This window comes from Gobius niger (genome assembly GCF_951799975.1).
Source record: "Gobius niger genome assembly, chromosome: 2".
NCBI lineage: Eukaryota > Metazoa > Chordata > Actinopteri > Gobiiformes > Gobiidae > Gobius > Gobius niger.
The window spans coordinates 31,610,574-31,754,752 of record NC_136853.1 but is presented as its reverse complement, the minus strand read 5'-3'; the positions used below and the strand labels follow the sequence as shown (position 1 = coordinate 31,754,752).

The 144,179-nt window shown below is 41.0% G+C and overlaps 4 protein-coding genes across 5 annotated transcripts; 1 reads left to right on the top strand and 3 right to left on the bottom strand.

Moving 5' to 3' along the window:
- Positions 1-25,443: 25,443 nt before the first annotated feature.
- Positions 25,444-63,925, bottom strand: gnai1 (guanine nucleotide binding protein (G protein), alpha inhibiting activity polypeptide 1). 2 transcript variants are annotated; one of them, XM_079582380.1, is made up of 9 exons: positions 63,489-63,925; positions 33,205-33,247; positions 32,783-32,924; positions 31,605-31,762; positions 29,576-29,704; positions 28,431-28,560; positions 27,704-27,857; positions 26,592-26,812; positions 25,444-26,483 (listed from the first exon to the last, which is right to left on the bottom strand). In XM_079582380.1, the coding sequence occupies exons 1-8, from the start codon at positions 63,604-63,606 to the stop codon at positions 26,622-26,624; spliced, it is 1,065 nt and encodes a 354-aa protein (XP_079438506.1). In that variant the 5' UTR covers positions 63,607-63,925; the 3' UTR covers positions 25,444-26,483; positions 26,592-26,621. The 2 variants fall into 2 exon arrangements, with proteins under 2 accessions (XP_079438506.1, XP_079438507.1); XM_079582381.1 differs by having other exon boundaries at positions 26,596-26,812.
- A 2,145-nt stretch (positions 63,926-66,070) lies between these two features.
- Positions 66,071-71,203, top strand: cd36 (CD36 molecule (CD36 blood group)). The gene is made up of 12 exons (XM_079582828.1): positions 66,071-66,376; positions 66,688-66,848; positions 67,022-67,166; positions 67,457-67,609; positions 67,684-67,772; positions 67,848-67,897; positions 67,973-68,042; positions 68,179-68,366; positions 70,052-70,170; positions 70,257-70,330; positions 70,410-70,464; positions 70,666-71,203. The coding sequence occupies exons 1-12, from the start codon at positions 66,254-66,256 to the stop codon at positions 70,840-70,842; spliced, it is 1,404 nt and encodes a 467-aa protein (XP_079438954.1). The 5' UTR covers positions 66,071-66,253; the 3' UTR covers positions 70,843-71,203.
- A 3,461-nt stretch (positions 71,204-74,664) lies between these two features.
- On the bottom strand, positions 74,665-113,206 carry sema3c (sema domain, immunoglobulin domain (Ig), short basic domain, secreted, (semaphorin) 3C). Its single transcript, XM_079582264.1, has 18 exons — positions 113,065-113,206; positions 110,622-110,789; positions 97,012-97,172; positions 96,461-96,523; positions 94,590-94,709; positions 93,376-93,466; positions 90,298-90,417; positions 90,081-90,223; positions 88,938-89,052; positions 87,395-87,464; positions 84,640-84,784; positions 83,665-83,887; positions 81,773-81,861; positions 80,241-80,282; positions 79,896-80,053; positions 78,044-78,111; positions 77,242-77,372; positions 74,665-75,294 (listed from the first exon to the last, which is right to left on the bottom strand). The coding sequence occupies exons 2-18, from the start codon at positions 110,755-110,757 to the stop codon at positions 74,875-74,877; spliced, it is 2,295 nt and encodes a 764-aa protein (XP_079438390.1). The 5' UTR covers positions 110,758-110,789; positions 113,065-113,206; the 3' UTR covers positions 74,665-74,874.
- Positions 113,207-138,471: 25,265 nt separating this feature from the next.
- On the bottom strand, positions 138,472-139,543 carry fam180a (family with sequence similarity 180 member A; the record flags this gene model as incomplete). Its single annotated transcript, XM_079552183.1, has 3 exons — positions 138,472-138,801; positions 139,153-139,250; positions 139,498-139,543. The coding sequence occupies 3 exons, from the start codon at positions 139,541-139,543 to the stop codon at positions 138,472-138,474; spliced, it is 474 nt and encodes a 157-aa protein (XP_079408309.1).
- Between the last annotated feature and the right edge of the window lie 4,636 nt (positions 139,544-144,179).

The window sequence follows — 144,179 nt, the reverse complement described above, 5'->3', positions numbered from 1 at the left end:
ATGTTGCTGTGATGTGTCTTGTCAGCTGATTTTGGTACAAGCTTTGTTTTCCAACCAGGAAAAGCAGAACCAAAGTGCCATCTGCAGTCAGACTTCTGCAGTACAGGTGTGTGGTCACATAAAAGCCCCTTCATCCTGGTTCACCTTCTGCGTAACACATTTCTAACTTTCAATTGCCTCCTCGATACTGCTGTTCTATAAAATCGAAATGAGCATACCGGTGGCATACGGTACATCCAGTTAAATCCATGCACCATACACACACACACACAAAAAATACAGAACAAGAAATAAATAGACGAAATAGTAATACAAATATATAGGCAAGGTGTGTAAAGTGTCTTGCCTGATGACACTCTCTGAGCCACTGTCACCTGCAAAATGAAACCCAAATTACCCCAATTGGACTGTAATGCGACACAGGATAATAAAGTTTAAATGAAGGTTAAAGTTATTAAACAAGCCAAGATGAAACGTCCACTCTTACAGCGCAAACAGAGGTAACTAGATAAGGTATGTGGATATGTTGGTGAAAAGAAAGGCATATTGGGGCCCGAGGAGGCTGTGGGTGCAGACGGGATTTGAAAGTTGGAGTGTTTAAGGCAGATTTTCCCACCTCCCGGAGGCTTTGATATATTTTAGAATAAAGCCTCCAAGCTGAAGTATTTAACATAAGCAGACAGATAGGAGACCAGACAGTTATGAGCTGTGGAGATACAGCATTTAAATATAAGCTAAAGGACATTTTTTTCCTTCTTCCTACTGATATTATAATCCACATCATGTAAATAAATACAAATATTATGGTAATTTGAAAACTGTTAAAATAAAATAAAATAAATCAAAGCCACATCAACATTCAAGGTCTGGAGATGGATAGTTCCATCATTGAAAATCTCCAGTAAACCTTTCAGCAGGTTGAGTAAAATCATTGTTTACGGCATTTGTTGTTCATTGGAAGGAAAACAATAAGTGAACACACTGTTGAGATGAAACTTTAGATTTTAACATTTTTCAGTTTTTTGACATTTTGACCTGACGCAAAGATGATGCTATCAAATGAGATTTGATCTGCAAGTCTGGAAAAACAAACACTTTGTATTTACATTTATTCTTATCTGCAGAATGATGCAACATAAACACATTCTTTGCCGGATACATTTGACTGAGCTGAACATGGATATTTTCATTCACTGGGCCAAACTTTGTCAGCAGTGTTTAGACAGAATGAGTTATAGCCTCCACTGCCCTGATCCTTGAATGAACTGAATCACCATTCTGTCCTGAGCGAAGCCGCAAGAAGGACATTTTGCAAAGTCTTGATACAATAGACAGGGGTTTAAAGGACAACTATGACAACACTGCTGCTTCTGGATCAATATAGAGACGAAGAGATGCCACAATAGCGGATTGCAATATGTCAGCGAAGGATGTTATGCCACTGACTCACTAACAGGGATAGGCCTGGTAAGTATCTTTAAATGGGAGACCAGGGAATACCAGGTACCGTAGCCTGGGTGAGTGCTGTGTGAGTGATTGGGAGGAGGTGGGAGGGTTTGTTTGCGGCTGCACTTCTGTCAGTCTACCCCAAAGGCCTGTGGCTATAAAAAAAAAAAAAAAAAAAAAAAAATGTGATGGACTCTCATCTACAAATCTACAATTCCAAATACAGCAGTATTTACAGAACAAGGACCACCCATTCTGAGGACAGAAGAGAAAGTGGTTTCATTTCATAAAAGGAATAAGCTCTGGAGGCAATATCCAAAGGAAAGACCCTAAATGTCTCCTACCCTTTGTGATGCCAAGGGCCATTCTATTAGCATGCATTCATGGACCAGATGTAAAAGTGCATGCAGAAAGTTGCAGTCAGAATCACATAAAGAATCACATAAAGATCTCAGTCATGCATTAACAGTAATACTCACACACAAATGTATAGTATTTGTTTGGATCACCTAAAATGGCTAAATGTCTAACAGCCCATTCCCATGACTCTTTTGGGTGCCTCTGCTCTGACTGATCCAGCTCGGAGCCAATAAGTGTATTTTCAGAAGCTTACCTTTGGGTGTGTCTTATCAGAGCTTTGTGCCCAGCATTTTGAAGACAGAGCAGAATTGTTCTGTTGATTAAGCAAATGATTATTGAACAGTGGGCTCATTATCAACTATACCTCAGCATCAGTGCAGAAAGGAGGCCAAAAAATACAGATGTCAGATGTTAAGGTTAACCACTGAAATGTAATACACCAAACACAAAATCCACTTTAGTTTTTTGGTTTCTTTTTGAAAGACACTAGGTAGAAACAAACAAAGCTGTTCAAATACCTACCTAGGTAACCAAAAAACTAAAGTTTTTTCACTCAAGAATACATAATGAATGTAATAAAAGAACAAGAACAAAATCCACTTTATATTTTATATTTATTTTCAGATCTGAAAGGACTGCAGATCTGAAGGTGCTGGACACAGGGCACTGTCCTCTCGCCGTTTCTCTTCACCATCACACATACAACATGGACAGCTGTCATCTGCAGAAGCTCTCTGATGACTCCGACTTTGTGGGCCATGTGTCTGAGGGAAACAAACTGGAGTACCAGTCGGTTGTCATGGACTTTGTGGACTGGTGTGAGCGCAAGAATCCTATACGGCTATGGGGATATGGAAACACAAAGGGAAAACACGTTACAGCACCACCACACAAACACAATGTGAATGAAAAACTCTCTGTCTTCAATATGATTTTATTAATTCCTTTTCCTTTCTGCTGGTTGTTACATGGGATACACTCTGGACAATGTCCGTATGAAGGGACTCACATAAATCATGAAATCTCCAAATTCAGATTATTGCCGAACCCTTCAGAAAAACAGAATACAGCAGTCAGAAACAGACAGAGAGATGTTTCCATGTGAGTCTTCTTGGCTGTGTTATCAGAAAGTGATTGAAGTCAGACATGTTGTGCATGACGTGGTAAATATAGTTTGTCAAGACGAGCTGAGTGAGGCACTTATTTGCTATTAGTGTCTCATTTCGAACTGACCCAGTTGCAGGAGAAAGGCTGTCAGCGATAGAATAGAGCAGGAATGACTGTGTGTGAGAAGATATGAGCAAGATTGAAAGGATCGAGTTGGAACGGATTTTCTGTTCTCATCCCTGGGAGCAATAAACCACAGTATAACCAAGCACGTACAGTAGAATTGCCCGGGCTGCTCCTCGACTGTTATATCTTTTCTTCTGGAGTGGCAGTTTGTAAGTTTGATTTCATCGACTTATATTTAAGTTGCTTTGTGTGATGATATACAACAGATACTGCTTTTTGAAGCTCTATATTTTGTCCCACAAGCTTAAAGCAGTACTAAGTCACTTGTTTACCTTAATAAATCCTTTTTGCAGGCCCTCGGGGGGTAATACAAGTGATTGGATGATTGGGGGGTGTTAGGGACCAAGCAGTGAGACAATGAGACAAAGGCTTCAGATCTAAAAAAAAAAAGGCACTTTATTGGCCACAACAAACATGGGCCGATAAAATAGGTCAACTTAATGTAACAAACTCACCTCCTCAAATGAGACAAAAGGCAACTTATATACAGCTTGGACCATACCAAAACATAATGAGCAGAAACACAGGGGAGAAACAAAAGTAAGGGACAAACAAAGCCCCCTTAACCCCAGTCCCCCTCTGCAGTGGTCTGGTCCACATAAGGCCGCCTCCAGCTCTCTCCAGGCCCGCCCCTCGCCACTGCTCAGTTCTTAAAGGGACAGAGAAAAACATTAGCTCCAGTCTCATTTTAACTGGTTACCTCTGTGTGGCTGGGCCATCACAGGGGGCTTTCATCTCCGCCTGGTGTCTCTGGCCAGAAAACCACACCGGAGGCCCCAATACACACTAATGGAATCACAAAGAAGAAGCTAACAGGCTAACAGGCAAAGCTATCTGCGAGCTAGCACCACTTAAACAGTATTTACAGCCAAGTTTGAATGAAAAAAAATGATCTCCATTGCGTAATTGAATGTACAATATCCCACCCTTCCTTTGCCTTTTCTGTCAGCGTAGTATTTACTCTCACGGACAATGAATGAGTGAAAAACCGTAACATGCTACGACACCTGCAGTGGCGCTTATGGCCTCTAGGGGCATGAGTTACTTAGTTCTGCTTTTATTTTACAGGACTTACACAGTGGTCTAGCATCTGCTACTGACCCTCACTATAGTGAAGTCTCTCAAAACTTGTGTGATAGGGTAACATTGTTATTCAGACATTCTGAAAAACAGTTGCAAAAATACAATCAGGAAATTGGTTCAGACTAACAGTGCCCTGGGGGACATCACCACTCAACAGGACCGTTTAAAGTTGGATCAAAAAATGGAGTAAAACAGATACTCTTGTTGCCTTTGCCTTTTAGAAAACAAACCAGAGTTCTTATGAAAAATATAAAACCGGGGTTAGGACTGATACAGTATGAGCTCTCAAAGCCTGTTTTTTAAATTGGCTATGGCATCCCCCGCTCATGACCGTGTTAAAAAGCTATTAAATAGCAGCAGGAACGCCTGTTTGCATTTCGCACTCTGACTGGAGGTGCAGCAATGAGCGTGTGCAAATGGAAGATCAAAGACGTGATTATGACACAAGGATCAATGTACTCTCCCCCCATGTGTCCTCATCGCAAATGGCAGTGGATGGATGTTTGCCATGTTTCAAAGCGGTTCTACCTCTTAACAAGGAGGCTGTAGGTTCAATCCTCCAAACCAACAATATTTCCCAAAACTCCAAAGATCGGTTAATTAGTACATCTAAATTACACAATTACACAAAACAACTCAACAATTACCTTGTCAATACCTAGTGTGCTGAAAACCCCAAAACTGATATACTGTATGGGCGAATACTCCCGTTAAAATAAGAAAGGAGGGCAGTAATCCTGTCACTCACTGATCCAGGAGTGGTTAGAGAAGCCGTTGGTGCAGATGGGCAGAGACAGTCATCCCCAAGGTGATACATCTATGGTGTATGATGGTGGTATAAAAGTAGCATTTTTTGGTATCCCAAAAGGCGCTATGTAAAGGTAAGGCGTTATTACACCATGGGTAATTATTGAAAATGAAGATGCAATTACCACTGGAGCTCTCAAGCCTCACTAGTTCTTTGCAAGGACCAAAGCCAACGTGGTTTGCAGCCATTTGAAGAGCAGGGTCATAACATTAACGGGGATGCACAAGACCATCCAGATCTGTGAAATTGACCCAGGCAGGCACAACTGTTTTCTCTTCCCTGATGTTTTATAAGACTCTCAGACAGTAATAGTGGAGTGCGGGAAGTAAATTGCTGCTCCCAGTGAAGAGCACAGGGAGAATTTGTGTTCCAGGGATAATGGCATCATGAATCTGGGCTGAAAGACAAAACAGGTCATCCATAAAATGATAATAATAAATAATAACCACATTAAATTGTATTGCACTTGTTATACATGTATTATACTGTATATGTATTGCACTTTCCAAGCCTGTGTTACCAAGTTTCTTACCGTACTTGGTAACTATTGTAGCCACAGCTGCCCATGTTGCTGGACCGCATTAGTTAACAGGGCCATAATAATGCAACCCACAAGCAGATGGCAAAAAAGAAAGCAAAGTTTAGTCACCATGCACCTATCATCTGCATTTTCTGGAGCTCTGCGGTCCAGGAGACAAGCTGGGCAGTTCAGGGTAGTGCTCTTGTGGACCCGTCTGTGTGTCAGAAAAGCTCACGGCGCACACACCTCAGTGCCACTGCCATAGCCACTACAGACCCCTACAGGCCTCGCAAACACCACCCAGCCTCTCCTGAGTGCATCTCCACTCCATTCTGAAGGAGAGAGATGCAAAAACTAGGGCTATGCATAACAGATGAGACGTAAAACACAGCGAAATGTTTTTTGAATGGTTAGATAAGAGCATTTTTGACTCACGTGTATTTGTTTTCACTCTACAGACGACATGCCCTATTGTGAAGTGGTGTGATTTTTATTTCTTTATTTTCCATCTCACTCGGCAGCAAAACACCAGCCTTTAGATTTCTTGTTTCGTCACATTTCAAAGTGTGTTGGTTGTTAAGTTGGCTTTGTACTCTTGTCAGCTGAAGTGTTGGGCTGAGTTCCATTTTTACAGAGGGGAATTGAGGTGAGCGTGCACCCAAGGTGAACCCGTGTGAGATATGGCAAACACAAAAGAAATGAGAAAAGTTAGTGCCATACGACCAATAATACACCCCCTCACACACGCTATGAAAACTGCCTGTGTGTGTCTACAAATGATTATGCATCTTGTTGAAGACAGGGGACGATGACAGATTTGTCTCTCCTTGCTTCCAGTCCCTGTGTAGGCCGATAACACTGGAGCAGGCTAATTAATTACCTATTGATGTATTTATGCTGCGGAGTGTGCCTTCATATCAGTCAGACACTGGTGGATGTGGGTAGGAGGCTGCTGATATACCCCACAGACTCTCAAAGCTGCGGCAGCGGCGGGAGAGTAAAGTTATCTTACTGCAGCCTTGGCCATCTGTTTAAGTGACTGCAAATGCAAACCAATTATAATAAATCATTTTAACAGACCATTTAGAGAGTTGTCTCTGATCAAGTGTTGGAATATGAATGAAATCATTTATGAGTTGGACTGGGTGAACAATTGAATGCCATTTTTTAACATAACATACTGTATATCCAACGCCACTAGAAGTTGTGCCAGAACGAGGGTAGTGCTCATCCAGCAGGCAGACGAAGACGGAGCCTCTGGATCAGCTTGTTCAGTCTCTTCCAATCCCGCTCTGTGCTGTGCTTATGGTAAAACCAACCATGCCCTCCTACTCGTTGTGTTTCGTACAAGGGTCTGGACACAGACCCTTGCTCACAATTGAGCTCCGTTATCAGGTGGGAGGGGTGAACTCCTTTGAAACGATTGGATCTGATTTTTGCTAGCGTTTGGTCGTGACGTATGTAATGCGCCCGAGTGAATGAAGCAGCTATCAAAACTCTTGGGGGCATTCCTTGTATATTCCAAGGCTTCAATTTTAATTTCTGGATATTTGGGAGCCGTCCATGTGGATTGAAGATCTTCCATTACTTTCATATCCGCGCCATTGCCAAACTACAACCAGCAAATGCGGTGCAAATGCTTGACGTCACCTGCAACGCCCGCCTCCCCCGCTCGCTGAATGGTTGGTTGAAATTCAACCGATGTAACGCGGCCACTGAGATCAGACCCAGACGTACATGTAGGGAAATTATAATTGACCAGAGTTTACGGATGGCTAAGGCCAGGCTAGTGCTGCCCGGGGCCTTGCGCATCGCAGAAGCTCCACTGAGCCATAAAAAGTCTTGAGCAGAGGCCTGCTCACTCCAAAGGACCTCAGTCTCCTCAGAAAGTGGAGAAAACTATGGCCCAGTCCAGTTTATGGTTAAGGAGAACTCCCAGTTACCTGAAACGGGACATGGAGCCCACCGACTTAGTGTCCTCCCCTTAGAAGTTCCCCTGGTGCACTTCTCCTCAAGTCAGTCAGCATCTCCATCGTCTTACTGGTGCACAACATTTTTAAAAAAAAAATTATTCTACTATTCTCATCATCACTTACTTATATATATATATATATATATATACACTGCGTTCCAAATTATTATGCAAATGACATTTTTCTAAGATTTTCTAAATTGTCAACTCAAATGAGAGTCAGCATAATTTTCAAGTCTTTACCTGGTAGAGGATCATTTAAATGTGGTGGAAAAAAATTCCTAGTGATAACAGTATTTTTTTCAAAAATAAATATAGTAAAAACCTCAAAATCTACTGTTCCAAATTATTATGCAACTCATCGTTTCAATACATTTTAAAGCTTGTAATTAACTCAAAATTGTCATTTGTTGTATTTGTAGCATTAGGAGGTCATATTTACTGAAATCAAAAGCTATTTCAATCAAAACAATCTCAACATGTCAAGTTATCTTTTACCATAGGAGCCCTTGTGTGAAGCAGCTTCAAAATTCTTAAATCCATTAAACTTGTGAGTTTTTTGACAGTTTCTGCTTGGATTTCTTTGCAGGATGTCAGAATAACCTCCCTGCTGTTTGGATGAAAACTGCCTCCCACCCTCATAGAAGTTTTTTTTGTTGAGGCTCCAAAGGTTCTCAATAGGGTTGAAGTCAGGGGAGGAGGGGGTCCACATCATGAGTTTCTCTCCTTTTATGCCCATAGCAGCCAGTGATGCAGAGGTATTCTTTGCAGTAGGACATGGTGCGTTGTCTTGCATGAAGATGATTTTGTTCGGGAAAACACGGTTCTTCTTTTTGTAGCATAGAAGACAGTTGTCAGTCAGAAACTCCACATATTTTTCAAAGGTCATTTTCACACCTTCAGGGAGCCTAAAAGGGCCTAATGGGGCCGACCAGCTCTCTCACTATGATTCTGGCCCAAAACATGACTCTGCCACCTCCTTACTGACGTCACAGCCTTGTTGGGACATTGTGGTCATTCACCAACCATTCACTACTCCATTGAGTTGACCATCCAGGGTTACACGGCCTCATCAGTGAACAAGACTGTTTGAAAATGAGTCCTCATGTATTTCTGAGCCACTGCAGCCGTTTCTGTTCATCAGCTTCAATTAACCGTTTAGGGGAGGCCCGGATAGAAGGTTTATGCACAACTGTGGCCTCTGGAGGGTCCTACACCTTGATGTTCCAGAGACTCCAGAGGCACCAGCAGCTTCAAATACCTGTTTGCTGCTTTGTAGCTGCTGTTCTCATAATCTGATGTATTTGTCTCGCAGAAACCGTCCATATTGTGCCATTATCTGCACAAACCCGAGTGTGTCTGAATCATCCACAAATCTCCTATCAGTACGATGATTACACTTAATCTTTCATGAAATATCGAAGGTTTTCATACCTAGACCAAGGCCTTCAACTATTTCACGCCTTTCATCAGCAGAGAGATCCTTTTTCTTTACCATATTGCTTGAAAATGATGATCTGCATAATAAAGTGGAACACCCTTTTTCAGTAGTTTTTCCCTTAACTGGGCTTAACCTGAAAACGAATCATCCCAGGTCTCTGAGATTAATGTCAGTGATTCATAGAGCCCCGGGACACGACACCATCCATGAGTTTCATTATTATTGTTTTTTTTTGTACCTTTTTGACACAAAAATCCAATTTGCATAATAATTTGGAACGCAGTGTATATACTTTTTGCCCAAATTTCACTGCTTCTGCCTGAGACTGTATTTTGCATTCAGTAAGAAAATGAACATTTAAAAGCACAGTTTAAATATGAGAAAGATGACATACTTTTTTTCCTTATAGTACAGAGCAATCTAACTTTCATCAAGACCCTTTTAGCCACTCCAGACCCCGACAGGCCTCGCAAACACCACCACACTCCAGCCTCTCCTGAGTGCATCTCCACTCCATTCTGAAGGAGAGAGATGCAAAATCTAGGGCTATGCATAACAGATGAGACGTAAAACACTGTAAAATGTTTTTTGAATGGTTGGATAAGTGCATTTTTGACTCAGAGCACATGTATTTGTTTTCACTCTACAGATGACATGACGACCCTATTATGAAGTGGTTACATACTTTTTTACCTTATAATACAGAACAATCTAACTTTCATCAAGACGCTTTTACCGACGTAACAGTGTGACTGATGTGACTGATGTAAGGGGAAGAAAATACATAATTTAACATTTTTAAACTCTGTATAGTCCATTTAAGTAAGTTTATGGGCCGGTAAGAGCCAGGTTCCAAAGGGTCTTACCTAACTTGTATAAGTTACATATTGGCTTTATAAAGTGATGGAGGCAGAGAGCCTTTTGCCAGGGCCTCATTGAAAGCTGTTAGTCTTTGAAGACAGAATCCTGTGCGTTTCTGCTGCTGTGGCACAAGGTGACTGCTCACAGTGAGTCATGGTGCAGTAATCCAGCGAGATTACAAAAAGACAGCCAAGGAATCCGTGTGCGAGCCGAGGCCATCTATGGATTCACTGCAGATGCAGATGGATGAATATGTATTTCACACTGTTGAGAATCAACACTATATAGTGTAAATTCTTCAGTCAAAGAGAGTCATCAGTACAGGGCATTATAGCCTTAGGGCGCTGCTGTTAAACCTGCTCTGCATGTGCCCAGATTGTGATGTCATCATCTGCAAGAAATATTACACTGCAACAAACATGGTCCAATGGAAAAACAAATTGTAATCTGTAAACATGGATAATGTAATGTATGTGCTTGGAGGAGTATAACAAGAAATGTCATGCTAAAACTATAGATTTTGGGGGGATTTTTGTGGTCTGGTGAGTCAATGTCTTTAGACGTGAAGTTTTAGAGTTATTTGAAAACCGTTGCTTCTAACATCAACATTTCTCAATGTGTGGTTTTAAAGCTGGATGAGTGGATGAGCCATGTGTCATGTAACAGGGTTAAAGTGGTCTCTCTGTGAGTTGGTGTCTGTATGTACAGCATGTAGTTCACATGCTCTACTGAAGCATAAAGAGCAGTTGACAGGAAATAGGCAATAAATCACTGCGCACTGAGCACAGTTGAAAATATATTGTGGAAAAAACGCTATCCAACACCTTTGTATTTGTCCTACAATTTTAATATTTATCTCATCATGACAAATAGCTTTTTTTTTAAACACAGATAAATAATTGAGAGAAATACATTTTTACTTTAGGGGGAAAACATATATCGTTCTTGAGGGTCAGGTGATATAGTGATGTAGTATTTGAGCAAATAAGTGGTAGGAAAAAAATCATGTGACTATGAAAACATGACAAATGCCCGTTTATCTGTTTAAATGAAATACTGATTGGCCATTATGTTTATGTTTGAATGAATTTTGCAGATTGTGGGTTTGGACCTGTCCCCAGCCCGCGCGAGGGAGGCTTCAAGTAAAAAAGGTTTGGAACCACTGGTATAGATGATACATGAAGTAAGTGAGTTCGGTTTGAACTTATCTTTGCTGCCCTCTACTGGACCAAAACGGATCTGCATCACTCTAACATAAGCTAACATATAGTGTAAACATTTTTAAATATTAAAGAAGTGAAAACAGCTTTGGCAAGGGTTATTCAATTGGTTTTACAATAGCCTACGGTCTTGCGCATTTATCCTTGAGTCTCTTTTGTCTGTCTGAAATTGGCCTGCTTTTACACGTGGGCCTATCCACAGTCAATGCACATTAAATTTATCATTGACACAGTGGAGGGCCTAGAGCAGGAGGTAAGTGACTGTCATATTGATTTTGAAGCTTTCCTTTACTGTGCCTCAGAGCTCCAGCTTTACTTGGTGCGAGCTATTGATTTGTTGATTTGCGCTCTCGGAGTAGTGATCGACCTATCAGCAGGTTTCAGACACAAGCTAGTTGCTAATTATTAAAGTATATTGCAGCATTAAATGGAGAAATATGCGCTAAAATGGCGGCACGGTGGTACTGTGTTTAGAGCTCGTGCTTCACAGCAGCTAGAAGGTCCCGGGTTCGATTCCCTTCTGGATGAGGTCTTTCTGTGTGGAGTTTGCATGTTCTCCCAGGCTACTCCGGTTTCCACTGGTTTCCACTACCACTAAAAACATGTACAATAGGTCAGGAAGAATGAGAGTGTGTTTGAGAGTGCGGATGGGGGATGGATGACAGATGGAATTTAGCTCCAGGCTACTATCTGGTGTGGCGTGTTTACATGCATGAGACCCATGTGTTCATTAACATGCACTGTCCCGACCAAATAAACCAATAAAATAAATAAACGTAAACTAGGATCCACAAATCTCCTGTTAAAACCACACAAAACTGTAAAAAATGTAATGGAAACAGATTATATGAATTGTAGAAACTAGTAAAAAAACATATACGTGATCTATAATTACCTAGAGACGACCGTATGAATTCCAAACATTTTTGCACAAATACCGGTTCAAATAGCTTTAACACAGTCTTGCCCCTTCCTAAACACTTCAAATCCACTCTGAAGCCTAAACTCTGAAAATAAGGGACAAGATTCAGTAACAATGGAGTAATGCAGTTGTTTATCTTATTTACCACTATTCACTGATATGGGAAAAAAACAGGCATTTTCTTCCTCTTGCCGTACGAGGTAAAATGACCTAATGGTGAAAAAAAAAAAGTGTCAGGGTGTTAGTTTGAAGCTCCTGGGTTTGAAGTTTGAAATTTTTTGAATCTGTTTTGAAACGTTTTGAAAAATAGTGATTAGAATATAAGTCTATGGAGTCAAAAGGCCAACACATTTGAGTGACTCGGTGACAGAACGATGGCAATGAAAGGGTTACAATGTTTGAAAATAATAATATTAGTAGTATATGTATGACAAGAGGAGAGGTCAGCCTTTAAAAACTATTGCTCCTTAATTTTTTATATGGCTTACAAGCACATTTTTGTGTCGAAGCAGAATTGTTTTTATTGCCATGGTTTGAGAACAGGTTCACAAACTATACATTTTTCTCGCCGCTGACGAGCAACATAAAATATATAACATAGAATCTAGATAAAAAAAAATAAGCTATAAAACTTTAAACTATAAGGCTATGGGGGCATGCATGAGAATACTAAAATTGCCACAGCCGTTCATTCGTCTGTTAATGCAGCACACCACAAAATATACATTTTATTTCATTGACATGAGCTTCACATTTCAAATAGTTTTGCCCGTCCCGGAAAAGTAAATGATAAAGTCGAAATCAGACAATGTTTACTTTTTTTTTTTACATAAATATTGTTTCATTACTTTTTACTAATTTTAGATTCTTACTTTTACTTAGAGGGGAACCAAAAGTAGGGAGGACGTGAAAGGAATCTTATTGTTGTTTCAAATAGTCAAACTTTAATCTGACGAGATAGACAGATGAACTGACCTTTGAACCTTCCCGTATTGCAGTTTATGGAGGGGAATCTGTCAGTGTGTCGGCTTTGCTCAGTGACCACACGCAAAGTGCAAAGTGTGATTATAGTCAGGATAGCCTTCATCATGCTCCTCATCCCGCCCTCCTCCAGTTCTGCCACAGAGTCCCCCCCCCCCCACCACTGACACACACTTCCTGACTAGTTTACCAGCCGGTTCTCGTCCCTGGCCGTCATGCAGTTTCCCCCAGCGCACAACAGATTATTATCATGTTATACTTTCCAGAACTTTTATCACATGAATCAATCTGCTTCTCCCAGCAGGTACCGGCACCACAATTTGTGCACCCTGGTTATCTCAACGTCCTCAAGTGTCAATAAAATAAAATAAAAAACACTTCCAGAGCATTCTGTCCACCAACTCTTCAGCTCAAGTGAACATGTATAGAATAAAGTAACTTAAGCACAGAAGCTGCAACTCCCCATTACTTCCCATCTCTGGCCAGTGGGAGAGCCCGTGAGGCGACTCTAAATGAGCTCCTTTCTATTTGAAAACAAGCGGTACTATCTCACAGATGGGGCGCCAAGTTAGATTGATATGCAGCAGCACACATGATCCCCTACGAGGGCAAACAATGGGCTGTTGTTTAGAGGCACGATTGCAGCGGCAGGGGGCACAGGAGGAAGTACAAGCACAAATCGATAGTGGCACCGCGGCTTATCTGGCAACCGCATTGACGAAAAGAGTGACAGTTTGTGTATTGAGTCTGCAGCCCGACTGTCTTTATATACTTCCTCTACTGATGATGGCAGAGGCAGATAACAGGCTGCATTCACCACATTTTTAGTTTGAAGGCAGGGGCCAAAACAGCAATGGGAGAGACACAAAACAAAAAAACAAAAATCAAACAGAAACAAAACAAGAACAAGAACAAGAACAAACAAAATCTACAAATGTTGAAGCCATGATAATAATGCATTTATCTTGTATAGCGCTTTCCCAGATGCTCGAAGTTGCTTTACGATTCCGTGCATTATTCACTCAATAGTGGTGAACAGAAATATGTAGCAGAATGATAACAATAAGCTCAGATAGCTACTGGCGTTTCTGTGATTTCTATGTTGTGAACATTAGATGGGGATGGGTTGCTTTGATATCACCTAAATGTGGCCGATTTGTCGATAATAGAAAACATCTGGATGTTTGGGATGTGACGTCAAAGCCTATTTAGAAATCATTAATGAATGTACAGACCTTTTGAGATTTAAAGGGACCACAAAGAGTTTAAAAAATGTAAAATGATGTGTATTTTCCTCCCCCTACATGTTCCAGCCATGTCCTAAGGTGTAGGATGAGCCCAGACCTGTTCACCACAACTGCCTCTAAAATCCTGCACTGGCACTCAAAAAGTTGTTACTTCGGGTCCGAACTGCCGTCATGCACGAGCTTAATATAGAAGGTGCAGTTACACGTATGACCTGAGGTGGCAGTAGTGAGTATAAAATGGCCAACTTGCATCTAGTCTCTTTAAGTTAGATACAAATTGGTATACAAAAGTGGCTTCAAAGCTAAATGCTTAATCACATTCAGTCAAGTTTATGCTTGTTGTGGGGTCACATACACATCCAATGGTCATCATCATCTTATGCAATGTTGGTGATAAAGACACCATAGAAGTTATATAAATGCCATGAAATGGACATGTCATACCTCTCCATACTTTAGTATTGGACCTGGCTTCTCCATTCATTAGTAATGGGATTTAATGCTCAATTTGATCAGGTCCGGGAGCTGTTGGCCATAACAAAATGTTTGCATTTGTAGGAACAGGCTCAGATAGATACAGACGGCATCTCGTCATAGAAGGGGGCGTGGCTTCGCCGAGGGGGGAATCTTTTGGGAAACACATTTTTTCACTCTTTTTAGCCATTTTGGAATATGAACTTATTTATCACACATAAATAAAGTCAAGTGTAAATCGGGTCCATATGGAGATTTTCTCACAGCAGATTGTTCAGCAGAAGTGAAAAACGGCAGTTGTAGCTAGTGCTAGCTAACCGTTAGCGTTAGCCCGATGCAACATGAATCACTCTGTTAGCATTCTCCGTTATTTATGTATTTATGGGCTGTTGAACCACTTTGCTTCTCTCCATGTCTTTGTATCTTTATTTAGTAGAAAACTATATTCATAATTCAGCATTTGTTGCGAGATGCCGTCTGTATCTATAGTAGCTGTTGCCATAGCAATGACACATGTTTGAATGTTGTTGGATACATCAGATCAAACTTTAATATATAGCCCCTAACATTGGTCCTCCTATTCTCGCATCCAAACACACACAGGCATTTTGAAGTTGTAACTTTGCTCTCATGATATCTAGTTTGAGTTTAATTCTGCTATACTTCCTGCCTCCAGCTGACGTCACGGATGAGATCGGAAAAGGGTCCATAAAACTCTACGTCTATGGGAGAGACATCGTTTTGAAAGACAATCTCAATATCTGATCATAATTATTTCATTGAAATGAGGTCCAACAACCTGTCACTGATTCTTTTGGCTGTTTTAAAACATTTTCATCACCTTTGAGACCTGTGTGAGAAAATAATTGGACCTTAGATTATTTGTGCTGACAGAAAAGATGTTTATGCCAGTTTTTGTTTCCCAAAGATAGGCCAAGCAATTACCTCGTTTTGGACCTGGTTCATGCTATAAACCAAAACAAAAAAGAAGAAAAACATGTTGTGGGCTGCACATAAAAAAACACACACTGAACATTGATGGACAAACCAAAGCATGTCCTTGGTTGAGCTTGTGCTGTTTCCATGGTAACGCAGGGGCTTCAGCCCGTCACACAGGGACAGATGATGCCAGCGCACGACTACAGTGGCACATGATTTGTATTTTCACAACATTCATCATATTTACTTGAAGTGTTTTTGTGAATTGAGATGAAAAGAACGCGGGAATAAAAAGGCAGTCTGAAATATCCTGTTAATTATGGACAGAAAACGTAGGCAGTGTGTGAAAACAACTATACTATAATATATGTAGCTCCACTTTCACTGTTTTAAGAACCACATGAGGTTTGTTATTTGCAGGGTTTTGTGTCATATGCTGATTATAGGAGAAACAGATAAAGTCCTCATATTACTGTACATGTTTCTACTACATTTGAGTGTGTGCTTATTTTTATATGTGCTATTAATTAACACATTCTTAAGGAAATAAAAACACACAAAAGGCTTGTAATTGTAGTTACAGCAATTGTAGCATGTGATCTTTGCTCCCTATTGGAAACACATATTCATTTGATTATTTATTTTTACACTTGGCTCCCTCCCACATGAGAATATTTTGTCAGGTTAATCACAGTCTGTAGTGCCCACGGTTCCAGAGCTGCCACTGGCGTGACATGTTAATGTTGGGGCAGAAAGATTTAATTTGATCTCTTGCATATTTAATTCACATGGCAGGATTTGTGAACAAAAGTTAACTTAAAACAGCTGCAAAGGGTAAAGGGTACCCTCTTCTTAACGGAATAAAGAAATAAGGAAACAAGTATATGTTAATTTATGGATAATCTAATTTATTCATTTGCATTTGTGATATGTGTCTCCTGACAGTTTTATGATGGAAGGTGGTCTCTCCTATGACGAGCCTTGCTTTGTTTCTTTCTTAGATCTCACTTTACAGCCCAGTGATATGTTATTGTGATAGGATGGAAGTTATACCTTTGTATCATAGAAGATAATACAGTTTGCAGCCCTTTTTTGGTCAAACAATATATGTACAGTTCTTGTACTGCTTGATAGGGTTACAATAAACACATAATAAAGTCAATTTCCCATTTATGACTACAATTAACATGTATTACACTGTACCTTCCAGCCTAAGATCTTAAAGGAACAGGCCACCGTTTTTCCATACAGAGATATGTTCTTACCCGGGCTTAGACGAGTTGATACATACCTCTCTGGTCTTTGTGCTTGCCTGTGCAACAGCTTGGTTGCTTCTCACTTCACCCCGTTTGGGGCCATAGGAATACATTGGGAGAGGCCAAATGCTAGCAACATCTTTGGTCTTATTGCGTAACTGAGGACACACAGTTTTTCCATACTGTAATATGTTCTTACCCGAGCTTAGACGAGTTGATACTTATCTGTCTGGTCTTTGTGCTTGCCCGTGGAAGAGCGTGGTCGCTTCTCACTTCACCCCGTTTGGGGCCATAGGAATACATTGGGAGAGGCCAAAAGCTAACCACATCTTTGGTCGTTTTGCTTGACTGAAGGCACGCACAAAGACAGGTACACATCAACTCGTCTAAGCTCAGGTAAGAACATATCTCAGTATGGAAAAACAGTGGCTTATTCCTTTAAAGTGTTGTAAAGAGCATTAATATAGAATACTTTTCATGACACAAAATTGCGCATATGCTTTCTACTCTTCCCTTGTACTCACTCGCTCATTCATTTGTCCTCTTATAACTAACCCAAAGCCTTTCTAAGTGAAAAGTAGCCTAGGTCTATTTATAACCACTGTGAAGAGTGAACAAAGCATTGGTAACCACACACACTTCAAACACCCTACCATTACTTCGTCGACCACATAGTGCTTACGTGTGACACAATAAATGCATGGTGAGCTTAGTCACTGTATAGCTGTGTGTGGGGGGTTGATTCACCCAGAGCATCGGAAAGAATCGTGACCACATCAGGACCATGATCAAGATGCGGTGACGTCAGTGTTTACTGTGGGGAAAAGCGGAAGTGACAGGAACAGCTGTGACGCTGACTTAACACGCGCGAACTATGGAGCAGTGGGAACCTAAAGTGATGTAGTGTACGAAAAAGACCGCCAGAGGGCGCCGTTGGAACACACAAATGAGCCTTGAGATGCCGCAAAATAGAATGGGTTTGTGGGTGAATAGGTGAAGCCATTTGGGATTATCATGGCCCGTCCATGATAATCCCAATACGCAGAAGTGGAAGAGAAGGGGTATTGTTTTTGGACCATAATGTGTTTCCTCTAAAGGCATAGGTGAAGGATTAGTGGTAACTTAATAAATAGAAAGATTGAAATAAACAAACTCAGGTTCAGTTTTTAAAAAAGTAGGGAAGACCGGGGCTATTTGTCACACAGGGGATTTGTAACATTGCTTTTTATAGCCACACTAGAGGGCGCTGTACACTGGTGCTGATATATAATAGCCTACTGGTATTCCTCTTCTCTTCCAATAATAATTGGATAGCTATAATAGCTTTGGTTTGAGCCGTTTTAGAGCTAGCATGCTAAAGCCGTTAGCCAGCTTACAGTGTTGGAAAAGTGGACACTAGGGGTTATTTGACACATGTGGTATAAATGGTATGACATTTTTTTCTTGTGTGTTTTAATGATCACTTTATTTTAACATTAGCATTTATAGAGGCCGACTGTTTGGGTAATTTAGTAAATTTGTACATTTTACACCTCATAGAGCATTTTGCAAAAAATAAATCAACAGTTAGTTCAAATGAGTGTTATGAACACATGTGGAGTTTCGTTCGGTTTGTCCTTTTATATCAAAAAGCAAAAAAGTTGCAAAGGTTTATCAAAAACTCCATTAAAACAATAGTGACAACCAACCCAACGCCATGTGACAACTTGCCCCGTATAGGCTACGCAGCACATGGTCACAGTCGATTTTGTTGTGTTTGATGGTTAATAACTATTTATCGCAATATGATAGGAACATGACAGTGAGGTCGACTTCAAGTCGAGGGTTCAAGCTTTCATTTAATGCAGGTCTGACTCTTGTGGGATTTTCTGTTGATGAGCAGTGAACTCTAGAAAACAAAGTGTGACAAATAGCCTTGGTCAACAGATAAATGTGAGTTTGAATTGAATCTGTGCGCAAGAAAAAGGAGCAGTGGCAAAATAGCAAAACTGGCCTCATCGAGAATGAGAAGTGGTCTGCTTTTATTGCGGTTTTTAGTGTTTATTTGGATGGGACAGAGCATGTTGATGAACACATAAGACTCATGCATGTAAACACTCCACACAGGATTGTAGCCATGAGCACATTTTCATCCGTTTGTACCACACTCAAATTGTCAAACACACTGTCATTCATCCTGGCCTATTTTGTACATGATTTTAGTGGTAGGAGAACCTGGAGAAAACCTACACAGACATGAGGAGAACGTGCAAACTCCACACAGAGCAGACTCCTGATAACCTAGAGGTCATCAGAGAGAAATGACGGGGATAATAAGAAGAAACCTTTCAGATCATCAAGGAACTAAAGAAGGCCATGCAGGACAAGGGGGTCAAGCTGTGGTGGTTATAGTGGATCAGTACAAGCAGAAGGAAACTTGAGCAATGGAAGGCAAAGTCACTGACCTTTAGATTTTACGCCTTATTGTCCCCAAAAGAAAGCGCAGACAGAAAAACAACAGCCATACAGTAGACAGTACACTCGGCTGGGCTGGTTAAGAAATGTGATTTCGTTGAAATTAACCATCTCATATCATCAAGATATATTGGGATTGAACAGGTTAAACTGCCCCCTAGGTGGAAACATGGATCTCCTCCTTTCTAGGAGGGAACACTATTGGATCCACAATTTAAAGACTTAAACTCCTCATGGACTAAATATTGACTTTGATCTCAAATGCTTCTTGTAATACTGTAGGCTATATGTATTACAGACTTCTGTATATATTTGTGTATATTTTAACCATTTTTGTTTTTGTAAAAAATGGCTTCTCTGCACTGGGTGTGGCTTCTTAATTGATGGGCACCACCCAATCTTTGGAGAAGACCTAAGCCACTTGGGCTGAAAAAAAATTATCCGATAAAGGCTAATGCTGAAACGTAAAAAGTAAGTAAGTAAGTAAGTAAGTAAGTAATTAAGTAAGTAAGTAAGTAAGTAAGTAAGTAAGTAAGTAAGTAAGTAAGTAAGTAAGTAAGTAAGTAAGTAACTAAGTAAGTAAGTAAGTAAGTAAGTAAGTAAGTAAGTAAGTAAGTAAGTAAGTAAGTAAGTAAGTAAGTAAGTAAGATTTTCCTCAACATCTGCACCTCTGAGACTACTTCTGGTTTGTGTTGCTTTTCTTTTCTCAAGAAATGTGATGGCCTGAGGGCAGAGGAGTGAGTTGTTCAGGCAAAGGGTGTGTGGAGTCCTATTCTATGCAGAGCACACTGTGTCTAATAGCCCCAGTTGTTGAAATCCTGAAAACCTGAGGAGAAGGAGGCATCAGAAGGAGTCCGGAGGTCATTGGGAGAGGAGATGGGCTCTGTGAAGAAGGGGCAATTTATTTTATTTTACTTTGGGTGATTACTGTAAAAGGTAAACTCGTTGTCATTAGTAATTTGATGCTGATTGCTCAAGTGGGCCAATATTATGATATACAGACATAAAATAATTAAGTGTTTTAACATAGAATTCCACTGATACTGTGTCTGTGGGTGAATGTACAGTGCCAGCCTGATCTCAGTCCCATTCTTCTGTCATAGCATAAATACTGTTTCTCCTCCACCACTGACTGCAATTTCCGTACACTAAGAATTGTGTGAGAGAGGGAGAAGGTGTGTGTGGATGAATGAGCAATCACAGTGAAATAAATGATTAAAATGGCAGTACCGGCTAAAACATGTGGGAACATTACATGTATGATTTAAGCAGACACTGGGCTGAGAGAGAGAGGCTGAAATAGGCTTTCTATTGATTATGTACTTTGCTACAGTGGTTTCCCCTTTGTAATTAGGCATTAGATTGCACTGGAAGTTCCCGTAAGTGACCATCAAAGATTAGATTAAATATAGATGAGTGCCGAGCTGTTGATGCATAAAACAACCGTCTGTCCTGAAGAAAATCATTTGCATATTAGTGAGCATACTGTAAATGGTATGGAGGCAGAGCAGAGGGTAGAGGTGGAGTGAGGATGTCACAAGGACTATTTCTATTTATTACCTACATTTTACACTAAGATGGAGAAATTAATAACAAATCGCTTAAGTGTAAAATGTTGTAGTTATCCACTTATTTATTTAACACTAGCAGAATGCGGAATCGGTCTGTGTTCTTGTTATCCCCACGTCATGTACATGTTTATGGTGTAAGAGGCAGGTTTGCATGGCTGCAGTGATAACTGTCAGATGACGATGCTCATGGGACGGGCAGTCGCCCAGCTGGGCCTCAGTAATGTGGGCACTGGAATGTTTAGCGGTGGATACAGGGTAGAATCATAGTCCTCAGCCCCCGAGCCGCTACAGTATGAAGGGAACAGAAACATGATTCTGTCTTAAATTACACTACTCGCTGATCCGCCAGAACGAAAGAACACTATTATTCTTTGTTTAAGAGACAGTTACTGTGCAGCTGATGGTCTAGTTAAGGCTGCTGCACATACGGCAGAGCATTGTACAGTCCTTGCAGTTGTGGGTTTTAGTCTCGGCTCCAACAATTTACTGAATGTCTTATCCCATTCTTCAGAGATAAGATAAGATAAACTTTATTAGCCCCAGAGAGGAATTTGTGTATGGCTACAGTGCCGCTGATCTGCGCCACAGTACATACAACCAAAAATGGCAGAACATTCACACTGAACAAAAAGTGCCACATCTGTGTTACTATACCTGACTTTTTGTATTGGAGCAAAATTTGCTTTCTCGTCCTGTATTGTAAACTCAGACATGTGGGATAAAACAAAACACTGTGCCTGTAATTATAAAGCATTTTGAATTTTTTTATGAAATCGCAGGCTAGTTTTCTAGCATTTCAGTAAAAGTGACAAGCGGGTGAACATTTTTGATAGTGAGACATATGCAGTGTTGAAGAACGCATGTAGGCGCTCGAATCATTTCGAACTGCACAGCAGCCTGGGGACCATGGCCGAAATTTTCGCATGCATTTGGGAACCAATCACAGAACGAGGAGGGACGGCAAGACGATGACGAGCCCAAACGACTATGGACGATCGTAAACCACACCTCTCCTACGAGAAAATGAATTGGTGGTCCCCAGACTAAATATCACTTGTGATTTTAGCCTGGCGTTAGTTAATTATAAGTTACAAAATATAAGTTGAGAGAGGAATATTTTATTTGGGCACGGCTTGTCTTGATGGGTGGAAGGTGACTTCAAAAAGGTTTATGAGAACATTGTCACACAGGAAATGTGTTTTCACCTGTCAATACAACTTATAGGCCATACTGTGTCCACTCCCGTCTCCTCCCACTACAATATTGCTGGTTACCTGGAAACATCAGCACCTATTTTTAACAACTTCATCCCCTAACTATGAGGAAATGTGTGCATGCTTTGCCGTTCTCCTTGATCAGTCTGTTCGTTGTTGCAATCAATGACATCCAGTGTTGGGGAGAATACTTTAAAAAAGTATTCCGTTACAAAATAATGAATACTTGCTTACTTACTATATTGTAAGTATATACACTTGATGTAGGATTAAAAACATGTGTGCTTAATTTGCAGGCCTATAATATTCAATGAGGTGGGGGCATGACAAAATATATTGCTTTTGAGGAGATTTTTGGTCTTGGACAGAGAGATTATGGACCTAGTCAATGATATTAATGATCATTTTTGTAATGCATACATTTTCTTGTGCCCCCCACTGGGTCATGTGACATCATCACATTGTAAAACCTGAAAACAACAAGAAAAAAGGAATAGGCCATAGGAACAGCTGCACATTTGTGACAGCAGATACACAACCTGTTCTCCCGGTGAGCACTAAAAGGAACCGACCATCGTTTTTCCACTGAGATGTTCTTACCTGAGCTTAGAAGTAACAAATCTCTTCCACGTTTCCCCAATTTAAATACAGTTACAGTTACGAGTAGTTACACGATCCATCTTTTTATGTTGGAAGGACAATGTTTTTATTCACCAGTGGGGAAATCACTGCATTACTTTGCATCCCACTCGACAGAGGAGTTTGAGAATGCGCAAACGTAGCTTACTGCTACTGCTAACAACCAGCTGTCATTCAAAGTGATTGAAAACACAGCCAAAAGACAAGAGGGCAGAACTAATTTGCTTTCTACCTTGTGGGTTCTCTCCTAGGGCTGGGTATTGATTTTGGATTTCCCAAATCGATTGGATTCGATTGGATTCCCTTCACAAGGGCCTGATTTAATTCACAATTCACGATTCAGTTTGATTTATTTCGATTTAATTAAGGATATCACACCAATTTTACTTGGATATTGGAGCTGATGTAACAAGTGAGATCAATAAAGACTACCTTTTCTTATCTTATATGAAGGACATTCTCAGAAGAGCTAATGCTGCAAAGAATATAAACCAACTCTAAGTTGGTAAATTTGTGAATATAAATATAAATATTTACATGTGTGTAATGACGCGTTGGCACAGCCAATCAAGCTGGGCTTTGACAGTAAGTACAACATGGCTGCCACCATAGACATCAGTCTGAAGTCTGGCAAGATTTATGAATGACGTGCGGTATGAAGCTGAAATTTAAACAATAAGTACCACCACAATGTACTCACGTATTAGCAAAGTAGCTGTATTCTAAATACCCCCTGATTAAAGAGTAACTGTACCTGAATACAGTTACTCAACATTTGTATTCTAAATACATAACGGCGGTGCATGTATTTCGTTACTCCTCAACACTGATGACATCACGGGAAAATAAGCGTGCGTTTGGCGTGTAGCACCGTGGCCTATGTATAGCATACCGAGATAAAAGGAGGAATGTGTGCTCTGAAGGAACACAGCCTGTGGATATCTAGTGACTGGAAGCAGACACAGACATCCAGGTGAGAGGCAGCGAGCAGAATCCAGAATAAAACACACAGGCTTAGCACATTAAAGCCATACTGCTTAGCATTTTACCCAACAACAAGAATAAAATACAAGCAGGTATTATTTATGACCACAACTAATATGCCTCTTTAGTGTGGGCAGGCTTTCCTCTCCACAGACATGTCTTGAAACATTAGCTGGGAGCGGGACATCACCAGTTTGTCCCATGTTTTATGACAGTTTAGTTCCCCTTGGGCCATGGCAACACAGGTTTGACAGAGGCCAACATACAGTAATGGGAAAACTCTGCAGGGCTTGAAATGGACAATGGACATTGGAATGTTAATGTTGAGCGACCGAGAGTATGAACTAAATAAAACAAAAATGCAAACAGCACAAACCTTTTTAACTGATTATATATTTATTAACAAATGTAATTTAAATTAATAAATGTAACTAAATGAGTTTATTCCATGTTGTAGCGCTCCCACTTTCACACATCACTATACTGCTCCACATGATTTGAAACATTTGTTTGTGTTGCATAATAAATCTTCAATACTAATATGAGATGCATAAAATGTTTTTTTTTCTTCTGGTGCAACAATGTGGATGCTAGTGGAAAAACCCCGAATGATGCGATGTACAGTATTATGGCCTCTAATGCCTCGAGAAAGCTCTGTGGTGCAGAAGAATGTGCCAAACCACACTCAGAAAGTCTACTGTGAGTTACAATGCGTCCTGTCCAACACAGAGCTGATAAGACCGGCCTTATCGGGGTTGCCAACTGCTGGCTCTGGAGAAAGTGGCAGAGCAAAGACTGTGAAAGCTGCAAAACGAGAGAGAAATAATGCTTGTTTTGTTCTGTTAACACCCGTCCTACTAATGTTCTCATTAAATACACCTTTCCAGTTTTTTATTCACAGAATCTCTCATTTGACTTTTATGCATCATGTCTCACTGCTTAGTTTCTGTAACTCGCTCTCTCATTTTTTTTTTTGATAACAATATAACTTACTGTCTTTTCTATATGCCAGGGAATGCTCCTCTGGCCATCAGTGATATCGGTTTGATCTGTTTGAACTTCACTTGTTAAGTCGATGTATCTTAAGAACAAGATGGTTCTAGTTTACAGAAACTATTTCTTTGATTCATTAATAATCTGAAAATTATTTCTTACATATTGTGCCATATAAGTTGCTTGTTGTCCTTTTGAATGTATTTTAATGCACTGTCATAAACTGTATTATTGTATGAACCACAGCATGGCAGGTCCAAGACAAATTTCCCTATGGGACAATAAAGTTGATCTTATCTGATAAGTTAACTGGACTGCACACATTAAGGTCCAACCAACCTACAAATTTGACTGCAGAAAAGTAAGAAAGGGAAGTCTGCGTGCAGCGCCACAGTACATTTGCAAAGCAAATAATGGCAGGGCAACATACGATACGACAAACACGTCCAATGTAAAGTCTGGACCCTGGACAGTCATGCAAGAGCTTTACATAATGGCATATGATGTAAAATAAACAACATTGGTTTTGTATCTGTGACGCAGGTAAGAAATTAAATTGAAATAGAAAAGGGGTTCAAGGAATTCTCTCCCAAAAATGTGTTTCTTGAAGCTGGCTAGCTCCCAACACATAGATTTGAGATACCATACAAACAATCCAAAGTTCAAAGGCATATGCACATTAGGCAAGCATGGGATGGCTGAATGACTTTAAAGCTAAAATAAAGCACCAGCATTCTAAAATGTAATAAAGACAACATTTAGGTAGTTTATAAATGGTTTTATTAGCAAAATAAGGGAGATGAGTCTACAAATATTCTCCATCTGTGGAGAACATACACATACATAGACAGTTGTGGCAGTTTACATGAAAAGGACATTGTTTTTCAATCATCTTGGCAAATTCGACTGATCTACAGACCAGGCCCTCTCTCCATGTTTTGTTATTATCACTGACAATGGAGAGATTTGTCAAGTTTTGCTTAAACAATGTCTGAACTACATTTACAACCATATTTTCAGTGGTGCATTAATTCTCTTTAAAATAAGCGAAAATATGCAATAAAATGTGCCTATTCCGATCCTTTAAAACACTTGTGTTCAAACCGGGGTAGTGCCTGTAACACTCGATTTTTCTAAGTAACAGAGAAGAACTGACACCACACCGTTAAAAAAAAAAAGCAAACCCCCGCGAAAGTAAGGGCTTTTTGTAACAACACATATCTCAGTATACAATTGGCTAGTCAGGCCTTTCATTGTCATGGCGGATTAAGACAGAAAGTAGTAGCTACATGTTGGTCACCCACGTACCTTTAGATCAGAGGGAAAAAAAGCTCCTCCCTCCCACAGCTCACTCGTGCGCACAGAAAATAGTAGGGACACCAACGTATGAAAACAGGACAGTTCAGCAGGCAAAAGAACAAGCACTGGGATGCAGTAAAGGCATGCCAAGGCACAAGTACCAAAAAACTGAATTAAAAACTTGTACTTTTCTCCCTTCAAAATAAAGGAAGAAAAGATGCATTTCCACCACAAAAGTACCTTTTCCAGAAACGGAAGGAAAAGTTCAACATTTTAAAATATTGACAGGACAAAAAAAAAATTAAAAAAAAGGTTGAAATCTGCATTGACGCTTTTACAATGAGAGACGTTTTACACAAATGGTTGAAGCGTTAGCTCAAGTGTCCCAAGACGAAAAACATAAATAAAGTTGTTGACAGTGAACTATAATACAGCACTGGTCCATGACTGATCCTGTGAGCTCCCCTCATCTTCTTCACCAAAAGGTGTGGAACAGGGCGGCTCCACTGAGGACAGAGAGACAGGGAAAGATGAGGCCCTTTCCTTCAAGACACATTTAAGGGAATCATTCATGGAGCACAACTTGTTATGTTTTATCAGATGGAGTAATTTACCTACGTGTTTGTTTTGTGCAGTTGCTGTCCTTAAAACAGGCCACAGTCTTTAAGGTTGTTCTTAATAATGACGTCAGTGACAGCATCAAAAACAAACTGCACATTCTTGGTGTCTGTGGCGCACGTGAAATGGGTGTAAATCTCCTTGGTGTCCTTTCTCTTGTTCAGATCCTCAAACTGGCACTGGATGTAGGCAGCCGCTTCCTCATATGTGTTGGAGCCTGGATAAGGAAATGAAGGAGAGGAAAAGATGTTAGATTTAATGCAAGTTTTTAACTTGGCTATAGTTTTTATCCTTAATTAATGGCAGATTCATGGACTTTTTATATGGCCAAAATCTATAATACAATATAAAAAAAGAAATATCACGATAACAATATATGACGATATAATTGACAATGGACAAATTACTTGAAAAACCCAGCCTTACGCCTCTGCTCAAACAGTTTACATTCATTTACTTTTTAAGCCCCTGTCCCTGTGTTCTACAGTCAGTGTTTATGCTGCTCTGATGGAGCTGAGCGTATGGCTTAGCCCTACTCTGATATATATATAAAAAAGTGAGCAAATTCCTTTGCCAATAGTACATATCATAGAATTCTCAAAACAAACCTTTCACACCAAGTGCCGCCCATAAAATATTTAATATTTAACTTTTCTGCGTGCAGTTTGCCTTGTTTCTGTGTAATGTGGTTTCCTCCAGGTGCTCTGGTTTTCCCTTCCACTAAAAACATTTACAATAGGGTCCCCTCTGGGACCTGAAGAGAAAGGGACTTTCAGAGGTTCTTTAATGGTTGAAAAAAATTTAATCAGGAAAATGTATCGGTTATACAAAAGGTCTAAAATAGACCAAAATAGAGTAAAATGATGTCTTAACTGGGTTAAACTGTGCATTAACTAGACAAACACCTAACTTAAATTATTAAAACATAATTAAATTATCTCTAATAGAAATGAATAAAGCCTAAAATTACAGATGACCCGGAGCACCACCCGAAGAAGCCCAACTACCACCAGTGGGACACACACCACAGTTTGAGAACCACTGCTCTGAACAGTTTAAACAAAAACAATGTACTGTGCGCCTATATTAAACTGCTACCAACACTTACCAGCGTATTCAGGGTAGCAGATGGTGAGTGGACTTTTCTTGATCTTCTCCTCGAAAAGGTCCTTTTTGTTGAGGAAGAGAATAATGGACGTGTCGGTGAACCACTTGTTGTTGCAGATGCTGTCGAACAGCTTCATACTTTCATGCATTCGGTTCTGTGACAGACATAAGAGAGGGATTATTATTACACCTAACTTGGATGTATATCTATATTATGAGTGAAATCCTCCTTGAAATATCTGGAGTTGTGGATGATCCCGAGTGGGATGTGGAAGTCAGCGGTAAATGAGCAAAAACACATCGGCAGTAGGTGAGTTTTGTGATTCATAACACTAATAACGCCCCTACTGCCCTTTGCTGATTGGTTTATTCTGCTTCCTGTTTGCTTGCGTAATGTCCGCTGTAGAAATCAAAGCTGATGCCGACTCTTACCAGACTCTATCTTGGGTACAGCGGTGTGTCTGGATTTTTCCAGGCAGTTAAAAATGTTATATCCAGTAAAAAAGTATACAACTGCTATGCAATGCACGTATAATTAAATAATGAGTCAAAAAAATAAAAAGAGAGATTGTGTACTGCTGCGTCAGGGGCCAGGCTGGCTCACTGTTGATCTGTTAACATTCAGGACAGAGACAAGCCTTGCCCACAATGTGTCCAAACAAAGACAGCCTTGCTGCAGTGGTGTGCTGGCCAGTCACTTGGGCCTGAGTCAGCGCTCAGTTACTCACCATTTCCTCGTCCTCCGCCAGAACCAGGTCGTAGTCACTCAGGGCAACACAAAAGATGATGGCAGTCACACCCTCAAAGCAGTGGATCCACTTCTTCCTCTCAGACCTTTGACCGCCAACATCAAACATCCTGCAGACAGCAAAGGAGAGGTGATGTTCACAAGAGAGTTCGTGATCAGATGTTTCTAGCAAATTTCTATTAGAAACCTATACATTAGCTGAAATAATAAAAAGTGCAAGAAAGAGTCATGGAACAACAATGCTCGCTGTTGGGCCACGACTGGGAAATAAATCTAACACACAGCAGTGTCCAAATGATTTTATGTGAGAGAGTTTTAACATTTTAAACTCTCTCATAAGTTAATTATTATGTAATGTGCCTGGTATCCCATGAATTCTTTATGACACAATGCTTAGTGCTACTCCACATGATGAGTGGCCAGACTAAAACCAACATCTGCATCAGCTGCACTATGAACTGATAAAAAGAACAGTGTAGCACTACGTTAATGCATTTGGAATATTACATCAGCAATACTCACATATTTCACCTCTGAAAATTTGGGGTAAAGGCAATGATAATAAGCAACAGAAATATGCAATACCGAAGTAACACAAATGGAAATCACACCAGGAGGAAACAAAACACCCCTCCAAAGCAGAACTGTAGCTTTTCTTTTTTCTTTTTTACTTAAACTTTGAAAGGGCAAATTGATACAAAAAAAATCAATACCAACCCAAATATGAGAAACAATATGGTGTTCCAAACAACATATTCTGTAGTTTTTTTTGGAGGAAATGCAAGCAAACTGAGCTTTAACACCACTCCAGTGAAAGAACTTTATGAAGCATGAGTGTACTCTTAATTTAAATCTTTGAAGCCCAGACTTTTTCATCTGTCGTTATAGTAGAGAAAACACAAGTACTCGATATGCTGTAGGAAGTAGGTACAGAGTGTGTAGTTAAGGTATATGGTGACATATTTAGGCCTGTACTCCTTCCTTCCTGTTTGTTCACTGTATCATTAATGGTGCCAATAAAACCTGAGCACCAGCAGCTGGATCTATACAAGAGCTCTGTTACATTTAGATTCTCAGATCATGGTGCATTTGCTCAGAACCAGGTGTTACTTTGGAAGTTCTCACTTGAAGTGCAGGTCCTTGAATGTGAAATGTGTCTCAACAATGCCTGTGGTTTTGACTCTGGTCCTCAGAACGTCCTGCTGTGTTGGAATGTAGGTGGCTTGGGATATCCTGTCCAAGTCGTTCAGGTAGCTGAAATAAGACAACAACAATAACAGAAATGTTTAGACATGTTGATAGTTGGCTAATTGCATTTTGTATTAGAACAACAAGCCACCATGAAATTAGAACTTCTAAAAATTCTCCCCAATGTTGTAGTGCAACGCATTCACATGGTTTAAGTTACAGCTGTACCAGGATCATTTCTTTTCAGTTATATATTATTTAATATAATATTACACCACGCAGCTGCGTTCTTCAATATTTGAAAGTGAGCCACTAGAGCCCAGACCATAAAAATATTTCCAAATTGTACTTAACTTTGGACACAACTGCACGGTGTTTAGTGCTGGTGTCTTAACGCTGAGACAGTAAGAAGTGTTATCATTAGTGTGTAGTTCAGGAGGAGTTCGAGGAGTTGTCTTTTTAGTGAGTTCAGAAAGTCAACAGATGGGGAAGTCCCTACATACAAGAGGAGCCATCTGCCACCCACTTCTTCATTTCACACAATACAAGCCACGGAGACCACCCATGGACAGATATAAAGCCTGAAATGGACCTGTCTGTCAACCCTAAAAAACACCAAGGTGCTGTTCTGTTGCAGCCTTTGTTGCTCTGCTTGAAGTAAAGATTTCTTAGTAATATAAAGATAGGAAAGGAAACTACATATGTAACTACGGTTCTATGAACAGTGATCTCTGTCACTCCTAATCCTTCCTGCAAGATTCTGTAGGAACAGAACCCTGGATGCATGGGACTATATAGCCTTCGGATTGGTCATCCAAGGGTCACAGGGTCATTCAGTGCTCTGGAGGTCATCAGGATTCATAGAACCGTTTCCCGTCTCGATATTACTATCAACAAACAAAATTGTCACAAAAAGTTGCGCACATCGCGCTAGAGCTGATAAACAGAGAAGAGTTTTGAACAACAACATGAGGTACGGCAATACAGAGGAAAGCTACACGGTATATGTTTAGGTCTATTGCTCCAGTAAGAAGTTTAACAAACTGGAATACACTTTTGTTTTTAAGTTATCATCGGACTCCTGCGGAAGTGTTTTCCTCATTGAACAGACATGAGATACAGAAGATAAATTAGCTTAGTGGCTTCACACTGTGCCTGCTTAGTTGAACACAACACGTGTGGACCCGTGTGTTACTGGTTTGAGGCCGGGGTGACAAGTAGGGCTGGATACCGTTGAGTTTTTAAAAAATATACTCCATCAAATGACATGCCTATCAGGCCACATTTCCATCGCCCCCCTGATGATTTCTCACGACACCCTAAGGTGCCGCTGCACCCTGTTGGGGCACTTTACTAAGCAACCTTTACTTACATTGACAACTCTTACTAAAAAGCACTGTTCAGATATGATTTATAATTTATATAATAACAAAAAATGTGTGAAGTCAGTATTGATGGTTTTCGCATCAAACTGTTCGTGACGACAGCAACTATGACGTCCAGCCCCCGGTCCTTCCTCCTAGTGTTTGAACTGAAAAATAGAGACGGCATGCTGGCTCAAAGGCATCAGTCTTGGTGAGCTTTCCAGTGTGTAACATCAGTATAATTGTATTAGAAATGCCTTTAAATTTAAATTGCCTTTAATATGCATTACGAGCAGTGATGCCCATATACTATTTCATTGAATACGTCTCTTACTGTGTAACCGTGCACTTGTCTCAGAGCAGGAGTACGTCAAAAAGGTGAAAAAGCTACAAGAACAGCAAGAGGTTCCTGGAATTGAAGCAACGAAAACACTGTCCTCCAGAATGTTAACCGTACTGCACCGACCCGGGTGGTAAGAACCAACAGAAAAGCATCTTTATTTGTCCTTCTGGACACCAGTATGAGTCTCCACGGTGAGCATGACTCAGGAGCAGGGAGAGAAGGCAAACGTTGGTTTTGTGTATAAGTGCGTGTAACTCACTATGCTGCAGAGTCGTTGAGCTGATATTCGCGAGAGCGACTAAAGCAGGCCTGGACCCCTCCGTCCTTCCACAGCCGTTTAATAACACCTGCTAGCTCTGCAGTCATGAAGCCCTCCTCTGCAGAGCCCGCCAGCACAAACAGCTGCCTCGCGTCATCCTGGAGGGAAGAGCAACTTGAGTCAATAATATCATTAAAGCAACCATGAAGGTGATTACACACACCTTAAAATTGAACAGCATCACACCTAAATTAAATTAAGGAACCCACACACAGAAACAAAAAAGATGCTTGTATCGTACAAGAAGTCATCTGTTTATTAAAACTGTGTGTGGGTTCCTTGATTGTAGGAGTCTGTCTAGTACTGTGAAGGATAATTTACATGGCTTATAAGAAGGCTGAGGCTAATATCTCACAAGAAAACCAGTGGTTGGAGCTGTGACCCCCATTATAACAGTTAATTGAGAACGTGACCCCACCCGGGTGACTCTGTGGGAAAAACGGGGAAATTAGCTGACAAATGGCTAAAATAAACTTAATCAAATTTAGAACAGATGATGACACTCTAGTAAAATAGCACATATGCTACAATAAAATAATAATAATACAAATATATATTTTTTTATCTACATGATCGGGCGAACCCCAGGTTGAGAACCACTGCAGAACATTATCTATATTTAAGTTGAGAGCGCTTATATTACAGCATCAACATCAAGGGTGCGTACACTAAATGTGTGGGGTGAAAATGTTAACGCAAAAACTACGGCAGAGCTCTTACAGTACGTCTCTTCTTCACATGCTCGGTGTTTGCATTTCGGCCCACTGTGCTCTCGCAATTGTTCTATAGGTTTTCACTGCTGATTGAACCGTATCCATGGTTACATATGCATCCCGACAAACCTGAATTAAAACTGACCCTGAAGCATCATCGGAGCCGCCGGGATGAAATGTAAAGGCGCTAAGCTAACCACCCATACAGCCGCTGGGTCCCTGAAAGGTCAAATACAAACTAATATCAACTTTTTTTTTAACATAAAAAGTTGCATAGTGCGCCTTTAACCTTCTTTTCTATTGATCGGATCAGTAGTTTGTGTGCTAAGACTCAACACAGACACTCCCAACCAAAAGAGAATGAGCTGTCAAGTTTTCAAGTGTTTTTTTTTTTATATCACTTACAGCCCTTCCAGCATCCCCGAAGTCGATCTTAAGGCGACCCATAGCTCTGATGATGGCAATGATAGATTGGATAGTATTGCTGTAGACCACAGCCTTGTACTGCTTACACTCCTCTTCTGAGTAGCCCGCTTCATGGATTATTCTACAAAGATAAATAACAGGCTTTAGAACATTAAAAGGACATTACACATTATTGTGTTATTGCATCTGTTACATCTTGCGCTCAGCTTCCTACTGTCCTACTTTGAAAAGACTAAGTGACAGCTTGTACAAGTTTCTCATCACAATAAATTACACATGCTGCTATACTCTGCTGGCATCATCATTTGTGCTGCAGAACATGATACTGTAAATTAATATCTACCATATATAAAAGATGTTTGTGTTTTGTTGTTGTGATGACGTAACCATTATATACTTACTTCATTTGTTTAACTATTGTGCTTTTTCCAGATTCACCAGCACCTGGGGAGAAAAAGTAAAGTATATGATTGATTTAACACTGAATAAACCATGTTGTTCACTTATCAATCAATCTAAATCAATTCAATCAGCCCAAATAATAAATAATTGATAATGCAGGTTTTATATTTAATTAAGCCACCTCATTGGCCAGGGTCACATCAGCTGATCATACGGATTACCACAGGCAATATTGTCAAAGGCCAAAAACACAGTGTCAGATGGTGATGGACTTGCCAAAAACAGCGAATTAGACTGTTGACCGTGCACTTGACCGATGAGGCAACACCATGATGAATCGAGCAGAGGGGGGAGGAGAGAGAGCATGAAGAGAATCAAGACAGTTGTCAACCCGACTTTGCCAATTTCACACGTCACAGCGCTATGGCAACAGCTCTCTTCATATCCAGGGCCTCTCAAGTCCAGTCACCTTAGGAGACGAGCCTTTGAGCATTTGTGAGCGACATGTTGGCTTTAAACAGGGTGTGCAATGCATTAAACATTGACAGCAGTAGCTAGGTTTTCATACCGACATCTGGGCCGCTACCAGTGAGATAATGGTCATAGCACATGATTCAAAAAGTGCTTTCAGATAGCACACTGACTAACTGACTTCAAGGAAAAGTAGGATTGATCAAAGGCTCCTCTGACTTATTTGGAAAAATACAATAATAGGGAATGTTGTTAAATGAACAGCAGGTTCAACATGAGGACTACTGTGTAAAAATAAGAAAGTAAGAGTCTGTTGACATGGGTTACATACGGATAGTTCTGCAACAGTCCCGACAACTTTTGGTCACCTGCTGAAGTCCAAAGGTAAAAATTCCACTCATTTTTTGCATTGACGTTTCATAAGATTAAAATATTAAGAGTTTAAAAGCATGACACAGGCTTATCAGCCAGTCCATGGACATAAAACACACTATTTTGGCAATACGGAACTTTTTATGTGAAAAAATAAACAACTTGGCATTTGTGCATAATTGACCTTTAAGTGACCCAATGGCTGTATTTGTGGTGAGCATGGCACGTTTATTTCGATTACGGTGGCCTTTACAATGGCCCAGGATCAGTTGTTTTGTAGGCTTTCTATGAGAGGGTCCGTCAGCAGTAAAAGCCTACCACACAATTGGTCCTGGAGTGTCATAGAGGCCAATGTAATGGAAAGTAAAGGCACCAAGCTAACCGCCCATACAGCCATTGGGTCACTGAAAGGTCAATCACGCACAAATATCAACTGAAAAAATAGCATAGCATAGCATTTTGCCGTATTTAGTGTTTTCTTGCCTGTTAAATATCCCTGCGATGGTCATGGTTGGTTATTAGCACATAAATGTGTAGCTGGCGTCTTGATTTGAAACTCTTCATATTTAAATTTTTTGAAAACTCAATGTGAAAAAAAGAATGTTATTTTCTACTTCCGGACACCAACATGTGACCAGAAATGGACAGAATTGTTGAGCTCTATTGGATAAGATTCACTTGAGGACACATTGTTTTAGTTACTTGTCACCACTCTGTGGAGTGCTACTGTGAGGTGGGGCTTTGTGGTCTTAGGGCAAACACAGTAGTGTGAAACCATTAGCAGGCTGCAGTGCATACAGACAGCACAAAGCTATACAGACAACTTCAGATAGCAATACAGAGGAGAGGAACATGGGACAGATTACCCTATGTAGAGACAAAGTAGGAACAGAGCTGGGAAACTTGCTTTTGGTTGATTCCTAAAGAAAAGAAAAGAAAAGAAAAGAAAATCCTTGAAATACAAAATTGTGCCATAATAAAGCTTTACAGTAAGTGTTTCTAAAGTACTTTGACTCTGATATGACTGGGGTGTGGCTCTATTCAAAGCCTTGAGGTCAGAGCAGCCCAAACACCATCTTCCTCTTGCTTGACTCACATGTGCAACCACTGGCCTGACCTACGTGCCTTAATGTCTTTATGCAGAGTCATGTTACAGACACGCACACCTTTGATACGCCCACCCCATAAAGCCTGCAGACCCCAAAACCTCTGCACCAGCTGTTTTCTGTTTCGAGTGGTTCAGCCTATTTTAGGAAACTCCAGGCTAACCCTCCCAATGCAAAGCAATGGTTTTCAGCTTTATCCACATAGAACAGAGCAGCCTCAATCTGCTAACCTCAAACACGTCCCACTTGGGGAACTTCCCCAGGTTCATTTGACGGCAGAGACACTGCTAACAGGGATGGTTGCATTTCCATTCCTTTTCCTTTTCCACAAGAGATTAGCTGTATGTTGCAGCTCTTTCTCTTAGGACGGTATTCATGTATCTGTGTCCAGCATGGAACAAGCCTATTCATTGTTCAATCAGATATGGAAAAGGTAAGATAAAGTGAGGTCACTTCTAATTGTCCTCAAAGAAATACAGTCACGGACGAGAGTGTTGGCACCTCTGAAATGTTTCTATTAAATCTCATTCAAATGTTGACGGATAGTCGGCGGTGAAACCGATGTACTGTGACCCTGTAGGACACCTTGAATTTCTTTAGCTAGCAGGGTGCATGCTAATGATAACAAAACTAATCAAGGTTGGGTCAGAAACTATGATAGAAATACCTAAAGAACCTAATACAATAAAATAACCACTGCTGAAGCCAAGTGCTTGTATTTTAGTTTGAGAAATAACTGATCTCACATATTTGTAATGATCAGATCACTTCATGTGACTTGTTTATATTAATGTAATATACACAAGGATAATTAGTGTAAGTCCAGTGATCCTTGTTTAATGTTCATCCATTTATCAAGAGATATAATTGATTTGTAACATCATGACAATAAAATATGACTATTGATCTTAAAATGGAGAAAAGAGTCAATTAAATGTTTCACTCAGAGAAAGCCACTTTTAGGAAAGTCTCTTGGTATCGGTTAATATCAAATATCGGCAGATGCTCAAATCCCAGTATCGGTATTGTAATCCAAACTCCAAACTGTCATCCGCTGCAACTTTCATCATTTTTTCCCTTCCATCCACGTCCACAGGGAAGTTAGCTTTAGCGCAATGGGTTGCAAACTCCTTAATTATGTTGCGCACTGTGGAGAAAGAAACATTAAGATCTCTGGAGATAGACTTGGAACCTTAATGCTGGTGATGTTTTTCCTTAACTTGGGTTCTCGAGTCCTCAGTTCTCTTCTCCTCTGTCTGTTCTCCATGCTTAGGCAGGCACAGACTCACAGTGCAAAGATAAGTTAACGTCTCTCCTTTTTATCTGATTACAGATGTGATTTCTTTTTTTTTAACATTGCCCATGCCTGTTACTTGGCACAGGTGAGTTTAAGCGACCATGCATCCTCAATTTTGAAAGGATGCAAAAGTTTTTCCCATTTTTAAAGATTTGTGTGAAATTATGTCAATTCAATGTTTCCTTTTTTTTTTATCAGGTATAGGTGCAGTAAAATCTTTCTTCTTTTATCAAGGTGAAATCCAGGTCTTAAAAATGTTACTTTTATGAGAAAGCCATATTGTTTTTTGCCCTACAGCTTATGTGATGATGGCGTGGCCTTACACATCTTTAGTATAATGTGCAGCTCACATGGATTACAAAGTAGACAAACAATAGCTGAACATAAACCCATATAAATTTACTTATTGCTTGGAACTGGATGCATGTTATACCACATTCGAGATAAAGCATTACAGAAACATGCAAATTAACAGAGGCTGTCACTGACATTCAGTTTCTATTACAGTTTTTTGGATTTGACGTCTTGCTCTACTCAATTTCTCCTTTCCTTCTCACTCCAAAAGAGAATTTCAACATGAGTCACTCAGGAGAGATTCGAGGAGGCTCAGAGCAGAGCTTCCCACCAAGGGAAATGACCACATTAAATCACACAGATTGATCTGCCAAACAGCGGTCGATCACTATAGCACTGCTTCCCGCACACACTCTCACACTGGCATGAATTAGACGATCCACAAAGTTGGGTGTAAAGAAATTTCCTCTTCTATATTTTGCAACAGAGCTACTTTGAATGAAGAGCTCAGTAGTAAAATCACAGTTGTGGGCCCAAGTGTGACCATAAACGGTTACCTTTCCTTTGAATGACAAATGTTCTTTGTTATGATGTCACCACCAAACAACAGTACGCTCAAGATCAAACACGTGACTGCCTATTCTTTACTTTATTTATGAAAAACAGATTAACCTCTTAACCCATCATATTTTATCTAGGTCGGCATCACCCAGATCTAAAAGCCGGAAAGCAACGGTAACACAATAAAAAAGCGACAAAAGAGTGATGAAAAAGCAACATAAACAAGCGATTAAAAAAAAGAGACAAAAACACAACAGAAACGCTTCAAAAATGTGATAAAAACACAGTGACAACAGGACAAAAAAGGTTACAATCAGCTTTTCAGGTCTTAGCTTTCAAATGAGGCGTTACACTGGCCAAGCTCTCCAATCGAGAGGCTTTTAAATTTGGGTAAAACTGGAGAAAATGTGCTCAGTCAAGGCGGGGGTTACGAAATCAGTTGAAGAGAAGCATTTTTCAGCTTTACATTTATAGAACATATACACAATAAATTAATTCTTAAAGAAAGTAGATGATCAGCATTATATTCCACCAGGCTGTAAAACATAATGCTGATGAAAATGCATTATATTTTGACACGATAATCATTGCAGACCCTTTTACGTGATCAAAATATGTGAACTTGTTGGCACAAATGATTGATTCGACTAGAGCCATTAGTCCATCATGACACAACTGGTGCTGTTTTTTTTTGTTTTGTTTCTGTGGTAAAGGAAACAAACCTAATAATACAGTTGTGGAGCTTTCTGGTGAGCACAGGAAAGAAAAACCACTAAACAAGAGGCTGGAACCGCACTTTCTAATCGTCCAACCTGAAATGGCATCTTTTCAGCCATGTTGTTTTCCGGTAGGATAAACTAAACTTGGAGCCCTGACAGTGCGTGTGGTTAGCTGCAGCACACAGCTCTTTCATATTTAATGCTTCAGTCATTAGCTGGGTGCTCGTTTTACCGGCTATCTCGGCCTTTCTCCTGGCGTCAGTCTGCTGTCACTTCAGGCCGTAACCTGAAGAGCCTCCCTGCGTGTTACCTGCGTGTTACCCCGACTACTGAGCTGAGCGGGTCCAACAAAACACAAATGGCAGGAAATGGTGCCGTAACAGTCAATGTGTGCAAGGGGCAATTGCACAAAAGGGAACAACGGGGTGAAAATTTCACCAAATGCATAAAGTACAAACAACACTGGGAAAGGAGTGACACACTTTTTTTTTTTTCTCTCTCTCTTTGCCAACAGCAGCATAGCAGAAACTTGACCTAACTTGTTCGCTTTTAATCAGCAGGCTCACTCTGGCCTCCAAGCACCTGAAGAATGCAGCCCGTCTTTCACATGGAAATATGTCTGCTTGTTCAAACAAATTACCAGGCCATAGGTGTCTCTGTTTTTAAAAAATATCAGAAAAAGTCTAAAAGGGGGGGAAAAATAAAAGATTTTTAATATCATACATATTCAAATAAAGAAGAGATTAAAGCAGGGCCGGTCAATCTGTGGTATGTGTACCACTTTTTAGGTGGTATTCAGGGTAATATGCAATTTTCAAACTTTATTGATTTTAATCACAGATCCTCGTATTATGTTAGAAAGGCATTTACAGTAAGTGTGTTGGTCTGGTTTAGATATGGTTCACACCCAGTTTAGACATAGTTTAGTACGATCTATTTTAGATCCACTTTAGACACACTGACGATGGTACTTGGAAGGTCAAATATTTTATGCAGTGGTACTTGGTGTACAAAGTTTGCGACCCACAGGATTAGCAGGTTTGAAAGAGTCTGTACAGGGAAACAGACTGAACTAAGTAGTAGATTATCCCCCCCATGCTGGGATATGGGATACCCTCAAGTCCAAGTAGACTGAGGTCCATGTTTTTAAACTTCTTTTACAAATAACATGGTTAGATGTGTCCTGGTAACCCACATAACATATGTGTGTGTGTGTGTGTGTGTGTGTGCATGTCAACATTTCTCAAAGCTAGCCCACTCATAGGTTGGTGGAAAATTTTTGCACCTATGGTCTCTATTTACAATCACAACAGCCTCCTCAACACATGTGTTTATGTGTTTACACATGGCCAGGTTTGAGGATGCAAACATTTACTGTTGTGCATACAAAGAGAGCCTAGAAATAGAAACAATCAGCTGCAAATCATATGTCAACTAGTATGGCATTCTTCCATTTTGAAGTGCTTGAGTGTAAACGACAATACATGTAGTTCACACATGTCAACAAAGCACTTGGACCTTGATCTTTGCTATATGCAACATGTAGTATTGATTGTGTATTTTGAGCAATGGCATACAGATGTGTAATACATCACCCATACATTTACTGTTCACAGGTACATACACTAGTATCACAATGTGAAACTGGATTACTAGTTAGTGCTTAAGTTACGCAATGTTAGCGTTATTTAAAGAAATGAAATAATACACCTTTTCATTTAAATTCTCATCAATAAACTGAAAAAGCAAATCTCCTATTGATTCGCAAACCTGAGTAAGAGATTAGCCTGCTCTGAATAAAGTTTTCATTCACTTTGACTTGGGCCCCTAATGAGCCACGGGTCTACTTTCAGTGCATTACACAGGGCTGAGAGAGGAAATGCCATTGTTAAAAGGATTTAGTCGATACCGATGGTTTACTGACTGCTAAATGGCTGAAATGCTGCTGAATGGCTGCAGGCTAAACTCGTGTCTGTGCACAAACTAAATCAAACACATCATATTCCTGTATGTTTGTATGTTCACATCTGAGAAACGGGAGTGTGTCAATCAGGCTCTGTAGATGTGAAACTCTGTCATAGTTCATGACGAAACCGAGCAGCTCCCAGGCCACCACTGCATGTCGAAATGAGCTGGTGCAGAGTGCTTCAACCGCCGTCAAGCCCGCCTCATTACCATCGAGCAGGTCAAGCCAGCCTCATTTCGCAGCTTCGGGTGTGCTTGTTTCACTCACGTTCACAGCCTCATCGGGATCAGGCTGGTGTATGTGCTGCAATGACAACGTCACTCCAATAGGTGGCGGTGTTAGCATACTTTTTAGGATCAGTGCACAACTGCGGGTGATGTGCATGGAAAGAACTTTCAAACACACACAAATATGCGAGAAGCAACATACGCGAACAGTTTCCAGGAGAATCAGGAAAAAAATGAAATTAAGTTGAATATTATGTACTGTTACTGAACAACTAAAGTAATTCAAGTAGAAGTTTGTTCTTTATTTATGTTTTCATTTTATTTAATGAAGGAAGCAAATAAAACAAATTAGGTATAGTGTAGGGACTGCAGTGGACATCTTAGAAAATAAATAAATAAAAAGGGGGCATGGGGCATGTTATAAATGGTATAAATAGCATTTAAATATTACAAAGACAAATAAGTAAAAGGGCAATTACTCTTTAAGATTGTCCATAAAATAAGCCAGTGTCTTGGCATTTTGGGTGTTAATCAATAATAAAGATTCATAAAATAGTTTCAGTTAAGTTTTCTTTTGAAAACAAAAAACACATTTATGTATGTAATGTTTGCTTTACAAAATTACATTGTTAATGCCAAATTCATTACTCAAGTAGAAGTATACTGCACCATATGAGAAAGCTGCAAGAAGTAGTTCAAAAGTCACTCAATTACTGTTGCTGCGTAAATGTAATTGAATGCTAACCGCATCTGCTTGTACCCCAAAAGTGTGAAACACATTCATACACTTACATAAGATCTAGAGGCACACTGTAACATCATTAGCAGATCTGTATGTGTGTCACACAGAGTAGACCCATTGAAAGCAATGTAGATTCATTGTGTGGTGTACATGTAGCCTATAATAACATTGTACAGGTACACAAATTGAGCTAATTTCATGAATTGTTATGTCATCATTTGTTTTCACTATGCAAGAAGTACATGATATTGTGTGTAAAACAAACAACTGGTCCTTCTCTGTCACCCTGACACACAGCTCTTAGTCAAGTAAACCTTTGTTTTATGGAATGAATATAAAAATCCTCTGTTTAAATATTTTTGTTTTACAGAGCTTCTTCATCACCTTCCAATGGATGTTGTTTACATGACATGCACCATGGCCCGTCATATGAAGTGCTGGGAATAAATAACATTGTCCTGAAGAACACTGTGTCACATAGGTGCAGAGTAAAACTGTGCTGGCTGTGCTAACAGTGTGGACCAAACACGGAAAACATGGATGCATCTCAGTGTCATACAGCTAAAATCTTGATCAAACATTGTCAAGCATTGTCAGAGGCAATGGTTTTATTAAATGGATCATCAAGATGTGCATATGAAAACCTGTTGTATTGAATTAATACTCTTCACTATTAATGTATGTAAATAATAGTTTGATATTTAATTATGGATTTTGTTAGACTTGTTATGTTGTCATATCTATTTTGCACTTTCAGGAAATATATGACATAAAGACACTTCTGTCCACCATGTTGATGTGATGGAACTGTAGTTCAGGAATTAAGGGGCTGCTTCTTTCTAGCCACTTCCTCTTGGTGATTGCTGTCATTAAGTGTCTGTCACACAAAATAAAGCTACCTTAAATCTTGGGAAATATTTAATATATATGTACACATCATAACAGTCATCCATATCAGATTATAATATTTCATACAGCGGGCCATTTGAAGTATCAGTCGCTCATTATCAATTTCATTGATATCCAACTTTGTAATCACACACCAGAACTAACCACAATTATTTGTAAGATGGTGAAGAAACTTACAAACATTTGCTCCATCTTTGAATATCAATGGGCATAGACCGTTGCTTTAATGGCGACAATGTTGATTCATGGCACTGGGCAGAATCCCTGCTTAGTGTGAAGAACAATTATTATGTGAAATTAATTACACATTGCAATATTTGTGGTATTTCCTATGTACAATCTAAATTGGAGCACATTGATTTCACATAGGGGAACACTGCTGACTGGCATTGGTAATTTACTCATCCTTATTTAATTGTCCCTGATAATTGGCAACTTAGGTCCGAGATTGAGGTTTGACCCCGAAAGAAAACCGATATATCAGCCTACTCAAGTAGAAGTAAAAAGCACTATGAAAAACTCCACCTCAGTTGAGACACTACAGGCTGCATGGTTAGCGTTTGTGTTCACAGCAGGTCCAGGGTTCAATTTACATCTGGACCAGGCCTTTCTGTGTGGAGTTTGCTTGTTCTTCCCGTGTCATAGGTTTTCTCCGGGTACTCCGGTTTCCCCTACCACTAAAAACATGTAGCCTACAATAGGTGAATCCTCTAGCCAGGTATTTGTGACCATCAGCCTGGCTTCACATCTCATCTCAAGATGGGTCCCTGGGCGCAGCTCTGCTGTTGTCCACTGCTCCTCAAGTCCCAGTGGCATTGATGGATGCAAATGCGAAGGACAAATTTCCCTATGGGGACCATAAACTTTACTATTTTCCTTTTGTGTTTTCTTTGCATTGTCAGGTTTTGGCCAAGTTTGGTCTTTTAAAGAGGGGGTATAATGCTTTTTTCAATCACATAGCACCAGTCTATATCACACTACAATGATGACAGACCTTCTGTTGGTCTGTAAATGCAGTAAATTAGAATAACTGTCTTGTATAAAATTACTCTCTCAAAATGGCTGTAGCGAATGTCTTGAAATAGGCCTCTGTCTCTTTAAGAACCTCTGAGCCTTTCAGAGTTTTTACAGATTACTCAAAAATACGTGAATGTGCCAAGGCAACACTTCAGGCATGGTTTTAATGAGGGAATGACAGAATAACATGATGTAAAGCTTGAAAAAGTCAATTTTGCATAATATAAAAGTGTAAAATTTGTCTACATTTCAAACCTTTCCCCATTCACCTGCAGTCTTGCCTTATATTAAGAGATGCCTTTGATGATTAATCAGGGGATAATCAACATCAGCTGAGTGAGCTGAGATGATTTAAGGCCACCTCTAATTTAGGTAGTCCTCTTATCATCAGTCAGTCAGTGCAGCTGGTGGTGTTCTACTGGGAGGTGATTGTATGTGCATGTGAAACAGCATTTGTTGTATAAAAAAGAAATAAAGTTAGGAAGATGACGAAAAGGAAGGCCTACAGTGTTCAAGGGTAAGTAAACACAACACAAACACTGTGAATATTCTACTCATTTTACTCTACTATTTGACACAAATAAATACAACAAATGAATAATTATCAATACAGTGAGAATGCTAGACATAATTTTATATATCTAATAATTAGTGTTTGATGTTACAAGTTACCTAGTAGGTGTGTTGTGTAGTTTGTAGAGTTAATGTATGCCAGTTGCAAGCAAAATCCAGGTGAGTATGTCGTTAATTGTTTGTTCTGAACCTAAATAGTATAGTGAATGCAATAATTTCCTTTTATTTAGGAATACTTATGGGGAGAAAAAATTGGTGTGAAGAGGCAAATGACTTAAAGCAGAGGTTTATTGAAGAACAAAAACTTGCCCCTGGCCTCTTCATCATGACAATTGTATCAAGTGTTTGTTTTTTGTAAGTAGAAAAGCTTTAATTGTGGCAAGATGATGAACTCCAGGACAAATTGGGGAAAACATGTTTTTTTCCCCATATGAAGTATTCAAAGTATTTGTGCACACAGGGCTTTAAGTTTGTCTTGACTCTCATCATAGATGCATAGGCTTAGACATGGACTATGGGGCTAAAAAAGACTTAAAGAGGGGGGTATTATGCTTTTTTTTCCATCACACAGCACCAGTCTATATCACACTACAATGATGACAAACCTTCTGCTGGTCTGTAAATGCAGTAAATTAGAATAACTGCCTTGTATAAAATGTGTCTCTCAAAATGGCTGTAGTGAATGTCTTCAAATAGGCCTCTGTCTCTTTAAGAACCTCTGAGCCTTTCAGACACGCCCCCTCCACACGCTGTCTGTGGCATCAGTGGGGAGGGGGTTCTGCTGAGGAGCAGTGGTTGGTTACTCGGCTGGTGACCAAAGCTCGGAGGCGTCTCCAGGAGGTGGGGGCGTTCCTAGGAGGACTCAGGCAAACCTATCCCTAAAATGGCCGCCATCAGAGTTTTTACAGATTACTCAAAAATACGTGAATGTGCCAAGGCAACACTTCAGCCATGTTTTTAACGAGGGAGTGACAGAATAACATGATGGAAAGTTTGAAAAAGTCGATTTTGCATAGTAACTATTTTAGATATTTCAAATATTAAACATTTATTGCCATCTGGCAAGGCAGGCAGCTGCCTGGGGCCCCCAAGCCAGGAGGGCTTATATAGAGCTAGGCTTGGAGGTAGCCTAGACTTTGATAGAGCTTTGATAACACACTTCGGAGAACCACTTGTAAAAATGAAGCCACTAAAAAGCATTGATTGTGTCCCTTTCTTGTCTCATAATAGAGTCCATCATTTCCGGTTGCCTGGGGTGAGTAACCCTTTATTCCAGAAAGGTTGGTGCTCACATCAACCCTGCAGGAATGAACATCTCAACTATTTGTTGCTGTTGCAGAACAAAATGTTGCGGCTCGAAGATGACGACATACAGGCTCAACTCAAATGCCTTATGGAGAATGTCACCTTACAAAAGAATCTCCAAGAAGATGGGTTTTGGGGTGTCTTGGCCTGCAAATTGGGAATTCCCAACAACCCACAACATCGCTACAGATTGAAGCAAAGATTTGCCTCATTCATGGTACACATGTTGCATTCTGTAGAATGATCATGCATGTGATTTTCCTTCTGACATGTAACGTGAACTGTTGGCTTCTGTATTGTATACATTTTACAAAATAGCAACAGCTATTCCTCATACAGCATACTCTCTAATTTCTTCTATTCCTCATCAAAATGGTCTGTCATAGCAGAGACGATACTCAAGCCGAACAACACTGATCAGGCCGATCACCACCGTATGTTAACGTTCTGATGCTAACATATGGTGGTGTTAGAATAAGAACTGCTATACATACTGTAGCACAAATACACACTTAACACTGTAAACATGGGATTACGGTAAAGTCAAACCATCACTACCTCGTGCATTTGCCTTGTAATTACAGGAATGTGACCAGGGACAAGATGGTGCCAGTGTAGCAGTAAGTTTTCCATAATTACTATATTTGATGGAATGCCATTACATTCATAAGATTGCTCATCAATATGGTCTGTCACAGCAGGAGTACGGCGACAGTGGTCAGGCCGAGGCTGGCCAGGAGGCAGCCAACACTACCGTATGTTAACATAAGAACTGCCATACATACTGTAGCACAAATACACACTTAACACTGTAAACATGGGATTACGGTCAGTCAAACCATCACTACCCCGTGCATTTGCCTTGTAATTTCAGGAATGTGACCAGGGACAAGATGGTGCCAGTGAAACAGTAAGTTTTCCATAATTACTATATTTGATGGAATGCCCTTACATTCATAAGATTGCTCATCAATATGATCTGTCATAGCAGGAGTACGGCGACAGTGATCAGGCCGAGGCTGGCCAGGAGGCAGCCAACACTACCGTATGTTAACATAAGAACTGCCATACATACTGTAGCACAAATACACACTTAACACTGTAAACATGGGATTACGGTAAAGTCAAACCATCACTACCTCGTGTAATTGCAGGAATGTGACCAGGGACAAGATGGTGCCAGTGTAGCAGTAAGTTTTCCATAATTACTATATTTGATGGAATGCCATTACATTCATAAGATTGCTCATCAATATGGTCTGTCACAGCAGGACTACGGCAACAGTGATCAGGCCGAGGCTGGCCAGGAGGCAGCCAACACTACAGTATGTTAACATAAGACCTGCCATACATACTATAGCACATATGCACACACTTAACACTGTAAACATGGGATTATGGTAAAGTCAAACCATCACTACCCCGTGCATTTGCCTTGTAATTACAGGAATGTGACCAGGGACAAGATGGTGCCATTGAAACAGTAAGTAGTCCATAATTACTATATTTGCTGTAATGCCATTACATTCATAAGATTGCTCATCAATATGATCTGTCATAGCAGACCAGCATCAGTCCATCAGGAGTGCCCCTCAGTGTAGAGGAAAAATCCCCCAGCTCCGGGTCTGAGGTTTGTTTCCCAAACAAACTTTTATATTGCCACCATAATGTAGTAATCCTTAACATTACATACACTGTAATGGACTCTTATGTTTGCTTTGTTTACAGACGGTGGTTTCTCATGAGTTGGCCATCATTGAAATACAGTTGCCCCTGATCCCACTGTATTTCAGTGTTGAGCCAAAAGATTGGGCGAAGTTGACCCTCAATAGACACAGTACTGGGTTCCAAGGGTTGGAATGGACCATCATCATTGCCCGCGGAATCCGTACTGTGTTTCCTTATTGTTCTTTTGGATTCAAAAGACACCACCTGAAAAAAGCCACCTCATCACGGAAGGGGCCACTTTTCAGCTGCCTTGCATACTGCCGTTTTGAAGACTGCAAGGTTCAGGCAAAGGTCACTTTGGAGTCACAGGAGACATTATCAGCAAAGCTGGTCCTGGTTAATGGACCAGCACGCCATTATGCCGGTGAACTGAAAAGTCGACCTGTGCGGGCCAGTGACCGTACCACCCTGGGGGAGCGTCTGCAGACCCAAAAACCAAGAGCCATGCATGTGAGAGATGTAGGGGAGCTCTCAGAAGCAGTTTTTGGGTCTGGCTGCAGGGACCTGGCTCCACCTGTCAGTGTCTTGAAGAATGTGTCATATGATGTGAGGAAGAAGAGGCGACTCCATCATAATGAAATCCGGAGTCTGGAGCGGATGCACGAGCTGGCAACTAACGACACTAGTGTGCTCAAACACGTTCTTCTGCGGCCAAAAGGCGTAATGCTCTGGTCTCTCAGTGGCATCCAAATATACCAGGAAAGGTGTAAGGAGGACATTGTTTATTTGGATGCCACTGGGAGCCTATTGAGGAGCCAAAAGGGTGACCCACCCTTCTATATCTACGAGTTGGTAGTTCGTCATCCGAAGAAGGGTGGGTCACCTCTCCCTGTGGCCACTTACATCACATGCGACCACACCACTGCATCAGTGACTTATTTCTTAATGTCATTTGTCACTGATGTGAAGAGGAGCCATGGTCCCAGGGTGGCACCCTTGATGGTCATGTGTGATGGCTCACAAGTTTTAATGCAGTCCATTTCGTTTGCATTTGCCAACAAGGGGCTCCAAGATATATTGGCAGTGTATTTCCGGATAGCCACTGGGAAAGCCCTCAAAACAGACTGGCAGGTGCCAATCCTCCACAGGTGCCTGTCGCACATCATGAGGAATGCGAAGGAGATGTGCAAAAAACAGTGAGTACTGGTGTCCAATTCTTTAATGGAATATGCAGTGGATTGTGATAAAATACAAACTATGCACTGATGTAACAATGCACCATAAGCAAGCTGTTTTCTAAGCATGACATTGTCATATATAGCTTGTCATATTTGTACAAAGGAAAATGTCATACCAAACGCTTAGGGATATGTGTTGCTACAGTAATTTGGTGCATTTGCTTACAGTGCTCCACAGTGTTATACAGTGGCAATGCACATATTTGGCCTTTTTACCCAAGCTAGCACTGTACATGAATTGGAGGACATGGTGTACAGTGCAGCTGTGGTATTTGGAAGCCCATGTGCGGGGCCTCTTGTGAAGAATCATTTCACACATCTACAAGCACTCATGGTGCGCTTGCCATCCCCCATGGAGGTGGACAACGAGGCTGTCGAGGACTTGGAGGTATAGTGTAGTCCTATACCTGTAACCTAACCAGGTGTTCATCAGTCACGATCACCTCTCCTTTACTGTAGGAGGACGAAACAGACTGGGGGAGACACCTGTCCACCATCATTCAAGGTGCCCCAAGGGATATGGTGGGGGAACAAAACTTTTACCATTCAGAGGGGCTGTTGGGGCACCTCTCAAAGTACATGCTGCCATATGCGGGACTGTGGAGTGGCATTATGCTGGGTTAGTGCTATAGGCTGTACATGTACCCCCTCCCCACACGCCCGTGTACACTGTAAATTTTCAATTTCTATGTTTTATGTAAAGGGGATCTCGGCAGACACGGACAGGGGCAGGGGTATACGGAAGCCTCAAAGCGGCATAGAAAACTAACACATTTACAAAGACAAGTAAGCAACCTCAAATCTCCTGTAAGAATAAATGACATTTACATGGTATAATGTGGTCATCTGTCATTTATACAGAACATCACCATAGCCAACCACACACAGGGGATCATGGAGAAGAGTCAGTGGGACCTTAAACATCTGAGGTTCCAGTCGCGCACCTATAGCCGGCTAGATGATGTGGTCCTGCAGTACCAGGCTCTTCACAAATGTCTTTTACGAGAGTACAGAGATTCTACAAGAGTTTTCAATATGAAGGTATGCTATTGGCAGTAGTTGATGGTGTACAAATGTTTTGTATAGGCTTGTAACATATGTATGGGTTAAAGTTGCTTGCAAGCACTACTGTATTAGGCCTCCTGCATTGAATAGCCTACAGATAGAGTAAGTCAATGGCTGTTCGGGAGTCTTTAGTTATATGTATTTGTGTACTGTATTGTGTTGTCTTGTTGTGTAGCGGGACCCTGTCTGAGCCAAAATTTTCCCATGGGAGACAAATGATAATGTTTCCAACCATTTTCCCCTGAAGCTCCCCCTGTGCATGCCGTAGTCGTTGGGCCGCACACCCAATCCAAAAGTGTGGCTCTCTCAAATGTATCAACACATGAAAATAACAAGTATTTATGTCAAACAGATAAACTGACATTGGAGTGTGTCATGCACCTGTACTCCCTTCTCAGTCATATTTGATGATTTAGAAGCTTACAATTTGCACACGTAATATCTTTTATGACTTGACCCTCTGACCAGGCAAAGCTCTGGGCTATCCCAGGTGCCCCCCCTGGGGAGGCCCACCCCAAGGTTGGGAACCACTGGACTGAGTCAATGTTACAGAGCACTGTGTAATATATCCATGGTGGGGAAGCAGACAATTGTGCATAATTGCTTCATGTTTGCAGAGATACCAGGTCCTCTCCGAGAAATGGCGGAAAACAAGGCGGCGGCAGAAGGCAGGCCATTATGTTTCGGCTTTAGCCAAACCTTTCCCCTTCCAGAAGCAGGTTGTCTATAGCACCAAGTTTGACACTAGCAATTGTTCATCAATAATTATTTCAATTAATACTTTGCAAAAGGCCAAATCGTCATCCCCAGGCTCCATGTCTACAGACCCACAGAAATCAAAGCTCGTGGCCCCATCTACAGCCCTGCCTGCTCAGGTAACACTTGGGATGTGTGTGTCTTGAACACATACACACAATACCATCTTTGATGTGTCGCAAATGCGCCTTACGCTACGCAGACAATATTGGCATGCATAACGACTCCAATTATGTGCAGTCCGGCAGCTCGCCCTCGACCCCATCCACATCTAGCAGGGGCCCCGGATCATCAAGAGGTCGACCAGTGTTAGCTGACAAAAAGGATCCATCCCAGCCACCCAAAAACATTACAAGACAACAGGTAATGAGCACCAGTGTCTGCACCAGGTATGGGCAAACATTTTGATGTTAGGGCCATTGGGGTTTTGAACTTGCCACTAGGGCCAAAGCAGTTGCTAATAGAACAGCTAAATTGTTTGAAATATTTTTAAGATGGACCTCAATCGCGGAAACACATTTAAAAGGCAGCAAAATGGCGGCAGCTATGTCTTTTCTTTTTTTTTGCCAGAGAAACCTTTATTTTCACCCTTTTAAGGCCGTTGGTGTTTTTGCGGGAAGGATATTAAGTGCCTTAGTTTGCCCACCTCTGGTCTATAGACAGAGGTGGTTCATATAATGTGCTATTGTGAAATTAATGCACAAGTGACAGTAAAGCTGACAGCATCAAGAGTAATGTGTGACTTTGCTATGTACAGCTCTACAGTCTGTGGGAACAGCCACCAGTTGATATTGTGGTGGCTTTGATTCGTGCCCAGCACAGAGGGGACACCATAGCCCTCCACCATAGTGCTATATGCACACTAAAACCGCACGAGTGGCTCAATGGGGAGGTAATGTTACTGTTTACTATATGTGCCTCAGACATCACACACAGTCATTAAAGTGCTAAATATAATCCAGTCACATGTGTACTATAGCTCTGTTGGTGAGTCACAATATGAATTATGGAATGAGTGACAACAGCATAGTGCCTTTGCTCTTACATGGTTACATGGTGATGTGTTTTTGTTTAATCAACCCAGTTACAGTGGCAACTGACTTGTCTTCCTAATGCAGATACTTGAAGCTGTCTTACACCTGTTTGTGCGGCACAGTGGAAAAAAGGTGTATGTGCTGAGCCACTACACAGCAGGTGTAATTCTGCACGGCAAGAGACAGCAACTGGGCAACGTCGCCTTGCCAAGGGTAATGTCTGTGTTGTAAAGGGACATGAGTAAAATGCATATTGCCTATGCATGATGACCAGAAAAGGGAAAAATATACAAAATGTAGTCGAGCTTCTGTAGACAAAGTACAAATGACACATTACATACTTGATATAGGCTGTGTACTATATAGTCTCCTATTGACATGGCTAATATGCTGAAAAGGCATCTGATGGTTTTAAGATAAGATACGAGATGATGGTACAAGGAGTGCTTGTAAAGGAGTACACAACTCAGCTTGTAATTGGCTGAGTTGTGGTACAGAAGCATGTGTAATATAGCAACCACATTTCCACATCGCCTACTTTGGATTGTGAATAATGGTTGTATTGTAGTAATAGTGAAAGGATGAACACAATTGCAATTATTTGTCCATTAGATACTGTAATAATGGCACCACAGTCGTAAGCATTGTAACATAGTACAATTCAATTTACAAGACATTTCAGCAGTACTGAAATATATTAACTATTTGTCATGTTTTACAGGTGAACTTTGAAGAATATGATGGTGTCATTGCGTGTGTCAATGTGAAGAATACACACTGGACCTTGCTGGTCAGTATACACTCACAAAGATATGTACTTAAATGTACTTGGAGTAATGTTATCCTTCCTAGTATGTGAATGCTGTGACCACCACCATCTACTTGTTGGACCCCTTGGACAAGCCCACTGCCAAGTCAGATTCGATGGCTGCTGCCAAGAGGTTCAGGTACGTGTTATTTACTTAATGTACATGATTAGTGTAAACATTGACAGAAAGTATTGTCCACTAATGTCAAAATGTGAACATCAGTGTATACATGAAAATGCGACGCCTGACAAGAGGCAAGTTGCAGTGGATTGGAAAGCAGTGGCAAGGGGGAGTAGTACCACACTCTGCCCAACAAGATGGCTCAAGTTGTGGAGTCTTAACATTGTTGGTAAGGAAATTGTTGATTGATTTTTTTTGACATTGTGCCTACATATTCAGACAACCCACGCAAGTGTTGCTGTACTCTGCATTTAGCACATATAGCACACAGTGTGAGTGTTGTGCGGAAATTATGGCCATTTACATGGCTAGGCAGTAATTACAAATGTAAGGGGTGTTCGACACCCATCAAGAGGAAATTCAGATGTCCCATTTGTGATTACAGTGGCTAGATGTGAATGTAAATCTAGCCATAAGACATGGCAAGATTGTCTTGTGGCAACAATTTTGAGCCATTGCTGCCCATTTGGCAACAGCTTCTTGAGCTAGCCTAGTGGATACAGCACAGGTTTAGTAATTTGAAGGTCTGAGGCTCTAACTCAGGCATGTCTTATTTGATAAGTAAATGTACTAGTAAAGTAAATACAAATGGTACAAACTGTTCATGTTCAGAGCAGGGACTTGAACTCACAACCCCTCGACTGTTGGAAACGCGCTTAACTTTCTTTACAAACAAAATAATTTCATGGATTATCTTTTGTGGGGTTTGTATATACATTTGTCATTAAAAAGATGTACATTTTTTAGCTTTTCATAGTATCCTTTATATCATTGTGACATTAGTTTGCCATTTGCTAAATTTAGTTTACGTGGGACATTTAGCAAGTTGTATGAGCACCCATTTGTTTTTTTGGAAGAATGGTACTTGGGTCCTCATGATCAGAAGGTTGGGGTCAGAATCCTACCTCATAGATGTGCACACTGTTGTGTCCTTGTGCAGGACACTTCACCCTCCTTGCCTCAGTGTCTGCATACATTGGTGTGTGAGTGGTTCCTTGCTGTAAAGTGCTTTGAGCCTAATAATAGTATGTGGATAAGTGCTATATACAGTAAATTCAGACGGTACCATTTAATCTGAGGTTTATGTTTTTTGAATTTTTATTTGTTTAATCATGAGCTTGACCCCTAAACCTTCTGCTCATTGGTTCTCTATCCTCCTTTTCTAAAGTGTTGTGGATATGGCAAAGACCACAGACTGCTCTTTAGCCTTCCTATTTACAAATGGTTGCTATATACAATTTATCCCATGAAAAGCACAGGTTTATTTTCATATCTAAGTTTGCATGCCAACCCGATTTGATTCATTTGGCAGTGCCCATGACATTTCATGCTTAAACTATGTACAATGTTCCAAAACTGTGACCCCCACAAATGTATCAAAACATGAGAATTATTGCCATGTGTTTATTTCCAAAGACTAACCTGAAATTGGAGTCGACTTAAAGGGGCTGGAAGCAAGTTCGCCATTTTATACTCACTACTGCCACCTCAGGCCATATATGTAACTGCACCTTCTATATTAAGCTCGTGCATGACGGCAATTCGGGCCGAAGTGACACATTTTTGAGTGACCGTACAGGATTTTAGAGGCAGTTGTGGTGAACAGGTCTGGGCTCATTCTACACATTAGGACATTGTTGGAACATGTAGGGGGAGGAAAATACTTAATTTTAACATTTTTAAACTCCTTATAGTCCCTTTAAGTGTGATTTAATGTAATATGGATTTTGTGTAATTTAGATGGCTGAAGAGATACTCCGCTGTTTTCCGTCTGTCCCCGCCAACATAATCATGGACACCTCATCAAACAACATGGTGCAAGAAAGGGAGAGGCTGGCTCTGCAGATCTTTGCTGACTCGGGTATGACAATGGTCTGATAACGTATACAGCTACAGCTGTGTGTGTACCCCGTAAAATGCGAACTCGCCATATGCAATCATTTACAGTTATACTGTTCTTCAGCATACTGATTGCAAAGTTACAAAAAACAACTAGGTTAAAACGCTTTAATGTGGTTTGGGTGTAGGCATTATTGTACTATTGGGGTAGGCTACATCAGGCCGGAGGGGCAAAACCAGTCCTCCAGCATAAAACCTCAGGCCCCCAAGATATTTTGATTAGGATAATTGCTCAAATCAGAGATAAAATTCCTGTTCATGTGGTACAAATGTGGACACATACTGTTAAAATCCTAGCAATTTCCTAGCAAAACACCTGTTTAGGTCACTGATGTAGCACAACACTGGCATTTTCAGATAGCATTTGGTTTAACTAGATAACTTCGGTAAGAGAAATTTGTGTAGTGGAGGGCACATTTTCTTCACTCCTAAATAAACCGTGTTGTAGTAGGTAACTTTTCATGACATAGGCTTAGACTCCTACCTATTTGCAGTCGCACTAGTCTGCTCCAAGGGCAATATTGGCTACATACAGTGGGAGGAAAAAGTATGAACACTTTGGAATTTCTCAAATTTCTGCCTAAATTGGTCATAAAATATGGTCGGATCTTCATCAAAATCGTAGCAATGATTAAACAGTGTCTGATTAAACTAATACCAACCAAACATTTACATTTGATATCTGTAATTGGCTATAACATGTAAACATTCACAGGAGGGAGAAAAGGTAAGTGAACAGATAAATCTTCATAAATCTTCGGCAGTTTTGTGAAGGGGAATAGTATAAAATTCATCCTAATTGTTGTGAGCGTCTAATCTTCTACAGTAAAGGTTATTGCTGCAGAAGGAGGATCTATTTAATACAGGGGTTTACATACTTATTCTATGCATGTTCTGAATGTCTCAGGTGATTCTCCTGCTCCAGACTTCACAGTGAGGAGAGGGTTAAGTCTAGAGCAGGAGCATCATGGTGTGGGGCTGTTTTGTTCCCTCAGGGCCAGGACAACATGCTATCAATAGAATGAATTCACAAGTTTAGCTGATATTTTGCAGAAAGGCCAGGGACATTGACAACATGCATAGAATAAGTATGTAAACCCCAGTATTAAATAACTGCTGACCCTCCTTTTGCAGCAATAACCGCTTTTCTGTAGAAGATTAGACGCTCACGACGATGAAGAATCTTGGACCATTCCTCTTTACAAAACTGCCGAAGATATATGAAGATTTCTGGGTTCACTCACTTTTCCTCCTTCCTGTGAATGTTTACATTTTATAGCCAATATGATCAAATGTAAATGTTTGGTTGGTATTAGTTAAATCAGACACTGTTTAATCATTATGATTTTGATGATCAAACCACATTTTGTGACCAATTTAGGCAGAAATGTGAAGTGTTTAGACGTTTTCCTTCCATTGTAGCTAACCAACACCCACCATGGACTATATCATGGATTCTTTTCCCTTAGACACTGAGTGCCCATCTCTGTCTAAGCTAGTGATGTCACTACAACATACTCTCCTATACTTCAAATTACACTAACATATCTTAGGCTACATGAGTACCGGTAGGTTATTTGATGTCAAATGTGAAGAATGAGAATAATGTGTACGGTTTCCTCTTTTAGTGTTTGATGTGAACGAACACTGCGCGATGTGCAGCACACACAAGCCTGACGCAAACTGGGTATGTATTAAAGGCAACCTATAAAGCACAGCTAACTGATCCATTTAGCAGCATTCCTGAGTATACCTGTAATAAGTGTAAGGACACCAAAGACCAACTGCATATGGAATGTAACTAATCAGTATCATACCATGTGTGTGTTGTTTTAGATTGGCTGTGACAGATGTCCAAGGTGGTATCATGAAATGTGCCTTGCCTTGCCAGACGAGGAACTCCAGAAAATGAGAGGCTCCAAATGGGAGTGTCATTTTTGTTTCTTAGTTTAATATTAAATCCCACAAAAACATTCGTGTAAAACATTATATTTATTTTAATTATTTTTGACCTTTATTTAACCAGGAAAGTCCCACTGAGATTAAGAATCTTTCTCAGAGGAGTCCTACTCCTAGAGGGGAACCTGGAGGAACCATAACAATTTGCATTATTAATTTAATATTTCTGCCATGACCAGTGATTTCGCGGAGAGGGTTATACAAAATCCGTCATGTGCTATGTGTATCTATCATGATAGAATCTATCCTTATTTGCATTTTTATAGAATGAGATATATTCCAATTCGTTTAGTTGGGGAAATGATCCGAGACAGCAGGATAAATTGAGCGCAACATACTGACAATTTTAGTTGAACAATTCTTGTTCCATAATTTTAGTTGAAACTCGTGTGCAAAAGTATCAAAGGAGTATCAATATAAAGAGTCAAATTTCACTTTGACAAATGTTATTGTAAGCTTGCATATGATTTGAATTACCCCTCCTGGAACCGCCACCTTAACGTGGTGGAAAAAATTCTAAATAGTTCAAAAAATAATCTGCAGCTGCTGCCGTAATGCTATTATAATTGAGGTATTGTGGGAAATTCATTATTTTTAAGCTAATGTTATATTTTATAATGCTATTGAATGTTTTTGATGATTTTAATCTATGTGCTTTAAGTTTCAGTTGAAACCAGTCGTTTCACACGTGTGGATCCGTTCGGTGCCCTCACCTGAGTTTTGAAAAATAACTCCATATAAGCCAACAGGAAGGACCTGCTGACCTCTGCCCAAGCTCCACTCATCTCCTGTCTCTTCGTGAACGTCACATTCTTTCTGATATATATTTGTAAGAGCGCAGTTGGATGGTGCCGTTTCCTGGGACTGCCCCGTTCGAGCACCGTGTCTATTGTTAGGGACTTTAGCGCTCGGAAAATCTGTGTTTAGAAATTGTAAAATGTCATAGGGAATAAATCTTCTTTGACTAAAGCTACTGAATTCTGGTGGTTTTTCCGCGGACCTTGGGATTAAGGAACATGCTGGCGAGACCTTTTTGATACTTTAATATTTTAAACTTAACTGTTTAAATGTGTTTAAAATGATCTTATGGAGTCAGACCTTATGTAAACTTAGTTTTAATATTGCCTGTGAAATCGCCCACAGTATATAAGCTAAGAGGGTTTTTTGGTATATAGTGTTTTCAAAATTAGATGTATTGTATGCGTTGTGTATGTCTGTGTGTGGGGTTACTTTGTGGAATAATTGTTACCTGTGAGAATATCTGTATTTTATGAGTTAGTATGTATGTGTATGTGTGGTGTGTGTGGTTTTGCACATGTGCAACAACGATACTGCTTGCTTTTGTTTTCCGGGTGAGATTCAATAAGTTATACTCCCCACTACATTTCATGCATCAGTGTAAGTTATTGTTTCGTTTCTGTTTTGTTGTTGGCACATTATTTGTTTTGGAACTATAACTTGTTTGATAGTGAACACACATCTTTGCACCGATTTGGCTTTGTACAGGCCTTTGATCCTGAAATTGTGATACAACCCTTTTGACCTGTTTAAAATAAAATGGTGAAATATTTTTCTCTCACTGTAGTTTATTCTTGCATGTTGAAGTTGTACGTGGAAACTGTTAAAATCCAACCATGCAAAATGTAATACGTTTACCACTGAAAACATGTACAGGATGAATGAGAGTGCACATGGGGGACGACAGATGGAAATTAGCCTCGGGCTACAATCCGGTGTGGCGTGTTTACATCACTGACAGTGGATTGCAACCTTATACTGTCCATGGTTTGCATACATGACACCCACATTAACATGCACTGTCCTCACAAATTAAAACAAACATGATTTAATTTTGATTTCATTATGTAGCTTGACTCAGGAGCCTTTCATACAGGCCTGTTTACATGTATTATCTAGGACCGGATCATTTGATGTTTCACAGTCAATATTATCTTTGTTTGATGTAATACACCATATTTGACATTTTGCCTGTCTGATGAAGGGCTTGTGGCCCAAAGGGTCACATATGGTATATTAGATGAATTAAAAAAATGGCACGGTAGCAAAACAGTTAGCGCTTGTGCTTCACAGCTAGAAGGTTCAATTCCCACCAAGGACGGGGCCTTTCTGTGTGGAGGTTTCATATTCTCCCCGTGTCTGTGTAGGTTTCCTCCGGGTACTCCGGTGTCCACTTACCACTAAAAACATGTACAATAGGCCAGGATGTATGAGAGTGTGTTTGACAGTGCGCATGGGGGACGACGGATGAAAATTAGCCTAAGGCTATAATCCGGTGTGGCTTGCGCTGTCCCTACCAATATATAAATATATATATTATATCTATCTGAAATCATGTTTTTCCCAGCCCTAACTAAACCAAGATAACATTAGGCCTGTAATTGCACTGGGCGGCATGGTGGTGCAGTGGTTAGCGCTCGTGCCTCACAGCTAGGAAGTCCCAGGTTCGATTCCCACCTGTACTGGACTTTTCCGTGTGGAGTTTGCATGTTCTCCCCGTGTCTGCGTAGGTTTCCTCCGGGTACTCCAGTTTCCCCTACCACTAAAAACATGTAAAATAAGCCTATATGAATGATGCGTGTGCGTGGATGCATGGTGGTGGACAGAGGGACTGTTGACTGCAGTCGCAACAGCGTTTCTGTCAGTCTCCCCCAGAGGAAACTGAACATCACTGAGTATAGGGTAAATTGTACATTGTCTCGTGTAAAGGGCTTTGTGACTATGTCTGTGAAAGGCGCTATATGAATAAAGTTGTAATTGCTTTTTACTGTAATTATTTTTTATGTTTATAACAGCCAATTTCTGTAAATACAGTAGGTTTCTGAAAACGATTCAACTCTGGACCAACTGTCCAGGACGTGTACATGTGCTCCACAGTGTTTTTAATCCCACGTGATGAAGCTTTTCCAAATAAAAGCCTTATTACACCGAGATTGTCATTATAACAGCCAATTTCTGTAAATACAGTAGGTTTCTGAAAACGATTCAACTCTGGACCAACTGTCCAGGATGTGTACATGTGCTCCACACTGTTTTTAATCCCACGTGATGAAGGTTTTCCAAATAAAAGCCTTATTACACCGAGATTGTCATTATAACAGCCAATTTCTGTAAATACAGTAGGTTTCTGAAAACGATTCAACTCTGGACCAACTATCCAGGACGTGTACATGTGCTCCACAGTGTTTTTAATCCCACGTGATGAAGCGTTTCAAAATAAAGGCCTTATTACACCGAGATTGTCATTATAACAGCCAATTTCTGTAAATACAGTAGGTTTCTGAAAACGATTCAACTCTGGACCAACTGTCCAGGATGTGTACATGTGCTCCACACTGTTTTTAATCCCACGTGATGAAGGTTTTCCAAATAAAAGCCTTATTACACCGAGATTGTCATTATAACAGCCAATTTCTGTAAATACAGTAGGTTTCTGAAAACGATTCAACTCTGGACCAACTATCCAGGACGTGTACATGTGCTCCACAGTGTTTTTAATCCCACGTGATGAAGCGTTTCAAAATAAAGGCCTTATTACACCGAGATTGTCATTATAACAGCCAATTTCTGTGGTTTCTGAAAACGATTCAACTCTGGACCAACTGTCCAGGATGTGTACATGTGCTCCACACTGTTTTTAATCCCACGTGATGAAGCTTTTCAAAATAAAGGCCTTATTACACCGAGATTGTCATTATAACAGCCAATTTCTGTAAATACAGTAGGTTTCTGAAAACGATTCAACTCTGGACCAACTATCCAGGACGTGTACATGTGCTCCACAGTGTTTTTAATCCCACGTGATGAAGCGTTTCAAAATAAAAGCCTTATTACACCGAGATTGTCATTATAACAGCCAATTTCTGTAAATACAGTAGGTTTCTGAAAACGATTCAACTCTGGACCAACTATCCAGGACGTGTACATGTGCTCCACAGTGTTTTTAATCCCACGTGATGAAGCGTTTCAAAATAAAGGCCTTATTACACCGAGATTGTCATTATAACAGCCAATTTCTGTAAATACAGTAGGTTTCTGAAAACGATTCAACTCTGGACCAACTGTCCAGGATGTGTACATGTGCTCCACAGTGTTTTTAATCCCACGTGATGAAGCTTTTCAAAATAAAGGCCTTATTACACCGAGATTGTCATTATAACAGCCAATTTCTGTAAATACAGTAGGTTTCTGAAAACGATTCAACTCTGGACCAACTATTCAGGACGTGTACATGTGCTCCACAGTGTTTTTAATCCCACGTGATGAAGCGTTTCAAAATAAAAGCCTTATTACACCGAGATTGTCATTATAACAGCCAATTTCTGTAAATACAGTAGGTTTCTGAAAACGATTCAACTCTGGACCAACTATCCAGGACGTGTACATGTGCTCCACAGTGTTTTTAATCCCACGTGATGAAGCGTTTCAAAATAAAGGCCTTATTACACCGAGATTGTCATTATAACAGCCAATTTCTGTAAATACAGTAGGTTTCTGAAAACGATTCAACTCTGGACCAACTGTCCAGGATGTGTACATGTGCTCCACACTGTTTTTAATCCCACGTGATGAAGCGTTTCAAAATAAAAGCCTTATTACACCGAGATTGTCATTATAACAGCCAATTTCTGTGGTTTCTGAAAACCATTCAACTCTGGACCAACTGTCCAGGATGTGTACATGTGCTCCACACTGTTTTTAATCCCACGTGATGAAGCTTTTCCAAATAAAGGCCTTATTACACCGAGATTGTCATTATAACAGCCAATTTCTGTAAATACAGTAGGTTTCTGAAAACGATTCAACTCTGGACCAACTATCCAGGACGTGTACATGTGCTCCACAGTGTTTTTAATCCCACGTGATGAAGCGTTTCAAAATAAAGGCCTTATTACACCGAGATTGTCATTATAACAGCCAATTTCTGTAAATACAGTAGGTTTCTGAAAACGATTCAACTCTGGACCAACTGTCCAGGATGTGTACATGTGCTCCACACTGTTTTTAATCCCACGTGATGAAGCGTTTCAAAATAAAAGCCTTATTACACCGAGATTGTCATTATAACAGCCAATTTCTGTGGTTTCTGAAAACCATTACACTCTGGACCAACTGTCCAGGATGTGTACATGTGCTCCACACTGTTTTTAATCCCACGTGATGAAGCTTTTCAAAATAAAGGCCTTATTACACCGAGATTGTCATTATAACAGCCAATTTCTGTAAATACAGTAGGTTTCTGAAAACGATTCAACTCTGGACCAACTGTCCAGGATGTGTACATGTGCTCCACACTGTTTTTAATCCCACGTGATGAAGCTTTTCCAAATAAAAGCCTTATTACACCGAGATTGTCATTATAACAGCCAATTTCTGTGGTTTCTGAAAACCATTCAACTCTGGACCAACTGTCCAGGATGTGTACATGTGCTCCACAGTGTTTTTAATCCCACGTGATGAAGCGTTTCAAAATAAAAGCCTTATTACACCGAGATTGTCATTATAACAGCCAATTTCTGTAAATACAGTAGGTTTCTGAAAACGATTCAACTCTGGACCAACTATCCAGGACGTGTACATGTGCTCCACAGTGTTTTTAATCCCACGTGATGAAGCGTTTCAAAATAAAGGCCTTATTACACCGAGATTGTCATTATAACAGCCAATTTCTGTAAATACAGTAGGTTTCTGAAAACGATTCAACTCTGGACCAACTGTCCAGGATGTGTACATGTGCTCCACACTGTTTTTAATCCCACGTGATGAAGCGTTTCAAAATAAAGGCCTTATTACACCGAGATTGTCATTATAACAGCCAATTTCTGTGGTTTCTGAAAACCATTACACTCTGGACCAACTATTCAGGACGTGTACATGTGCTCCACACTGTTTTTAATCCCACGTGATGAAGCGTTTCAAAATAAAAGCCTTATTACACCGAGATTGTCATTATAACAGCCAATTTCTGTAAATACAGTAGGTTTCTGAAAACGATTCAACTCTGGACCAACTATCCAGGACGTGTACATGTGCTCCACAGTGTTTTTAATCCCACGTGATGAAGCGTTTCAAAATAAAAGCCTTATTACACCGAGATTGTCATTATAACAGCCAATTTCTGTGGTTTCTGAAAACCATTACACTCTGGACCAACTGTCCAGGATGTGTACATGTGCTCCACACTGTTTTTAATCCCACGTGATGAAGCGTTTCAAAATAAAGGCCTTATTACACCGAGATTGTCATTATAACAGCCAATTTCTGTAAATACAGTAGGTTTCTGAAAACGATTCAACTCTGGACCAACTGTCCAGGATGTGTACATGTGCTCCACACTGTTTTTAATCCCACGTGATGAAGCGTTTCAAAATAAAGGCCTTATTACACCGAGATTGTCATTATAACAGCCAATTTCTGTGGTTTCTGAAAACCATTACACTCTGGACCAACTATTCAGGACGTGTACATGTGCTCCACACTGTTTTTAATCCCACGTGATGAAGCGTTTCAAAATAAAAGCCTTATTACACCGAGATTGTCATTATAACAGCCAATTTCTGTAAATACAGTAGGTTTCTGAAAACGATTCAACTCTGGACCAACTATCCAGGACGTGTACATGTGCTCCACAGTGTTTTTAATCCCACGTGATGAAGCGTTTCAAAATAAAAGCCTTATTACACCGAGATTGTCATTATAACAGCCAATTTCTGTGGTTTCTGAAAACCATTACACTCTGGACCAACTGTCCAGGATGTGTACATGTGCTCCACACTGTTTTTAATCCCACGTGATGAAGCGTTTCAAAATAAAGGCCTTATTACACCGAGATTGTCATTATAACAGCCAATTTCTGTAAATACAGTAGGTTTCTGAAAACGATTCAACTCTGGACCAACTGTCCAGGATGTGTACATGTGCTCCACAGTGTTTTTAATCCCACGTGATGAAGCTTTTCCAAATAAAACACATTATTACACTGAGATTGTCATTATAACAGCCAATTTCTGTTAATACAGTAGGTTCCTGAAAACCATTACACTCTGGACCAGTTCATAATTTTATGGGAAGGTGACAAGTCTGATTTTCTTTTAGTATTTTTCTTTACCTTTGAACTGAGCATGTCAGATCTAAATATACATGGGTATTGAAATGTGACTTGCTCCATAATGCCTTGCCAATTTAAAGTTAGTGGTCAAAACACAGGTAGACATTTATATTCGAATGTGAAAATGTAATGACAAATAAAGCACCTTGAAATATGTTGCTCAAAATAAGTGCCTCATATGGTGACTTACTGGTTCCATGCTTACATTTTCTGTGTATGATTATGATTATCTATAACTCTTGTTTATTATTCTTATATTGGTAGTTTAATTGACCGTACTTGGTAGCTGGCTTTGGTAACAGGTGGAATTGCGCCCTCTGCTGAACCTAAGTGTCATTGACATTTCTGACGACATGACAAACGTTGTCATAAGAGAAACGACCACAAAGTATATCCAGGCTGGGGGTTATTGAATGCTTTTAAAAGGCCGAATGACGCTATATGACTTTCAATAGACACCCGAAGTGGATTAGACATGCCCATTACCTCTGTGAAAATGTCCTGCAGTTTCTTTATTCTCTTTATTTCATGTGCCTTTCCCTTTTCTTTTTCTAGTGGTTCTGACATCATCCGTACATTTTAAATGGTCACTAAGAATGACACACACTGTCATAACGGACTGTCTTCTCACTTTTGATTGATAGTAGGCTATTTGGCAAGGCGGATGCGCTCTGAAGACAAGGATTTGACGGCGGTTACATGACTGATCAGCTTCTAATTTTGACTCATACCACAAACTGTTGCTGCACTATTACAAGGACCACCGTGCAATTATTTTTATTTGGGCCTATTTCGTTCGCTACATTCCTGGAGGTCACGGTGTGCAATACGAGCGCACCCGCACTTTGGCAAGGCGGATGCGCTCTCAAGACGAGGCTGGCTTGACGGCGGTAGTGCTTCAGTCCTGACTGTCAGGCCGCAGAGGGAGCACACACACACAATAAAGTTCAACACAGCCCATTCGCCCATCTCCTCCTCACTGTTCCTTACCGAGCAGCAGCAGCTTGACCTCCCTGGCCGCCTTCTCCCCGTCGTCTCGCAGATTCCTGTCTATCATCTTACTGCGCTCCACCGCCGCCTTGTCCTCCGTGCTCAGTGTGCATCCCATCTTCGACGGTGTCCTTCAGACCCAGATGGTGTGAGAAGATCTACAATATACACGGACTACCTACATGAAATGGTCCAGCTGCCTTTCCCCGCACACACGCCCTTTTTCAAATGACAATCTATCGCTGCTGGGAAAAAGGAAACTGATTTCTTTTTTTCCTAAATGTAACTCGCTAATCCGCGGTTAAACGAATCTGAGATAGAGCCCTACATACACATAAAAACTATCCAGCCAGCCAAACAATTCCCGATTGTTGCTCTCCCACTCATTTGCCTCCATTCGCCGCTGCAGTGCCACTGCCAGCTCCTCAGGGTAGTGCATATGTGTGACTGTCTGACTGCGCTGCAGAGGCGCGTCCGCTCTGGACCTTCACAATAAAAGCAGTAACACAACCATGGTGTGGGCAGAGGTAAGAGTCAGGGATCTATTATATGGATCTATTATATCCATACAGTATGGGTAGTGCCCGGGTGGTCACGCTTTTATCTTCATTTTGCAGTCCATGGTGTCGCGAGACGATTATTTGTAATGTTTTCCCGAAGTAGATTAAACCACATTACAAATGAAACAACACAAATAAACACAATCTACAATTAGGCCATATTTGAAATGTTTTGACCCTAAAAATGAGTACGAAAGCTGATTACATTTTACTACGGAGATCCTCTGTTACCGTGACTTGACCTATTGCTGTAGGCTTATACATTGTTTCATGCCAGTTTGCAAAAAACACAACAGAATAACGGAAAAACCACAACAAAAAGTGTATTGTTCTCATTAGACGTTGTTTATCCTGCCTATTCTTGATGACATGTGACTGTGCAACACGCAAATGGTGTTTGGCATTCAAATTTCCCACTGTGGTTTTCTCCCTGTGTCATTGTATTTTCATGAGGTGCGTACATGTAAATCTGTTCCCAATGTCCCTCTGTCTTTGAGTCAATAGCCTACATAAACAAACCAATAAATGCACTAATAATTACACTTAGAATAAAGACAGGAAACGTGTCAGAGACGTCACAAAAAATACTACATAAATATATATATATATAGCATTATCATGCATATTATTGTATTGAGACTTTACAATCAATACTAATTCCATCATGGTTTGGTACTAATACTCTGCTCTCCATCAGTGACTTTACTGTTTGGAAATTAAATATTTTATGAAGCATTTTCAGAAGCGTAGTTTTATCTTTTTAGCAGTGTTTTCTCATGTTTGATCCCCCCCCCATTATGTTATTCATGTAAGGCATGGCAATAAGATCTACAACCTCTAGCGTCGAAATGAATTACAGAAATGATTCAATCATTAAAAAAAAGAAAGAAACACATTAAGACATTTTTAAATTTGAAATGTTAAAATCACAACCTGAGTGTTCACATGAACTTTAATTGTATACAAGAGTAAATTATGATTAGAAGTTTGAATAAAAATGGATAAGAATTGGTCAGATTAAATGCTTTTTTGTGTCTAATGACAGTTAATCAGGAATTATGCCATACATTATATTTTATTCTTTGGATGTTTAATATGCAACCTGTTCCTTTAGAAAAGCTGTGTAGCTCAGACCTCTCTTTTTAAATATTCCACCTGTAGAGGCCTCTACTATGTGTCTGAAAACAATGTAAACATCAACAACTATATAGTTTTATAATGTGTCTGCTTTTACAATGCACTGAAGGACAAGACTAACTTTATTCCACAACAAAAAGCCCACATATATGAAATAAAAAAAGTATTTTATACAATATTCATGTTAATATTGGCGTTCTGCTGTGTTGATATGGTCAAAAAAGATCAAGATATAAAAACGGTTGGAAAAGAAATAGAATGATGCTGCTCCCTAGTGGTAGATGACGTACTGGATGTGAAACAAACTAATGACAAAAGGATTTATTTACAAAATGAATCAACCGTTCCTGTAATCAATGCTATAGTGGCTTAACTCACACACTCATTCAGATAACAAATGATATGACCTACATAACCGCTTTTCGTCACACAAGACAAGGAATGTTTTTTGTGTGTGTGTCTTTAGCTGATAAACAATTTTATATGATCAAATCCAAACCAATACTCATTCACTCCGTGTTCTCAAAGCGTGTTGGGTAGAAAATCCTTGCAACGTCTCAAGAAAACTCCTGGTATTTTTATTGTATATCTGCATCGTACATTGACTTAACTATTCGGAAATTAAATGGATGGAAATGTATTATGTAATTAAATAGTAAAAATCACGTCGAGCAGTGAAGGAAAAATCCTGTTATCTGAACGCGTTATCAGCTAAACTGGAGTGATAGCCTTTATCAGTGTCTCAGTGTTGAACTTCAGACTTTCCCCCCGTCTTTATTTAACATGATTTTTATTACATCCACTGGTGCGCCTGTGCCATGCCCCTCTCCTGTACCTGCCTGGCTCAGCTGATCTGCCCTCCACGCTGCTGCTGCTGCTGCTTCTGCTGCTGCTGCTGCTGCTGCCTCCTCCTTGTCCTGCCTCTGTTTCTGCTGCCCCTCTGCCACTACCCAAAAACACGCGCGCACAAGCTGCACAGAGTAGCCCACAGCAGCGACAGAAGGAGCACAGACTGTCAGTGAGGCAGACAGACGGACCCTGGGAGGACAGACGCACGCATACACCACCATGGGATGTTGCAACGCGAGGTGCTGGCTGATCACCGGAGCTGTGTTTGGAGCGGTTGTGGCCATCCTGGGAGGCGTGCTTATTCCTCTGGGAGACCTTGTCATTGAGGGGACAGTGAAGAAGGTATAGGCGTGTTTGTGTCCCGTGTGTCGGTGGTTTTCGGGTGTATCATGACAATGTGAATGTGACATCAAGGTGAATGAGGTGAAGGGTAGATGAGGTTGTGGGAAATGTTGAGGATTTTCTTGATAAGCAAAAGGTCAGCAGAATGCACTTTCTTCAGAGTCAGCAGTGGGGGAAAGTGACAGCGTCTGAAGTGTGGCAGAGGAAACAGAGAGATGTGTATGATGGAACACACCTTTCATGTATTATCACGGCTGCTGGCGTCTTGATCTTGCTGTGTGTGATAAAAATAGCCCGTCTGCTTGGTCTAGGAAGCTGTCATCGAGCCCGGAACGACCGCCTATGACAACTGGGTGGCTACAGGGGCAGTTGTATACCGACAGTTCTGGTTCTTTACCGTGAAAAACCCCGAAGAGGTCATTCAGGATGGGGCAACGCCGGTAGTGGTGGAGAGAGGACCCTTTACGTACAAGTAAGCTCCAAACTCAAAAGAGAGATCATTTTAGGACAGTGTTTGTTATATTCCTTTACTCCCCACAGCTGTAAGCAAAAAGTTAACCAACTGTACACTGTGAACCAAATGAAACTCCATGAAACAGTTTTTTTTTTTTTTGCTGAAATCCATTCTTCTGTGCTGTTTTTTAGGACAAGATACCTCCCTAAACATAACGTCACATTTAACCCCAATCACACGGCGTCTTTCTCGCTGCCCACCGTTGCAACTTTCGAGCCCGGCATGTCTGTGGGGCCGGACGACGAGAAAGTGGTGGTTTTGAACCTGGCTGTCGCTGTAAGTGAGTGTCACTCTACTGTGTGACTTCATTTATCACCCCGCTGCACGCTCCTGCCTACGCTATTAGAATCCGTCTTTGCTTCAAGCCAAAGCAAGAGCCCTTAAATGCCAAGGCCCATATGGCGAGCCTTGCAAACGCCGATTAGGTTACCGCACGGTCTATCCGAGTTGGTTTACAGGAAAATCTGTTGTGATAAAAATAAAAGGGGAAGATCACATTTTAGTATACTTCACTTCATTGAACGACGGCGTCATCAGTTGAATAATGGCTCTGTCTTCTGTTACAGGGAGCTTACTCACTTGTACCAAAAGTGTTGCACATTGCTTTGGAGGGCATGATCAAGTCCAGCAACTCGTCACTTTTCCACAGCCGTTCGGTCAAAGAGCTGCTCTGGGGCTACACCGACCCGCTGCTGAAAGACACCGTGTCATTGTTTGAAGTAAATATTATTGTCAGTCAAAAGAGTTGTCAAAACGGCAACAGCAATTAAAAGCATCATTTGTGATTTATTAGAACGGAACGTATGATGGTCCCTATAATGTGTTCACGGGGAAAGATGACATCTCAAAAGTGGCAACGATTGAAAGCTATAAAGGAGAAAGGTGAACCGTACCAGGAAGTTGTCTGACTTGACCTAAATTGTAATGATACAACTTATAACTATATTTTGTCTATAGAGAACTTACTTATTGGGATGACCCCTACTGTGATATGATCAATGGGACAGGTTGGTACACAACAAAAAAACTAAAATAAGAAATTTGCTTTTCAGATGATTAACCCGTCTGTTAATTTTCTCCAGATGCTTCCTCATTTGCACCGTTTGTTGACAAGACGAAGCCACTTTATTTCTTCTCGTCAGACATTTGCAGGTGAGTAAACACATCATTCACGTGCTGCACACTCTTCAATGGCCACAAGAGGGCAGTGCAGAGTAACAATTACAGAGCCCTGTCATCACCGTTGGCATGGTGATAGATTCGTCACAGGTTTTTGTCTTGCCCTCAGATCTGTGTCAGCGAGCTATATGAGGAGTTATTCCCTGAAAGGCATCACGGTTTACAGATATTCTCTCCTGCCCTCCACCCTGGCCTCCCCTTATGACAACCCAGAGAACTTCTGCTACTGCAAGAACGCTGATGTCACCAAGGACTGCACTATGGCGGGTGTCCTGGACATCAGTAGCTGCCAACAGGGTCGGTTAGCATCATATATTGCTCATTTCTTTTTTTTTCTTCTTTTTTTTCATGTATGCATTTATTTCAAGCAGCAGCACAAAGAATACAAGGCAGACAACAATCTGCATTTAAACGCAATGATCAATCGTGCCTTAAAGGAATGGGCCAACGTTTTTCCATACTGGGATATGTTCTTACCTGAGCTTCGACGAGTTGATGCGTACCTATCTGGTCTATGTGCGTGCGCTCAGTCAGAGCAAAGATGTTGCTAGCATTTAGCCTCACTTACTCTCCGCTATGGGGCCAAACGGGGGTTAAGTTAGAAGCGACCAAACTCTTCCACTTTTGCCCTATTTAAAGCAGTAACTTGTTTACCATAATAAATTATTTTCGGGGGGTTAATGGGCTATATGCACAGTGACCCCACGTGATTTCCGCCTGGACAGTCAGCCAGAGGCTGTCCTTCCTGTCTGTCATCTCTTCCCATTAAAAATTAGCAGGTCCCACAGAAATGAAGCAATAGCTTAAGATTTGGTAAAGGACAGCGAGTAAAAGTTCGGATGTGGCTGGAGCAGGTTAAAAAATATTACGTGAGACGTAACGACTTCACTGGAAGAAACTCCGTGTTCATAACGGTGGATGTTTTTGTCTTGAAGCTAACGCGGCTAACAAAATAAAAAATAAAACTAGCGCAAAGTTTTGAACGAGCCAGCGCAAAAAAGAATCGTCCTGTTAGTAGTTTAAATAATATTTACTTGTTTACATGTTATATTATCATTTTTCAACACTAGCCTTTAGCTCTAAGATAAAAGCTCCTACCTTACGACAGCTGGCGTTTCCTTTGGGTGCTGGATTCACAGCGAACATGATGTTTGTAATACGTTGCTGTGACTGTCCATCAGTAACTCGTTGTCCTTAACCAGATCCTGAGCTATCGCTATTTTTGTGTGGGAACCTGCTAATTGTGAACGTAAACGACCAGCGACAGGAAGTGCTGCGTCTGGCTGACTGTCCAGGAAGACGTCACGTGGGGAAACTGTGCATATAGCCCATACAAGTGTTAATGGGATGATTGGGGGAGGGGGGGGGGGGGTTTCATCTCCCCCTGGTGTCTCTGGCCAGAAAAAGAACACAATTGCAACTTCGCTGCCTACAGGTCGGAGAAACCAATACACACTAATAGAATCACAAAGAAGAAGCTAGCAGGCTAACGGGCAAAGCTAACTGTGGACTGGCGCCATTTAAACAGTATTTACAGCCAAATTTGAGTGAAAAAAATGATCTCCATTGTGTAATTGGATGTACAATATCCCGCTCTCCCTTTGTCTTTTCTGTCAGTGTAGTATTAACATTCACGGACAATTAATGAGTAAAAAAGGAGAGGCTGAATGCTAACAACACCTTTGTCTTTTTCCGTGACTGAGCGCACGCACAAAGACCAGACAGGTACGCATCAACTCGTCTAAGCTCAGGTGAGAACATATCTCAGGAAGGAAAAACGGTGACATGTTCCTTTAAGGGGAGTGGGAAGAAGAAGAAGAGTGTTTTGAGTATAGAGCATTGATTGACTATATTGTTTAGCATATTTGTTTGAAGGTTGTGGCTTTGGGTCATGCCACGGTCTAGGCTTACTGTTTCAAGCCATTATTAAGTGACTGGTTGTATACCTACGTCGGTTACTATCCCAATATTTTTTTGAATAGGAAAACCAATCTACATCTCCCTGCCACACTTCCTGTTTGCAAGCCCCTCACTGAGAGAACAAGTTCAGGGCCTCAGCCCCAACGAAAAGCATCATGAGACCTTCCTGGATGTGGAGCCGGTCAGAATCATATTTGCATTTTGTGGTTATAGTTTGATCACTGTTTCAATTTTGTTGTTTTCATCATTGTCTATGTTTCTCTTCAGACAACAGGATTTACACTTAACTTTGCCAAGAGAATCCAAGTCAATATGATGTATGGGCCATCAAATGTCATCACGTAAGCTGAACTTGAGGTTATTTGATGAAGACAAAAGAACATTCAGTATTTAGTACACAACTTTTACTTTTTCTTGTAGGGTGCTTAAAAAAGTAAAGGATTTTACAATATTCCCGATTGTCTGGATGAATGAGGTAAGAAATTGATGAGAAATGAACATTTGACAAGAAAAATAAGTACTTTTACATCAAGGGAACTATTCACTGTAGAAATGTGTGTATACAGGTCTTTACAGTGTTTCATGCCACATACATTCTTTAGTACACACCCTTAAGAAGCAACAATAATCTTTTTCTTCTTTGTTTTCCTTTTACGCTCGTGTCTTGTTCCTACAGACGGCTATGCTGGATGATGCCACAGCTGACTTGTTGAAGGAGGAGCTTGTGTCCCGGATCGAGCTCCTGGCCACTGTGCAGCAGACCTTGCTCGGTGTAGGGCTGGCCATCTTCATTGTGTGCTTGATTTCATACTGCTGTGTCAGAAGGAGCGCAAACCAAGGCAAGATGGCGTGAGAGGAATTTGCCAATGCGCACAACACTGGTGCACTTGAGCTGCTACTAAACATCGAGCCTCTTGATGTAGACTTGCACTTTTTGTAACCTAAAAATTATTTATAAGGCCATACACTTTCTTTGATACTGTGATTTTGTAAAACCTACAGAGGTATATTGTTCCTTTGCTGGGTTTTATTTGGGGAAGCCATTATTACACTGTAAAGCTCAATCAGGGAAGCATTAGCAAATGGGTGCCCATTTACTGTCAGGTAAAAAAAATGCTTTAGGTACTTCTGTACAAACGACAATTTGTGCAATACTCTGTGAACAATGGAATATTCAAAATTAAACTATACTGGACAGAAACAAGCTGACTTTTCTTTCTTTTTTTTTGGAGGTGTGATCATTTGAAGAGCACATGAAAATCATCTCTAGAAAACGAATGTGTGATGAGGACTTTAATCTTCAGGCACAGGCCAAAAAAGAACACTTTAATGTGTCGTTCTTTTCTTCAGGATGAGACGTTTACTTAGAGAAACAGGAGCGCAACAAACCTAACTCATCCACTCTTGACTGTAGAAGCAGTTGGACGCTGCAGCCTCATTATTATGCATGTTTGCTTAAAGCAGTACTAAGTAACTTGTTTACCTTAATAAATCCTTTTCATAGTCCCTCTGGAGATAATACAAGTGTTAAAGTGTTAATGGGATGATTTGGGGGTCTTTCATCTCCTCCTGGTGTCTCTGGCCAGAAAACCACACTTGCTGCTTTCCCTGCTCCGGCCTGCCAATACACACTAATGGAATCACGAAGAAGACACTAACAGGCTAATGGGCAAAGCTTACTGTGGGCCACTTTAGCAGTATTTACCAGAGATATCATATAATAAAGACTAGATGTCTCAAGGCGGAGTAACTTCCGGTATAACCGGCGGCCATCTTGCCACAGGGAAGCTTTCTGGCGAGCTCAAGTAAGTGAGTCTTCAGCACGAACACAAATCCTCTTATCTCGCTGAAATCGTGACGGATTTACAGTTTGGTTTCTTACCAACGTTACTAACGTGGCTATAATTCTGAATGCTGGAACATGTTGATTATGTTCATGTTCATATGTATGCAGCGTCATAACTATCTCTGATGTTTATAACAAACCAAACCTTTTGAAAAATTGGTAGAAAAGCAAGTTATGGTTATTTAAAAAGTACATGCACCATTAGACACAATGTTACGAGTGAGCGAGCGCCCTGTGGCAAAATGGCCGCCGTGTGCGAACGTCAACCTCCATTGGCCTGCAGCGCATACGAGACAGCTAGCCTTTATTATATGATATCTATGGAATTTATAGCCAAGTTTGAGTGAAAAAAAAATCTCCTTTGTGTAATTGGATGTACAATATCCCTCTCTCCCTTTGTCTTTTCTGTCAGCTTAGTATTTACTCTCACGGACAATTAAGGAGTAAAAAAATGCAACATGCTACGACATCTGCAATGGCGCTTATAGCCTCTAGGGCAGGGGTGTCAAATATACAGCCCGCGGGTTGATTAAATCCGGCCCCTGCCCTGTAGAGCATGAATTCCAGAGTATGTAAAAAAAATCCCTGTGCGGAATTATGATTTTTTAAAGAATAACCATATTGCTCATTCTAGCCACTAGGGGGCATTACATTTTTTTTTTTTAAAAAGGAAAGAGTTCCACACGTGTCCAGCAGAGGGCACTGGCATAATAACAGCTCAGGATATGAACAACACATTACATAGCCACATGGTAAATGGACAGTCTGCCCCAGGGCGGCTGTGGCTTCAAATACAACTTACCACCACTGAGTGTGGAGTGAATGAATAATGACTATGTAGCACATTGAGGAACTTGTGACACAGGCTTGTAAAGTGCAATACAAGTGTAAGACGTTGTTATTAATGAAGCTACAGTCAATTTGGGTCTTTGACCAAATAACAGCTCATTATTATTCATTTATTGGAAACATTTTCTCTATCATGTGCGGCCTGCGACCCGCCGTGGGAGCTCAATTTCGGCCCGCGACCCACAATGACACCCCTGCTCTAGGGGCATGAGGTACAGCTTTAATTGTATTGTGATGCATTTCAATAGAATATTTTGTCCCAGCCCGCACAGAAATGGATAATTCCACAGAAGAAAGATTGAATATAGATATGGCAACTGTCCTATTACTAAATATCACAAAGCAGTGCAGGGCAAAGGGTAAAGGTTCACTCTTTTCACATGAAAGAAGCAGTGTCATTATGAGTGAAATGATTGGAAATAGTGTCGCGTATGTAACAAATAATGTTACATCATGTCTGCCAAGAAAAGTAAAGTCATGTAGATCTGCTTTAATTCAGGACTAATCTCTCCGTCCAAAGAACCTGATCCCGCTCTGCTAAACAAACCTCTCCTGTGTAAGCACTGGTCAGGATTTATTCAACTTCCTCCTCAACTGCAGTGGTCTATAAATCAAAACCACAGCGGTGAGAGGCGACCAGAGGGTGATTACTCTGTGATGTGAATGGGGCCGGAGTGCTCGACTGAGACAACAGTGTTTCTCGCAGCAGGGGGCTGCTCTTGAGTTTTATGGTTTTTTAATGACCCTCAGCGCTATTGGGTTACTTTGATTTTTACCGTTGCCTCCGATTCCCCGATTGCTCACATACAAGGCAAGGCTTCACTCACTTTGTAGACGGGTTTGTGACTAAAAATGTGCCTTAAATGTGTAAAAAGGAACGAGTAAAGGAGTCAAGAATAAGCATTTGCTACAACTTCTTTGTGCATCAGTTGTAAATGTTGTAAATATGTCTGATTGCATTTGTTCTTGTCAAATAAATCAATTAATAAAGTTTGGTAAGGGACGCATTTAGACTCCTGTAGGATGGACAGTTCAAGAAATTATGATTAACGATAAAGGTATCATAAATTTCCCTTGGCCTCGTCTACTAAAACCAGAACATACATTAACAACATAGGCTGAGTTAGATACAGGAAATGGTTAGTTTTAATGATATTAATAAATAGAAATAAAAGCCATGAAGCTTTACACATTGCATGAAGAATGTAACATGATGTTGAGCATGTAAACACTACAGCTCTGCTCTTTGCAGAGATTGTCAGAGTTAGTGACACTATGTACAACAAAAAACACAATAAACACAGATAAACAAACACATTTTTACAAAACATGTTAAATTAAAACCACAACTGTACAACAAAAACAACTCTATCTACATTTGGTATGCTCCATAAAGTGTATTCACATTGATCAAATATTAATGGCACTGACTGTGCTCTATACGACCAACCAGGACAAATGCATTGCACAAATGGAGCTTGTTAGTTTACGGTTAACATTGGTATGCAGAGAACTGTAATTCTACATTACAATGCAGTAAAATCAAACACAATTTGCATTTCTGTCTATTAACTGAGGGCTCTGATGACAACTTTGGATTGTACAGCAGGTGTTTTACATTGAGGCACACTCTCTCATGTGCCACTCTCTGTGTTTATATTGCCTTAAAATGTGCATGCAGTCCGATCTTTAAACTGCAGAATATTAAGAAAACACTTCTCGGAAACGGAATTTCATTTCTGTGACAGAGATTTGGTGTTCGGTTCAAAGAATCTCCAGTGATTTATTCTAATAGATGCTGGCTCAAACATGCAGGTACCTACTGATTCAATGCAGTTTTGTCCTGCTCAATCTACGTTAAGGCCGTAGCTGAAACATTGCTATGTTGTGGTGTCAGTCGTCCCCATGAGTGAAATAGAAAAACAATGAATGTAATTAGTTGTTAAATGAAAGCAAACAGCAACGTTTCTATTCATGAAGTGATATTTGTCAAATATGTGTATGTATACTATTTTTTTAACTACACATTAAACCACATGAAGTGTTTTACATTCCATTATATTCCAATTTTGTGAAAAATAACTTTATATCACAGTTGTCTGGTCAAAGGTCATGCGTTCAAGAAGCTGTAAACTAAACAACTATGTCCTGTAGCGTGCATCGCATTGCAGTTCAAGGTGACCAAGTTTCTCAGTCTTCTGGCAAGTCAAAACGTCGATTGCGGCTCTTCCTGCGGTCCAGCAGTGGCTTGAGTTTGGCCAGGTCTCCTCTCAGAGGCCCGGGGGGTGGAGGCTGCTTCTGTCTTTGCTGGAGATGTTTCTGCTCTCGCCTCTCCTTACAGAACTGCTGAACCGCCATGCTCTCTGCTGGGCTGAAGGCTGACAGGAGGACCTTGGGGTGCACAGAGCTGGCCCAGGCCCAGGGAGACTGCTGTTTGTCAGTCAGCAGCCCCACCAGAGCCTCGCTCAGCACACGGAGGCGGATCTTAGCCACTGTGCGTTTGAAGTTGTTCTCTGTGGTGAGGCAGTAGTACAGGCCCTGGTCAGAGAGCTGCACAGAGCGGATCAGGAGGCCATGCTCCGTGGACACGACACGGTCACTCAGCTTCACCTGTAGGATGGACAGTTCAAGAAATTATGATTAACGATAAAGGTATCATCTTGAAAGTGTAGTGTCTTTCAAACAGCAGTTATGTAAATCCAACTCTGAAATTTCACAATCATTTGTATAAAATTATATGGCCTTTTATTTATTCACATATTTACTTCTTTATTTATTTATCCTTTACAAACATTATGAGAGGGCCCATTGAGTGAACACTGTGAAACAAAATATATTCATTAATTTAAATTAATTTAATTTAATGTCATTTAATTTAATTGCTTCAATGACAAGCATCTCTCTTTAGAAGACCATGTAGTCTATGTAGTTTCCCTGAGACTTGCCCTGTCTGGGCTAATATCTGGGTGACACGGTGGAGCAGCGATTAGAGCTCGTACCGCACAGCTAGAAGGTTCCCACCAGGACGGGGCCTTTTAGTTTGAAATTTGCATGTTCTCCCCGTGCCTGCGTCGGTTTCTTCCAGGCAATCCGGTTTCCCCTACCACTAAAAGCATGGCTTGTTTACATGCATGTATCCATGTATGTTCATAAACATGCACTGTCCTGAAATGAACACATAAACAACTAAATATCTCAACCTGGACTCAACTATTGATTGAGACTCTGATATTTCACATATGTTGCAGCGCCTTATGAGCCGAGCCGAGGCCACTCTAGTTTTCAGCTGTATATTTCAGTGTTAGTTAGGTCCACCTTCACATCAGCCCCTGACAACGATCAGCTGTTTGAGGAACCTCTTCCCGTGACAACAGCCATCAAACAATCAAAGCTCTGTCACTGCGGCGACACGCACACATGCATGCTTCCCCTGTTACGCCGAGGTCATTTCTCTCTAGTGGCTAAAAACAGTGAGGATGACGACCATCGGCATACGGAGACAAAGGCTTTACTGCGCAGCAGGCAGAGAGAGAGGAGCAGAGGAAAACCACCTCGGTGATATAAAATTGATCCATTTTGCCTTGTCAGTACTAGTATAGAGTATTAGACTATTCCATCTGTCGTCTTGTCTTCATTTATGCACCTGCACATCTGTAACAATCCCGCTGTTGCTCTATGTCAAATTGTTGTCATCTTATCCTATTTTACTTTTTATTTTTTATTTTTTATTTTTATATTCTTTTTGCAAAGACCCAAAACAAGAACAAAATCCAAATTAATGTATGACGTATACTTAAGATACTTTAAAACCCAATTTGCCAGCCTAAAAAAGACTTAAGAAGCTGATTTCTTCTTGAATTTGATATAAATGTTGGTAAATATACTTTAACATCGGTGCTGTTTACATTTTTTATCAACACTTGGTCCGTGCCCCATGTAACATGTTAATAAATAGCCAACTTCAATAATACTTTACTAATTGAAAGATACACTTCATATCTTCTGCATATAATAGAATAATTATTGTTCACCGTGGAACATGCTCTCTCCCATTCGGTTTATGTATATTGTGGGTTATCTATATTGCTCCTGCTGTAAAAGGAGGCCTCATATACAGTATATTTGTACAATACTTCCTCATTGACAGTTCAGTTATTGGTCAGGCTCTGTATGAGCTGAATCAGCCTCATTATCAGGACTTCACGTGATACGAGGGAGCGACCAATGGTGTGAGATTATTCATTATGTTTAAAATGTGATGTTACATTTAAACCAGTAAAAAGCTCCCATAACACTGAGGACATTTATCACCAGAGATGTCTTCCCCCCCTCCCATTTATTTTAATATCATACGTCCTGATGAGGAAAGATTATAGTGAATAATGGCAGACAAATATTGTTGTTCTCTTGAGACTGGAACAAACCCCTTTGCCAATATTGCACATTTTGCCATTTAAAAGCATTTCAAGATGTAAATAAATATTGTATCAACAATCAAATAAAGTGGCCAGTGAGTGTGTGTTTCTGTGTAGTGGTGACTTGACATGCATTACACACCTCTTTCCTCCTATCATTGTCCCTCTGGATTAGCCAGCGGATGGAGGCCTGAGGGGACTTGGGAATGCACTCCAGAAAGGTGGTGTTGTTTTTCACGCCGTACTGCATCATCTCTGCTGCGTTCCTGTAGGCTGTGGAGTCAAGAGAGACAGTCAGAGTCACACGTCATCCGCTGACAAACCGCGACAGATGGACGCTTTATTCTGCCCCAAAGTCCCAGCAGCCTCAGTATGAAATGTTGACACAAAAGCTTTGGCAAACACCTGCGTTGAATATGAAATTGCCACATTTTTTACAGGCAAACAAACAGGAGAATGCACCACATCAACCTGTTTTGGTTAGAGTCACTGTATTGCTTTTGTTGTTGCTGGATTATTGCCCAGTTATGCGTGCAACAGAGATATGGTTAATTAGGCGTAATGACCATATGCATGGATCCGCTGTTTCCCCTGTTTCCCGGGAGCCCAGGGGAATAAATCCTTTGGTCTCATGATGGTCAGGCAAATTTTGGAAACCTGCTTTACCTCAGGACTAGTGAGTGTTAATGACCAACACCCCTACTTCTGTCTAGACACAATATATTGATTCAATTTACACATACTTGATCACAAGCTACAATACTATGTTTTGTTCCAGCATTAAGAGTACAGGATTGTGACTGCTCCTGAAGGAATACTCAATCAATGCAGTAAAGAGAACATGCAACAGTGAGCAGACAATTGAAAACAATTCAACATGTTTGGCTTGGAGTAGCTGTAGCAAGCAGAAGCAAATGATAGTGAAGCCATGTTGCTTGCTGTACCTTTCAGATTAAATCCTCTGCACTGGGTAAGTGGATTTCCATGAATGATATCTTGCCTCCTGCTCCTCCTAAAAATAAACACAAGTGAAATTTAAAAGAAAATGATTCTCTTTAACCTTAGCCGAGCACATTTTCTCCAGTTCAGTTTAACCCAGAGCTAAAAGCTTCTCGAGTGGAGCTTACAGCCTATAGGCCTGTGGAACGCCTCATTTGAAAGCTAAGACCAACAAACTGATCGTAACCTTTTTGCTACCTTTTCTTTAAGCGTTTTGCTGAGTTTTTGTGCGGTTTTTTTTTATCACTCTTTAGTCGTGATTTTTATTGTGTTATTGTTGATTTTCCGGCACATTTTTTGTTGTGCTTTTGTTGCTTTTTAGTTGCTTTTTTTTGGGCCACTTTTTCCATCTTTTTTTTGTCACCTTTGCTGTTGCGTTTTCATCACTCTTTAACATGTGTTTTTTGCTGCTTTTTTTTGTGCTGTTGTTGATTTTTCCGATGTTTTTGTCGTTCTTTTGAAACTTTCTTGCTTTTAGATTTGGGTAAAGCCAAACTGGAAAAAATGTTCTCGGTTCAAGTGGGGGTTAAGAGGTTAAAGTGACATATCATGAGCAATTTTGGCTTAGAAGAAAACTTATTTTGGGCTTTCCTCAGCATTGATATTTTATTTTAATATACTTTCTGTAATATGTCTATGGATAAAACAGATTATACATGCTGTCACTTATATCTGAACTGAACACACCTCAAGAACTGCTCAGAACAGGCCAGGACCAGGTGAAGATTTCTAGACTTAAAAATTAGTTTTGTAATAATATGGAACAGTTTTGTGTTCCATATTACGCAACAGAATCCAGGAAATACAGATTTGAGCGCTCTCAGCATTAGAAAAAGAAACAGCTAAATTAAAGAAGTTGTAGACTCTCCAGATGTGCTTTTGATGTAAACAGTGTTATAACAAAGTCAAAGGGAGACACTACAGATAAAACTTCAATGTAGCATTTTCAGGTTTTGAGCCAGTTTGATTTTTGGGGGAGTTCAAAACGCAGTTAATAAGTAAGATAGATTTTCAAATCATTGAAAACATCATTAAGTACAAGCATTTTGCATTTTGAGGAGTGAGGATTTTAAAGGTATAGGCCACCATTTTTACATACTGAGATATGTTCTTACCCAGGGCTGGACTGGCAGAAAAAAATGAGCCCGGGACTTTTGGGTCAAGACTGGCTCTCTATAAAGTCAGTCACACCATAGACACTGATTTATGTTCTTCCCAGCGGGTGGGGGTCAGGATTGATCTCACAAACTCGTGGTTATGAGCCCCGCGCTTTACCTATGGAGCTAAACAAGCAGAGCATTGCATGTAGATCAATGTTGTGAACGGCCCCGCGCATCAGGGGCACTTTGACTTAACTACACAGATGTCGATGTGCTCCTAAGATATCATTACGCCTCACAATATAGTACCCCTTTTTTATCCACGTAGAAAATCGACAAGTTTAATTTTAACTATACTTGGATACGCATCAAATCATCTCAGCTCAGGTAAGAACATATCTCAGTATGGAAAAACGGTGGCCTGTTCCTTTAAGCATCTTTCTCTGATGGAACAGAGTTACAATAGCCCATGGAGAAATGTTGGACCAGTGCATCATTTTAACAGCTTATTGTGAATAATAGGAAATTTACTAGAGTTTATTTTGATGACTCAAATTCTACATTTTTACCAATTGATTTGTGTCCCCATAATGTTGATCAAATTATTCTATTCATTCTTACTAAACTGAAACTCTTATTATCATTTTTCCCCCTTCTGCGCACAACTTTTCCCCACTATCGCACAGTTTGTGAGTACCTCTTTCCAGTGGGGTAGAAGCGAGAGCAGCTCAGGCCGTCCCAGGCACAGTAAGGGTCACGGGCCAAGCAGCAGTCGGCGCAGGCCTCTCCATATGCTTGACATCTGTGCAGAGAGACCTGGGAGACTCCATACTCTGAGCTGACGTAGAGCTGTTGCTGCAAAGTAAACAGTTCAAATGTCAGCCGCCCTGTTTGTCTTAATAAGTGGAGGACTGACAGCCAAATGAGCCACAATTACAGCTTATTATGGCTCTTCCTTTGGGACACTCGTGATTCAGTCTCAGCTGTTCTATGTGGCAACGTATTTGCAAACCTGCAAATTTTTAATGAATGGACCACTTACTTTTTTGGGGGAAATTTTCAAGTTGGTCACTGCAGCTTGGTTCTGGAGAAAAACCAAAACAAAGCATGTTTTACATCATGTTCATTTGACTTCCTGTCCTAACTCTTTCCATGTATACAGGCTGGGGACAAGACAACAATAATGTGTAAACATACACATAAACGTGCACTTAAAGCAGTACTAAGTAACTCATGCCCCCTGAGGCCATAAGCGCAGCTGCAGGTGTTGTTGCATGTTATGTTTTTTCACTCATTAATTGTCCTTGAGAGTAAATACGACGCTGACAGAAAAGACAAAGGGCGAGAGGGATATTGTACATCCAATTACACAATGGAAATCATTTTTTTCACTTAAACTTGGCTGTAAATACTGTTTAAGTGGCGCTAAGTAGCATTGCCTGTTAGCCTGTTAGCTTCTTCTTCGTGATTTCATCAGTGTGTATTGGTGGCTCCAACCCGGCGCAGGAAAGTTGCAATTGCGGTTTTCGGGCCAGAGACACCAGGGGGAGATGACAGACCCCCCAATCACCCCAATCATTAAGACTTGTATTACCCCCAGAGGGATTATGAAAAGGATTTATTAAGGTAAAGAAGTTACTTAGTACTGCTTTAAATACGGGCCCTATTATCAAGGGAAATAACAAAACACTGATCACTGAAACTGCTCGGCAAAATCTCACAGTCTTCAGCCGCATATATCCAACAGGGACTGGACAACAAGAACTGAAGGACTGGATGTTTTTCTACGGTCTTCGATCCTGTCTACAGAGGGTCTCCCATCAGCCCTGGGTCTACCTGTAGATCTCTCCTTCCTTTGGTTCTCCCCGAGGTTTCTCTTTGCCCCCACTGGGTTTTTGAATTTTTCCTTACCGTGTAGGAGAGTCTAAGGACGGGGGCACGTTTCCATTTGCTGCTGACGCTTATTTAGGCATTACATCTGTTTGGACATTATGTTTGCCTGGACACTACATTTTCCTGGACATTACAATGTTTGTGCGACTCCTGCAGTGATATTGGGATTGAGTCTTTTCATTACTTGAGTAAAAGTACAGACACCACTGATATTACTCTGGTTTAAAAAAAAAAAAAATCGATTTATCTCTATTATCTTGAATGGTTTTGTTTAAAATGTAACTCGGGGCTACATTATTCATTTCCATCAGCTTTTGACCAGATGTTTGGCAAAGTTTTCTTCAAGTGTAAATCAAAATCACCCCTGCCTGTAAACCTGCTGCGGCCCGAGTACAGCGAAAGATGAAAGCCCATGTGACCTTTAGCAGTGATCACACATCCCGCTCCCTGAAGCAAACAGCTGGTGCAAGGGTTCACTTGTGGCGAGGCAACTGAACGGGACAACCCTTGCCAAATGTGTGTGTGTTTTTCATCATTCTGTCACTGTGAGCAGCATCCATCTCCTGAATGCCACTCCGCTTTCGTCTGGTCAAGGCCTTTATATCGAGGCCAAACTCACTCCCTGTCCTGCCTTTGATTTGACAGCCGAAAAAGGATGAATCTTTGAGAAAAATAGCAGACCTTAAACACTTCCAACTCCTCCAAAATCAGGTCTTCATGCGCGGACTGGTTACTGGGCAGCACGATCAACTTCTGGATGGTGCCTTTGTCTGAGGGCAGAGAGAATACTGTGTTACAGCTGTGAGGCACATGATGCACAATGACAGAACATAAACATGTACAATAGCAGTGGTTCTCAACCTCGGGATCCACTTTCAACTGATCATGATAATCCAAATAAGAGTAATCACTTTAAATTATCCCAGATTGGCTCCGTTTGAATGTGTTATACCTGTATATCAACATGCAACAGAGTTCTGCTGTTTCAGGCACTAACTTCTTAACCCCCACCTGAACCGAGCACCTTTTTCCAGTTTGGCTTTGCCCAAATCTGAAAGTTTCTTGGAAAAAGAGTCAAAATGGCGACAAAAATTAGACGCAAATGACAATGAAATAAGTAGTTGAAATGCGACTAAAGAGCAACCGAAAAGGTGACTTAAAAAGTGTCAGAAATGTGACAAAAATGTGGCGAAAATGTGGGAAAAAGTGACAAAAGTGGCAAAAGAGTGGCAAAAAAATTGGCAAAAATGTAAAAATGTATAAAAATTAGACAAAAACAAGGATGAAAAAGTAACAAAAACGTGTTGAAAATGCAACAAAAGAAGCCACAGAAGAGCAACCAAAAAATGACAAAATAAAGTGGCAAAAATGTAGCAAAAAAGTGACAAAAAAAGTGGCAAAAAAGTGGCAAAATGTAACAAAAAAGTGGCATAGAAAGTGGCAAAACGTGACAAATTGTGGAGAAAAATGTGACAAAAACGCAAAAAAAGTGACACCAATGTGGCAACAACGTGAGGAAAAAGATCCTTCTCGATCAGCTTTGTGGGTCTTAGCTTTCAAATGAGGCGGTACTCTGTAGGCTGGAACCTTTTAGATTTGGGTAAAGCTGAACGGGAGAAAACGCACTCGATTAAGGCGGGGTTTAAGAGGTTCACAGTAAGACAAATCATCAAAAACAAATCAGTTGAGAACCAATAAAACCCAAAGTCCATGAGATATGCTGTGCTCTGCCTAACTGGTCTAATGATTAAACTCAGTGGAGAGTGGAATGAAGATCGTTTTATAGTTTCTAACATTTGCTTTTTGAGCGATGAATAAAAGCTGTGACCAGGTCTCAGAGCCACGTGAGGCGGGAGCAAGAGATGCAAGCTCTTAAGTCCAAAGCAAAAAAGAGTGGAGCCTGAGGACAAGTAGTGTCATCAATAAAGCCTGTTTATCCGACCATCCGGTATAGTGCAAACTCCTGGAGGCCGCTGATAAGAAGAAAACCTCCTTTTCTGCCAGTGCAATTTCTGAGGAAAATTAACTCTGTGCAACAGGCTGAAAATGCCAGATTATTCTCTCAGACAAGGACAGGAAAGATGCCCCCATAAAGCTGCAATGCTACAAAGTTACTGTATGCTGTTGCTGTAATATATTTACATGAGAACACAGTAAAGTACAATCCCTGTGCAAGACAACCACAACAAAAGTTCAATAACTATAAATTGCACAAAAGGGTGGCGATATAAAGTGGCAGTGCATGAAAAAAAATATACACCTGACGTAAAATCTGAATTGGGCCACAATTTAATGTCACATTCAAGTCATGAGAGATAAGTGCGATAACCTGATTGCATATCTTGATCTGATCAGACACAACTTGACAATCATTTACGTATGTGACATCTTCTTGACCCGTGTTAGTCCAATCTTGGTTTCTGTTGCTTATCAAAAGAATCTTAACAACAACTATAAAACGTTGAGTCACAAGAAGTCCAATTTTGACACTACAAATCATTCTTTCAACAATTGTTTTCATGTAATGTCTTTTGGGCAGGGGTTGACGATGTGATGAGTGAAGAAAGTCTGACCTGTGCCGAGGAACAGCACTTGGTAGTTCCCGTCTGCAGCAGCGACCTGGTCCACCACCACAGCCGTGTATTTGTACTCAGCTCCGGTGCGCACCACTAGGGGGCGCCTGCCCACTGGGTAGATGGGGTTATACATGACAGGGTGATTCCTCACAAAGGTCACGACGTCGTCAGGAAACTCCTTAGTCGTGTGGATATCGGGGGTGAACGCGCCTCCCGGACACTGCGAAAACACAAACAGTGACTGTTATCAGAGAAATGATTATGCTTTCAAATTGACCCTCTCGATTCAATTATTTGTCTATGATATGAAGGTGTTAAAAAGTAATATGGAGGATGAAATAATTCCAGTAGCTCTCTTTATTGTCTTCACTCCCATTTTCTCCAGTTTGGCATTACCCAAATATAAAAGCTTCTTGGAAAAAAGTGTCAATATAGCAACGAAATCGAGGAAGAAAACGCAACAAATAAGTGACAAAAAAAACATACCAGAAAAGCAACAACAATACAACAAAAAAGTGACCTGGAACCCTATTTTGAACTACTTTAATGGACTCCAAATTTCTCTAGATGAGAGGACTGCTCACACTTGTTCTTGTTTTTATTACTATTAATTGTTGATTCCCTGAAATTTAGTTTTTCTCCATTTTCATTTTTCTTTATATATTTGTATGTTACATATGTATAGCCTACATATTTGTGAAGTAAAATAAAAAAATAAAAAACTCTTCCAAAATGAGACATAAATGCGGCGACAATGGATCAGTTTTGTAGGCCTTAGCTTTCAAAATAGACATCACACTGTTGCTCTCCAATTGAGGAGCTTTGAGATTTGGCCTGGAGAAAAATGCCCTCGGTTCAGGTGGGGGTAAAGAGCATACAAAGGAACTGGAGTAATGCTCTCATAATTCTCTGTGGTAAGAAGATATTTTCAAGATAAGCTTCATTTAAAAGCAAATGTTTCGTTGAACTCACAGTTCCAGGTCTGGGATAGGGGATGCGTCCCTGGAAAGCCACCCACTGAAAGTTCGGCCCATCCCGATGAGCGAAGGGCCCATTGAAGACTGTGAGAATGTCTGCCATGTTATACATACACACCGCGGAGCCTTTGAACACAGAGCTGTAGAAATAAGATTCAGGTTCATTAGGTGTATTTTTTATTGCATTTATTTCATCACACGTCTGAGCAAAACAATATCAAAAACTCTTGCTCATGTAGCGCCCCTGCAGGTCATTTTAATTTGGTTTGGCTTTCAACAAGACACAGCGGGACCTTTGTTACGTGTAGAACAGAACCGTATTGTGTGAAATGGGGAAAAACACTGAGGGAAAGTGCACACATGGAGAACCAGGCTGTTTGCTTTGGCTGGGCTTTCGGAGCCAGAGAGAGAGAGAGAGCTCTAATGCAGACGTACTATGATCCTGAGGTTACCGGTGGATCCAGGCCCGTGGCACCCAGGTTCAACCAGATGAACTCAATTAGACTGCAGAACTCAGGGATCAAGTGACCGCTACTTTAAACTTTACGATTCGACACGCTGCTGGTATCACATAGAGGCCATTCAGACACGCCGTGGCGCTTACGACTCACTATTCTGTTTTATACACTGTCAATGAAGAGCACCAGCTTTAGCGAAGCATGCAAGGGATGGAATGAGATTGACAGTTACTATGCTATAGATCAGTGGTTCTCAACCTGGGGGTCGGGACCCCAAAGGGGGTCGTGAGACAAATTGAGGGCTCACCAGATCATGTAGATAAAATACACATATTTTTATTAGCATCTACTCTAATATTTTATTGTAGCATGTGTGTGCTATTTTACCAGAGTGCCATTATTTGTATGTAATTTGATGGATTTTACTTTAGCCATTTGTTTTTTTTAGAATTATTTCTCATGGTGTGACCAGGGCGGGGGTCACAAACCCCTTTAACTGTTATAATGGGGGTCGCGGCTCCAAAAGGTTGAGAACCACTACTATAGATAGCCCCATATGGCGGATGATTCTGGATACATTAAAAAAATATATTTAAATGTTTTATTTTTGTATATTATACTCGCCTTAGCTGCTGGGGAATAACATTTTACAAACAAGCTCTACTTACTTATACATATATAATGCATAATCATTATATCTGAATGTTTGAAGGTTAAACAATTCAACACATATATTGTAAGGCGTAATAACACCATAGGAGCAGCAGTAATGTCTTCACTCCTAAAGAGTTCTGAAGATATTACTGTGTATATGTATGTATATAGTACCCCTTTTTATCCACTTAGAAAGTCAACATGTTTAATTTTGTGTAACCATACTTGGATCGTGTAACTCATGTAACTGTATCTAAATAGGGAAAAGATGGAAGAGCTTGGTCGCTTCTAACTCCACCCCCGTTTGGGTCCATGGGAATATGCTATGAGAGGAGGTTAAATGCTAACGGCATCTTTGGTCTTTTTGCGTCACTGAGCGCACGCACAAAGACCAGGCAGGTACGCATCAACTTGTCTAAGCTCAGGTAAGAACATATCTCAGTTGGAAAAATGGTGGCCTGTTCCTTTAAAGAGGGGGTATTATGCTTTTTTCAATCACATAGCACCAGTCTATATCACACTACAATGATGACGAAACCTTCTGTTGGTCTGTAACTGCAGTAAATTAAAATAACTGCATTGTATAAAATTGCTCTCTCAAAATGGCTGTAGCAAATGTCTTGAAATAGGCCTCTGTCTCTTTAAGAACCTCTGACCCTTTCCGACACGCCCCCTCCACACGCTGTCTGTGGCATCAGTGGGGAGGGGGTTCTGCTGAGGAACAGTGGTTGGTTACTCGGCTGGTGATGAAAGCTCGGAGGCGTCTCCAGGAGGTGGAGGCGTTCCTAGGAGGACTCAGGCAAACCTATCCCTAAAATGGCTGCCATCAGAGCTTTTACAGATTACTAAAAAATACGTAAATGTGCCAAGGCAACACTTCAGACATGTTTTTAATGAGGGAATGTCATAATAACATGATGTAAAGCTTGAAAAAGTCGATTTTGCATAATACCCCCCCTTTAAGCATTATAGGCTCTCACAGGTCAAACTAAAAGCTTTCTTAACCCCATCGTGAGCTAAACAATGTTTGTGTCTCGAGATAAAGAGATGTAGCTTATGCTTATGGGGCGGGGTGGCACTCGCTCGGCCGCAATAGTGGCCATAACAAAAGCACATGTTCACCCCCGAATCCTCCACAACCCCTTTTAAACATTAAAGGTCCTCCATGAACACTTGCCATCACAAACATATTGAATAAAATATGTTTTGTCCCTCAGTATTTTGTAAAAGCATACATTTGTGGAAAAGACCTTTGTGCATGTCTGTTATTGTAATATATATTTTTATGACACAAAGTACAATAAAGATACTTGAGCAAAATTTTCCATGAGAACATTTTTCAAAAGTTCAAATGCAATATCGCTTTGACCCCATTAGAAACACAGCTGAATATGTTGTGGCACACGTTTCGTTGGCACTTTTTCAACACCGTCACAGTCAGCAGAACAAATCCCTGCTCCCTACAGTCATATGGAAATCCCATTAAAATAAGAGAATCTGGTGCAGATAGCCAGATGCTGTTGTTGTCATCTGTGTAAACATGTCTTCACCATAACACATGACATCCTCGAGCAGCGGCATCCTTCCTGATCGGCTCGTACGCTCTGAGGCTAAAGGAATGTTACTGTTGGCTCTCACCTCGTCGATGTGAAGACTCCGAAAACCAGAAGACCTTTTGGTTGATCCGTCTCCAGCAAAAACACATTTTCTAAAGAGGAATAACACACACTGTACTTATAGATAATCATAAACGCATGCACTGATAAATACACAGCATCTACTACTGCGCCTACTACTTGCAAATTTCATATATGTAATTAGAAACAATTATATCGCAAGGTGCATTAATAGTATTTGTTTCGAATTACACATGCTTCACCGATGACTGCAGCAAAACAAAATGAGTGGGATAAAAAAAAAAAAATGTCCTAAAGAAGGACATAGGGCCTCATGTCCTATTTATTCAGAGTGTTGTTGATTTCTGGAGATATATATATATATATATATTTTAATTCGTGCAGTCGTTATATTTGAAGAATTCAGTGGTGCTAGGCTAGAGCTAGGCTAGTGCTAGGCTAGCGCATGTCTATGGCAACTTGTAGCCTGCATTAAAAACAGTCTGACCCAAGCACAGTGCACCTGAGGCAAATCACTTATAACACCAGACTACTGATATAAATGTCCGTGTTGACTGAATTAAAAAAAATATATATAACCATTTTGCATTTAAAATAACAGCATCGGCTTCCTGGTTGTAAGCTACCCGGCAGCGGAGTGATTTGCTAGCTTACCGGATCTACAGTAGTTTGTTAACCTGCGGCCGGCATTACTACACGTGGAATTCACAAAGGAAAGAGGTTTTTAATGCAGGCTACTAGTTACCATAGACATGCGCTAGCTTAGCACTAGCCTAGCACAACTAAACTCTGCAAATGTAAGGACTGCATGAAAAAAAAAAAAAGCTCCAAAAATCAACAACAATAACTAAGAAATGAGGCCCTATGTCAAAAATCCTGAAATATCACTTGAAACCAAAAACAGCAGTGATAGTGTTCGCTTAATTGAGTTGGATTGTGTGTAATATGCACGGTATAAATAGACTTGCCTTGCCTTAAAGGTGCATTATGCAACTATTTACGTGGGGAAAAAAAGTTTGATCTTGTAGTGACCCAGCGGCTGTATGAGTGGTCAGCATGGAGCGTTTACTTTCCATCACAGATGCTCCAGGATCAATTGTTTGGAAGGTTTTCACTGCTGACGGACCCTCTCACTAGAAAACCTACAAAACAAATGATCCTTGAGCATTGTAGAGACCACTGTGATTGAAAGTAAAGTCGCCCTGCTGATCACTCATACAGCCACTGGGCCAATACAAGATCAAAAACACACAAAAATCTGCTTTTTTTACTGCATAAAAAGTTGCGTAATGCACCTTTAAGTACATAAGGTGTATTAGTGTTAATCCAGACCAAACAAATGTGGATTGTTTGTGCAGAGAGCAGTTGCTGGATTCCATTAAAACAAGAATAACATGCCTTTGGGAATAAAAGATTCTATCGCTGCCACGCACACGTTTTCATTGTAATAAAGTTGTTTTTGAAGTTGATACGCCATGACATGCACGTCAGAGAGAAATGTGCAAGGAGCTAAACGCCTGAAATAGCATCAGAGAGCAGCTCACCGAGTTCATCAAAGTGTGTCTCGGTGCCGTCCTCTTCCAAAACAGAACACACCATCCGGGCTTTGAGAAACGTGGTCCATTTGTTCACCAGACTCCGCTGGCCGCCGATGTCGTTCTGCACAGAGACGCCGCACATGACTCATAGCACATGTTTCCATTTTTTGGTTCATCATTATACAAGGAAATAGTCAAGGGATTAAAAACTCTCAGTCATCCGGGTGGTTGCTTTTATCTTGTGTGGTCTGTCCAAAATGTAAGTCCATTTATCGTGTTTCAACGTCACAAGATTGAGGTTTAAACTTGAAGCTTTGCATTTTTTAACATTACGTTTACCTTACATTTTACAAGCTCCACAGGCTTCTCAAAGCACAACACTTAGTCATTATTCATTCAGTCAACACACTTTTGGAGGGAAGCTACATAAGCTGTAAAACCATTGGAAGTGAGGCCGCCGATCAGCAATATCTGCCCTCTGACCTCTGATCAGCCACATTCATACAGGCACACCTTTCTTCAGGCTTGGAAACATCTCACAATAAATGTCAGTTTTTGAGGTTTTAATGGTGTAGGATGATGAAACTCGCAGTAAAATGGACCATTTCTGCTGACATGTGCCAATTCAACATGAAGCTTGACACGACGCACCAGTTCAAGGTGGGAATCGAAATGCTGACTTTTAGATCCATGTAGTGCTCTAACCACTGAGCTACTTCTGCGATGAAGATATTTTTTTTGTTTCAAGAAGATTTGTCTGTGTGTGAACTGTAAATAAACAGTAGTTTCTGTCTATGACTACCACTACAACAGCACCACCTGCTGGTGTTTTATGGTATTATTGAAAGGATTCTAAAGAATGGAAGTAAACAATGTGGCAATAAAACTGAAGTTACTCTTTGAAATCTGACATGGCAGGACTGTGTCAGGTTTGTGTAAAAGGAGCCTTGCCCGTAGAACTTAGACATCGCTGATCTTTACAAAATGGTCATTGTAATCATTCATCTATTACCCATGATAGAGAATGTATGACACACAGCTGATTACAATTCAACAGCATTATCCTCATATACTGCCACTCCAGGCTTGTGGAATATGTGCAACAGAGTTCTGGCTATGTAGAATATCGACACATCCAAACAGACTTACAGGACAAACCCGGGCCACCATGGTGTGGATGTTCTTGGTGTTGCCGCTGTTGTCTGTGAGCCTCTCTCTGAAGAAGAAGTACAGTTTAGCATCATTTGGGTCCGTCCCATCTGGTATCAGGTGAGCATCAATAAAGATCGGCTCTGGAAAAGACATGAAGGTTTTATATCAGCAGAACAGAAGAGGAGGATTATTCACTTTTTTTTTTTCAAATTACCACTAAGCCACTTGGAGTTATGCTGGTCTGTCCGCACCGCATTCCTCTTGGTGAGGCTCCTAAAGATCGCAGAGTCTGTCCCCATGAAGTCTATGTACATGCCTGAGAACAGCTCCTGGTCTGAGTCAAAGCAAAAAACATTCGTTATAACTCCAACCAATCAATTAATTAAGTCCAAAAGTTGAGTTAGAAAATGCATTGGTTGTGACATTTAGCTATTTATTATGTTTTACACATTATCAGGCAAGGCGAGTTTATTTATAGATCACAATTCATGCACAACTCAAATCAATCTAATTTAAAATATGAATCTAATAATCATTACACATTTTTCGCAAAAAGCACTACAGTGTACTGGTTCAATAGGAATGGGAGCAGAAGGGCTTTGATTTCCAGATGATGAATAGAAATAACCTTTTTTTCTTTTACAAAATGTAACGCAAAGTGCTTTAGAGATTAAAATCACCCTGTGCCCACATATACAAATCAGCCTTTATGTGCTCGCTCCTTGCCCTCTGTAGTCACTGGATGCGGACTGTAACTCCTTTAGTCTTCCTTCATTGTTCCCAGTCCCAGCCCATGTGTTTAACTGAATGTGAGCAGTGTTATGAGAGCAGTATCTGAAGCATGCGTCCAGCCAGGGCCACTAAGGACACTCTGCTGACAGCACACGCACTGTCCACACTGGCGCTGCTCATGTCAACATTACACAGAGAGGCTGGCATTTAATTCAAATTAAAACTATAGGCATCCCCCAGGGGCCAGTTTAGGCACAGGGACTTTTTACAGCTCTAATGTCCTAGATCAAAATGTAAAGTAGCACCCAGCATATTAAACAGCTCTTAAGTGGCCACAGCTGTTTATAACTTGTATGCGCGAGATTATTCCTAACTTGTTGCTGAATCATTGCGGTTTCTCGTGATACTGTTCATTCCAGCGCTCATTCCTCGCCCCTTAAGTCACTGCTCCTTCCTGCTGGCGCTCTTCGTGGGCCGTTCAGTTCAGAGTTGGCAGAGCTGCGGCTGACTAGCTCTGCTCAGGTGTCAGAAAGTGAAGCTCAAGGTGCAATGTGTCCTGTCAACAGCAACCCCACACTCCCAACCAACCGCAGATCAAAGAAATCCCGGGAAAGGGACACTGCAGCCCATCCTGGGGGAGACATTACGTGTGTTTGATGTCTACAACTGTCACATTTAACTTTTGCACCAGTCTATTTATGGACCCCCCCCCCCCCAAACAAATACCTTTCAAATCTGAGGCGTCTCCTTGTGTTTGAAAGTCGGAGCTGCCTGCAACTACGATGAAAGCTTTGTTTTTTTTAAAGTGCAGTAGGTAAACAATGTCTCAAAAGAGTTAATACTGTATGACTGCAGTTCACGAATATTCTGAGTTCATAAATGGACCAGCCAAAAGGAAAGAATTTAAGGCATTTTTTTATTTGGGTAGTGTAGGTTACATCTAAATCGGCCTTTCATTTTAATTACAGTGATGTTTTTAAAGGGTTGTAATAGGGCTGGGTACGTTCCATTTTTCCCTCGATACCAATACTTTAACCGATACCAGAATGATACTTTTTTCGATACCTACCTATACTAAAATATTTGTCATCCAGAACCAGAAAAGTGAGCAGTAATTTGTGGAAGATATGCAAATTTACAATGTATAGAAATGTGTGAAAAATAAGAAAACATTTGGGGGTAAATTGTGGCAAAAATAAGGATTAAGGAAATTGGGAAGCAAAGTTTTTTGAAAAAAATGTGGTAAAAATAAATGGGATTTTTTTTTTTTTTGCTGAAACAACCAAGTCACTTATTTTAATCCTGTCCCTGGACCAAAAGAATGTGATGATGTCATAATGTCAGGTGGAGGGCAGGGGCCAATATAACTCTCTGGGAGAAATACAGTTTTTGTAAGAAATCCCCAAAACTAAAATTGACAAATGTTTTTCCTCATCAGTATTTGTCAGTGATCGGATTCACAAACCTGACATTTTGCTTTTATGGCTGAAAGTCCTTATTGTCACCACTTTTGGACGCCTTTCAGAGATAATAATTGGACAATAGTTTATATGTGCTGATAGAAAAGACGATGTAGTTTGATTCAGTTTATGGTTCATGTGGATTCTCCCAGTAATGATCAGCAGTTTGCCAGTTACCATAGTTGCAAATTTGCAGTTGCCCCCACCTATAGAGACGTCACAGAAGGGGGCGTGAAAATAGACTTTTTTGTGAACACAATTTTTCTTGAAATATAAATATAAATATGAAATATAAACGTATTTATCACATACAATTATAGTCAAGTCTAAATCCTGTCCACATGGATGTTTATTCACAGCAGATTGTTCAGTAGAAGCAAAAAAACTGCAGTCTTAGCTCGAGCTGGCTAGCATTAGCATTAGCACGATGCGAGCATGTTACTTAGTATTCTTCATTTTTTATGTATTTATGGGCTGTTGAACCACTTTGCTCCTCTCCATGTCTTTGTATCTTTATTCAGTAGAAATTTAGCATTTGTTAAAGGAGTTTTTTCATAATTAACGAAAGTTAAGATTTTTCTCAAAATTGTTTTCCCCCTAAAATGTTGTCACACATTACCATATATGGGTGATTCCAGAGATGCCGTCTGTATCTATTCACCTTATTCCGCCCCGCCCACTTTTGCCTCTTTTTGCCTTGTCTCGGAAAAGTTCAAAGTGCAAAGTTCATTCATTTAAATAGAGAGCGAGGGAAAATGTTTGCCTCTAAAATCTGATGTTTAGTCGATTGATTTGTGTAAAATGTCCTACGTTCACTTGCACCAACAAGTCAACACTTCAGCGTTTCTCTGAAAATCGGCTTTGTTTTAATCTAGACTTCTCCCGTCCTATGCTGACTGATAGGAGAAAAGGGGCGGGCACAACTCATGGCGGCGCCGTCGCGAACTTCCGGAATAGGCTCTTTAGAATGTTGTGATGTCACATGAACACAACCTATACAGGTAGTACCTGAACTTTTGTTCAGGTACCATATCGTTTAACAGAACACAGCTTTGTTGTAAAGCACATAAATCAGGAAGCATGCGTCACAAGACACCTACTGAGCATGACGGAAACAGTGTTGACTTCAGGGTTGAAGGAGCACCTCCCTTTTCCAGATTCGCTCTTGGAGTCGATGTGAAATACTTGTTCCTGTCACAGAGAAGAGAACAAGTCGTTTTGTGCAGACAGCTTTATAACAAAAGTTTCTCCGCTCTACAATAAATGTACTCTTAAGAGGGAGCCAAATGTCCCTTAAGATAGTGCTGTTCAGATTTTCCTAAGCTTAGAGGTTTTAGCAGAGGAAACCCGCATCCAGAGCACCTTTAGTGTGCCTTACGGGACAGTAAAGCGAATTCCATTACTAGGAGGTTCACCCAAAAAAAAAAAAGGTTTGTGACCATCCCTGTATCTGAAGGAAGTTTTGGAAAATGTATAAAAGGCTTTCTGTCTGACTACATTTGGTTTGCCTGCTGCCTTGAACTGACACGTCATTGACGTCAACAGGGACAGATTGTTCAGGAAAAACGTGTTGCATGAAGTCTGGTAAGACTATGGCTCATTCATACTTCCCAAGACGCAAGAACTTCTTGCTCTTGCACCCTGAGCTGCAGAACAAAATGAAGTCACTTTTGCCTTGTAACCATGGAAACGTTTTGTAACTGATGACAGTTCCGTGGCGCCACTGCAGGTGAGAGTAAATACACGCTGACAGAAAAGACAAAGGGTGAGAGGGATATTGTACATCCAGTTACACAATGGAGATGATTTTTTTTCAGTCAAACTTGGCTGTAAATACTGTTAAAGTGGCGCTATAGCCCGCAGTTAGCTTTCCCCTTTAGCCTGTTAGCTTCTTCTTTGTGGTTCCATTAGTGTGTATTGGTGGCTCCGACCCGGAGGCAGGGAAGTTGCAATTGTGGTTTTCTGGACAGAGACACCAGGGGGAGATGAAAGGCCCCCCAAGCATCCCATTAACACTTGTATTACCCCCAGAGGGACTACGAAAAGGATTTATTCAGGCATTCTTTACGTTAAGTAAATTAACGTAGCCATTTCCTAGTATTTGTTATTTTCATTGTTTGGTCGCATGAAACGCGTAAAATTACATACATTTTTGACTGAACACAATGTACTTGAGTAGGCATGGGGTCGGCCAGTCAGATAACACTGAGACCACTTTCTTCCTTCTCTCTCTGAACCAAAAGCTTTAGTTTTCAGGGTTATAGTGGCTCCAGAGTCCTATAACAATGTGTTACTTTCCATATACTACACCCACCTCTGGCCTGCGCCCCCTGTTGATGTAAACACAGACTGGACTGTAGGCTCCACTGCCGCACATGAACATATGAGTCCGGTTGTAGGGCTGCACCACACGGATGAAGTTCCCACAGCCGTGCTGAAAAACACATTACAAAGATGCAGAAGGTCAGGAGCAAAATTACATTTGTCTAATTTATGGATGTCAAACAAAAAAAAAGGAAAAAACATTAAAATGCAGATGTGCTCCGAAAGTTTGTAACTGACTGTTAAAAATGAATTGGTTTATCCACAACACAGAGTAATATTAACGCCAAATAAATTCCCAAATTGCGGAAATTCCCCTTCTGCTGTTTTAAATCACTGCTATGATAAAATTTGGTTTGGTTGTTGCTGACATGTTTGCCAAGTCTCTGTTGATGTATAAGGGGTATGTCATGATTGAAGATTGAGCTTCTGTTTCCTGGTCTCCGTCAGTCCTCCCTCCCACACCTGCAGCATGACTGGGATGGACCCTGTGTCTCATTAGGCACTAAACCAGAGCCAGAGCAGGAGGAGGAAATGTGGAGGAGAACATGCAGGCATACAGTGTCAGGGGAGCAGCCGGGAACATGGCCATGACTGGAGCAACGGCAGCTGGTCCTGCCTGATGAGCAAGAAGTGAAGACGGAGAGTGTCTCATTTAGTGCCTATGCTTTTCCATTCATCTTCAAGAGTTTAGATTACACGCATAATTGTTTGGCAGACCTTCCTCTCAGCTTTCATGCGTTGTGTTGCAAATAAGTACTAAAGCAACCAATAATTAGATTGTCCTGCTGAGAGAATTATTTATTAAGCAAGTCCTGGCAAGAGAGTATATGTTTTAGTGGTAGGGAAAACCACTGGGAATTAAACACAAGACTTTCTTGCTACCATGGTGCCCTTATATGGGCAGTTGTAGTTATGGAATTTGAAAGCACTATACTTCTACCTATTTTGTCATATTTGGACTAAAAATGTATTGTCGAAAAAGATGATTTTTAGTCATTGCATACCGACTATTTGGGTTGACCATGCATCAACAAACCATAATACAATGCCAACTTTCCGCATCAGGCTTATGTTTTCACAAATTACTACTTTTACAACATACTTTTAAGGGGGAAAGGGAAGTGACCCGACAAAAAGGAAAGAAAAAAACAGTTTGTAATGTGGCCTGTCAAATGACAAATGAGAACATTTGTGAATAGAATTAGAAAAAAAAAGTGAGACAAATCTATAAATGAAACTATTGGGAACATTTTGAGCTGATGAATCATATGTCCAGGACGACATATGAAGCCTGTGAGTGGTTCCACTGCAGAGATAGCACACAATACTATAATAGAAAGAGTGTCTAGAGCAGGCTGTGACTCAGAGAACACATTTGACTCATGGATGGAAAGAGGTTTTTCCTCTCTGTAGCACTGTGCTGGACAAAAGCCTGGCCGTGTCGGACAGTGAGAGACACAGATGCAGATGACACAGGAAAAAAGGAGCTCATAACCCTCATCAATATATAGTTCCTCTTGTTATGTGTAGCTGTTTATTGTCTATAATGATGTATGCTCCAAAATCAATAAGGCAAATGGAAGAATTCTTTGCATAACTTTTATGAGTATATTTCATCGTTTCGGTGAATGAGGGTGTGTTCGTGAGTGCGAATATGGGACGACAGATGGAAATTATAGCCCATGGTTACAATCCGGCGTGGCGTGTTTACATGCATGAGTCTCATGTCTGTTCAAACATACAAACAAGGTCTGATGAGGCTTCACTGACTCTACTCTCAGATTCGAGCAGCTGACAACCCAACAGTGATTCTAATCCCAATGGCGTATTTTGTGTAGCTTATCAATACTATACACTTACCGTGGGGTCCTTGCCTGCCATTTGGCATTCCTCTATCTTACTGTTTGACGCAGGCCAAAACACCTAAAAAACAGAGGCAGTGTGTTGCATTAACATGGAAATATCAGGACAGAGTGAAAATGCGGTGCAAGGCAGATGTGTGTGAGTCTACAGGCAGCATAAAACGTGTGCTTTTAAACAGGAGAGGTGCCCAAAAGGTCCAGCTCAATGAATACATCAAGCATTTTGGTTGGTTGAAAGTGGATGCGGAGTAGCACTCCCTCGTGGGCTCTAAATGCCTCCCCATCTGTTTATGCACTTCATGCCTGTCAATTACACCAGCCGTAACTCCTTCACTGCATGCACGGTCATTCAGCATCCGCTACAGCGTTTTTACAGCTCTCCTGGATAACCCCAAAGTGTCCAGATCATCTCTAATGTGCAATTATTTGCATACCGTTGTGAACAAACACAACTAAATGGCAGTGCTTTGTATGATGGATTTTATTTGTTCCCTTGTAGAGAGTGTCATGACAAAAAAGACACATGTTTTCAGTGATCAGAGCACTAACCTTGAGAGTGCTATCGGTGATGTTATTAATGTCCATGGACAGGACATGGTCTTTGCACCCCACATACATACGGTCCTGGTCCTCGTCCATATGCAAAATCCTGTAGTCCATGGCTTTGTCTGATATACTGTAGTGCTCAAAGGACTCTGACGCTTGAAGGTCTGAGAGATACAAAAGACACAAAAGAAGTCAGAAAATTATTTGCATTGACTATTTTTTAAATCCTTATTAATATATGATTTTATTATCTGCATTTTTGCATTACACAGAAGGAAACATTTTCAAAAAACAACAAAATTAAACATAATATTAGAGGAATAGTTCACCATTTTCCATACTGAGATATGTTCTTGCCTGAGCTTAGATGAGTTGATGCGCTCAGTCATGCAAAACGACCAAAGATGTTTTTAGCATTGGCCTCTCCCAGTATATTCCTATAGCTCCAAACGGGGGTGAAGTTGGAAGTGACCACGCTCCTCCACGTGCACACACAAAGACCAGACAGGTATGTATCAACTTGTCTAAGCTCAGGTTAGAACATATCACAGTATGGAAGAACTGTGTGCCCTCAGTCACGCAAAAAGACCAAAGATGTTTTTAGCATTTGGCCTCTCCCAGTATATTCCTATAGCTCCAAATGAGGTGAAGTTAGAAGCGACCAAGCTCTTCCACGGGCACGCACAAAGACCAGACAGGTACGTATGAACTCGTCTAAGCTCAGGCAAGAACATGTCTTACTATGGAAAAATGGTGAACTATTCCTTTAAGGCTTCATAATTAGAATATTTGTCCATCGATTAAACTATAGTTTTGCACCAGATCACCAGGATGTCATCTCAACTGTTCCTAAAACGATGGCGGAGCAGTGCTTGTAATCTAAGCTCTTCCTGATGACGGGTGTTCCAATCAAAAAACTAAATTACACCGATGTGAGATTTTTCATGGTGTTGCTGTATTAGAGACCAATAGACCATTATTATTTACAAAATCTAAAATGGAAATGGAAAACAAAACAAAAATCCCTTGTATCTATGAAGGAGTCATGTGTTTCCCAGTTCCTCTGAGCCATGACGGACCATGACATACCATGTGGACAGGACTGAGGAAGATGTAATTTACTTTTGATAAAATTGCAACTCTTACACTGCTTGCAGGGAGGATACTTCTGCTTACAAATGTGGCAGCTACAGAGGCATGACACTGTTCTCTGTTGATGGTAAGGTTCTGGCTAAGGTAATGCAGCAGAGGTTGATTTACAGCATCACAGAGGAAATGCTCCCTGAATTACAGTGTAGCTTTAGAAAGATAGCCCTGCAAATTCAGGAAAAGTACAGTGAGCAACAGCAAGACATTTCAAGGCCTTTCTGGATCTCTCAAAAGCCTTCGACAGGATGCAACAAGCTCTGCTGTGGGGCATTCTCTTCCAGTTTGATTGTCCCGTTTAGTTTGTCACCCTTCTTTCGACAGTTTCATGATGACATGGCTGTCAGGGTCATTAAGAAGTGAAGTGTCACCAATGGTAACACAAATGATCTTAGTGACTCACCAGGATCCTCCATAAAGAGAATGAAGATAGCAGTGGGTTTACCATTGAACAGATTGGATGACAACCTCTTAAACTCCAGGAGGCTGCACCACAAAAGTAAAACGTGTCAAAATGAGTTTCCTCTGCATGATGGCTGAGCAATCCCTACAGATATGGTGAGGAGCTCAGTCACCTGAGGGAAAATCCACTGCTGCTCCACTTATTAAGCAGCCCTCTGCTTGTAGGTGAGGAGCCAGTGACTTCAGTGGCTTCTTGGACTTCTTTCTGGATGCCTCCTAATAATGATGTCTTCCTAGAGAAGTGTTCCCATTGCCCCATCGGAAGACTCGATGAAGGGGCTATATCACTTGACCCTGGAATCCCCACAGGGAACCAAAGTGAGAGTGAGAAGTGAAGAAGGTCTGATCATCTCAGTTTAGACTGTTGTTGTCAACGCCCAGGAAGATAGATGAAGATAAATAGGAACAAAGTCGTAAACACCACTAAAGTTATACCACCATTGCTGAGAGTCACACTGGTTAAGTAACGCGACCTATTGTCATTTTGCAAATGCTTTTTTTCATTAGTTTTATTTTTTAACCCAGATAGTCTGCTTGGCGAGTATGTTAATACTGCAAGCCTTACAACGTTACAATTGACCACCACTCAGAAGGTAAACATCTTGAGATATTTTCAGACTATTTGTTCCAGAGACTGAGAACCCTCAGCCATATACCATCAAAGACCTCTCCAGTCCTAGGCGAACTCATGCATATTTATCACTTTTCCAATCTGAGCTGAAAGCAGGGGGCGGACCACAGCGCTTTTTCTCTATTGACCCTCTTTGTGTTCAGCCTCTAATCGACAAACAGGTTGTGCTTTAGTGCTTCAGGCTAAAGTCACATTTTCATTATTGCCAGACATTCGCTTTTGAGACTGGCCTCTTTTAGCTTAAAGGGAAAGGGCTTCTATGTGCCACACTTGGTATTGATTAAAGGCTGTTGTATCTGCTGGTTAAGGCTTGGAGTTCTTAGGATAAAAACAAATTAACCACAAATTGCTTTCCCACGAACCATTGCTTCAAATAACTTGTGTATTATTATTTTAGTTTATTTGGTTGGGCCAGCACATCTTTGCCCGTTTACACAACGATTGTCTCCAGGAAAACGCATGCGTCTCGTCCTCTGTCGATCTTTTATATGAAAATGACGGTGCCAAGAAAACCACTAAAAGTGCAGTGTACGACTTTGTTCAGCAAATGGTGCCGTGTTCCTAACACATGCTTTTATATGTGCCATGAGTACATAGAGGAAGACAGTTTATCTGTCTGCACTTCCTTGGATGAATATGCCTAAAATTGATAACTCTGGAGCTTTCTAAAGTGAAAGTAAGTCATTGCAATGTATTTACAGACCGTTATTTGACTAAATATCCATGTGAGAAGCTTCACAACACAATATAATGCGTGTTCAGATCAGTGTTCAGAGAGGGCGGTGAAGTGACCGTTCTGAGCTCGTCCTCGTAGTCTCCTGTTCACAAGATGCAGAGCGGCTGAAAACAGCCTCCCGCTGAGACATGGAACTACCTCCTCCAAAGTGTTCAGTGAGGCCGGGTGTCAGGCGATACGACGTGGGTTGCTGTGTAAAAGCAATTTGCATCCGATATCAACGTATCGCCGTTTTGTTGCGGTGTAAACGGCACCTTAATGAACATGTGTGAGACTGGACTGTAGCCATGGCGTGATTTGGATGAACCGCCAATCCTTGGATTGATAAATGCTCTGCCATTGAGCCACTGCCAACAGCCATGAGTCATGCTTGACTTAAAAGCAATTACAGTCGCACATGGTTCAATATAGAGTTTGTTAGTTAATTTATCCTTAACCTAGCAGTTTTTTATTCGTATGCTTGTTTTATGGCGACAGACTTACTGTATTTTCATTATTTTCAGCTTAAAAATAACACTTTCTGTTCTGACTTTTAACCATTTGCTCGCATCATCCCAAAACTGTTTGTTTATTCTGTAAAGTTTTCAAGCATGGGGTGAAATAGAAGACTTTGATTTTCCCCTGAGAGAGAGGAAGGGCCCTCAGTCGGCTGTTATGATGGGACGCAGCAGGGGCGTGTCTCAAACTCAATCCGTCTGGAATTCAAATACCATGAGCTCCTCACTCTCACACAAACACACGACTCATGGGGTGTATATCGTCACAAAGTTTACGCAGCCAGATGGTGCACCTGCTCCTTCAGGGACAGGGAGAGGCGATCCTGGACAATCAGAGTGGTCATTCAATACAACCACTGGGCTTATATATGTTTACACAAGCCATGACCTCGAGCTTCACAACCTTTGGAAGGAAGATGTGTTGATAAAAGTGTTATCACCTTTGCACTTAATGAATGTTGAAAATGGAATTCTTTGCAATAAATCAAAATGCAGTATACATGCGGTTTCAAAGTTCTCTCTTTATAAGCATTCCACTTAGTTGAACTCAGCCCATTATTCCTCAGAGAAAAACATGTCTAAACAGTTTGTAAACCTTATAATTTAGGCCTATGTCAGCCTGGTGTGCGTGATGTTTTTCAGACTGGGGGATCTCTCTGCAGACTAACAAACAAAAAACCGTTGGGAAGATGGATGGTACCTTTGGAGACAGATGATCCGCCCATCCATGATTGAGAGCAGTTTGTTTTTTGTTACAGTGTTGTATGTGAGTCAGATGTCGGTGCACCTCACAGTGGTCCTCACAACTGTAGATTTTGATCCGTGACCTGTAGTGACCCAGTTGTTTGGCTGCAGCTTGATATCTATAATAGTCATGTCCAAGGTGTACAAAGGGCAGACACAGTTACAGTGGATGTGCTTTGCTTTGAGTGTTTATACGATGCTATAAATCGCATCTCAAAGTGGCCACAAATATGTACCGGCCGCAGTCAGGACTGTGTGATCAAGTGATGGAAGAAGGGTAAATTCATTGTCTTGTGGAGCAACTACTCATTGTCACATTCATTTATTAACCCTTTATATATCACTGAAATACTTTGGAATAAATAATTTCAGCTTAAGAGTGTCATTGGGGGACATAACACAAGTTTATTTCTGTTTTTTTCTTGAATGGTCCCACCTGTCATAGGCAAGGATTTTTGTAATGTGATTGTGCTTTACGTGCAGTGGGCGGAGTCAGTCACCTCCAATATTATTTGACTAAAAATGTGCCCAAAAAATTGGCAACATAAAAACATAGTCCTAGGGTTTATTGGTTCTTTTGTTGAGAAAATACTGTATGAATAATAGGTGCAATGGGCATGTCCTAATATGGACAAAACAAAGTAACTTCAGGTTTAAGTGTGATCAAATATGGTGCCTGCCTGCTGTAATTTTACTCATTTCACTACGTTCTCCAAAACCCACACATACTATATCATCACTTAGCACAATTATTCACCAATAAAATGTGAGTTTCATCAACTTACCATGGTTAGTTTTGAAGTTATGTAAAGAAATGTACCTTGAATTTAGTGAAATGTGGGTCTTTTTCAGACTTCCAGAAAAAACAGGAAGTTTAAAGCATGACCGGTCTCTGCTGATTGGTCAAATGCCACAGTAGTGTGACCTGTGATGTAGGGTGATCTCTTCTGATTGGCTGAATGAGGCCTACATGCTTCTTTACCTAACTGATGTGCAGCAGGGAGGCCATATGTAAAGTGCACGGAAATTACCAAAAATAGTCACTTGATGCAACAATTTACTTGTCTGGCCACTCTTTCCTATTTTACACACAAAAGTTAGTCTGGAGTCTTGTTTTGTTCCAAGTGGCTACAATGGGTTATGAGGAAGGTTCCTGAACCTCCGGGTTTCTAAACAAAAAGTTGGAGGGGCTTGTAACACATGACGACTTGACTCAAAGCAATTGTATGTTAACCACTCTGCCACATGCATGTAAAAATAACATCCTCGTTTACATGACTGTGGTGAAAGTGGAAGAGAAATAGACCTGTAAAAGACCTATTTTTGTGCCTTCCCTTGTGCATGACGGCAATTATAATGTGCCAAAAAGAGAGCAACACTTTTTTGGTGTGAAAAAGAAAATCTAGTATGAGCCTCTCTGGACTTGCAAGCAACAGCTGTCCAACACAACAGGCCAAACTTGCTACGAAGTGACAGACCATGCTTAAGAGAATGCGTCTTACTGTAAAAGGTCAGGCAGTTACATGGTTTCACATTGCCTGGAAAAGTACATGAGAGGCCTCTATTGGATGAGGATTCTGCAGACTTAGGCTTGGGCACACTGCTGCTGCTTTGGTCCCTTGGGGAAAAGTGTCCAAGAAAGTAGCCTTTGGTTTTGGGATTGCATCTGATGAGGTTCAGGATGTATGTTAAATTTTTGTGTGCAAATGTGACAAAAAAGAAATAATAGCCGATTAACTAGTGTAAAGTGAATACTGCTGCAAACAAACAAACACACAAAGAAACAAACACGCAAACAAAAAGAACTTCTGGTAATAGTTAATGCAAGCAAAAAAACAACAACAACAATCTACGTTATTAAGAATATTATCTTTCCCCTTTTTTTGACCTTTTTAACACAAATAGGTCCCTGCACAGAATAAACACTTTAGCCAATTACACATGAGTGTTAAAGTCTTAATGCAAATCCCAACATCACCAGTTGAAACACATGAATAAATTAACTCGACTAATGAGTATGTCAAACACAAAACACACAGAGGAGCTTGTTCTATGGTTGCCCGGGGGCAGCCAATGGACATACCACAGTCACCCATCACACCAGATATTGAGGCAAGAGCTTAGACCCCCCTCTGCCACTTACACAAAGTGGTTTCTAGCCCTGACTTTAGACATTGTGCCAAATATCGTTGCTGCTGTCTGCACAATGTTAAGAGCCCTACGGTAAACTTCTGGGTGAGTACGCTTTACCAACACGGCGCTGGACCACTGTCAAATATGAGCCCAGTAAAACGCGCAGTGCCTGAAACGTTTCGCCCCATAAAGAGAAAAAAATGGCTGAAGTCCAAAGAGGATGGTCACCTTCCATGTCTTGAAAATCACCAGCATTAGCGATATGCTGTACAGTATGCTCAGTGGCATTTATTCTAAATATAGAAGCACGTAACTTAAGGTGTTAGGAAAGTGCAAATAGACCACCCAGTGCGACCCATACTGACAGTCGTCTGATTGTCTCTCCAAAAGACATAATCTGCATTCCCAGCCTGACACTGAGCACTTAACACAGCACGCACTCTCATTCTGTATGTAACCACCAGAAACGGGCTGATGCCATTGTTGGCTCGATAAGGATCTCTCTACTGTATCTCATTAATTTTCTGTTTACTATGTTGACAATTATCTGTTCGTCTATCCATTCAAGTGTAATGGAAATCACATGTCCACAGACACAGATATCCAGATAGACGCATTGTTTATGTTTGTTTGTTATACACTGCTTACAGTTATTATGCAAATTGTATTTCAGTGTCACAAAGGTAAAAAAAATAAAAAAAATAAATGAAACTCATGGATGGTGTTGTGTCTCGGGGTTCTTTGCATCACTGACATCAATCTCAGACGCCTGTGATGATTAGTTGTCAGATGAGCCCAGTTAAGGGAAAAACTACTGAAAAAGGGCGTTAACCATTGTTAAGCAGACCACCATTTTATAGTTTAGGGGTGGCCGGATAGACGGTTTATGCATAACTGCAAGCCTCTGGAGGGCCCTACACCCTGATGTTCGGGAGACTACAGAGGCACCAGCAGCTTCAAATGCCTGTTTGCTGCTTTGTAGCAGCTGTTCTCTTAATCTGACGTATTTGTCTGGCAGAAATTAGCCAGACAAATCAGCCACAAATCTCTTAACAGTACGATGATTATGCTTCATCTTTTATGAAATATTAAAGGTTTTCAGACCAAGTCCAAGGCATTCAACTGTTTCACGCTTTTCATCAGCAGAGAGACCCTTTTTCTATCCCATATTGCTTGAAAATGCTGCTTAATAATGCTGAACGTCCTTTTCAGTGTTTTTTCTTCAACTGGGCTTAACCTGACAAACTAATGATCACAGGCGTCTGAGATTGATGTCAGTGATTCAAAGAGCCCTGAGTTTGATTGAAAAAAATAAATATATTTTTTGCCTTCATGGCACTGAAATACAATTTGCATAATGATTTTTAATGCAGTGTAGGTGTGGGTTTTACAGTGTAAATTAGTACCAACTTGTAGCCAACTTGAGTCACTGTTATTATGAAATAAAGAGATTGAGTAAATGTTCTCACAAACCCTAAATAACTAATAAATAGATCCATTTTGTGTGTGACTGAGGTGGCTCTCTATCCCTGGGGCACTGAGGCTACATACATAGCTTACCACTACTGTGTAAATAATTACACGTATCTCTTGAAAAGTGCTTTGGTTGACTCGTGTCATGTTGTGGGATTATGACCATATTCAGAGACAATTAGCGCCGAGTGCCAGAGTACAGTAAGGGCAGCAGAAACAGGAACATGGGGCACTAGGACGTGACAGCCCCGGCATGCAGTGATCAGCACGGGCACGATCGGGCAGCTTGGGTATACGGACAACGGGCCAGGGGCCAGGAACCAGGAGGCACCGGCAGTGACCGAGCCAGGGCTAACATGTCATACACGGGGGGTGGGTACACTAGAGGGACCAGCTAGATTGTTTTAATTTCAAATCTTATAATGTAATAAATTCTTTGCAGACTTTTATCTCTTGGTTTTAATCCACTCCCCTTGGTATAGAATCTGTGTAAATGTGGGCCATAGTCTCTCTAATAGGTGGTGTTGTTGGAAAAGCAATATGACCAATTTAGCGCTGGGTAAAAACATTCTGGCGAAATACAGCGCACAGTGTATTTATTTGATGGTCATACTCAGACATACTGTACCAGTCAAATGTTTGGAAACACTTTTTTTATGTATTGTTTTTTCTATTATTTTAAGACAAAAAAAAAAAGTTAAAAACACATTTTTTGAAATGGATTCTTCAAAAAATAGCCACCTTTTTTTTTTATTTCTACTTTGCACACTTTTGACATTTTCTCATTGAGTAGTCGCCACAAATGGTCACCAGAAATGGTTTTCACTGCACAGAGGTCAGGGCTGTTGAGAAAATGCCAAGAATAAAGAATGGCAATTTTGAAATTAATTTTAAATTTTAAATATAAAACATACTTTGTGTTTCTTCATTCTTTTTTCTCTACACAATCCTATGTATTCATTCACAGACGCACAATCGTACAATGTAAATAGTGTTGAAAAGCCGATACATAAAAAATGTTTCCAAACGTTTGACCGGTATGAAAATTCAGATATTACCACATCCTCTATTACCCGGCCCAGTACGTTTTTCTTCATTTACATGCTCTCATGAACAGTTTAAACTACATTTTCAGGACAGCTTCATTGCCTCTGCATCTGTGCACTATGCAGCAGACCAGCACCCATGTCAACTCGTATTCCAACACGACTGACCCGCTAAAGCACTGGCTAATGTTCCCTTTAGGGGCTGAAACTTGAGATGACAACCTGTCAGTCACCACAGGCCTCCTGCCTGCTAGTTTGTGTTCCCTCTGCCCCAATTAGCACCTGGACTCTCCTTCACATGTCACCAGCAGGCAACACTGGCCAATTACACATGACCCGAATGTACAGGCAGCATGACCCATCACCTGAGTGCCCTGGGAGCCTCCGGATATCTCTACCAGTCAGTAAACCTCTGCCTTACTGTCAGGAGGGCTCAGCGCACTGAGCACAAAGGTAGTTATGAGCCTTCAAGGCGATGTGTTTACGAGACACATAGGGACTTACTTCAAGAGAAATGTGCAAAAGCTTCAACCAGCTGGGGTCAAGTATAGGACGATGGGTCCTGTTGTGCTACAATGAGCGGCATATCAGAAAAGCAAAGAGAGCTCATTTTGCAGTCTAAGAAAAGATGACACTGGTATTATTATTCTCTTCTGAAGAAATTCTAAATAGCAAAAGGACAACAATGTGACATTTACCACCAAGTCATCAATTCGCTCAATAGGTAAAACCTGTTTACCACAAACAGAAAGGAACACACAGGTATAATCCACTAAAGTCACCCTGATATTTGAACACAATTGCTCATTGATTTTTTTCGTACGATTCCCGTGATTTGGCATTTTTCCATTCAACCTTGACTGTCCTTGTATTGATGTATTCTTTGTTTATTGATTTCTTCTCAACAACTGGAAGGATAACGACGTTACAAGAACTAACTACAAAAGGTAATTCCCCAAAGACAGTGAGAAAGCAGATGGATATTGAAGCTGCAGTCACTATGGCATCAGTCACAAAGGCGTCAGGCCCAGGGACGAGGCGGTGTTGTGGTCATTGTATTGGTGAGTGGCGTACGTCCTGCGAGGCTACCGGGCTGCTGGGCCTACTGTCAGACATGCACTCCTGGATTATCTCGCACACATACATACCGGTAAGTATGTTATGAATGCTGTCATAGTTGTGTATTGTAGTTACAGTTGAGGCAATGAGGTGTGATGAAGGTCTACTATAATATTCAAAAGCCCGGGGATCCTCATGCCTGTTTCTTAATGCAGGCACCTGGTCTTTCTAAATGAAGCCCTAGTGGCTCATTGCACTGTCAGGCAGCCCTCATTAGAAAGCGCATATCAAATTCATCAATCAATCACCTCTTGTAAAGGTCTTCTCATCTGGGATCTTAGCCATGAGCATGTGGGCTGAGTATACAGAGAGGAGCATTGACTTAAATAAACATCTCTCATTGTTTGACACATACAGTATGTAATGTATACTGTCGTAGTCAGAGCCGTTAGCGCTGGAGGATCGCCAGAGCCGAGACCAAGGCCTGCACTGTGGCACAAAACACAGAATAACAGAATAAAAATACGGGTGATTTCTTCAAACTCCCAGTGGGCGTGATTGACAAGCGTATCAACCAATCAGAGAAAAGCCGCCTATGACGTAAAAAAAACATGTGCCGTATGTTGTCAACAAGGGAGTTAGTGGTTTTAAGATGCAGAGACAATGTGAACGTTCAGTGTTCCCTTTGCGGTAACACTTTACGTTACGGGCCGGTAAATCCGTGGTATTACAGTGGTAATTACTAGTAATGACAGTGGTACTTATTGTGCTACTTAAACTGGTACTTACAGTGGTAATTCTAGGTTCTCATTGTGGTACTAAAAGTGGTAATTACTAGTAATTAGGGTTAGGGGTTAGGATTAGGGTTAGGGAGACATAGAGTTACCACTGTGTCTCTCATTACTAAGAGATACAGTGGTAATGCTCTTAGTAATGAAGGTACTTCTATTTACTTTGGTACTTTAAGTGATAGTTTCTAGTAGTTACAGTGATACATCTATGGTACTTAATTAAGTTAGTAATTAAAGGATACTACAGCAGCAATTCATAGGTAGTAAATGTGGTACTTCTACATACAGAAGTAATTTCTGGGATTTTGTAAATATAAAACAACATAAATCAGCATTAGAGAAAGTACGACCTTCATTACTAAGAGTTACCACTGTATCTAGAAGTACATACCTTGTATTTCTCACTATAGTATCCTTTAAGTACCACAAGAAGTACCTAGAAGTACCACTATTATTACTAGTATTTACCACTGTAAGTACCACAATAAGTACCATTTTAAGTACCACTGTAAGTACCACCACAAGTATCATTTTAAGTACCACTGTAAGTACCAGCGTGAGTACCACTGCAAGTACCACTGTAAGTACCACCGTAAGTACCACTGAAAGTACCACCACAAGTACCACTGTAAGTACCACCGTAAGTACCACTGTAAGCACCACCATGAGTACCACTGTAAGGACCACAATAAATACCTAGAACTACCACTGTGAGTACCAAGGACTTACCGGCCCGTAATGGGAAACATAGGAGAATTCAACACGAATGCGTAACGGCTGTTTCAATCAATGTGCTTTTGGAATGGGACAAAAATACTTTCAATCAATGGCAACAGCAAGAAGAAAATCCTCTTAGAGAAGCTGACGCATCAACATCCACGCAGGTACGTTCAAGTTAAGTACATTTAAGACAATATTTTACCAGCGGTTAATTCAGGCTTCCTGTCGTGACATGGTGGTCTGTGATTGGATCGATATAACTTTTCGATATTTGACCTGCTTTTGAACAGATGCAAAAGGCAAGACTGGATGACTAGCCTCACTTGTCCCCCCTGAAGAGGGCCTTTTAGGCTGAAACGGGTTGTGGCCATGTTTGTCCATTTAGACATGCCATAAGAATAAAGGCATTTTAACTTCACCAGAGAGTGCATTGGTTTCTCTGTTTTTTGAAGTGTTTCAAAGCTGCGTGATTCTGAGAAAACCTTTTTCTTCATGTTTTCTTTATTGTGTCTGTGTTCTTTTGTGTTCATAAGTTTATTGAAGTGTATAATTCCTCTGATATGCCAGGGCTCTGCCAGGCATTTCATAAACCGCGGATTGCACTGTCGTAAAACTTTTTCTCCCTCCTCCTTTTCAGACTGTTTCTGTTCAGGAGAAGCTCTGACGCGCTGTTGTATATAATGTAAACCATTATTGTTGGCTTGAAACAGATATAAACGGCATAAACGAAAATTCTTAATGTAGCTTTGTCACTGTCGCTCCTGCCTTGTAAAAAAAAAAGAAAAAAAGAAAATGACGTCATGGAAATATATTTAACTAAACTCATTCATGAAAAATAAAACACCTCTATTTTCCTATTTCTGAATTTAAACCAGAAGCTGCAGCAATCCCCACGAGTCTGCCTTGTGCTGTACAGTGATTAAAGTTTTACTAGGAGCAGAGGTGGGATACTACTCACAAGAACGGTCCAGCTGTGGTTTGACTTTATATAGACACACTGCAGGACAATGGAGTAGACAAGATGTGATTTGAAACAGCCTTCGGTATGTTTAATGCATGTGGAAATGATTCTTAAGATGAACAAATTGTGTGGCTGTAATGATGCAGAATTGTGCCAGCTCTGGTCACCCAACATTTGTTCAACATTAAGTTAATATGTTATTGGCTTTAATTGGTCGTCTCGCGCCTGCTTGCAACTTGCAGCTCGGCTTTTATCTGGCACTGAAAAACATGAGCACATGACGTCAACTTTAAAGTCTTTGCAAGTCTCCTTATCGCATAGAGTTTAAAATCCTGTGTGACCCGCTGCAGCCCTACTCTCCCGCTCACGCTTCACTGTCCCAAAACACCAAGAGGAAAATGAGAGGGAATAGCGCTTTTTCAGTGCACTTTCTAGTTATCCACAGTGTTGTTGATGGAGATTTTTTTTTTTCAGTATAGTCTGTATAGTCCCTTTAAAAACAGTCTGACCCATTCCACAGTGCACCTGAGGAGAATCACTTATAACACGAGACTATATGAATGTCTATCCATAGAGTAATTTTTGAAATATAACTAACCTTGCATCACATGAATTACCGCATTTTTAGGGACTATTTTCTAGCAGATCACTCCGCCGCTGCGTAGCTTACAACCCCAAAACTGATGCTGCTCAAATATAAGTTATTTCAAATGCAAAATGGTTAAAATTATTATATCGACACAGACATTGATAATCTGGTGTTATAAGTGATTAGGTCAGACTGTTTTTAATGCAGGCTAGATTACCATACACATGCGCTATAGCCTAGCACTAGCCTAGCGCCACTAAACTCTTCAAATATAAGGACTGCATGAATTTAAAAAAAATATCTCCAGAAATCAACAACACTTACCAGGAAATGAGGCCCTATGTCAAAAAAAAAGAAAGAAAAAAAAAAACTCTCTTTAAACAAATTGTGTCTCTTTTGTACTTTTAAATCTTGCCTTAAAGCACACCTTTACTCATTGGCTTTTGATACACCCTGCGACTTTTGAAAGTAATGTTTGTAATTCTCTCTGTCGTGTTCAGCACTTTGGTTAACTTTGATGATTTTGTAAAAGTTGGATTGGATTGGTCAAAAACACAGCAGCCCCCTCGAGCTTTTCAGGCAGTTTCGACGGAGAACACATGTGGCGGTTTATCCGTCGCCTTACCTTCAAAGGGGAGGAAGACCCTTGGCTGAGGAGGGAGGAGGCAGGACACCCCTGACGACAGGCAGAATACAGCCAGGAGGTGGAGCAACATGGCTGACACCAGAGGAGGCCCGGCTGACCCCTCCGGCCTACCCATAATGCTCTGCCAGGAACCGGAGTTAGTCAGACCTGCAAGACAGATGCGTGAGTCAATGAAGGAGAAGTCAATGATCTATTGCACATGAGTATGTAGGTATACAGTGAACAGCAACATGGAACATCAAGTGCTGCTGTGGCCGTCTCCTGCCTGTGACAGGTTGGGAGGACAGGTGATGCTGTAAAGCAATTACTTAGTCTGACTGGTCTTACACAAAGTAATGAGGACACAGATGGCTGTCACGTGCATCCTTTACAGACTATAGCCTCTGCAGAAGTATGGCTCTCAATTATGAATGAGTTGAATCGGCACAAAAGAGCAGTAGAAGGAACCCTGGCCTGCACCTCTGCTTGTTCCGTTCCGTAACGAGACAACAGCAGTTCAATAATTTATAGCGGCAGATACAGCGGTGGACCACGGCAGGAAAATAAAGTGCTGTCAGGTACAAAATGCTCCGTATTTCCGTACACTGAGTGAGTATCAAAAGTGGTCCGGCGGTAGACGACCTTTCACTGCATTTACTTATAAAGTGCTTGCTTAAAAGTGGTTGAATTACACTTTTTTTTAGACCTGGTTTAGACGAGGTTTGCTCCAATTGGATTAGTGATTATAAGTAAGCATTTCTCATTTAGGCTTCCTTCCCTACTCAAATAGTAAGTAAGAAAGTAAGCTTTATTTGTTATTATACAATTGCACAACAAAATTGTGCTCAGGTGTTGGGTCAGTCCTGCTACGACTGAGCGCTGCCATTGTGGGCCAACCTGAACAACATGGTTTTGGAGGTGGGGAAACCGAAGTCTTGCCTTCAGTTCTCCTCTGAAACAGTGCACCACCTCCTGGGTTTGTCCCTGTTTCAGAGCGTGGTGTCCTGCACTGATCAGCTCCTCCACTCCACAACAGTCTTTCACCATCTTCTCCTCGTTTGTCCCTTTTTTGTTTCCTATAGCGCCTCTTGTGCTGCCTCCACTGTGCTGCAGGTTTGATGGGGGTCTTGGTGCCTCTTTAGTGTCTCAGAAGAAGAAATTCGTAAGTATCAAAAGTCGGAACATTTTTGTAGTTTTTCCTTTGTTAAAAATCAATAAAGGATAAGGGAAAAGACCTCTCGAGTCTGGCCCAACACAAACAGCCTGCATCATGGTGTTCCAGGTTTCACAGAACACAGCTGTGGTGCAGTTTTTACAACTCAGGTGCAGACCACATATGGAGAAACTGCGTGTCGGGCGAATGAGCTCTTTGGTTGCTCTTGGGAGAGATGTTAAAATTCTGCAACGTTCCTGGTCTGCTGGATGTCTCTCTCGCTCTCTCGCAGTTCCCCACGCCCTGGTGCACCTCGGGGTGTCTCTTGGAAACCTCACCCACGCTGACCCTGCCCTGACACTTTGGCCCAGCTCTGGCTTCTGTTCACATTCTCACAGGGTATGGTTTTCAGGAGGCATTCTGACGTCCCATTTTGGCACTTATTCTACAAGTCTACAAGAATCTGTCACTTTCCAAACTGCTCTTTATACAGGTGAACAACTTGCTCACTTTTACATTCAGAATTCCATCACCTTGAGTGCACAAATGAACCGATCTATAGTACATGCTTGTCTTTAGCCGGTACTGAGAATTCGCTTTCTGTTTCGAGATAGGTGACTTTGCTGACACTTTGATGATTTCCAGCAACTACAAAGGCCGATTAAGGTCCCGTATGGTAACTTGAAACATTAAAGCGTTGCATCTGCTGGAATGATCAAGATAAATTGCTGAGGGGAAGTGCAATGCCAATAATCTCTGGTATTGCAATTAACATCTACACAAAGCAGTTCAGCTCCGTGGAGATTCAAATTAACATAAATGTATTGACGGTGAGCGTACCTGATCTAAATTCAAGTTTTGTCCTTGCTTCTTGCCTAATTGTACTTGGATAAGCATTTCAAATTTACACTTTTTTTTTACACCATGAAAACATTCTGTCAGTTCTCACACAAACAACATGTGTCCATACTGTTCCCTGACACTCACTATAATAGACGGTATTTCTCACACACTAACATAAGACCAACAGGAAACTTATACCCACTTTTAATGACACCTTTGGATTCATTTTCTCAGTGTCACATTGGCTCCTTTCATAAACATTACTATGCAGTGACTTGTACAAAGTTATATGATGTAGTGCTGCATAAGTAATGCGCGAATCCTCTTTTTCGAACTAATCCGCAACCTTTCATTTGCTGTGTGGGCACCTGTCAAACACCCCGCATGAGGTGCCGCGCTGTCACTGAAGTATGACCGATCAATACAATATCAGCAAACGGGACTTACCTTTAAGACAATCCACACAAAATCCAAAAAGCAGCTCCAGTTATTTTATTCCTGAATTGGATCGTCCCGTTTTCCAGGTTTGGAAATAAACGTGGCTATTCCATCTGGGTGCTGTGGGGAGCAGACTGGACCGAGAGAGAGCACTGAGGAGAGCACAGAGAAGGCGGGTGTCCTGTTACACACACAGACACGCACTCCTCCTCCTCCTCCCCCCATCTCCCTCCCACCCACTGTTAACTAGACAGCGGCTGGAGAGTTTTAACATGTACAGCCCTCCACATCAGAGAGGAGATTCACACAGAGGCACAAGGCCGGGCCCAAAGGTTGAGCACATTGAGGCCTGACCCCGCGCCTCCTTTTATGTGATCAAATAGGCATCTGTGAAGACCTGGCCAGCTTTTACAGAACGAGAGCAGGAAAGAACTTAAAGTGGGGGGAGAAGCTTAAGGAGGGTGAGAAAGCACATGGTAAAAGAGACAGATGTGTCATGATAACATCTTCAACGAAAATAATAGTGCATTTTTACTTACAGATGGCTGTACACTGCTGTGCTTGGATACCCGAGAAGTATCCTTTCATTTGTTGGAATAATTCCTGTTGAAAATTACATAATAGAGTTATATTCCTAAAGATAAAAACACATTTATCAACTACAGTTTTCATATTTGAATGATCATAAATTCAAAACCCATTGCGAAATGAGGCCGACAGTGGCTCAGATGGAAGAGCCAGAGGTTTGGCAGTTCAAATCCCGGGTCCCGATGCTGCCTCCAACTCAGTAAGGAGTAAATGTGCTTCATAACCCAGATGTATTATTATTCACCAACAGATTTGCCCTGTAGTGAAATTGTGGAAACAGAATCAAATAACTCTCTTTAGTCTCTGTTGGGTTTGTAAAATACACAACTAGAAACATTTACCAATGCGTACCATCCATACAATCACCGATCAATTTGGGAAAAGACCAAGTTGCTTTCACACCACTGCGTGTAAGAGAAATAAAGCCAAACAAGTGATGGATCTGGTCATTAAACTGAAAGTGGACCAAAGTAATAACATGTAACATGCTTCAATCAATGTGGATGAAATACAAATGAAGCATGCATCATTCTCAACCACAGGCAGGCGAACCTGACATGCAGGCAAACAGACTGTTAATTGAATAGGATATATTCAGCGGAAAAGACCTACTCAGCAGTGGGCTAATATATCTACCATGCAGCCAAACCAAAACCACTGGCAAGACAAGAACATCCTGTGTTTGCCACTGGCAATATTAAATAAAACTGTTTCCATTTGGGAGATTGTTTTGAAACTAAATTACTTTTGAGTGTTATAGTCAACATACGGTATGAACCTTGCAGCTATTAGGATACATGTGTGGAAGCTATATAAATGTATATGTAGTTCAAAAAGTGTCTGGAGTTAGAGGCTTCCTGACACTTCGACACAGGGAAATATTTATGGACTGTAATTTACAACTCAGCTATTAAAGTGTTACTGGTTTCTTACTGTATAGTCTGGCCAGCCACTCATGCTTCCTGCTCAAAAGGAGTATCTGGGAGTCTGTTTGCTGCCAATAATGACCAAATATGTAACATGGTACTCATATGCAGAAGACTCTCAAATTGCACATCATTCAGAACAAACTTTATAACTCTCTCACCTGTAATTAAAATTGTTTAGAGTTTGACGACCTATTTGGCAGAAGTTTAGCAGTGTGATATTTCTTGATAATTTTATGTTTTTGCACATGGTAAGCCGACATGTTGGTTACTGAGCCTGTCAATTACGCCCTTCCCAACTCATGGAGATAACGCCGACTACCTGACCACACCTTCTTGTAAAGAACTGGCAAAGAAATGACGAACGTTACTGGATATTGGAGGCCCAGAATTAAAATAGGTGGCGACAGTTTGGAGAGAAGCGATGCATGTTTCCTGGACAAAGCAGAAATTTAATGGCACAAAATCAAGCAAAATGAGTCTGTCATGGTGTGTTAAAGCTGCCTTAATATTCTTTAGGAGGTTCACAATCTTTTGTAAACTTCTGTCATAATGCTAAACTCTGGCTGTGTTCACGTGATAATGCTTCTGCTGCTCCAAACCTGTCTCTGACTGGAAATCGTTTTAAATCATGCATGCTCAGAGAAGGGACAGTTACTAAAAGTAACCATTCCAGGCTGCACACATCAGAACCACAGTTAACAATTCCCTTTGAGTCAGAAAACGTTACTTGAAGTGGATGTGAGAGGTCAGCATACTGATGTTATGTGTGGTAAAGTTTAGGGGAGAGCGAGAGTCGCTATCAGACTCCTGTAACAACGCATCGATTGACACACGGAACAAAACAGTTATTTGACTGAGGCACAGGACCCTTATTACATAATGCACCATGTTATTTATATTTTCCTGAAAAGAAAAATGTCATATTTAGTTTTTTTTTTAATACATAATGCAGCTACCAGGGTGGACTAGCATGTAGGTAGTCAGTTGATGTAAAATTAATAAATTAAGTCCTCATAGGCTTTATGACTGCTGTGAGAAATCTGTGCTTGAATAATTATTGCCAATATTGTTTCTCACACAGATGAGGTCCTGCTGGAACTACTTGCAGGCAGATGGAGATACTACGTTTGCAGTTTTTTGCTCACTGTTTATTGGTTTAAATGTGCTGTTTGCAGATAAAGCAAAAAAGTGAAAAGGACAGTTGTTAAGTGGCTGCCAGACACCTTAAGGCAGATCTAAAGAAAGCTCAATGTAAGATGACAGAGTCTTTCCCTTTCAACAGCTGGCAATATAGGAGGTTAATTAAGATTTAGCAACCTTGGCAAAAAGAAGTGTGGAATTCTGCCAGAGTCACGCTTTACGTCAAAACACATTGAGAGAAACGTCCTCACCGTCTGGAATCCATATATTACCGTAGAAATAAGCAGTCGGTGCGGAGGTGAACCACCAAACTGGCTCAATGTTGCTGGAAAGTGAGATGAAGTGTGACTTTGCTTTTGAGGGTCATTTACATATTAGACAGAACTCTGCACCAGTCACGCTATCAGAGAGGACCCACAGCGAGGTCAGGAGGATCTTATGGAACAAAGGTCAGGTTGTAAAAAGAGTATATGACTTTAAAAAATATTTTAAAACATGAAAAATATATACACTTTTTTCCATCGGCTTTTTTTTATCTTCAACACAATTTACATTCTCATTAAAGACACTAAACTATGCATGATCACATGGGATTATGCAGGGAAAAAAGGATGAAATAACTACATTTCGGCATGGTGGTACAGTGATTGGCGCTCGTGCTTCAGAGGTAGAAGGTCCCGGGTTCGATTCCCACCTGGATGGGGCCTTGGGAATCAAGTTTGCATGTTCTCTCTGTGTCTGCGTAAGTTTCCCCTACGACTAAAAACATGTACAATAGGTTAGAATGAAGGTGTGTGTGAGTTAGTGGTTGGTGGTGGTTGGAAGGGCCGATGGCGCAAACTGGTAACCTCAGTCTAAGGGCAGCTATGGCTATAATAGTAGCTTACCACCACCATGGCGTGAACGACTGACTATAGTGTTGCGCTTTGAGAAACTTGGCCACACAGGCTTGTGAAGCACAACACAAGTGTAATTAAGTATTATTAAGTAAAATGAGGGCAGCACGGTGGTGCAGCTCATGCCTCACAGCAAGAAGGTCCCAGGTTTGTGTGTGGAATTTGCATGTTCTCCCCATGTCCTACCACTGAAAACACGAACAATAGGCCAGGATGAATGATGTGTGTGAATGAATGGTCAGATAGACCGTTGGCACAGATGTGTGCAGTCGCATTTCTGTCAGTCTACCCCAGGGGAAACTTAACCTACGTAGCTTACCACCACCAAGTACTAAGTGAGTGCTTTGTGACTATGTCTGTGCGCTATACAAATAAAGTCCTTTCCAATATGCTTTTATTTTAAATGCTTCAAAATTACCACCCTTCATTCTTTGCATTTTCTCATTGAGCTTCATGAGGTAGTCCCCTGAAATGTTTTTAAACAGACCTGTGAAATGAAAACCATTTCTGGTGACTACATCGTGAAGCTCATTGAGAAAAGTCTAGATTTTAAAGCATTTGCCGCTATTTTAAAGAACCTATCAAAAAAAAAAAAAAATGTTTAAAAAATAGTTCCATGTGTTAATTTTTAAATGAATTCCTCCAGGGAGAAACTACCATGTAAAAAGATCAATCAATTCTGCATTGTCTTTCACAAGGGTACTGTGTGCTCCATTTTCTGTGCTGCACTTGCATCCACAATGGTAACAGCTAATATATCTAATTGAGTTGGTGGATGTAGTGCTTCTAGTGCCGCCCTAATGGAATCTGCTCATGACTCACCGCTGTTTCATTGTTCTGCTGCTGTAATGTGCATCACACTGAGCAGCTCCACCTTTTACCCCCTTACCACAAATCAAGTACAATTGCTGTAAGCCTAATGAATGTGGTATGTGGACGGGCAGTTACAGCAGTGGTGGTTTGGAAAATGAATGTTTACAAGCCACACTTTATGTATATTTCCAATTTTAGACGTATGAGGAAGATGCAAACATTTACGTGCTATTATGCTGAACACTGAGAATTTAACATAAGGACATTGAGCTGTCACATGTGATGACGCAAGCATTTTGTGGTAGTGTTGAAAAAGGCCCTGTTTAGCAATGTTTGCCCATGGCCTTGTGTAACTTCCGCATCCTGTTGAACCCCGTGCTGGCGCTTGGGTGCTCTGAGACAGGTAGATATCATTGCAATATTTAAAACGCATCGTTTGTGCTAGCCCTGATTATAGTGTTTCCCTGTATTGGTGTTGCTTTGGGTTCCTGCCTTGGAACGTGTCATGGCGCACCACTGCAGAATTGCAGTAGCATCGCAGCAGCATCAGTAGCATCGGAGTAGCATCGCAGTAGCATCAGTAGCATCACAGTAGCATTGTAGTAGCATCAGTAGCATCGCAGTAGCATTAGTAGCATCGCAGTAGCATCAGTAGCATCACAGTAGCATCACAGTAGCATCGTAGTAGCATCAGTAGCATCGCAGTAGCATCAGTAGCATCGCAGTAGCATCATTAGCATCACAGTAGCATCGTAGTAGCATCAGTAGCATCACAGTAGCATCACAGTAGCATCGTAGTAGCATCAGTAGCATCGCAGTAGCATCAGTAGCATCACAGTAGCATCGTAGTAGCATCAGTAGCATCGTAGTAGCATCAGTAGCATCGCAGTAGCATCAGTAGCATCGCAGTAGCATCAGTAGCATCACAGTAGCATCGTAGTAGCATCAGTAGCATCGCAGTAGCATTAGTAGCATCGCAGTAGCATTACAGAAGCATCAGTAGATTCGCAGTAGCATCAGTAGCATCGCAGGTGGCATCGCAGTAGCATCAGTAGCATCGCAGTAGATTGGGTTTGCGGCTCCCCAATGGTCCTGTGAAAGTGCCTTCCCTTAGTTGAGGGCACAAAAGATGGCTCTAACAGGTATGTTTCCTTAGTGTGGCGGTGGGTATAGCTTAGGCCACTTAACTATATGCAAGGCATGCTGATTTATACTGTGTATTTCGTACAAGGCAACTCAATGCGCGTCTGTTACTAATCATTCACTTTTATAGGTTTCATGACCCAAGGGCAGTAGCACCAGCGCTGCCCATCGCTGTCTTGTCTTTCCCCTCAACTGTTTGAGAATTGGATCTGTCCGAGTGTCGGCCAGGACTTGTTGAAGGACTCAGTGCTGAAATGTTAAACCTGTATCTCATAGTCTCAACGTACAAATAAACAAAAATATATAGTATATGAATGTACATTGTTCTAATGAACTCTAAAGGAAAGGAAAAACACATTTTTGTCACAAATAATTTCTATTTAACTAACGCAACACTTTTGTCTTTTGTCAATGGAACTTACCTAAAAAAAAGAAAAAAAGACTAAAAGCCTCAGTCGGCTACACACACATACTGATTCTAATAATTAGGTTTAAAAGTAAATTTAAAGTAACATTTCAATTAGCTTAAAACATGTCAAATTATCGAATGATGACTTCTGTTTGCAACACATTAGTTCAGGAAAGTGGGTGAACTGTGAAGAAAGTGAAAAGGAAAAATAGACGGATTTCAGTGCTGACAAACATCATGTGACTGATGTGTGTGCGCATACTCGGTGCAGAAACCAGATGCTTCCAATATCACATAGAGTATTAGTGCTTTCTAATAGATGTCAGAAAGTACGTGAAAAGCTGTCACCTGAGGACACAGGGCTTATTTAAGGAAATTCACTTCAAGGTGAACATTTAGGTCTACAATTATGCAGGCCAATGTAGATGTACTTCTTAAATACTGCATTTAACGTTAGTTTGGAGGAGTGCAGAGTCAGTAGGACCTGCACCACTAAATTTAGTCACAAGATAAATCTAAAGACACACTGGAGCGCCGTGCGTCACAGCACTTCAAATACTTTTCTCAAGCCGAGCAGCGCATTAAACATGTGAGTTATCCGTTTATTATAAACGAAATAAGACACATAGGTATCTGATGCAAGAAAGAGGGAAAATGTGTCTCGTTTTTTGCATGTTTTAGTGTGTTGGGACTAGGGATGTCACGGTTACCGGTGTAGCGGTAAACCACGGTAAAAATGTTGACAATAATAATTACCGTCTTGTTTTTGAAAAAATATTTTATCTCGTTGGATTACCGCGCCAGCGGTTTAGGCAAAATGAGCCTTATGAGCCGCCGTCTCATCTGCGGAAGTTGCCGCGCAGGCGCACTCTGTAGCTACAACCAAAACAAAACTTTCTCGAAGCTGGAATCATGTCCGACACGACAGCGCACAGGATCTATCAGCCTCAGAGAGGACGAGCCTGAAGTCTGGACATATTTTGGGTATTTTAAGAAAGCCGAAGGACAGTTGATAGAAGACAGTTTTCCTGTTTGCGGAGCGTGCAGGAAAAAGTGTCAGCAAATGCAGCAATACTTCGAACCTCTTGACTCACCTGCGTGACCGTCTCCCACAACTCTATAGCAAGTAAGTTAACGTTGGCGTTTTAGCTGAAATGCTGATGTGGGACTTTGGGTTGCGGGAGAATGTAACGAGTCGCCCCATAGTGTGGCTGCAGCGCCACCGCCAGTACATAAACATGTCGCGGATACCAATGGCACAATGCGTTACGGGGCTCACTCTCGCCGCAGTGTTATGAATTTTATAATGATGGCATTAAAGCGAAAGCTCACTAGAAGGACAACAGACGGTTCATCTTCGTTTCTGACGCTATAAATAGTACATGTAGGCTAATACCCTCGAAACGATCAACAACACATCGTTATAGTTCCTTTACTTTGATGTAAAAAGGCTTAGTCTGTATTTTCTTTTATGTAACAAGCACTGTTAAACTTTTTTGAAACTATTTCAGTTTGTGTAGGACTATCAATGCTTTCTGAACATATTAACACACATTTAAAAAAATACCGCGATAACACCGAAAACCGTGATAATTTTGGTCACAATAACCGTGAGGTAAAATTTTCATACCGTGACAGCCCTAGTTGGGACAGACAGTTTCCCTGCTCAGGCTGAATCAGGATCCTGACGATTTTTTTTTTTATCAGCTGCTCCTCTTGACCCTCCCAACAAAGTTTCCTGCGGTTTCTTTGCATGCCAGCCATAAGAGACCTGACTGTTTCACTCTAGGAATGCTAAAAACATGTATTTTCCTCGCTGTGTCTGGACTCAGTAGATAACAATCGTAGCGCAGGTGCATTCTTGATCTCACCTTCGGACCATTTGTCTCTCATTAGACTCACACAACCATAAGTGTGGTCTATTCTTCTGAAAGAGTGCGCACCTGCCTGTATGTTTTAAAATGTAAGTCCTGGAATGTTGCTACCTCTATTTGTGCAATCAACAACGCAATACGATGGCATTGTGTTGTTTACACGGAAAAGCGTGTCAATCGCATAGCAGTTCTACCACAATATTGTTTTCCAGTTGTTTTGCACCAGGCCTGTGTGCGCATGCGCCCAATTTAGCATGCAGACGTGAAATCCGTCTATATCCAAGGACTAAATATTTATGCTTTATATGGGGAAATTATTTGGAACTTGTAAATTGCAAACAATACCACTGTTGATTCTCTGGCTTTTGGCGGCACTGATGTGATGAGACCAACCAGTCTCATCCCATATGGAAACACGTCCTTGGATCGAGTCCAGCTATTGGAAGCCCATCTGCTGGAGAACTAACTGATCTGATGGTGCTGAGCTTGTGGCATGATAAAGGAATGGAACAAATAAATGGCATTTTAAAGATTAATGAAATGAACAACCTTTTTCCCCCAATGAGAGGCTTTCCACGGCCGGGCACTTGGAGGGTGTGGTGTTGGAGGTGACCACATGCTTTTGTTTGGAACGTGTTTTGGCAGTGCAGATCAGCGCCACTATGAGACAGGCGGTATATTCCCTTTCTCTCGGGACACCGGACACAAACAGTGTTTAACTCATGGTGGCCAGATAGAGCTTTTAAAAGCCTACAATGCTGATGGAAGAGGCTTCCAAAGGAGAGCAGAGATCTCTGTACTGCTCGCAAGAAACCACACCTCAGTCGCCCTTTTTCCTTTTAAAAGTGACGCCCTCTCGCCAGCGGCACAGTCACACCGTGCAACAGCTGCGAACATGCAAGAGGACCATGTAGTTTGGGGCAATGCTTTCATGAAAATCAGGCCCGTTCTGTATTATCCACAATTGACAGTGTCTCTGAAACACAAATCTCTTGCGATTTATTCAGTCACGTCAGCTGAATTGGTTGAACGATTCATAGCAGATGACAGAGCGAGTGACGGATGATCTGAGTGAAGTGGTACTATACGCTACACTCAGGACTCACTTCCACTAATCACTCCTTAAACCTTCATTCAGCATCACTGAGGACACACATCTGTCGAGGCCTGTCAGACACAGCTCATTAAATAGCACATCTCTTCCTTTGTGTTGCCTGCTGTCATTCATGAAATTTCATCCCTCATTTACTACTCTGTTATTACCATTATGGTAGATTTTAGAACAACAGACAGAAGGAGAACTGTGCAGCTAATCTAATTTGGATGTATTACAAGTGTTCATTGAGTGCCGCTACAGAGAATCAGGATTAATGGACAAACCCAGGCAGTACTGTGTAAAATGTGAAAGAATATGCATCAGAAAGACTTTTAACTACACTAGTTAGACTGGCAACTCATGTTGAGTTTAGTTTTATTTCTTTGAATTAGAGGCAGTGCACACATTTAATCCACTTTTCATCATATTAACTAAAAAAGGCACACCAAAATAGGCTGCAGTCACCTCAGCCAACCCTTGAGGCGTTCAATACCCCCTAACTTGATGGTCCTACCAAAAGTGAGAAACTTGACATATATTATTCAGTATTTAGTAGAGTGTCATGTTCTAAATATAGCTAAAATACTATAAAAGACAAAACGTTAATTGAAAAACATCATTGAGACTTTTCTTTGAAAGTAAGAGTGAAATTCTACTCAGTTTCACCTTTTTTAATCTGAAGCAAGTACTCAATACCCCAGGGGTTCTCCATACCTCTGGTTGGGAAACACTGGCCTAGGCCACAAAATGCTTCCAAATGGTTTGGCATTCACGATTAAGTTAATTTGAATAATTTCGAGTCCAAATAATGTGATGTACTTTGCTTCAGTCTTTGTGGACTTGTCTGCATCATGAGTGGCGTAGCAAGGGTACCAAGGGGCCCCAAGCAAAAATGTCAGTAAGGGACCCTCTGGCGCCCGCCCTGTGTACTGCACACTGGGAGAGAGGACATCATGTCGGCAGGAGCTGGTCACCTGACAACTCCCATAATGCATAAGATTCCCTCAGAACAGAAGGCTGTTCTTTAGGTCATGATGAGAGTTACAATAAACTGGCTTCACAATTAGAAATATAATCTGGTGGAGCCATGGGTAAAAAGTCTGTCCACTGCTCATTATAAGTTAATACTAGGGAACCATGACTCACCAAAGCAGCAGCTGGTGGGGAATAAATAGTGCTAGGAGCATTGGTAAAGAGGTAGTGCAACTGCAGCACCAAAGTCAGTATAGGAAGACTGTGTTTATCAAGCGTTTGATGCAAATTTAAAAATAATGGGCCAGATCGAGGGTGCCCTTGACTGTTGGGGGTCCCAAACAGCTGCCTGTCCTGCCTATTAAAAGATACGCCTCTGTGCATAATCTAAAACTACGTTAGAACCACACATATGGGCGCCCGATGACTACACCAGGAGTCAGCAGGTCACTCCTCTACCCTCGATGACCATCGTCCATCAGACAAGGACAAAGAGCGCACAGGGCCACAAACATTACCCAGCTTTATAGGTTAGCTTGTTGATGGGCTCACTCGTTTCCCGCAGCTATTATCAACTGTGCGTCTCTGCTAAAACTGCCTTTGCGAGTGATAAAAGTGAACATGTTATAATATTGTAATAATGATTGCGCCTCCATATTTGGGCTTAGAGTCAAAGTGTTGTTCATGTGGCAGCAGCTTCTTGTGCTTGGTGCCTATAGTGGATACAGCACAGGTTTAAAATGGTCTGGGGTTCAAACCCAGTATTAGAAAATGTATTAGTAAAAGTATTATTTTCTTTAGTAAATGTAGTAGTAAAGGAAAATACAAATAGTGCAAACTGTGATTCAACTTCCATTAAAAACAAATTCTGCATATGAGCAGCATCTTAACCACTTGACTGTTGGAAACACATTGTACATCTCGACAAACAAATTATACATTTTGTGTTTTTTATTTCATCTTTAAAAATCAATAATACTTTAATTTTTTCATAATATCTTTGTCTTTGTGGCATCACAAGAGGCGCTACAGGAATAAAACAGATTAACTGCTAAGCTCTTCCCAGAAGATGGTAAAAGACTGTTGTAGAGCGGAGGGAACTAGCAGGAGGAATAGGAAGGAGGAGGTGGAGTTGCCCAGTGCAGGACACCACGCTCTGAAACAGGGACAAACCCAGGAGGCGGTTTCAGAGGATCAGAGGAGACTGAAGGCACCAGCCAGGTTTCCTCCAAGTGCTCCGGTTTCCCCCGACCTCCAGCACATACTTAAGTTTCTTAAGTAAATTGGGACAGCTCAGAAAGAAATCAGATTATGTGAATATCAGATCATTTATATCAGATTATGCTGTTTACATGCCATGTCAATAATCTAAGAACTCCAGAAGTCAGATCATGATCAGATTTTTGGTCTCCATGTAAACATAGCCACTGTAAACCCAGCTTTACTCAAAACAAAACATTTGGGATCTTGGAGGATGAATGTCAAAACATACATTGTTATGCCATGTCCATAACCTAAGCAGATGTGCAGACAGAGATCAAACGCTTCCGGATACAGAATATAGATTTTTATCTCCACCATCTGAAGGTCTCTAATTTGAGTGTCAGAGACGATGCCTGTTGGGACAGCCTCCACTCGCCCACATGAATGTAAATCAGTTTGGGGAGGACAGTTTCACCGGGTCACTCAATATCTGCCATTCGGTTAAAACGCTTGATTAAGTTGTGGTATAAATTTCTTTTCTCTTAGCAGATAATGTCAATGCCAATTCACCTCAATGCTCATGATTGTCGAGTTCAACCTCTGATAGAGATCAAAGGTCATCTGTCTATGGTTGATGTGTCAATCAAGGCAAAACAGGGCGAGCATGCAGATTCTGTTCAAAAGAAAGAGTGAAAATACAGCCCAGAAAGTGTTTGAGTCAGGTTGAATCATCAATTTTGAGTTAATGCAAATAGTTTGAAACTCTGGCAGAGAACTCAATCACTTGCATCAACTATTGACGCACCTGAATGTAAGCCGCACCAACTATTAATTCTTTTAGATTTTTAGATTTTTATTAAAGCATATCATGTAATTACCACGGCATCTTTAATTGGCATGTTTAAGCTCTATTTTATTCACATTTCAGACTTTCCTTTTTTTTTCAACAAGAATTAACAATTTTCTGAATGGTCTGGGCTTAACTTCAAGTTCAGTTTTGCTTGAAACCAAACTCTAACCCTCCTCCAGTGTTTGTTCCGTAACCTGCATTATGAACAGATGTGCAAGAAGCCAGAGCCTGCGACCTGACGATGCATGACGAGTGACTAAATTTCAGCTAAGGTCAAAGGTTGAGGTCAGTTACCGTGTGTTGAGAGGTGCCTGGGACTATGGAGCTGCGATCACACAAACCTCTCATTGTGAGACTATAATCTGCACAAGAGACTTCAATGATCCAGTCCTCCCATAGACACTGCTCATAACCAGCGCGCCACTTGAGGTCTGGACTTTTGGCTGTGGACTTGCTTGGGGCAAAAATTGCAACATTAAAACATGATATTAATAGATAAATAACTTATCTGAAGTGTGTTTTTAGTGTATAATAACTAAACTAACAATCTGTCTAATAATCTAAACATATTTAAGGTTTGTGCAATAATAACAGTAAAAGATAATCATTGCTTTGTTGCGCATGAATAATTAACAAATGATGAGGAAAGATTTGTACATAAAGATTATTTATTTATCAGTGTTTTAGAAATGCTAGTGAGTAAAAGAGGAAAATAAATGAAAAGAAAAGAAAATGTCAAAAAAAGAAAAGATACTGATAAAGGAAATGAGCCATATATTAGGGGGACAGTTAATGAGTTGAAGCCACTAATCATGTGGATGAATGGTGCCTATTAGCTGAGTGAATGATCCGCAGTGCTCTCAGACTGAGGGTGATCTCACTCAGAGCAGTCTGGTGAGCTCAGCATTGCCCCACTGACTGGGGTTCAGGGAGCTGCAGGTTCTTTGTCTTATTGTGCTGGTCTGCTCACATGTACGATGCCGCATAATTTCAGCTGTTTTCATACAGAATATTAGGCATAAAATTTGTAAATTGCCAGGAGTATTTTCTTGGCTCTTGTAATCTCTTATTGCCATCCTATTACCATGTTATTACTGTGCTGTAAAGTGTGTGATTATGTCAATAAATCAATTTGCACAATATGAGTTAATTCATGAGCGCACACTATATGTGTTTGCATTCTTGTATTAAAATGTTTGATGCATTCCTATAGTCAGCAGCATGTGCTGAGCATGCGTGCGGCCACATTGTAGCCAGTTAAAGATTTTCTGGTCAGAGTTGGGGTTACTGCGAGGCCAGGCAACAAAGCTGGAAAATGTAAGCCCTCAGTTATGCATTTTAGGAGCAGAGTCAACAAGCGCTGTAGACTTCAGCTAATTATAGGTCAATAAACCAAAAGTGCTCATTTACAGTGACCCTGGCAGCAGTCATTCAATCATTGTAGAAAGGTGTCTTTTACAGTTCAAGTTATGACGCAGCTGAATCTAGAGATGGATGTATCTCATTTTTGATATGTTCTTGATAAGGCAGGTTTACATTTTTTCAGCGGCCTTAACCATCACACCAGCTGCACCGACAGGTCGAAACATTAACAATGGCTATGTCGCAATGATGTGTAAAACAGCTAAATTTTTAGATAAAACCTTCACGGGCTTAAGGCTCACAAAACAGATGCAATTAATGAACACTACAGCTCAACCCGATAACGGCAAATAGGTCTAAACCAAAAGTGGATGTGCGTCAGCGTACGCCATGATAAGAAGCGTCTGAATCGTCTGTCAGTGAGGAATGAGGGAAAGGAGAATATGCTGATCATTACTCCTTCAGCATAAGGACCTCTGTACGAGCACTGCTGACCATCGACAGCCACACATTTAATTCAATAAAATGATCTGCACTCAGAGCCGGTGCTGGCCCTTCTGGGGCCCTAAGCAAAAAAAGTAGTAGTAGTTTGCCTATAGCAAAAACCGGCTCTGTCTGCACTAAACTTGAAAAAAGTGACAAAGTAAAAGCTAGTGTAGCAGATGGATAAGAATGAATAAAGGAAAACAATATATAGAGGTCAGAGGGAACTGTCTCCATTTATTAGAAAGAACAGACTGGCCCAAAAGTAACTCTGAAATATCACAGGGTCAGGGCTTGTGTAACGGCATGGTTAGAAGAACTTTTATTTATACAGCGCCTTTCACAGACATAGACACAAAGCACTTTACATGAGACATTGTACAGTCACTCCACACTCGGTGGTGTTCGGTTTCACCTGGGGGAGACTGACAGAAACGATGTCGCGACCGCACACGTCTGCGCCAACTGTCCCTCTGACCATCAGTCATCTTGGCCTATTGTACATGTTTTTAGTGGTAGGGAAACCGGAGTACCATACACATACACAGACACGGGGAGAACATGCAAACTCCACACAGAGGCCCCGTCCTGGTGGAAATCAAACCCGGACCTTCTAGCTGTGAAGCACGAGCACTAACTGCTGCGCCACCGTGCCGCCCAAAGTATATTACACTCGAGTCGCCACCGCACAGTGCACATCTGACTGTTTAAAGATTATTACGAGGAAATGGCCTAAATAAAGGCAGTAGTTTTGCTTTCATTTCGAATCGAAACTTAAGCTAATTGGCCAATTTGCATACACTGTGCTGCAACACTTAGAGGAGGAACAAATCATGCTGTGCGTTAATGTGGCTGGTTCTCTTTGAGGATGAATCAAAGGACAGGATTTGGTGGAATATGTGACCAGAGCATATTTGTGTCTGTGACTGAGGACTGTCGCTGCAGAGAAGTGATTTTCATCATCCCCTCTTTTCTGTGTGGCTTCACATTGTTTGAAACTTTCAGTCAGTGCAGCTGTAGCTACAGTCTGTGAAGTACTACTTATTGAACTCTGCAGCAGTTTGACTTAATTGAAGTCACTCAGGAGATTGTTTTTATGCAGGTTTATAATATCATTAAAGACAGTGGCTGCAAGTCGGAGGATCGATTGTACGGGTGATGTAGGTTTTATGAATCAGCTGTTGGTGAATGAAGCTCTAGTTCCTAACTTAACTGCATAGGGACGTTACGGTTGACCTTATCATGTGACAAAGGAATCGGAGCTGGGATCAGGACACAGGAGCTAGCATTTGAGGGATTCGGATTGAAAAAACAAAACACACATGGGTAAGCTTCTCATAATAAGGACAGAGACATGATTTCCATATTAAAGCAATGATGTTGTTGAAAGTTCATTTTGAATGGAGTGTTTGATTAGCTGTAACAAATTAAATAAATAAATGAAAGCAGGAAAGCAGAATGAATTTACTACACTTCTGAATTTAAAGTTATACAAATATTTTTTTATGACTATAAAGCAAAGCTGTGAACTGTAAACTCTACCCTTTATAAATAGTTAAAGTTCCCCACCTGTGCTGAGCAGCCTTATACCTTACACTCACCTCAGTGGACACATTAGACAGCACAGCAAATGAAATGTGCAACTGAGCTTGTGAACCTGTGCACAAACTCGCATGCAGAGGTGGGGGAATCTCACGCACGAGCCAAGCCCCACCACCACCAAGAGGCGCCCAGCATCACTGAAACAGAAAACAAGATGATCGTAAAAACAACTGCAGAATTAAAAAAACACAGGAAAATGACTTTGCAGTAATGGTGAAATGTAAGACAGCTCGTACGCAAGATTCAGGGTTCAAATCTGCTCTAAGGAAACTTTGGAAATTTAGTTTGATCTGGTTGAGTTTAACATTACCAAAGCAAAGCGATCTATATTGAGTTAATGATACACACATATGCAGTATTACCTGTTTGTCCACATGATGGGGCAGTAGAGTAAATGAATCTTGAAGTGTTGGTACATGTGCCATTACAGTTGGGTGGACGCTTTGGTGCCTCTCGGGGTCTCATCTCACATCACGAACACCCGAGCAACAACAGCAGTGCAGCCTGTATATATCTTTACCTTGATAGAAAGATTCATACTGATAGATTTATTCTGACAATAATTTTTATGAAGAAAAAAAATCAAATAAAATCTTTTAGATCTGGCATCTTCTTGTATATTATTACAGTGTCTTCGCTGAATAGAGGTTATTTACTTCATTTTCACTCTAAACAGGACCCTTAATGTTCTGGATGCCTTATTGGATTGAAACAGTAAAAGCTATACTCATCCCGGCCTGAACGAGGACATTGATTTTTCACTATTCCTTTAGAATGTGGTGGTGCCTTTCCACATGTGTGGGCTCTTTTTGTAATGAGAGGAGGTATATGTAATGTCATTTTCACAATGTATCTTTCCATTGTTCTGCTCAGATATGTCTGTATACCTGTTTGTGGGCGGTCACTTATGTGCATGTGACCACACACACAGGTCACCAGTCGAAACGAGTCGGTAAAGTCGGTTACACTAAAGGATTTTTATTTTTATTTAAGTCAGAGTGCCGCGGATCGCCTTCTTCTTCTCAAGCTTAAATATTTGCACCTGGTTACTTGAAGAGCACCTGCTTAAAAGGGTACGATCCGCTTATTTCTTTCTTAGTTCTGGATGTAGAATTGACTCATTTGGCATTTGCTGTGACATCAAATGCATGCCGAAAATGTATACGAAAATGTGCATAAAATGGGTCAGAAATAAAGGTTCTCTGTCCCACCGAGGACCAGCTCTAGACAAAACACAATACATTCCACCTCTGCATAACACAGGGGAGAGGACCGTCCCCTGAGAGCCGTCCACTCGGGATGACTTCACTGATATAGGAGAGTGTTCAAAAAGCATAGCTCAGTGTCCCATGTGAATACCGGTCCTCTTCACAACAATCACAGATAAGGCCTTTGTGGATACGGGAGTGTTCTCCTGTCTCCCATGTCCTGCCAACATTCCTTCAAGCGCTTATCGGAAACCTCTCGCTCTCGGCCAGTGTGCTTTCTGGGAATGACGAAAGTATTTTGGCGGACGGTGTTTTCTTCCTCGTACAAACATGTCAACACGTGACGTCAAAACACAACACCCTGAGAATCCTTTTACAGGGAAAAGGGAGGATGCGGTTCGTCCACAAAAGCAGGATCAATACGTTCATCCTTACAATAGTCTGAGTATGTTTAGTGCAGAGTTAGAATGATGAATCCAAGGTCTACTGCTAATGACCACTTTCACGCCGCTGTCTGCGTCTCATAAATAAAATATCCTCTGAAGCTATTTGCCTGTTTATTGTTATTTTTCACAAACTCCAAAGATATATTTCTAATAGAGTGACGGCTTTAATCTTGAGGGGAAGCAGTCAGTTCTCTCCGAGTGGCAGACGGGGGAAATCCACTTCATCTTGAGAGATTTCATTACTGGGCGTGATGTAGTCGTTTATTAAGCTACATCGTGGAGTTGTTGAATTGTGACACTGCACTAGGTCTCATTGGTCCCCCGGTTGGTGCGTTCGGAAAGATTTGAGGCATGAAAATATGTCTGACAGCTGTGCAGAAAGCATGTGCAGCTGCCGAGCTCCGGGGGAAGCGGCTGCATATTTTTTTTTTTTTTGTACAAGTAAAGACACATTCCACCACTCTGACAGGACGACGGTCTAATTCAAAACGCCCCAGAACCATCAGATACGAAGCAACCACTTTCCCCTTCCACTGTGACTTGCTGCATTCCACACTTTCACTTTTAAAGGTCACCTCAAAGAAGGATGAGTAAGTAAATCCTATTTGGAAATGCTGCCATCTAGTGACTGCAGCAATTAGGGATCAATGCTTTAACATACTGCATTGCATGAGTTTTAAAGGAATCATTATTCGTAACATATAATCTGACTATTCGGCTGCCTCCAGTTGACCTTCATATGGTATTCATTTATTTGGGTATCATTCTCTGTGAACCCTGATCAGATAGATGTAAGTGAGTGAAAGTTACATTAGAAAACATTCAAAGTCATATAAGTCTGCAATTTCCTTCAATGTGGTTCTAGTTTTGAACTTCTGCCATGGGAAGTAACTGTCAGCATTAGAGTGGGCGTGCCTAATAAAGTAAACATGCACATGTAGGTTTGAGTCGCGGCTTGGATAAATAGCTGAATGTCTCTCGTCGCCATCCTATTCACTAAAGCCTACGGGCCAGAAAAAGAAGACAAGAAAACAAACAACAAAGAACAAAAGATCTGTACCTCTGTCATTTTGACCATTAACCTGGCGTCAGATCTGGAGATGGGTTGCTGCACTCCGGCGGGCACTGCTCCTGACAGGTTGCCCTGAGGCACTGGGTGAAGGATGATGCAACTACAGAGGGGACAATAAAGGGGACAATAAAGTCTACAAGTACTATACAAATACATAATGACCTCGTGGCTAGAGTTGCACAGTAAAGTTATTTCAGTAATGCAGTTAATCTTAGTCCAAACACTTCTTAAGTATTTATTTTAAAGAGAAAGAATTATTGAAAGAACAAAATCTATAGTAGAGAAATGTTGGACATTATGTAAGGCTTATATCTACAGAATTCTCATTGAGAAGTCTGCAGTACCCTTTTAACCCACTGGGTGATGCTCTCAAAACACCACTGCATCCCTCTTGCTCATAGCACTGAAACACTGAATGAATAAAATATCATACAACCATTCTATTCCCCACGCTGTGCACTGAAAGTCAATAACCCAGGTAAAAGGCTCATTTTTCTTAAGTGCCACAGTCACACCAAGTGAGTCGAGGATAAGAATAAACTGCTAATACTGAGGCAAGCAAACTTTGAGCAATTAAAGCTGAGTGAGTGTGGGGAGGTGTCCCAAGTGTAAGACCAAGACTTTTTATTGAATGAAGTCAATTGTTTCATCTGTAAATTTTAAATTGGCACATGTGTAAATTAGGAGAACAGAAAAGCTTCACACTTTCATTGCAACATGTGAGTGACTTTTTTTTTTTTTTTTTACCACATTGCAATGTTCTCTAAATATAGAAATACGTTCAAATTGTATATCTATATGTCTCAAGACCAGACTGGAGGCCAATCAGGGCGAGCACCAACTCTGGAACGTGCTGCCTGATATCAGATGGTACGGAGCATATTCCCAGCACTGATGCTTTTTGTGCAGCAAATAAGAGTTACGGTTGTCAGCTTCCATTGCAGCAGTGTTATTCTAGGGGAATTTCTCCTGGGCACAATAGTGGAAACTAAGAAAAGACCTGCATCATGTGGATTCATGTCTGATATAAAACCACAATAACTTTTATTTTTATTAGGTCAATTATAATTTTAAAAAGATTTATATTTGTCAAATTCCAGAAGAATGGGAGATATTACTTTTTACAAAACCAAAAGTTATGCCCACTAACATTACTACACCTTTAAACAATGTGGGAAAGCCCAGATGACGAAGTCATGACCTTGGAAGCTCAAGTCTGGATCATCCTTGGGTGCAATTTCAAGACACCTGAAGGTGCCACTGTCACTGGTTCAAACAATGATGGAAATGACCAGTCATCATGCAGATCAGAAAGAAGGCAGGTTCTGTGTCCCAGAGATGAATGTGCTGTGTCTGAAATGTGAATATCAATATCAAAATGCAAAAGACCTGGTGAAGATGCTGAAACTGGTAAGAGTTTGTTTTCATCCAGAGTGAAACAAGTCCTGTGCCGACATGGGCTGAGACGGTGCTCTGCCAGGAAGAAGCCCTTATACCAAAAGAAACATGGAAAATCCAGATTGAAGTATTCAAATAAAAAAAGGGATGAAGACTTTTGGAGACACACCCTGTGGTCTGACGTAAACAATGGCCATAAAGACCATCGTCACGTTTTGGAGGGAAAAAGGGGGAATCTTGCGAGCCTGAGAACACCATCCCAACTGTGAAATACGGGGGTGGCAGCATCATGCTGTGGGGTTGCTTTGCTGTGGGAGGGACTGGTGCACTGCACAAAATAGATGACATCATCAAGAAAGAACACTATGTGGAAATATTGGAGCAACATCTCAAGACATCAGCTGGAAGTTAAAGCTTGGGCGCTGATGCTTCTTCCAAATGGACAATGACCCAAAGCATATACTGCCACTACTGGTTACAAAGTGGCTTTAGGATAACAAAGTCAATGTTTTGAAGTGGTCATCACAAAGTCCTGATGTTACACCAATTCTGTTTGGAGGAATGGACCAAAACTATAGTGTGAAGCTTTTGGAAGGAAATCCAAAATGTTTGAACCAGTAAATTACACCAAATATTAATATTAATAAAATTGAAAAATAGATTATTATTTTTTTAATTCTAATTGACCTAATAAAAATAAAAGTTAATTCTTGTTTCATGTCAGACAGGAGGAAAACAATGCAAATCTGTCTTTTAAATGAAGTGTATGTAAACATATGGTTCTCACTGTATATAACCGCTTGCAGTGGCAGAGTGAAAGGCAATAGAAGAAGCAAGTATTTAACTAAAAACTAAGTTAGTAAGCATTATATATCCAAAAATAATGTTTTACAATGATGGACTAGTGAACTCTTATCTTCCTTCACACCTTAAAAATGATATCTTCACTGTACATCCACGATCTACCGTGCACCTTAGGCTGAGAAAAACAAAAGCACGCGGTGGAGCGGATGAACTACCAAACGCTTCTTCCTCATCTACACATGTTGGGGATCAAAATTTATTTTATTTTTTTACCTATTGTGATGCCTTTCACGGCTTTCGTCGAGTTGAGCCCCAAACTTGACCTGCATTGTTGCGATTTCTCAGACATAAAAAATGTCTCCTATTGGCACAAACCCACTCAGATTGCAAAAATATCTGAAAAACCTGCCAACACCCGCAGACATACGGCGCGGCTGGAATTTTCAATACTTTTTACTAGTTAACAGAGCCCATGTGTTCCTGCAATGATGAAAAACTGGCCCTTTCTTAAGAGTCTTGGATTTGAGATTTTGTCATTCGCAATGGTGATTTTGGTAAAAAAAAAAAAAAGGTTTAAATGGCCCATTTAACAAAAAACGCGACCTGCAGCAAGGCTTACAAAGCCGTAAGTTATTATGGCATATGCTCCATTATAATTCACACATGCCTTGCCAGACTGGATTGAATATTTAATCACTTCACTGGGGAAGATTGAAGCCATTTACCGGGACTTGATCCTTGCTATAGTGTCCCCTACAGGAACAGGTGAATTTTATTAAGGCTGAAAATAATAACTTTTGCAGCTGATACTCTGTGATTTGTGACATTGGGAGTGCATAGGATTCTGAGCGGTAACAGCGAGTGTGATCGTTAGAGAGAGAGATGCGTGCCGGGGCGAGGGCCTTTATCACCGCTGAGAACACCATTGCAATTTTCACCCAGTGAACATGGACGAAAGCTCACAGATTTTGGCCTGAAATTCACTTTTTGCTATTTCCAAATTTTTAACTTGAAAATAGTGGCCAAAAATGAAGCTTGTCATAGAATCAAAAATCAGTACAGATACATCAAAATATATGATTACAGCAATGCAGTCCACCACATTATTTGTTATATGCCATTTTGGATGCAGCCTGCGAAGCAAAATCTATCTAGTAGAACTTTAAAAGTTATTCAAAATAATTTTTGAAATGTTACGTTTTTATGTGTCAAAGCCAAATTCAAATAGGGTGTGATAGCGCCCCCTATAGGAATTATGTGGAGAGCAAAAATGTTAGTTTTACAGAAATTAAAATAATTTGGCACAAAATTCCATTTGGTCGTTCTGATAAAACATTAATCACACCCATGCCATATTTTTGACTGTGTTGCTGTAGCGATGACCAAGCTTGGTCATCGCCCCAGGGGCCTCATTTATCAAGCTTGCTGCGCACAAAATGAGGCCAAAACTTTGCGTAGCCGCTCCTCTGCGCCAAAGGTGGTATTTATAGAAAACAAACTGAACATGGAACATTGCGCTCCTCCACGCAAACTAAATAGCTCCCGTATGAGGTGCGCACTTTTCAAAAACACTGCTGAGAGACGGGAGAGCAGCGACATGACTTGTTTGAGGAAGTCAGGTTTGGTCGCTTTTGAAATGGTTTGAATTTACTTTCTTCAGCAATTACAAAGATTAGAATGAAATAAGCAACTTATCACGATGTTTGTGAATATTGGTGCGCACATACGTGCACGCTCGTACCCGTGCACGCTTGTACCCACGCACGTATGCGCACTGGCGCTAAAGCCTTTTAAACGGGAAGCAGGAATAACCCCGCTGTCCTGTGCTTTGAGTCATCTCTACACTGTAAGTCTGACCAACTGGGTTTAGGTCCAAAGCTCGGGTCACCTGCCCTTCACACGAGGCCGTCTTTACGCAGTGCGCACCGGCACCGGCTCACACCGCCGAACCGCTGCTTCATACTACACAGAACATGACCTAATGTACAGTGTGTGCAATCTGGAGTTTGACTGAAATGCCCCACAGTTTATCGTGTTTTATAGGCAAATCCAAATCCTGCTATTGGCAAATCTAGCCGACACTTCAGGCTCTTCTTTACGTTCTAAACATGTGTTTTGAAGTTTTATTGATGGATGTAGACAGATGCCAATATGTGTGATCAGAGAAGCAGAGTTCACTCTTTATTAAATCTCCTCTCTGCCGGAGCTGCAGCAGCATCATCCCCTCCCTCTCTGCCCCTGCCTCTCTGCAACTCCCTCTCTGCACCTCCCTCTCTGCCCCTCCCTCTCAGCCCCTCCCTCTCTGCCCCTCCCTCTCTGCCCCTCCCTCTCTGCAACTCCCTCTCTGCCCCTCCCTCTCTGCCCCTCCCTCTCAGCCCCTCCCTCTCTGCCCCTCCCTCTCAGCCCCTCCCTCTCTGCCCCTCCCTCTCTGCCCCTCCCTCTCTGCCCCTCCCTCTCTGCAACTCCCTCTCTGCACCTCCCTCTCTGCACCTCCCTCTCTGCCCCTCCCTCTCTGCCCCTCCCTCTCTGCCCCTCCCTCTCTGCAACTCCCTCTCTGCCCCTCCCTCTCTGCCCCTCCCTCTCTGCCCCTCCCTCTCAGCCCCTCCCGCTCTGCCCCTCCCTCTCAGCCCCTCCCTCTCTGCCCCTCCCTCTCTGCCCCTCCCTCTCTGCCCCTCCCTCTCAGCCCCTCCCTCTCAGCCCCTCCCTCTCTGCCCCTCCCTCTCAGCCCCTCCCTCTCTGCCCCTCCCTCTCTGCCCCTCCCTCTCAGCCCCTCCCTCTCTGCCCCTCCCTCTCTGCCCCTCCCTCTCTGCCCCTCCCTCTCTGCCCCTCCCTCTCTGCCCCTCCCTCTCTGCCCCTCCCTCTCTGCACCTCCCTCTCTGCACCTCCCTCTCTGCCCCGCCCTCTCTGCCCCTCCCTCTCTGCCCCTCCCTCTCTGCCCCTCCCTCTCTGCACCTGCCTCTCTGCACCTCCCTCTCTGCACCTGCCTCTCTGCCCCTCCCTCTCTGCACCTCGCCTTCGGTAAAACCCACTCATTATCGCCGCATGTGTAGGGAAATCTCATTCATAAGTCACTTTGCATTGCCTTTTATGGTCAAATGGAGGCGGGCAGAGGGCGTGCCGTGAGGTCCGCAGCTTTCTGCTCCAGGTGGAATCAGCGAAGGAAAGATTGTGGTCAGGTGAGCGTACCGGCGCATGCGCAGGGTTTTATAGATCGGAAACAAACTTTGCGTACAGAATTTTGCGTTACTTTCCTACGCACTTTCAAAGTCAGAGTCTCACGCACAGTTTGATAAATGAGGCCCCAGAACGTTCCGTTTTATTCTAATGGGAAAATGTTAAAATCACATAACTCAGTGCCTTGTGCTTTCTCTATCCGCTGCTGCAGTGCTGCTCACTGACAGCGCATCATGTCAGTGCTACTGTGCATGCGCAGACTGTGGAAGTACTCACAGTATTTTGAACTTAGCCGTTGTATTATTGGGCAATACATTGGGCAATACAGGAGCTATACATGGAGCTAGCCCTCATCGTTCCTTTATTATTAACAATTCAATGTAATGTGTATGTTGTAAGAGCACCCTTTACAGACGTTCTTTATGTTGAAAATGAACGTATAGGTTTATAAATTCTACTTTCAGGTGCATTAGACTGTGAGGACAGGGGGTCCTGTAAATACTTCTAGAGTTCGGGCTCATTTACACTGATGTTGGACTGATGTTTATCCCAGCCTCGGACTCTCACTTGTGTTTGCGCGTGCGCAGCTTGCCTCTTGACCTAGCACGTATTTCGGAAGGGAGGAATTAAATATGTATGTTATTGTCTGACGCCCCATATCTTCTTATTATTGTTAACGTCTAGCCAGGAGCGATGGCTGTCATGGCGGGCTGTTCCTCCACACTCATCAATACGTCCTGTCTGCTGTCAGAGCCAGAGGCTGGGCATGCAGAGGAAGAAACTCAAAGATTTATACAAACTCCTGATTATTATGTTGATTCACCTTCTGTGATGTGGACACAGAAGGGATTTTTTCCCCATCACAATCCACAGGAATGCAAATTATCCTAAAAATGTAACACTATTGTGGGAGTAAAATGTAAGCAAATTTAAAAGTTGTTGAGATAAGAGCACAAACAACACAGCTCAAATACATACTTTAGATCTGCTTCAAAACAACTTATGAGAAAGCTCATTACAGAAAGTACCTCTTTCCAAAATCTGCTGAGGGAAATACAAGCAATTTATGAAGAACGTTACAGCTCGTCTAAATGAGCAATCAGCAGCATTGATGTACACACACTCTTAAGTACAAAGTTGTAGTTTTACCACAATGTTTTCATGAGTGGAAACACAGATTAAGGTAATCAAGTGACATCAAGCAAATAACCAGCAGTGAGGCATGTTGTGTTTCTGAGGCATATATGAAAACTCAACATTTTACATCTGGACAAAGAGAAGTGAGCTGTTTACTTATCTGTTTATTTAAGTGACAAATTGTCACAGTTGGCACCGGATTCAATAACAATGGGCGCACCTTTCATCCTCTATGACAGCCCATAATGTAATTAGTGACTATAGTATTACACACAGGCCTTTGGAAGGTGAGGTAAGAGTAATGATCTACTATTATTCCTCTGCTGTCAAAACACATTGAGTCTGTGGTGGCTACATAAATTGGGCTATGCAAACATTTTTATTCAAACATGGAGGCTGTGAACATTCCTTTCCGATATTGGATTTGACAGCTGGCTGAAAGTTTGCTTGTTTTTTGTACTCCATATCCCAAACAAGGTGAAGACCATTGAATTAATTAAGGCTTCAGAATGACTCCATAATTTAATGGGTTAATATTATGTCTTACATGGCATAATATTAATCTGAACATGAACCAAACTGAAGCTACACTTTGATGAAACCACCCATGAATAAATTATCATGTTTATGTATATTGTATATTCATTATTGATATAGTAGGATGATGTTAATGAGGACAGTGTTTGCATTCATGATAATCTGTGACACTTTAAGTGCTATTGTCAAACCCAATGCTTGTGCTGATGTATATCTATATGGGTAATTGTTCTATTCATGCAAGCAAAAGTATTGTATTCGATTTTCAGTTTAAGTGACTTCATTTCATGATGAGGTCCTTGTGGAGAGCTTTGAACAGCTGGATGAGCAGGTTGCCCCAGGCTTGTCGGGACACCTCCGTGTCCATGTGAGCCACAGTCTGACTGATTTTGACGAGTGTCAGAACAGTCCTCTCGTAATCCTCCCAGCGCAGGGGGACTCTCTGCTGGGACAACTGAGCCACCAGACGCCGCGCCTCTGGTAGTGTCTTTGGCAGGACGTCTTCACAGATCACCTGCAGTGTCTTCACCTGCCTCAGAGATGCCAACTCCTCATCTGGAATCAATAACTGGTGGTCCTGGTTCTCAAGTTGTGTCCCTGCCAAAAGGATCTGGAAGTACAAAGAGGGAATTATTAACGAAGTATTGTTGTTAAAGTTGAGAAAAAAGGCTCAGACAAAGGGGAGAAGTGCGAACAGTATGATAGATCTATTTGGGTGAATTGTACATACAGAGACACATGTTGGTGGAAAACAGGTTGAGGTGGCTTATGGTTTTCCTGCTGTGGTGGACAAGGGGCATAGGAGGTTTTTTTCCCCACCAGATAAGATAAGATGTGTTTACAGTAAATATTTATGTTGTCATTGGTTTCACAATGTTACTGTTTTTGCCCCGTATGAAACTGATTTACAACATAAATGCTTCACAATATAAAACTAATTTGAAGAGAAACACAATTCAACCTCAAACAGGAGATCCACATCCTTCTGAGAGCGCTGGAATGTGGGGTTGAGCAGGGAATACGTCTCCCTCTTTATCCTGAACGCCGATGGATACAGAGCTGAACAAACACAGGAAAAGGAAATTCACTTAAAAGGACGCTCATGTATTCAAACCAGGCTTCACATTATTCAGGGCTCATGTGGGTGGGCCATGGGTCGAGTCAACATAGATAGATTACTGCTCAAATAGTATTGAGCTCAAATTGAATGCGGCTCCTGCTGTATGAAGGGCAATTGCAGTTTGACCTTCGATGCGTTACAACAGTATGCACAGGTGAGATTTGTGCTTGCACAGGAGATGCTGACTTAAGCTGGTCAGACTGGAGGCTGATTGTGAACCAGAGCAGGACATGGCTTCCTATGATACACATGGATTGAAAGCCGTCGCTCTGGACAGCACTGAGCTGATGCTGTCAACTCATCTTAATGATACAATCTCACAGCATCCATATTTACTAGAGCAATCCCTCAGGCAATTCCACATGGACACACTGTGCTATAGTGTCTAAGAAGGAAGTGCATTAACTATTTTACACACGCTGCACAAGTTAATGCGATTTTATAGTCATTCCTATTTTGTTCATAATAAAACATATTCTGGAACAGAGATAGACGAGCATAATTCTTACAGAATAGAGAACTGAAGTTTGGTTTTCATGGACATCTTATGAAAATATTTGTGTAAAAGTTTTTTCAACTGGCCAACATTGTTGATATTGTTGAATATTAATATCTTCTGAAGAAAATAATATGATCTTAGTTTGTTTTTGCAGAGAGAGAGAAGATGTGGAACTTTCTGACATTTTTTTTTTTTCATGTGGATCAGCCCAGTGATTCCATTAGCTATAAATTAGATTTTATTTTTAAAAAGCTTTGACCAGGGATGGCTCAGGGACTTGGATTTTTTAACAAGTGGAAGAAGAAAGAAGAAATTGTATTTCTTATTTATTATGGTAAATGGGCTCAACTTTTCTAAAGCGCTTTACAGTAAGGAACCAGTTATAGTTTATTTTACATCACAACTAATTGCCTAAAGACATTACTGTGCATAATCATTGTAGGTTTACACATCTGATCACGATTTTTACCACAAGAACAAAAAAAGGGCGAGTTATGAATCACATCAATCACTGATATATTCGTGTGCGGTCTTGGGACTATCATAACTTGTTGGTGTTGTGTTTGTCCCAAGACCGCACACGAATATATCAGTGATTGATAGATGGAAGTGCTGCATGGTCCCGCCTCCAGCACATACGCACACATAAACACATCTACACACCTACCTACACACACACACACACACACATACACACACACACACACTTGACTCCGCGACTGAGTCCGGGCCTATCACAGAACACGCAAACCACACTGAAGCCTCCTCATTGGTTACTTTCACTTGCAAGGCGCACGCGCTCTCTGTAAACACTATGGGAATCTCGCAAACACTGCAGGATTATATACGAATATTCTTTGTTCTTTTGACGACTTCTCGCAATGGGACTTTTCACTGGCGACACAAGATGAAGTGGGGAAGCTGCCGTGTGTTTATGGAGTTTTAGGGAGGCTAAACAGACGTAAGGACGCAATGGTCCTCGATGCTATGGGTGAGTCCATGTTTACAGCAGGGTTCACACCTGTCCGGGTTCAGCGCTGTTGTTAACCTTAACAACTCCTTTATGGTAAATGCATTTGTTCAGTTATAGTCTGCTGTTTAAATGATGTAGCTGCTGTCTATAGGGTAAACTTTGCCCTGTTGTATCTGATGCTCTGGGTATAAGAGTCGTCTGTAATGCTAGTTTCATGGGTATTTCCTGATATGTGGCCAAATGCATCTTTTTAGTCTGACAAGTGGTGGTTTAGTAGATCTGCAAAAAACAAAACACAACACAAACACCTTGTGCAACAGTCCCACCTAGAGTTCACATCACCAGCTGCCACTGAGGTTGACAGTTACCGTAGTTACCAACATAGAATAGGCTGCATTTAAATGGCATCACAACTTTCTTAAGAACATACAGCAGGGGTCCACCCAGCCATCATTTTCTTCTGCTTTCTCACCACACCTCAGCCCTCAGGTTACTGACAAAACCACTGGCACACCTTTGTTTGTTCGCAAGATACTAACTTCATCTTGAGCAATGCTGTTGTTGCGTCGGGCAGAAGAATGTGCCGTTTGTGTTAATACCTGAACATCATCTATTCTTAGCTGGCCTCCATCACAATTATGTCATAACATTGTTTAGCGAGCGGCAAAATCTGTTTGAGTGGCACTGTTGAGTTAAGAAAAGGGGTATGCCACTCAGGACTGAATGTTGAGGGTCCTGTTTAGAATGAAAAGAACGCACATGCACATTGGCTCTTTCAACTATGGGACATTTCTGAAATAACAGGCATTGAAGAGTATATAGGATAAGTAACTGCTAAGTAGCTCTACACATCTGCCTCTTCATGTAAGCTCTGAACATTCAGATTTCCAGACTAATTTGGTGACTGCACTATAGGAGTGTAAGGTGACAAACACAGCTGATTAAAGCCGACTGGAGATTTGCAGCATAATGAGGATAAATAAAGTTCCCTAGCTCCCAAAAATCCATCTTCAAATACACACTATTATCCCACTGTTTTGTTCACGACTGTCGCCATCTCGCCTTTGGCCAGCAGCGTACGCCAGCAAGCAGATCACACACACAGATCTTAATGAGCTGTGCAGTGTAAACATCTGAATTTGGATAAAGTCCCTTGACCATACTGCTGCGTCCACGCCGCGCTGGCCAGCTTTCAAGTAATGACCAAGCCCCCTGTATTCCTCCCGAGCGCGCTACATTTAGCTTTATGACATTTGCAAAGCCAACGAAAGCCAGAACGCATGGGCCGCTCTCTCTATGTACCTGTTCCCCACTTGAGTGCTGGCCATTCTCAGCTCCAGCTTTTCCTTCCAACATCATTAGCGACGAAAAGCACCACAAATGGGCGAGTTTTGCTATCAGGAAACTTCAGAGGTGCAATTAGTTTGTTAGCAGTTTAAATCCACCCTGTTGTGCTGTATTGTGCAAACCATCCCCCACCTCGCCAGTGTGTTGTGTTTTGATTGTTGAAGAGGTAAATGGAAGAGAATAACATCGCAGATGGAGAAAGGTTGAAACAATTCCCTTTGCTGTCAGTGGTCCAGAAAAATTGTACTATAAAAATAAAGGTTTACTGCCGTGACAGGGGTCCATTGACGGATCTTTTTCAAGAGGGATCGAGCCTCAGGAGCAGAAAGCAGTGACCGAAAAGTTAATGATTAATACACCTAATTGTTAAGACTTTGTAAGACAGATGCAGGTATGTCAAAAGGGCTTTGCTACTTCCAAGAACTTCACTTTTTATTACTTCACTAGATTTCATTATGTTGTGAGGACCAATGCTATGTCAATAATAAACTCTGCAAAATGTTGGTGGCTTTGTGTAACCTGCCTCCATCGCTATCACTGCCCCTTCAACCTGCCAAAGTTTATTAAGACTTAAAACGGGTTCGCAAGTTCACTTCCCCAAAGAGTGAAAGTGAAAATTCTTTAGTATTTTTTCGCAGTTGTCACGGTGCATCTTCTGAGAGTGAAGCTAATTCCAGGTGAGGATGTGTCCCTGTCTATTACCGTCACAGACACACAAAGGAGCATCCTGAAACGGCATTGAAATGTACTCCTCATTAACTTCCAAATGTGCCATCAGCAGCTAAAAGGTGTCAATAAGCAACACACTATCGACGGTGTGTGGTATGAAATTGACTAGCACCGCACCAGAAGTAAACAGGCACACATTTATGGCAAAGTAAATTGAATTGGTTAAAGGACATTAACCCCTTAACTCCCACCTGAACCGAGCACATTTTCTCCAGTTTGGCTTTACCCCCAGTCCAAAAGCTTCTGGAAAAAAGCTGTGAAAAAGCAACAAAACTGAGACGAAAACAATGATGGAAATGTGACAAAAAAGTGAGAAAACATTGACAAAAAAGTGAGGAAAAATGGATGAAAAAGTGGCAAAAAATGTCACAAGAAATTGACAAAAAATGGACAAAAAAATGACAAAATGTGACAAAAAAATGACAAAAATTTGATTTAAAAAAATTGACGAAAAAATGACAAAAATGTGACAAAATGTGACCAAAAAAATTACAAAAATTTGACCAAAAAATTGACGAAAAAATGACAAAAAATTGACAAAAATGTGAGAAAAATTGACAAAAATGTGAGAAAAAATGACAAAAAAGTTACAAAAATGAGTTGAATACCCAACAAAAAATGATGTAAAAGAATCTGATAACGTGAGGAAAAAGATCCTCTCGGTTCAGGCGGGAGTTAAGAGGATAATGAAAAGCTTCTCGAGTGGACACGTGTTACAGACGATTAAGTGTAAAAAACAAACATGTCTAAAAGTTTCCACATCATTTACAACAAAAACATAAAGCCTTTCACACCAAAAGTATTGCACAGGCATGAGTTACACCAATGTGAGAAAGTTGTAGCTGCAATGTACTAGTATACCGCAATATGCCAGGCACTGCAGCCTGCATCGCTGAGCATCACGTGTTGTTTTGGCAGCTAAGCCTCATTTACATGTAAAATTTATTATAAGCAATTTAGGAGAAAATTATATCACAGCTTGCAACATTAAGGCTGCAGTAGAGGTGATGTGTTGCACGTTTATAGTGGGCTGCAACATAAATATTCCCGCTGCTTTATGGTCCACCTGTGTGCAGTCGTAAACACACAAGCCATGTGGTTAATGATAGTGTAACAAAGCGGTTACAACATAATACATCCTCATAGCTCACACATGGTAGGTGGACGAAGTGCAAGGGGAATTTTCAGCAAAAAAAAGCAAGGAAGTGGGCATTTAAAAATCTGGGCTTGTAGAAAGTGGAAACAGTGGGTGGAGAAAGCTTGGAGATTTGACATGTACAGACTTGGATCATTTGACTTTGGCAAAGGGAATTTTGGACC

What these genes read in the sequence shown, in the direction of transcription:
- cd36 (XM_079582828.1), top strand. Translation starts at nt 66,254, where the DNA reads ATGGGATGTTGCAACGCGAGGTGCTGGCTGATCACCGGAGCTGTGTTT. An exon ending in TTTTGAACCTGGCTGTCGCT is followed by an intron (nt 67,167 to 67,456) that starts GTAAGTGAGTGT and finishes CTTCTGTTACAG; the next exon opens with GGAGCTTACTCACTTGTACC. An exon ending in TTCTCGTCAGACATTTGCAG is followed by an intron (nt 68,043 to 68,178) that starts GTGAGTAAACAC and finishes TCTTGCCCTCAG; the next exon opens with ATCTGTGTCAGCGAGCTATA.
- sema3c (XM_079582264.1), bottom strand. Translation starts at nt 110,757, where the DNA reads ATGGGTAGGCCGGAGGGGTCAGCCGGGCCTCCTCTGGTGTCAGCCATG. An exon ending in TAACTCCAAGTGGCTTAGTG is followed by an intron (nt 90,224 to 90,297) that starts GTAATTTGAAAA and finishes TGTCTTTTCCAG; the next exon opens with AGCCGATCTTTATTGATGCT. An exon ending in TGAAAATTTCCCCCAAAAAA is followed by an intron (nt 80,054 to 80,240) that starts GTAAGTGGTCCA and finishes TTTACTTTGCAG; the next exon opens with CAACAGCTCTACGTCAGCTC.
- gnai1 (XM_079582380.1), bottom strand. Translation starts at nt 63,606, where the DNA reads ATGGGATGCACACTGAGCACGGAGGACAAGGCGGCGGTGGAGCGCAGT. An exon ending in ACAATAGTTAAACAAATGAA is followed by an intron (nt 32,925 to 33,204) that starts GTAAGTATATAA and finishes TTATCTTTGTAG; the next exon opens with AATAATCCATGAAGCGGGCT. An exon ending in CTCAACGACTCTGCAGCATA is followed by an intron (nt 29,705 to 31,604) that starts GTGAGTTACACG and finishes GTCTTATTTCAG; the next exon opens with CTACCTGAACGACTTGGACA.